Consider the following 109,376-nt stretch of genomic DNA (forward strand, 5'->3'; position numbering starts at 1 on the left):
TTCTTTCTCTACATTATTTGTGTGTGTTTTTATAAAAATGGATCCTGCAGTGCCAGGTACCTCTGGTCAGACTAACTTTCACACCAGTAATGAACAAAACTACGACAGTGATGGTTCTGTGGATTTCATACAAAAACTTGTTAACGACTCTTCCTCAGACAATTCATCTGCTTGTTCTGAAAGTGATGACGAGGCTACTGTTATTGAGGTTCCAACTTGGAGTATTACAACAACAGGTATGAGGCCTATTGAATTCGTCAGAACCAAATCTGTTAGTATCATTCCCTGGGGTTGATTTCCCAATAGATTTTTTCACACTCCTACTTGACAATGTTTTCCTTGAAAATATTTGCAAATTTACAATTATGCATTCAATTGTGTATACAGTAAACCCGAAATCAAGAATCAATGCGTGGAAAGACATCACTGTACCCGAACTGGACATTTTTAGGCGTTTTATTGCACACAGGCACAATAAAAATTAATCGAATCCACGACTATTGGAAAACAGATTATTTATTCAATTTCAAGTGTTTAGTAATTTTATGTCGAGGGACAGGTTCTTGTCCAGGTTGTTGCTCTTGACCCCAGTACTGCAAACTCCATAGACAAAAATTCAGTTTGTTGTAGGTTACTTCAACGACAAAATGAGAAGTTTTTACTACCCTCAAAAATGGTTATTTCTTGATGAGGCTATGGGGGGAAGGGAAAGAAAAACCAAGTGGTATAACAAATCTTTGTACATACAATACAAATGATTTTGATGAATGCACATCAACTGCATAAAATTTACAACCAAAAAATGACGCTATATGATTTTTAATTGGAAGTGATCAAAGGACTTTTACCGCCTCCCTTAAATGTTGTTGAAACTCCATGGTAATTTAACATCCACTGAACAATTGGTGAAAACCCTTGCTTGTCAAAGTTATAAAACACTTAGTTAAAGATGTTAATAATGTTATATTCATATTTTTGGTAGTCAGGTTTAAACTATATTACGCCTTAGCGCAGTAGTTCAAAGATAATGTTCCTAATTTTTCTTTGTTGGTCACTTAAAATTTTAATTGCAGTACCTCAGCGTTTGGAAAGAAAACCAACTAATTTGTTTCTTATAATTTTATTCATCAATACAAAAGTAGATAATCATATCAAGTTCACACAGGTTTTACATAATGTGGTTCTGCTGCAAGCTTCGATTTGAGGAGCAAGGACATCGGTGCAGAGGTTCCATATTTGATTTAAGGGATTGTTTAGTGCAACAGTGCTGACTTCACACCAGGCGATACAAGTAACTTCATATTGCACACTCACTTTCAGTTGTACATCTCAATTGACTTACTATTTTTATTTTCGGAAGGTACAATACATCGGTTCAGCGATTAATAAATAAAGACAAACTTTAACTTTCCGAACTTAACTTTGACTTTTCTCTTCACTCCTACGTAATAATTCCCAAGTAGTGTGTCCTTGTATCATTCACCAACTCCTGGCATATTATCATAACACTTTGAAAGCTTCGCTCTGCTAAAATCCATACCTGGATTCTGAAATTATAACACACAACCATTAATAAAACTGTGTCTTCTTCAACTCTACTTTTACATAAATCTGGTAAGTTTAATTTAGGATATTACTGAGTTCAGTTTTTATTGTCATATATCTAAAAAATTAATTTAAACAAATAAAATAATCAAACACTTGTTACCTGAACCGAATAGAAGGTAGGTGGTTTGATAATTACTGAGAGCTTGATAGTATATTCTTTACCGAGTTCCATTAGTTTGGACACAAAATACAACAATGGGAGTCAAAAAATGAGGAAACCAGAGTAGAAACATGAAAAATGAGGTATTCAATCTTAGAGTCTTCATAGTTCCATCAACTTAGACTCTACTTAGTCTTATTAAGCTCTGAGAATTATTTGTTCTATCTCCTAAGTGCTATGTTAATCTGAAGTGACCATAACATTTACCTTATGTTCATTACTCAGTAACTACTAAAATTTCATGATATTAAGTGCCCAATTCTGAACTTGGCTTCTTTAATATTGACTTAAAACACCATTCTCATAATTTTCCATTTTGACTGTTTACAATTCTCAATAAATCATTTTATTGAATAAATAGTGACCAAAATTTGAAAATCATTTTACTACACTCACCCAAAAAAACTGAACAATGCACATGAACTTCAGCACATGACAGTAACATTCAGTGACCAGATACATCAATTCAACCAGAATATTGTTAATCCACATCTATAAAAAAATATTTTCCTATAGATCATTCTGTGAATTTCCTATCGCTTTGAGAACATTAGCTGAAATGAGGGTTTCCAAGCCAATCTCGTGGGGAGTAACTTTGCAAATCTACAGTACTTTGATTAAATTCCATAAAATGATATTTAAATTTTAACAAAATTCAACATCAATCTTTAAAAATACAATTCAATTAAAAATTAACCAGATCCAACATCTCTTACTACATTCAACTCCACTTACCTCTAGTTGAAATTTTTCAAGATCAAGTTTCTGTCTCATGTTATGAAGTGTTAACGGGTCAGGCTGGTAACTTCTGTCTTTCAAGAGAGCTTCCCACAAAGTGTCCTTTCCTTCATATTCTGCCTTGGACAGTATGATATCCAAAACACATCCATCTTCAATTATCCAAACACTGTCATCAGGATGAACTGTTTTATAAAGTTGACCCTGTAAAAATTAAATAATTCAATTATACTATATTATTAAGTCTACAATTAAGGATTATCATTTTAATTAGTAAAAAAAGTAAACTGTAATCCTATTTTTAATTATCTATATAAAGTCTCAGTGCTTAAGAGCTTGTGTACTGTGAAATATTAGCATGACACTAAGTTTAAATGTCTACATTTAAGTAACATTAAATATTTCCAATACAACACAAAAAACTCACATTAGCAATGTAATCACGCTACACTACAGGCTCATTTCTATCTTATTCCATCTAGACCTATGAGCTCATAGCCTACAATAAGGATGTTGTCGAAAATCCTTAACAGATTTAGTGAGCAGGCTCAAGATAACAGAGACTCTTACACACTTTTTTTTGTTCCGAGGGAAAAGGACGGTTAGTCCCTACGCTTCGTCCTAAAAGGACCTTTGCGCCTCCCTTAAATTTGTGTCCCCAAAGTCTGTGATTTTTGCAGAAGCCTATCAGATTTGAGGGCTCCTGTTCTCTGATATTCTTGGGGCTGAGGAGATATGCTCCCAGGAATCTTTTCCGAGTTTCTAAGATGGCAGGACAATCTAACCAAATATGCTCTGTTGATTCCTCCTCTTCTCCACAGGTCTATATTCGTCAGTCTGGCTAAGGCCCACTCTCATGAGATGTTTCCTTAGGGAGCCACGTCCTGTCAACATCCCTAATATCAGTCTTATATCCTCCTTACTCTGATCCAAGAGAGCTGCCCACCCTTTAATGTAAGGAGAGATAAACAGTTTGGATAGTATTAATTCTGAGGCTCTACTCCAATTATGTTTCTTATCCTCTTTTCACAATCTTTAACAAGAGCTTTGCTGTTGGAGAAAGCTATCCCGCGACCTGGCTAAGGCCCCAACATTATGAACTCCGCTCCCTTTTTGGCGAGGATGTCTGTTTTTTTCATTTTCATGCCTCATAACCTGGCACCCAATCGAGTGTTACTGTTATTCGTTGCCAGCTCAGCTAGAGCATTCTTATATTCCCAGACTGCTTTCGAATCAAACGAACAGGTATCAAGTGCCTTTTGTGCAGCCTGACTATCAGAAAGTATCAAGAATTTTAATCCTTCTTTTTCTATCCCACGATTTCAGTAACGAACTACTCGTATTTTAGACAAATTTAGAGGAACTCCAAAATTTAAGTTCATAGCTTTCTTACTGAAAGCACTTGAGATGTAATACGATAGGTCCTATGATCTTTTTTAAATAGAATTAGTCATATATAAAAAACCAAACACCAACCTAACCAAAACCGTGTAATGTCTTTGTTGCATTACACGTTTTTAAATGCGGCCAAACATGGCGCTACCAAAAATACCAGACCAATAATGTTACTTTAGTAGACAGTTTTATGCTTACAATTTCACCATATGTGAGGGCTTTTCAAAATCCAAACAAAACATAGGAAACACATTCACATATACTTGGAATGAGATGCAAAGAGGAAAGGGGTCTAATGAGATTGTATCTTGTGTCTATGACAGTCTTAAAAATACAAATTTGGACCCAGGAGTCAGGTGTTAAACTGTTTGTGGATCAAGAAGCGCCAAGACAGGCCAAAAGTGTGTCCATATTTTTTTCCAACACCCGGTCACTCTTACCTGCCCCCAGATAGGGTGTTTGGCCGCATTTAAAAACGTGTTAACAAAATGGAAACTATTACTACACCTAAAGAATATCATGAAGTATTTTCTGAATTTGCGAGTCAAAAAACCAGAGGATGGTTTAGTTTTTTACTGGAAAAACACACACAAGTTTTGAAAAAAAACCAAGAAAATGGCATTTTTAATTTGCTTCAACAAAACGATTTATTTTCAAATGAAGTACAACACTGCTAAGAGGGGAGTTATTTTCTAACAACTGTGACACAGGCACATCAAAAACTGAAGCACTCCCAAATAAAAATCTTGGTCAAATCAGTCAAGAAAAAACTGCTTTAGGTCTTCTCCCCAAGCCTGTAAAAGCTAATGATGTAAAGAAACTCCTAAAAAATCATTTCGGACCAAATTGGAATGATAGGCAAGATTTAGACTTTTAAAAACTTGCCCTAACCACTGGAGGACACAAAGGGGAGACTAAAGAAGGAGATGTACCCAAGGATGACGTGGAAATGATTGTATAAAAACGTTTTTTCATGTATATAGTTATTTTAGTGTACAGGTATGTCATTAAATCTATATACATATAAAAGAAAGTTGTGTTAGTTACACTATTTATAACTCAACAACGGCTGAACCGATTTGGCTGAAAGTTGGTAGGGAGATAGCTAAGGACTGGGAGAAGGACATAGGATACTTTTTATCCCGTTCCCGATTCAGGATTCCGCCCCACTGGTCTCTAAAAGTTACGGAAATACCCGTAAGAAATGCATTGCAGCAAACATATGTTATTAAGTGAAAGAGCCTTTTCAAATTTAATCAGCTGTTCTTTGTAAACAAATATAATGTGACAAAAGAAACATATGTTTATATCATTTAGTTAATATTTTAAATTTCTTTACACTTATAGTTTGATAGCATAGAGTAATGCTGTAGATGGAGCTTATATTGGTCACTGTTAAATTACATTAAAATACAAAACCAATATTTAATACATATTATTGTGAGGCCTTTCGATATCCAAGATACCTTCATCAGACACATCACAAAATCTGTGATGTGTCTGATGAAGGTATCTTGGATATCGAAAGGCCTCACAATAATATGTATTAAATATTGGTTTTGTATTTTAATGTAATTTTAAGCATAGAGTAAGCTTAAGAAAAACAGCAAATTTTGTTTCAACTGTTTCTGCAATCACTGTTAAACATAGACTTTACTATCCAGATAATACAATTCAAATTTGACGTAAAAATTCACCTTTAACTGCAATATTTATGTAATATAAACCATGCTCGTGCTTGATCAGAAGAGCAATGCAGATATCAAAATTACTATCTTACATTGGCTACAAATATAAAGAATGTTATAAAACCAACCTTTGTTGTTTTTTTTGACAGAAGTATACTCCGTGTGTACATATTCTCTTGATCGAGACAACAAAGCTAGCTCAATCATGGCATCGGAGATATAACTAATTTGATCTAGAAGTGATACACGCGCAAAGCCTAAAATAAAAACCATACGCAATTTCGCTTAACATCTGAAGCTCATAATCATTAGACTGTAATAATATGTACCTAAAATATGCCTGTTTTCGTTTCAAAATTACATTGAGCGCCATCATTTATTACATTGTATGTGCGCTAATGAATTCCGACTTTTTGACTCCTGTCCATGATGGTCTAACATAGTTCAATTGTATACAAAAATCATAGAATAGTGGAGAAAAATTCCAGTTATTTCACAGGTGTATATTGAAACTGTTTTAAAATTTAAATCTTAAATAGATCATGAGCTTGGAGTATCTTTCAGTGACTATCATTTATCTCAGAAGGGTAATAACGACGTTCAAAAGAAATATGCCTCCTATGTCCCAATTTTTCTGTAGGAAATCGTGTGCGATGCCGTGGGTATTTGGTTGTAGTTGGTATTTTATTGAAAATGAAGAGTTTTCGTTATAAAATACTACGAATTTATTGACGAACTAGTTGTTACCCGCACCCAATCGCGCATAATCGATTTTACTAAGTAATATAAGGACTTCGGTTCTTAAGATTTGCGTGCGAAGCCATGGGTAACAGCTAGTAAAATTAATATAAAACAAAACCAAGTACTTTAATGAAGCGTCAGTTAAAAAAAATTATCTACTAATTTTTCTTCAAATGGGTCTTGTCCCATACTTTTTGCAGCATAATGAATCTTGTCCTTGGCGTTATTTCAAAATGGGTCTTGTCCCATACTTTTTGCAGCATAGTGAGTCTTGTCCCTGGCGTTGTTTCAAAATGGGTCTTGTCCTATACTTTTTGCAGCATAGTGAGTCTTGTCCCTGGTGTTGTTTCAAAATGGGTCTTGTCCTATACTTTTTGCAGCATAGTGAGTCTTGTCCCTGGCGTAGTTTCAAAATGGGTCTTGTCCTTTCGTTTTGTTTACTTTTTGCAAACATATGGCATGTTTTAATGATTTCTGTTGATGAAAAAACTGTATGACACTAAACTAAATAAACATAGCACTATCCTATCACAACATTGTTACACAGCAAAACAGTTTTTGGTCAATAACACAAAATCAAGTTGACTGGACAAGACCCATTTTGAAAATGGACTCCTTATATTGTTTTTTTAGGACAATAGCAATAGGTTAATAATGCCAATCTCATTCCCGGTGTGGATAAAAATCAATTAGAAAATAATGCATACAAATTGAATAAAACTTACAACAAACCAATAAATAGTGTAAACAAACATATTTTAATATACAAACAAACTAACGTAACCACAACTTTGTTTCTACGTACTATGTAGTTTCATAGGCTACCATGTGGTAACTTTCAATCAGATAAAAATAGCTTTCTTGATTTAATAATAACATGTGATTACACAACGAACTTTTACTCACTCTGAAAAATCACAATGACCTATTAAAAAGGAATCAGTTAATTTCCTAATATTTTGAGTGTTCATATAATCTGCAAACTCATAAAAACTTTTTGAAATTATAAAATTAAAGGCCGAAGTGGCAAACATATATCAACATATTCTGCTCATCCTCCTGAAAAAAAAATATATGTAGTTTTAGGGGGTGCAAATGGCAAATAACATGATTTTAGAGGGTATATACATAAATAGTTAAGTTCTTAATGTTTTAATGTTCTGTTTGTGTGCTGTGTCTGGATATCTGTAAATATTATCTGCGGGTGGGACTGATAGCGTATCTGTTATCTGAGCGCTCTGGGGCAGAAGCCAGAGATAACGTGTACTGTAGGTTGGATCGAGTGAGTGCGTGACAATCATGGATCAACCATCCACTAGGGTGCGAAGTGGCGGGGTCTTCATACCCCAACACATGTGCCAAGCCAGAGCGTCCACGAAGCACACGCACAGCCACCTTCTCTCTTCTTAAGTGCTGTACTTTTCGTGCGCGTGCACCTGGGAACTGCCTGATCCAAATCTTGTCTTCTTTGATAATTCCGATCAGGCTGAGCTGATCTGGCGGGCTTTCTGTTGAACTATCCCACAATTTTTAACTTTCTTTTCCTACTACTCTCACCTGTCGGGTAATATTCCCAACAATCTATCTTAAACTATTCTAATTCTAATTTCCTTCTGTATCCAAGCCAAGGTGGAACAGCATATGCCGAGGGCTGCGTGATCAAGGGAGAGCTTGGTCGTAAATATGCGAACTCTGGATACCTGGCGACCTCCTGTTTAAACCTAGCCTTCCCCAAGTACAGCGGGACAATGCTTGGGGTGACCTTTAGATCTCCGCTACTCGTGGGAACACAATGAGTACAGAATTAAAAGACAATAAAACAAAACCAGAGAGCTCTTGTAGCACTCAAAAAGTGAATGAAAATTCACGAAACACAGAGGGATTGATGATGGGCTCTGACCCTAGCAATCCTGAACAAACCCAAAAAACAGGCGGACTTCCTAGTAGAAGTCCAAAAGCCCCCGACTCGGTCAGAGTCGAAACCGATGAAGAAGATGCAATACTGGAGGGCGATCACCAGAAGGAAGAGGGAGCAAAAGTCGAGAGACAGCTCCCAGTACTGCCTAAGTTATGTGGAGCCGCCAGGAAACGCATGGTCTGGTTTCGAAAAAGAGGGTACTCCCAAGAAGAAGCCAGGGAATTGGCCTTAAAACCAATTCCAGAAGAAAGAAATAAAAAATTAAACAAACAAAAGGAGGGAAAGAAACCGAAAAGACCTCACTCTGATGGATCCACTCCGGAGGCCCATCAGAGGAAGAAAACAAAGAACGAAGGAAATCAAGGGGAACACAAGGAGCAATCTGGACAACCCCAGAAACCTTCCTACAAACAAGCGGTAGCTGGTGTAAGGGTAGGGGTTTTGCACTCCAACTTTCCCGAGACCCTACTCACAACCGAACAGATGGAGAAGATCCAGAGCTTCATCCTGGAAGCTATCGTGGAAGAACAGGAGGGTCCCTACTCTCCAAGATTCTACGGTATCAACAGGAGACAAGGGGTTCTAATCTTCACCTGCGAAAACACTGAAACAGCAGAATGGCTTAAAGGAAAGCAAGACTCCCTCAAGCCTTGGGAAGAGGCCAGTCTAAGGATAGTACCAGAGGAAGAAATCCCTCGTGCGAGAATTGCGACTGTCTATCTTCCTGATAGTATACTCGATACTACTGACAAGATAATGAAGCTCCTAAAAGGACAAAACAAAGAGCTATCTGTCAGAGAATGGAACGTTCTGCGGAGAAGCAACGAGGGGAAGTCTGTCCTACTCACCCTGGCAGTCGACTGCGCTACAGCGAACAAACTTGAGAAGGAAGGTCCATGGATCGGATACAAGTTTGGAAAAGTTCAGCTTGGACTGAAAAAGAAACACCAAGGAAACACAGAACAACCCACAAGGGAAGAGGGGACTTCAGAGAAATCTGAGACGGTCACCACAGAAAAAAGGACCGCTGAAGAGATGGAAGTGGAGGAGGCCACGAAGGTGTCAAAGCAATCTGTACATACCTTACCTGAAAGGTCTACTCCACAAGCCAGTGCAGCGGTCGAAGATGAAAGACCAACCTGTTCTCTCTTCTTGAAGAGGGGACCTTCTCCCAAAGGACCATCCATCTCGGCTCGAGGAAGAAAAGGGGACAAAGTCTCTAAGCAATCCAAAAGAAGAGACGGGGATGGACCACCTGGGGGAGGTGGGAAAAAGGCGTAAGTATGCGCCTAATACAGATAAACCTACACCATGCAAAGGGCGCAACTGACATCTTGGGAAGAAGGTTTATCTCAACAGGCCTGGATATCGCCCTAATCCAGGAGCCTTGGATCAATAGAGGTTGCATCAGAGGACTGACAACTCAGGTAGGTAATCTCATTTATGATCGAACAATTGAAAACCCATGAACTTGTATTCTAACTTCAAAACTAATAACAGTCTTTCCGATTACAGATCTAATAAAAAGAGATCTGGTGGCGGCTACAGTGAATGTGGCTTCACTGCAAGGGGACAGAGAGGTTACTATAGCCTCAGCCTACTTCCCCAACCCGTCAACAAGCTGCCCACCGAAAGAAATAGAAAGACTATTGCAGAGCTGCAGAGACAGAGGCTCGGCCCTCATTCTCAGCTGCGACTGTAATGCTCACCCATACGTATTGGGGAAGCACGAACACAAACAAGAGAGGTGAGGAACTTCTACAGTTTATGTTCAGCAATGATCTAGTGTTAGAGAATAGAGGGTCAAGCCCAACCTTTATAACTAGAAATAGGAAAGAAGTCCTAGACATAACCCTATCTACAGGACTCAAAAACATAAATATAGTAAGGTGGCACGTCTCCAAGGAGGCCTCACTATCGGACCACTGTCCAATTAGGTTCGACATAGAGGAGATAGGGGAAAGATACGTGACCCACAGGGTTCCTAAATCGACCAACTGGAGAGGTTACAGAGAGTCCCTGGCAGAAGAGTTGGAAGAAATAGGACCCTTTCAGAAAAATGAATTTGAATTAGAAAGGTCTGCACAAATAGTAGAGCAAGCTATAATAAAGGCCTACGAGAAAAACTGTCCTCCCAGGCAAAACCGGTTGAAGAGGGATGTGCCGTGGTGGACTGGGAGGTTGGAAACATTAAGAAACAAAACGAGGAAATTATTAAAATGGGCAAAAAGGACAGACGATTGGCTCCCTTATCTACAGGCCCAAAATGAATACAAAAAAGAACTTAGAACGAATAAAAGAAGAACCTGGAGGAATTTCTGCAAAAATATTAACAGTCTTCCCGAGGCATCCAGGCTTCAAAAAACTCTCCAAACGGAGCATACAAATCCTATGGGGACTCTAGTAAAGGACAATGGAGACCTAACAATGAACAGGAAGGAGACCTTAGAACTACTTCTGGAGACACACTTCCCGGGGGGTCAGCTAACTCGTAATGAGGATACTTATTCTCTATATGGGGGGGGATCCAGTCGGGAGGTGGCAAAAGCCAGACAGTTGTCTAACAGACTATTCACACACGAAAGAATTAAATGGGCGATAAGATCGTTCAAGCCATTTAAATCTCCTGGGGCGGATGGAGTTTTTCCAGCCCTTCTTCAAGAGGGGGCTGGATATTCTATTAAATACCCTTAGCATTCTATTTAGAAGCAGTTTCGCCTTAGGATATATACCAAAGAACTGGAGGATAGTACTAGTGGTGTTCTTGAGAAAAAATGACAGGGATCCAACAAAACCCAGTTCGTACAGACCCATAAGCCTAACCTCCTTCATGGTGAAAACTATGGAAAAAATAATAAATAGACACATAAGGGACGTAATATTACTGGAACACCCACTTAGTCCCACACAACACGCATACATAGAAGGAAAATCAACCACCACTGCTCTCCACAGTTTAGTGAGAGAGGTGGAGAATACCTTCGGAAAAAAGGAAGCCCTAGTCAGCGTCTTTATGGACATTGAAGGAGCTTTCGACCGGAGTAGCATATCAATCCATGAAGACTGTGATGGAACGTTTTGGAGTTTCCCCAGACGTAGTCAAATGAATAGTAGCCCTCCTAAAAAGCAGACAGGTGAAAGCCAAGTACGGGGACGAATCGGCTGCGATCACGGCCCAAAGAGGCTGCCCCCAGGGGGGAGTCTTATCTCCTCTCCTGTGGGCGATGGTAGTGGATGATCTCCTAAGAAAAGCAGAGAAGAGGGGAATAAGGCTACTATGTTATGCGGACGACCTAGTGCTTATGATTAAAGGGAAAAACATAGGCAGGCTGGAACGCCTAATACAAACAGAACTGAACTTCATAAGCAACTGGTGTCATGGGGAAGGTCTGCGGATCAACCCATCAAAAACTAATATGATTACCTTTACCAGGAAAAGGAAATTCCAGCTAGCAAAACCGGTCCTGGAGGGAATCAGCATTAACCAAACAAAAGAAGTGAAGTATCTGGGTTTAATCCTGGATGAGAAGCTCACTTGGAACTCCCATATTAGAAACAAGACATCCAAAGCAATAATGGCCCTTGGGGCCTGTAAGAGACTCTTTGGATTTAAATGGGGACTTAAACCCAAAATGATATATTGGATTTATGAAACCATAGTAAAACCAATGGTCACATATGCTGCTCTAGTGTGGTGGCCGAAGGTCGAACAAACAACAGCTGCAAGAAGGCTACAGAGTCTTCAGAGGTTAGCTTGCTTAAGCATCACGGAAGCAATGAGCTCCTGCCCAACACTAGCAATGGAAGCGGTTCTGGGTTATACTCCTCTTGGCCAGGAAGTAATGAGAACAGCTGCGATGAGCGCAATGAAGCTACTAGGAACAAAGGTAATAAATGCTACCTCCCTAGAAGGCCACATGAAGATATTGGAAAATTTTCTTGACCAAAGTATCTGATACTATGGTTAAGAAATACTCCTTTGAAAAACCATATACGATCTCTATCGGAAGTAGGGAGGAATGGATTAAAAGGGAGGGCTACCCTAAAAAAGGAGTCCTGAAGTTTTACACCGATGGTTCACTCCTAGACTCTAGGGCAGGATATGGAATACATGGACCTGGAGTTGACATGGCTGTGCCCCTAGGAAGACATGCCTCAGTTTTTCAGGCGGAGGTCATGGCAATAGATTCATGTTCTAGAAGACTCACACAGTTGGGGACAAAAGGATTATCATACCTAATACTCTCTGATAGTCAGGCTGCACTGAAGGCACTGGATACCTGTTCGATTGATTCGAAAGCGGTCTGGGAATGCAGGAATGCTCTAGCAGAGCTAGCAACAAATAACAGAGTAACACTCGGTTGGGTGCCGGGTCATGAAGGAATTCATGGGAACGAAAAAGCGGACATCCTCGCCAAAAAGGGAGCAGAATCCACATTGGTGGGGCCTGAGCCAGGTTGTGGGATATCCTTCTCCAACATTAAAGCTCTGGTTAAAGATTGGGAAAAGAGGACAAGATACAAGAATTGGAGCAGAGCCTCGGGTTTAAGAATATCCTAAATGTTTATCTCTCCTTATGCAAAAGGGTGGACAGCTCTCCTAGACCAGAATAAGGAGGATATAAGACTGATATTAGAAATGTTGACAGGACATGGCCCTCTGAGGAAGCACCTTTTGAAGGTAGGCCTTAGTCGGAGCAGCGAATGTAGACTCTGTGGAGAAGAGGAGGAGTCAGCAGAGCACATTTGGTTGGATTGTCCTGCCATCGTAGAGACTAGGAAAAGATACTTGGGAGCATATCTCCTCAGCCCCAAGGACATCAGAGAACAGGAGCCCTTAAATCTGATTGGTTTTTGCAAAAGCCTCGGTTTTTGAGGGCACAAATTAAAGTAAGGGAGGCGCAAAGGTCCTTTTAGGACTAAGTGCGGGGACAAAGTGTCCTCTTCCCTCAGAAGGAAAAAAACATCCACTAGTTCGACCAATTGTAGTGAACTGGTGGGTCGTAAATATTATCTGCGGCTGGGACTGATAAAATATCTGCTATCTGAACGCTCCGGGGCAGAAGTCAGTGCTTCACTAGATATCGTGTTCTGTAGTTTGGATCGAGTGATTGCATGACGATCATGGATCAACCATCCACTAGTTCGACCAATCATAGTGAATTGGTGTGTCGGAGTGTTTTGTCGGGCATGTTAGAGTTTACGTTTTGACTGAAACGAGATTATTTAGTTTCTGTGCATTCTGTGGAACACTAATGGTAAGTGTTCTCTATTAATGTCCATTTTTATAAGTATTCATATTAGGGGTATTCATGATTTATTAAGTTTTTTACACGGTACATAATTGCCTTTCCATTACAATTCAATTTATATTTCTGATCAGCCCCTCTAGAATTTGATATTTTACTGATAGGTACTATCTCGAGGGATGTTTTTCTTTTGTTGACATAAGCACGGGCAGCACCGAAGGTCTCAACTCAATAACAACTAATTCATTTGTAGCTCGAAATTTAAGAAAAACATTATTCATTTGAATCAAAATTCTCCTCATTTCAGTATTATTTTTCATTTACGTTTGCAAAGATGGCGCCGCATCCGAAGACGTCATCACGAGATTGAATCATGGTCACAAAAGGTCACGTGATGCCCGATGTGGATGTCGAACATGGAAATATTGCTCCGCGCTTGAACAGTTGTTCCATTTTTTATGTTCTAGAACTTCATTATTTCTCATTTCCACCCCGTCAAACCTTATATTGTTTTGTTCTGTAGGACGATTCCAATAAGTTAATAATGCGAAACTCGTATTTTGCCACTCCGGCCGTTACTGTGACAATATTACCAAACTTTTAAAACAAATTAACTTTTAAGCGAGTTAGTACGCTGCAATTGAGTAATATGAGTAGATGCCATTGTTAAAGACTGCATGTGCAGTCTACCATAAGGACCATTAGATGGTGGATAACTAAACTGTCCTAACCATAAAACACTGATTTATTGGGAACAGATAACACTGAAAATCATGGATAACAAGAAGCACAGTACAAGAATTTACATTTACATTTCAATTGGGTAGGGTACAAAAAGCGGACCCGGTTTTTTATATCAAAGAATATAGTCATCGATACCTAATATTCGCATCTCAAATCATAGAATATCAATCGATATAAAAGTACCTATAGTCCTCAATAACAATCATATGTTTTAAATTTAAATATGAATTTAATATTTACAGTGATCAAACATATTATTATAACCAAAATTGGGAAAACTGAAGACGACCATATTTAATCCTTTCACTGTTACAATTGTTTCTTTCCCACAAATTTCACATAATGGGTTTTACGGTACGAGTCCAACATGTTGAAGCCACGAAAAAGCAACGTCGTGTAGTTTTCTAAAATTGACTGCCATTTTTAATAATCAGAATTACTTATGTAAAATTGAAATATTACCCTACGCGTATTATTTTAGAGTGTTTACAGCTGTTGATATAGATTATTTAAGTTAATAGTTCAAAATAATTAATCAGTATCAATTGATTATATCAATGGTTATGATTAAGTAATATTGTTTGCCAATTTCGATATAAAAAACTGGGTCCGCTTATCGTACCCTACCCTTTCAATTATTAAAAAACAAAGTGATTTGTGATTTCCATCCTCTAAAGTCATACGTACATGTTTGTTCAGGAGGATGAACAGAATACATTAATAACATTAGACAACTTTTGATTGGTTACTCCAGCCGCCTCACTGACACCAACTTGATAAATTGTGTTGCATATGTTGTTTTTTAACCCTCCAACTGTTGTTTATCAAAATTTTGATAAACATAAACCCTTAGCGGATTGTTGTTCGTCAAAATTTTGATAAACAAACATTCCCTTGCATAATCACTCATAACAGTATATTCCGGCAACGTATCGATTCGATTCATGCACCATTGGATTCGGGGAAAAAAAGCCTAAGGAATATTATAGTTTTATTCCTCTTTATATTGTAGTTGCAACGTACCAAGTTCGTAGTTTGGAACGTAAAAGATGTGACCGCCATGTTGTCGATTGCCGTCTGAGTTGTTGATGTGACGAGTCGTGTTTATTAGTAAGTTTTAGTAGGTTTATTTGTGTTTTAGTGTTGTGTTTAGTGTGTGGTGAATTGTTAAATATTGCAGTAGTGCAAATAAATATATTTTAGAATAAATAAATTTCTCGAAAAATTTTTCGCAAAATTTTTGAGTAATGCAAAATGAAACTTTTTTCGACTCTTTAAAAAAAAAGTTATGGAATTTATTTTACTACTGCTGTATAGTTTCCTTCATTCTGAGTAATAAAATATGCAATATAACATGTATAGATGTAAAACTGTATTAGTAAAACTTTTATTAGCAAACTCTTACATATACACCCTATTTTCACAATTTATGCGCATCGCTGCTTTTTGTTATATAGTGTTATTGAAGTTTCATAAATTTGTATAATGCTTATGTGTTTCTGAAACTAGAATAAATTTGACACACAATGGTACTCTCACTTTTATAGTTTTCTTACTATAACTTGGTTTGCTAGGTATGGTCCCCCCGAAATAAAAAAAAAAAAAATGTAAATTTTGAATTTCATGGAAAAAAAATTTTAGTAAACATTTTTTTAAGGCCGAATTTAAATACTAAATTCGGCCTTAAAAAAATGTTTACTAAAATATTATTATTATATGTTTAATTCTGAACACAAAAATATATACTTCTATATATATTACTTTTAATTTATATTTTTAATAAATTTTTTAAAAAACCCTTGCACGAGGCTCGAAAACATGCCGCCACTACAGGAAAAAATGACTGCCAGTTGGAGGGTTAACCCTTGCAAATAGCCTATGCTAATTAGGGTTTACCAGTTAAGACAAAAATGACTAGCAGTAACAAGGTTAGGACTGCTTGTTTTACTTACTTTGAGTATTATTGTGTTGTGCACTATACATTCAATATTATTTGCACTGATATTAATTCTAACATCTTTTGATTTAGTATTGTTTGGTACATTAACTGATAAATGCACTTCAAATACCGTTTGCCACCAACATCCCCATGCAGTGTTGAATTTAATCACTCCACTCTTTTCATCAAAATGACTTAAGGACATTATAATTAAAAAATATGTATCAAATCGTAAATATACAACTAAATATTTTAAAATAAAAACTGCACAGAGAATGTTATTATCAATAGGCTAACTCATGTCTAATCAAATAATCTAATCAGTAATCACTTTTTCAACTCACAACAAAATAATCTGACAAGTGACAACCATGTGACCAACTGCAAAGAGACAACTGAAAAATTACCCACAGCTGATCAACAAGCTATGTTTCTGTATTGACAATGAACACTTAATTATGAATTCCATAAGGCTTCCAACGATGGTAGCCTATTTCACAATAATTATATTGCTAACGTTACTCCTAAATCTAAAATATACTGAGGCAAAATACTTCCTAAATGTAGAGTGATTTCACCACCTATTAACAAATATTGAGGCAAGTTATCCTATAAAGCGGTAACCTCCACATGTCTGGATTCCTGAGACCGTGATCTCCAGAGTCCAAATTGTCACAAATATTAGAGTAAGAGAGATAACATGTATTCTAATCCATACTGTACTATGTATTAATCTCCTAATAGCTTACATAATATAAAACATTCACACTATTTATAGAACATTTCGTGTTTAAATCCTTACATTAATCTATATGATTGGATAAATTATATTTCAACTTTAAATATTGTGTAGCAATATTCACAAGTTAGACTTATATGAAGTATTTAAGATAATTATACCACTACTGCGTCTATAATGGTTTAGAAATATCACATTTTCTCTAAAATTTAATCAGAGTTGGTAGACATATTGCTGACCTGTAAAGACAACGTAAAGAAATTGATTGAACTCCACTTGTTAGTTTTTTAAGCTACTGTACTTTTGTTAATAATTTTCTCAGTATTACAAATGACAAACTAAGTTAGATGCAGTAAGATGTAGATTTTACAGATGAATCGTTTGGTTTTTTTATTGAAGATCTTTATTGAAAATAATTTATAGATTTAAAGTATATTCGAAGCAAACATTCAAATTGATCTTACCCAAAAATACCCAGAAAAAATTTGGTGATCACGTTATGTGATCTCTGGTCACCTCGACGTTAAAGCTTCTTGATTTGTAAAGCAGGAATATTGGGCTCAGAGGTAGAAAGGTTTCTATGACTTGAACGTTAGATCAGCTTACAAGAAAGTTCTTGCAGTGGGGGGGGGTGTCCGTGTATGCTTTTCACGCCCCTCAGATTGGTCATTAATAGACCAATGTGAGGAGCTGAGTGAGGAGTCGAGGTTTATAAAGTGGGTGCGTAACTGTGGAGATATTGGTCATCACACGTCTTGTGATCTCTGATCTGGGAGTTGAAGTTTCTTGATTTTAGCTCAGGAGTATTAGACCAGAGGAAGGTGTTTCCAAGACTGGAAAGTTACATCAGAATGTTGTACATGAAAAGAATGTTCTTGAAATGGAAGGGAATCCATGTATACTTTTCACGCCCCTCAGAATGATCAATAATAGACCAATACGAGGAGTGGAGTGAAAGTGGCTGGGGTTTCTGAACTGGAAGCACAACTTTACTATGAGAATTGGCCAACTTGATATTTGGCCAATGCCTAGTTGGAGTTCTTTTTCCGTGCATCTCTAACCTTCCTATCAAAACCACAAATTGATGTAATCACTTCAGTCTCGTTACTAAAACCCTCTCTCCGTAACAGTTCCACAATACATAATCAGTTAAGAAGATATTGTGGTACAGGAATAGCATTTTTTTAATATTTCATATCGGAAGTAACAACAAAGACTTCCCGGTTCACTGAACTTCGAAAAATACCTTACACTGTTAAATTCTTGAAATATTTCAGCAAAGTTCACCAGTTAAGAGAAGTTAAACCGAAACTGCTAATTACACATATATAAATTCATAAAAGTTTCAGATAATTTCCAGTTAACCACGCTTACTTATCAATCTAACTAGGTGAGCCTCATTAATTCACAATTCAAGTTATCGAAATGAGTAACTAATTGCTTGTAATAAAACATAATTTAGTTAATTAAACTCACGACCCGGACGCTTTTGTAGCTAGCCTATAGTTCCTTCTTGCTGTAGCCCGGCATTGGTTGATTTTGATTCATGTTCATAATTTATTATAAAAATTTTGACCATTACTATGGAAATAGTAACAACAATGGTCTCAATATGTTTTAATACTAATACACTCTGAATTTAATTCACATTAGCTATAATATTTCTTATGTTTCCAAGTAGTTTTATTTCATATTTATTGAATTGAAAGAAGATTTGCACACTGAAAATGAAATAAATAAATAGCCTACTGTATAAAATTTATAACCTTGCTACAATTTTATTTAAACTTTCAGTTTTATTGCATTAATTCTTTTTAGTCAAAGGGTTACACAAGAGAATTTAATTACTTTTGAAATAATTTAGAGTTACGTTAATAAGTGAGAACTAATAAAAGTTTGTTATAACATTATACAGGTACTTATTTATTTACATACGAAACATAAATATATTTGACACTTCATAAATAGACGTTAAACCAAAAAACCATCTGATTATGAATCTCTAAAGCGAATAAACACTCACACTATATAGATATATTTGATATATTATAAACAAAGATGGAAACATTTATAATTTATTATTACATTTTAGGATATTTAATAGATGAAATTGAAAGAATACTCGACATGTAATAACAAACTTGAGACCATCTAAAGACAGACATCGCAGAAGCGCTAATTAAACCTGAAGGATTTCAAAAACCTTTGTATTGAGGGTTGGTCCGTTTATCTGGAACGTTCTCCCACATTCTCGCAACAGCACCTTACAGTCATTGTAATAATTATGTTTGAAATTAAAAAAAAATTATGGTTGCCTGTAAAGTCGGTTTTACGGGCGAACATTTTACGTGACAACGTCTTTTTCTCGGTAGAATATTTATTGATATGAATATTATTAAATTGCACAATAGGAACAAGGAATTGAATAAAAATAAGAATTGCACAAATTTTAACTATAGAAATATATTTTGTTTACTAAAACATTGTACATAATTTGAAATTAATTAAAATTTGTTATTGTAAATGGTAAAGTTGAATAAAACATTTACTAAAATTGGAATTTGAAATTCTTGCTAAACACAGTTAAATTCTAACTCCGCGCGTGGTGATTGGTCGGTTTAGTTCGTTTGTTTGGTCGCACTGTTATGACAGGTTAGAGGTTATAATTTGTTATTTTAAATGTTTGACTAGCAATACGCGCTGTTTCTTCTCAATCGACTGAATTACGATTGATTGCAGAGTGACTTAAACTAATAATTTACTTAACACTATCAACATTTGTCAATAGTATGACATAACCTATAAACTCAGTTTCTCAACTTTTGTGTCAATCTAACAATTAATCAATCAATCATAGTTTACGATAATGAAATATCAGTGTACAATTATTTACCTTTATTGTTGTACATTTGTCAATAGTATGACATAACCTATAAACTCAGTTTCTCAACTTTTGTGTCAATCTAACAATTAATCAATCAATCATAGTTTACGATAATGAAATATCAGTGTACAATCATTTACCTTTATTGTTGTAGTTGTTGTAAATGACGAATCTAAGCACTCCACATTTCACGAATAAACATAGTTATCTGCTTTATCCCGTGCGGCGGACCCACAGTTATCTGCTTTATCCCGTGCGGATCCCGTGCGGCGGACCCACTGGACGGGCATCGTAACGTTACCGGGCGTTACACTTTTTCATGAGTGACTCCGAGCCGCAACCTAATTTAAGACGTTGTCACGTCAATAATTAGTTTAATATGCACAGGGTCGATCTCATAAATATTAAAGGAGCCATACCTACATAACAAACAATTATAACAGGAAATATGAAATACTCATAAATAATAACAAAATGATATCAACATAACAAACGTTTGAAACAGAAAATAGAAGTGTTGCCGAACTATTTGTATGTTTTCTTTGCAGTAACAATGATTCAGAATAAAAGATACTCTCCTGACAACCATTCATCTCTTCTGTACAAATATTCACAGATGTAAGCAAGTCGGTTAACATGCCACTTATATGTAAATAGAAGTCAACAAAAATTACCAGTAAAGCTGTTTTGCCCTTGTCAATAAACTTTCCTTAATCTGTGTTTTATAAAATTAATATTATTTATTTCATGCTTGTAAATAAAATAAGTGTAATGAGAAAAATACACATTTTTTACTTTTATATATGCAAAAATTAATAAAACATGTGGGGTAATTTTAAGAGAGTCCGGATATTTGTTTGAGCATTATGGCTCAGTTGGGGTTAATTTTACGGCTTACTGTTAGCAATCCTGGTGGAAGGAAAACATAACAGATGGGACAACAGGAAAGGAACAGTAGAGCGGGAATTTATAGAGAAAATTTTGTCTTGTAGATTTGACCATTAAGTTTCATCTGTAATAGTTGTATTAATTTACAGTGATTTGATATAAAATTTAAAGAAATTACTCCAGATTTTGTTTTGTAAAATGTCCAAATCGAAAGAACTCCAGCTACCTGTATCGCGTATTAGAACGATAATGAAAAGTTCTCCAGACGTTGAAAATATTGGCCAAGATGCTTTACACTTGGTAACTAAAGCTACTGTAAGTATGTTGCATTTGGAAATCATAAGTAAGGAAATTTTGTGGATTACAACAGAATTTGCATTTGGTACTCCTAGTGCAGGATTTAAGTGGGAAACATATGAAACAATAAGGAAACATTTTCTGATTATAGACTTACCTTCTAAAGTCCAGATAGGTTTACATTTTTGGATTTAAAGTTAGGCAGGAGCTTTTGGAAATTCAAACAAACCTGAGAATGTGCATGATTTTTCATGTGATTAAACATAGAACACCTAGTGAATAGCAATATCAATTCATATCACAATGAAACCACACCAATGACATAGGTTAACATCACGGTAATTGTGAAGTTGATGGCCGACCCGGCAAAATTCAAGTTTACATTGTCAACCTATTCCTATCATCTTCCTGAACAAAACAACAAAGTTTCAAAAGGTGGAAATGTCAAATAACAAAGTTATAGAACATTAAAAATAGAACTACAAATTTTTTGCACAGAGTAATTTTTCATTGTTCTACGGGCGTCACATGGTCTTGTTATGATCGAAAGTCAACCTCCTATTCGTTGCTGCTAACATCAGCCGTTAACGCTATCTTTGGATAAAATAGTAATAATGTTGAAATCAGGGTAATTTGACCTAACTAAAAGACGTTTTTCTTAATTTAGACCTTCTAAGAAGTAACCCTTTGCAGATCGTATTGTTTTGGCGTGCGGGCAGCAGCGGGCACGAATTAATTTACGGTCAGCGGCCGAACGAACAGCAATGGTGCGCCACATCGTATCGCTCGCTAATGTATACTAGAAAATTCAGCTGTGAAGGTATTCGTTCAGATGGAACACGGGGTATCCGTGATGTAGGAACGATAACACACAAGCAAGGTTCCGGGGTAACAGGGATGATGTCCGAATCATAGTCTAAATAAAGTGGCTCGGGCAAAGCGATTACAACATCCAGGCCATTGTCTAGACTAAACCCATCAACATGTAAGACTGCTTCGTTTAGTTCTGTGTCACTAATCTCAAAAGTATTATAATAACAACTGAGAAAACCAATCAGAAGCGCTAAAAAGCAGAGAGTAAACTCATATGAACGATTTTTCAACTTCGACATACAACTGCGATCTGTAGGATATTTATAAAACTCTAAACGTAGACCGTTGTTAAACACTCTTAGTTGACAAGTGAAGACGATCGCCCGATCTATCAGACATTAATAGAACTATTTGGAGGGAAACTCAAAAGCAGACCGCTCTTGCGACCTGAGCTCGTCATCAGTTCACAGTTTAAAAAGTATATAATTCAGTGGTCTCCAAAATACGGTAAGTAAAAATTAATTTCCGCTTATGGATTTTATCAAGTAGAGATTTGTGCCAGTTAGGCTGATAGCAATTAGGGAGAGGTTATCTTTTAAATAATACTTGTAGTCATATTTCCTATATTATTATAATATTGCAGAATATTTCACTTATATTTGCCACGGATAACTAATCAATGGTTATTAAAATATAGCCTTCTTTGAATTTAGTTACTTACGCTATTTTGGACAATAATTGGTTCACTGCAATTTGGCAGACAGCCTTAATAAAGGAGAGTGATAGCCTACAGTATGATAAGCAACCACCAACACAAACGAATCAACTATTGATTAGAAATATCTAAACTATCCAATATTAAACATTTATATATACATATAATAACTAAGCATTGTCAAAAGTTTTTATTTACTAGAGTAATAATACTGTGTAAAGTTAATTTAATTCAATAAAGAAAATCATTTACATTCTGAATAGGCTAGCACCATTGGCAAGAATAATGGCCTATGAACATGCGGTTTTGGTCTCATTGAACAATGTTTAAAATGGTTACAAACCTTGATGGTGGTGATCTATTCCAGCATCTTTTTTTATTGTTGTCAGCCATGTTTACTCAGTAAAGTAATCGTAAGTACTCAAATCTTATAATATAAAAATGAAACTGTTCGTGTGTAACAGCATCACTCACAAACGGCTGGACGGATTCGCCTAATTTTTTTTTAAATTTGTTCGTCTTGATCTGTAGAAGGTTATAGGATACTTTTTATCCCTTTCCCGATTCAGGATTCCGCCCCACTGGTTACAGAAATACCCGTAAGAAATGCATTGCAGCAAACATATGTTATTAAGTGAAAGAGTCTTTTCAAATTTTTAATCAGCTGTTCTTTGTAAACATATATAATGCGACAAAAAATATATTTATATATAAATTTCTTTACACTTATAGTTTTAAAGCATAGAGTAAGCTTAAGAGAAACGACAAATTTTGTTTAAACTGTTTCTGCAATCATAATATATAAAAATGAATGTTTGTGTGTTTGTCCTTTATAGACTCAGAAACTATTGGACCGATCACTATGAAAATTTGTATTTTTCTATGTAGAAGGTTTATACGCAATGCCCATTGATGTAACTAACCACCAGGCTGTACTGCAAGATATAAAAGTTATCAAAGCGCCTGCACATTATAAACTGCAATTACAACACAGTAGTTACGTATATTAAAATATCCAAACACTATTTGAAGGCAAAGAAATATACGGGCAAAGCTTAAGAGACGCGTGCGAAGCCGCGGGAAACAGCTAGTATCGTATAAATTAAGTTATTTTATATAATCTTAAGTACATATATTTCTTTTACATATAAAAATAAAACTTCACTATAATACAATTTTAAAAGTCTATAATGTAATTCATTTCGACATTATTGTTCCAAATTAATTCATAGTAAATCATGTGTTTGGTATTTGATTAATGGCCACAAGTATAATGGCTATGTTCATTGTGTTACAAGGAGTCATGCACATGTTTATCATTGAAAATAGTAAAAAGTAAGTAAATGTAAAATAGTTTTATTGTAACATTTAATTGATAGCCTTGATAGAACTATATTGTTATTTGAAATACCTATTAAGTAATTTGGTTTTATATTTTGTTTTCAGTACTTTTAGATAGTCATGAATACCGATGATTATATTGTGCTGGTGACCACTTATTATACTGCTGCCGAGTGATACTAAAGTTTATCAGATTGCTGATTAAATTCGTGCTGCTGTATGCACACAACATTCCTTGTATAGACCGAGCCAGACAGCGTCGTCTTGATAGGGGAGGTGACAATCTTCAGCAAGGACCTCCAGTCCCCACAAATAGCCTTCCCCTTGTGTGGCTCAACCGAATACAAACTGCACTACAGTCCGAGTGTAACTGAACAATACAATATACACTTAACTTGAAGAAGCACTTAACTTCAAACAAAGAATAAATTAAGTATCGACTATTTTGTAGTTGAAAACAACAACCCGGCTTTGTGTTTGGTTTGTAAAGTAAAATATCCTTGTTGAAATAATATAATATTTGTAGACATTATGAAACAAAACATTTCAAAAGGAAATATGCTGAAATTATAAGCTGACATTTGTTCCATGGAAAAACTTGGACAAAATCTTTTTTGAAGACATTAAACTAGTACTATACTCATTTAATCTCAATAAACTCAGGGGAATAACTAAAGATGGAAGTAAGTGTTTGTACCTCTAAAACATGTTTAGTAGGGTATGTTTGTAATGCGGTTTAAAATGATGAAAGTGAGAAACCCATGGAAGTCCATTTTATTTTTCACAATTTTGCAATAAAAATCTTCAGTTTCAGAAGTAATGACACAAGTTGTATTTGGTGTCTCCAGCATTTTCTTTTAGAGAGTAAATATTCCAATGTTATGCGTTATTGTGATGTACGTTGGCTTAGCAGAGAAAAATTGCTGCAAAGAATTTTTGAACTACTTCAAAATATTTTTTATTTACTAATAAAGCTCCGCATGAATTACCAAGTTAAGCTTATTGAAGAGCTTTAATATGATTAATGAAAATTTATCAAGCATCACTTTTGAAGCTTGCATTTGCAATAGATCTTACTACTAACTTGACTATTATAAACTGGAAAGTTCAAAATGAGGAATCGTATGTAATCAATTTGTCCTAACATGTTAAAGCTTTTAAAACAAATCTTATTGATTGATAATTTATTAATAGTTAATCAGCAAATTGTTGCACATTTATATTTATACAATTTTCATAGCGGGTAATGACTTCAAGAGAACAAAGCACTCATAAGTGGTCTGTCCTTTTTGATTAACATATCGGCTCGGTCGATTGTGACCGTGTTCGTACCGGTACGCGGCTTAACTCGGGTCGACCCTTCGGGGAGTTCGATGTCGGGACTCGGAATCATCTGTAGACGACTTTGGAACCATATTGTGACTCCGCATTCGTTTATTACAAATATCTGATCCGTTTGATACTTTTGGTTTTATTTTTAGTTCATGTATGTATAATAACTTCTCAAAATGATCTTTGTGGAATTCTGTTAAATAGAAAATTGTATAATGATGAAAACTTAAAATCTATATTTTATTGGTGTTAGGGATGTCAAAGTTCAACACATGATGTACCTCGATGACCAAAACAACTGCACAAATCTCACATATACTTGAGTAAGAGAAGGTCAGAAAAAATTGACTAATGTTTGTCAACAACTATAACGAATATTAATTTTAGTAAATAAATAAAGAGGTTATATATGGAAGTGTTGAGTAGTTTTCTTTAGTAACCTACTACATCGGCTTAGTTACTGTACAGCTTTTAATTCTCTGTAGTTATTATACATATCCAATCATATATTTTTCAATAAAATACATGTGAAACTCCTCACAAAATGTATTGGTTTGTCCCACGGATAAAAAAGTAATCGTTACTGACTGGAAGCTTCATATTTAAAAATCAAATTCTTAGTAAAATAAAATATAAATTCTATATTTCTGTTCTCCTCCTTTAAGGGATCAAACCAAACTTCATCAGATTTTATAGAGAACGGATATACAGTCATGCAAATTTCATGTCTTTATATTGTTTATTGTTTTTGTTCTGTTTCAGGAATTGTTTGTTCAGTTTCTGTCTCAAGAAGCCCTCAAAAGGTGCGATTCAAAGGAACTGGAATATAAACAATTTGCAGAAGTTGTGCAGTCTAGTGAAAACATGATGTTTTTAAGAGGTCAGTAAAAACCAAAGAAAATCATGTTAATACGTTATGAATTTAGTACTAATTTGGGTTTGTTTATGAGAGCGGTTTGATAATTAATGACTTTTTGAATAAAACAAATTTTGTCACAAATAAATATTTTATTTTTCTATGTAATTTTTTTAGCTTAATATAATTAGTTCAGTGTTTGTCTAATTTTTGTATTCCTTCCAAATAATAGGTTTCCTAAAGGCTCTCAAAATAGGTGTTTCAGTAATGACTTCTTCATTTGACCCAAACCTCTAACTGACCAGCTATTTCTTTAGGTTTGGAAACAAGAAATAGTCGCAGGGGGCTAGATCTGGAGAATTTGCTGTATGGGGTAGCAGTTTATAGTCCAATTCATGATTATGGCTCATCATCACTAAACACTCTCTTGAAGTGGTCATACGATTGCGTTATGGTCGAGTGTGATCATTCGTGGCACCCATCTCACGGAGAGTTCTTTCATGTCCAAATATTTCTGTTAAATGTGATGTACCCGTTCAGTTGAGATACACACAGCGTGAGCCATCTCATTCTCCGATCGTCCAATATCATTCCATGGATTTTATTGATGTTTTCTTTTGATTTTCTTTCTAGGGTGACCTAGTCTCAGTGATGGATTTTTTACAAAAAAGTAATGCTTAATCAGCACATGAAATTTACTTTTTTCCATTTTGTGAAAATTCATGAGGTTGTCTGCTTTGAACGGCTATCAAACACCAACTGCATGTGAAGAAAACAGGATTTTTCCGGACATTTGCTATCATTCAGTGAAACAAGAAATCAGTAACACTAGTTTTTAGATCTGCAGTCTGATCTCTTCTTTAGGTAAAGAACTAACCTAATACATAATTACAAACTAGGTTAAAATAAACAAATCATACCAATGGGTTGTGGCACGCCTAAGTCAGGAATCACATGCACTTGATAAAAAACTATACACAACACTAATCATTAAAACTGAACTACAGAATACAGGTCACAATACGTCTGCATTCGTCTACTAGCCAATGGCAATCGTCACGGCAGGCAAAAACAAGATGGTGGAAATAAAAAGGAAGAGGGACAGGAAGGGCTCTTTTTTATTATTGGTTCATGCTAGGTGAACTTCTTAAAACCATATTGTGACTCCGCATTCGTTTATTACAAATATCTGATCCGTTTGATACTTTTGGTTTTATTTTTAGTTCATTTTTTAGAATTGGCAACCAAAGCAGCCTAATCTCGATTGATTGGTTGGTCTGCCAATTTAATGTATGTTGCCTCAATTAATTTCCTTTTGAAGAAATGTCGTTCCCGAAGTATTATATTGGCTTCATCCCAATTCGATGGTCTTCAGACCAACAATGATGTGCAATTTTTGACTTTTCTGTGAGACCCTTTCTTGTTTTTTCTTTGTGCTCTTTTATCCTTACGTATAGTGGTCTTTTTGTCTCGCCTATGTATTTCCTTTTGCAACTACATTTTATACTGTAAACACAGTTTTTGGAATCCTGTATGCCATTTTTTTGTTTTGTTTTTAAGAGACTTTGTCTAAGAGTGTTGTGTGTTTTAAACATGCTTCTAATGTTGTACTTTCTACCTACTCTTCTAATTTTCTCCGATAATCCTGGCACATGAGGGATTGAACTGCTGAAGTTGTAGACTGGTGGGCCTCATGGTGTGTTTCCGGGGTGCGCAAAAAGCCCTTGAGGCTTAAGTGCATGGCAGTAGGCCGCCCCAAGGGAAAGAAGGGATTGACATAAACGCAAATTTATCACAATTCTGTTTTTCTGACTCAGGAATGATTCTTCTGGTTCGTTTGCACTTATTTATTACTAATTGAGGGTATCCATTGCTTCTGAGATCCAATTCAATTTTCTTAAATTCCTCTTTTAATCCATCTTTATCTTAGCACAAGCTCTTTGCTCTATCAAACAACGAGTAGACTACTCCTTTGACAGATTTTTTATGGTTGGATTGATAATTTAAATATTTTCCTGTGTGTGTTTTCTTTCGAAAAACAGTTGTCTTAAGGACATCCCTATCTCTTAATACACACACATCCAAAAAGGGAAGCTTGTTTTGGACTTCCACTTCCATTGTGAGGCGGATGGAAGGAGAAATACTATTAATGTGATTCAAAAAATTATTTAATTCAATGCCTCCATGAGAAAAAATAACAAAGGTATCATCCACATACCTCCACCAGATCTTCGGTTTGAACTGAGTTGAAGCCAAAGCTTTTCGCTCAAATTCCTATATAAAGATATTGGCGAAAATAGGAGACAGTGGAGAACCCATTGCCATCCCCCTCATCTTGACAGTAAATTTTACCCTCTAACTCAAAATAATTGCATTGAGTGCATAGTTCTAACAGTTCCATAATTACTGGCACGGGAAGTTTAGTTCTATCCTTTAATGTTTGGTCTTCTTTGAGACGTGATTTAATAATTCTGAGAGTTTCTGGAACTGGTACATTTGTAAATAGACTTTCAACGTCAAAACTTACTACTTTGTCGGTTTCAGTCAAGTTCAGGGATTTTGACTTCTCTACAAAATCCCTGGAATGTTTGATAAAAGAGTCAGTTTTTCCAACCAATGGCGTTAAGATGTCCAAGAGGATTTTAGATAATTCCCTGCAAGGTGAATCACGAGAACTAATAATGGGCTGGAGAGGGATGGTAGGTTTGTGAATTTTGGGAAGGCCAAACATATGGGGGATTTTGGAATGGTGAGGAGTTAATTTAGATCTAAATTTATGTGAAAAAAATTCTTTGTGTTTTCTTAAGGTGATTGCTACTTTGCGTTCAAATGAATCGGTCGGGTCTTTATTTAAAACTGTACAGGGTGTATCAAAAAGAATCATCCGATTTGGTATGTCTATATTTCGAACAGAAGTAAACATATACAATTACTAATTTTTTTGGTTGAAAGGGAAACTCAACAAGCTTTTTTTCATACCTTTTCAAAAGTGTTCAATATGTCCACCTTTAGATACACGGCATATGTCTATGCGGTATTCAAATTCATCCCACATTGCAGCGAGCATGTCCTGAGTTACTGATTCCACTGCTGTTGTAATGCGATTCCTCAGCTCATCCATTGTTGTTGGTAGTGGAGGCACATATACAGTCTTTGATGAAACTCCACAAGAAAAAATCACATACAGTAAGGTCCGGTGACCTTGGAGGCTAGAAATGTAAGGATGCGTCATTTTGTCCAGTGCGGCTGATCCACCGGACACAAATTCTTTGATTTAAAAATTGCCGGACTGCCAGATGCCAATGTGGCGGTGCCCCGTCCTGTTGGTAAATGAAGACGTTTTAATCAGTCTCCAATTGGGGGAAAAGATAATTCTCAAGCATATCGAGATATGTTATTCTTGTAACAGTGTTCTCAGCAAAGAAAAATGGTACACCTTTTCCCGTGAAAACGCGCAAAACACATTAAATTTTGGAGAGTCTCTCTCATGTTGCACAATTTCAAGTGGTTTTTCTGTGCCCCATATTCTAACGTTATGGTGGTTTACTTTTGCATTTAAATTAAATGTTGCCTCATCGCTAAACACTATGCGCAATACAAATTGTTCATTGTCCATCATCTTATCAAGAACGAAGTTACAAAACTCCACATCGTTCTTTATCACCCTCACGAAGAGCTTGCAGTATCTGAAGTCTTTCATAGGTAATCGTCGACGCAACACACGCCAGATGGACATTGGAGGCATGTTGAGCTGTCGAGCAGCGCAGCGAACAGATTTCAGAGGGCTACGTGTGAAACAAAGGCGGACGCGCTCCATGTCTTCATCGGACACTCTGGCCCGGTGACTTGCCTTTACACAGACAACCTGTTTCTTGACATTATGCATACCATCGTCTAATGCTCTGTGATGTAGGTGGATCAACACCAACTTATTAAAAAAAGTCACGCTGATCAGTTATTACAGACTCATACTGCGAAAAACGTAGAACACAAAACGCTTTTTGTGGTGAAGACGCCATTTTCACTAGAAATGAAGTAGGCCTTCACTCAAGCGCGCTGCTGTTACCTAGTTGGAACCATGTAAAACTTAAAAGATACTCTTTTCAACAGTACATTGTTGGCGCATATAGCTCAACAAACAGAATAGTTATGATTTTATTAACCCATTGCGGATCGTATTGTTTTGGCGTGCGGGCACCAGCGGGGACGAATTAATTTACGGTCAGCGGCCGCACGAATAGCAATGGTGCGCCACTGTGAAGGTATTTATTCAGATGGAACATGGGCCTGCTGGGGTATCCGTGATGTGGGAACGGTAACACATGAGCAAGGTTCCGGGGTGGCAGGGATGATGTCTGTATCATAGTCTAAATAAACCGGCTCGGACGAAGCGATTACAACATCCAGGCCATTGTCTAGACTAAACCCGCCAACATGTACGTCTACGTCGTTTAGTTCTGTGTCACTAACCTAAAAAGTATTATAATAACAGCTGAGGAAAACAACCAATCAGAAGTGCTAAAAAGCAGAGAGTAAACTCATATGAATGATTTTTCAACTTCAAAATACAACTGCAATCTGTAGGATATTTATAAAACTTTTGAAAACTCAAAAACGTAGACCGTTGTTAAACACTCTTAGTTGACAAGTGAAGACGATCGCCCGACCTATCAGACATTAATAGAACTATTTGGAGGGAAACTTAAAAGCAGACCGCTTTTGTGACCTGAGCTCGTCATCGTTAGGCCCGGCCGCCACGTGACGAGCCCAGCTCGTCAGTGATCCGCAATGGGTTAAATCTGATTATTTTTATATTTGCCAGTATTTGTAACACTATGTTTCGAGATCTACAATCTGATCTCTTCTTCAGATAAAGAACTAACCTAATACGGGAAATGTAGTTACTGATTTCTTGTTTCACTGAACGATGGCAAATGTCCTTAAAAATCCTGTTTCCTTCACAATCCTTCCATCATCAAAAATAACCTTCAAACAAAGAACCAACTGCATGACGTAGTTTGCTCAAAATTAGAAGGTAGTCCACTGACAGATTACAGTTAACTGCAGCTCTGTTGCCTTTGAAGTAACTACGCGGAAAATTAAAAAAGTCACTGACTTATCAAACCGCCCTCGTATTAGATAAAATTTGTTTTGTTTACTTATACTAAGGTTTATAATTATTGTTTTAGACATTAATATTCTTTTTTAATAACACTAGCAAACAGTTAAATATGAGTGCTACCAACTGAACATGATCACCATATAGTTAAAAATTTAATTGTTCCATGAACTTTGCAAACAGTAAATAATGTGCCAATAGCTTATACAAAATAAATGTTATTTGTTAACTGAGGTTATTTTGGTCTTCTGTTGTGTTTTATGAATCTGTGATACAAATTATACATTAGATAGATTAGTAAAACATTTCAGATCCACTCCATTACATTGTGAAGGAAACTGAATTTTTCTGGACATTTGCCATTGTTCAGTGATACAAAAAATAAATAACACTATGTTTTGAGATCTGCAATCTAATCTCTTCTTCATGTAAATAACTAACCTACAGATAATTAAAATTTACGTTAAAATAAACAAATCATACCAGAGTGTTGTGACACACATAAGTTAGGAATCATGCCGCCATGTTGTGTGTCAACTTCACTAACTATAAAAATGAACTTAATAAAAACAACACTAATTATTGAAACTGAACTACATAATACGGGTTATGACCGCCGGGTAATAGGTCTGCATCCGCCAAAAAACCAATACGGCTGACCAAAGGCCAATAGTAAATGGCAATCGTCACGGCAGCAAAAAAGGGGGAATGAGAGGGGGCCTCTTTTACTATTGGTTCATTCTAGATGAACTTCTTAAAACCATAATATGACTCCATATTGGTTCATTACAAAATTTGTAATATTTAATATCTAATCTGTTTGATATTTTTGGTTTTCTTTTTAGTTAATTTTCCGAATTGGGAACCAAAGCAGCCAAGTCTCGACTCACGTTTGACTGATTGGTTAGTCTGCCAATTTAATTTATGAAACCTCGAAAAAATTTCCTTTTAAAGGAAATGAGGCTCCTGATGGGTTATGTTGACTTCATCCCAATTCATTCAATGGTCTTCAGACCAACAATGATGTGCAAATTTGACTTTTCTATGTTGAAAAACACATAATTCAAAGTTTTTTATTTGCACAATAGTTAAGATTAGTAATATGAACTAAATTAAGAATACAAAAGGTACTGCATTTAAATTTGAAATAAACCAAAAAGGATAAAGGTTAAAAAATTTTACATATTATGGTAAAATAAATGATAAACAAGTACAGATAGTCACAACCACAACTTGCCTAAAAAGTAAAACTTAAATGTTCAGTTTTTATTTTTCAGTTTTATAACAGATTTTTTTCAAATAATTTTACTTTTTTAGCTTATAATAGTACAAAATAAATGTTACTACAAAATTAAAGTTCTCAAATATCACTAGAGAGATCGTGAAAGTTATGACCCATTGTCGTAATGGTATATGTGAGGAATTCGGTAACGATTCATCACTGTCACCTATTTTAAGCTCCTTTCTTTATATTATATAACCACATAATATCATGTATTCCTAATAACTTTCCTTTCTGTGATGTTTGAAAAATGCATGTATTCAATTCAGAAAAATAAAGAGAACAATCAGCAACCAGCGCTACCATGCGACAGACAGTCTAGTATTGCGAGTCAGGTCTGCGGTGCACAAACTTTTGGTTTGAAACCAACTTTACCAGTACTGAAGGTTGGTCCAGTACAGCCAAAAAATAAACCAATTTTACATTTCTTTATCCTTTTGAGGGAAAACATAGCTAAGAATGCCATTAACGAGGAATTTACGCAGTTATCTCAAATATAGGCACAGCAAATTCGTGACAATGCGCCAAAATAGATTATAACCAAAATATTATTTGTTGAACAACAGTAATTTTTAAATTTGTTTATACACACTTCAAAATAATTAAAGGATCATTTTTTATGTTTCAAGCCTTATAGTAGTAGCCAAGCACAAAATAGTGTTTTTATTTTGAAATTCTTATTTAGGTCAAGGCAGTTAACTAACATTTAAAACACAAATATCAAAGTAAAAATAACTCTTTTTAAATTTCAAATGTAACTAACGACAATCTGTTTTTTTCAAATTCCGCACTCAATATCTCGTGTTACCTCCTCTAGCTGAGATAACTGCTTGAATACAATGTGGCATGGTTCTAATGAGTCATCTGAGGCTGTCTTGATGCAACCACACCTATTCTTCTCGTAAAGCCATTTTAGTTCATCTAAGGTCCTGGATTTGTTTGGCTGGCCTCAGATTCTTCTCCCTACCTGATATCAGAGGGTTCAATTGGATTTAGGTTTGGACTGTAAGAAGGCCACTCCAATACTGTTATGTTATATACGTCTTAGTATTGTTGAACTAATCTTGCTGCATGAGATGGAGCTCCGTCTTGCATATATACAAAATCTTAACCTGCTTGTTCTGCTCTCCGTCCAACACCTCATCCACTAACATTGGGCAATTAAACTACCATTTCAGATCCTAGAAGATCTGTTAGATCATCAATTGTTGTTCTGCCCCAACACGAATATTGAGCCCCCACCAAACAGAAGTTTAGGAGTTAGGCAACAGTTAACAAACTGCTCATTTCTTCTTCTCTATACTCTAACATGGCCGTCATTACCAAAAATGTAAATTTTGACTTGTCTGTGAATATTATATTACACCAATGTCTCAACTGCCAATGCCTATAGTCTCTTGTAAACTGCAATCTTCCTCTCTTATGATGTGCCGTCAATTGCGGCACTTGGACAGGTCTCCTAGACCTTATTGCAGCTTCTCGGAGTCGATTTCTCACAGTTTGGTCTGATAAACGAGTTCTAGTTGCTTCACCAAGGTTATTTTGAAGTTCTACAGCAGTTGAAAACCGATTATGAAGTGCTTTAACTCGTAAAAATCTATCTTCTTTATGCGTGGTGAACCTTGAGCGATCCTATCCTGGTCTTTAGCGAAGATTGCCTTGCTCCTGGTACCAATCCCACAATCTTGAAACCACTGAATGACTCACACCTAAGTATCTGCCCACATCCCGTTTGAAAACACCTTCTTCTATCAAAGTGTCTTCTATCGTCTAAAACTTGCCATTTCAATGAAAACCAAACAGAACAACCAAAAACATAAAATCATCAACATCTAAACTGATACAAGTTAAACTAGTTCAGAACTACACCTAATATTTTTCTTATATTATTCTTGTTTGGGCCTGATTAGTAAATCAATAGTATTAATCTTTAACAGTACTATTCCGAAATAGAACAAAACTACATATCTTCCTTATGAAGATGCTGCCTTTATCAGTGGGCAAAGTATAACTCTCTCATGTAATTTATATTTATCCTACACCAAGCAATTGTGATCACTTAATTTCTATGAGGTGTGTATATCGTAATTGTTTCATACAGAACGTTCTATTATAAGACATTAGCAATCGGTAATTTGCTTACTAACGTGTGTTAGTCCTCGAATAGAAATTATGTTATAATATTATGAGAATGCTACTTTGGTAACACATGGTATTGGTAACACAAAATTCTCATCTTTCCATTTATTGATAGTTTTCGCTACAGTTGCAAAGTAAAGTAAATTAATAAGTCTTTAAATCTGAACACTACCTTAATATTAAGTGCTTAACATATGTTTAGGAAAAGTATTATCCTTGCGTGGTTAAACACACATTAGTTTGTTTGTCCTGCTCTAACATGCACCAAAACTGATATAAAACTGTACTAGATTTATTCCAAACTAGTACTGTTTTTCATATGGTAAATAAATGTGAAAATAAACACATGAGATATTCTGAAAATTATGTAATTACAAACATATAATTTGGTATTAGATTTATTATACTAAAAAGTTATAGGTAATGTAATAATTGAAGTTCTGGCATAAAAAGTCAAATTTTTAACCCTACAAAATTATTTGTACTGAGGTTTTTTAAAATAAAACTTGAGTACATTTTAATTTCACTCCTATTTTGAAGATCATATTTTACAGTTATAGTATAGATCTCACTCATATTTAGTACAAGCAGGGGAAGCCTTTGATATATACTCAAAAGATTTGTCACTGAAATCATAAAGCATTATTATTTAGCGTAAACTGCTTCAGTTTCTCAGGCTGGATAATCACCATACCAGTTGGTTTGGGAGAGGCAGATATGTCTTTGGCCTATTGTAACAATAACTGTAAACTGATATCACATTCAGCGCCAGGGCATATGACACAAATCCATTTAGCACGGGCCATTAGGTTTTTTCCATATATTAAACGGTCAGGGCCATGTGTATCAAAAATGATACACGCCCCATGTTACCAAGTGGGGCCGCGTGTATCATCTCTGATACATACGTCAGTTGCTAGTTTGAGCCTTATGTATCAAAAATGAGCTCTTCTACAATGCTTTTAACACTATAGACTGAATCTCATGGCCCAGGCCTACCACAGAACCCGGCCAGTTCCGGCCCAGGACGTCAGATTACTGTTTAGATCACAGGTTTTCTAATGAAGTACATTACACTCTATTTCTAAAACATGTTTTATTATACAAATGTCTATATACGACTGGTAAAATATAAAATGAATATAAAATGGGTACCTATAAAATAAAAGATCATTTAGTTGAGCTGCTAAAATAAAAAGTGTAAGTTTTCGTGAATTAGAAAACTAGTGTTTGTTTGTTGAAACACGTTCGGCACATGTAGGGATTTCCTTCGCAAGTGTCACATACCGTGTAAACTTGTTTCACTGTCTTTTTTTTTAAATTTTGTAATGTAAATTTTGAAATTTGACTAAGCCCATCCAGCCCAAGAAGACCTATAAATGTCTTCAATTCTACGGCGTCTGTCGGCTCCCAGTCATGGAGTCTTGATTGAGGTATAACATCACATTCATTTTACAATAATTTGCATAGCATAAGATTCGTTTGATCAACCATCAAATTGATTATTTCATCGTCAAGAAAATACAAAAAATAATCAACTGGATTTTTATTTGCTAATTGTGCACACTAACTTCTGGATTTATTCCTGCCCACCCAGTAAAAGAGAATGTTTTTTGTCTTCCTTGCCAATCTTCCCATTTGATGTCCCTTTCTGTTCCAAAAACTGTCAATTTATATTCATGCTCCCTTGCAGTCCTCTTCCTTTTCTTCTCTTTATTTTTTCCCTTTCCTTCTGTTTGAGACTCTTGATAATTTTCTTCTTCGTCATTGTCATCTTCATCAAAATCATCATCGCCATTATTATCTTCATCTTTTTTCACAATAATTCTCTTCCTCTTTATTTTCTTCCTCGCTAGTGTCAACCGTTTTGTCTATTTCATCTTGTCTTGTTCAGTTTCGTTCTCAGTAACTTTTCCTGTTATTATTTTTTTAATGTCATGTAAATTTTCTTTTTTATTGTTGTGGTCAACTTTATGTTTCTTCATACTTCTTGCTTGAATTTTTCTTTTTTTTCAGTTGCCCCTTTTACAGCTTTCTTTCTTTTTCGGTAGTTTTTGAAGTGAAAACTTCTTTAGGCGCGTTGAGCGTTTTGGTAGAGGGTAAAATCCTCGGTTCGGGTCACCGACATGCTAATGATACTAACCTGCATGAAAAAGTCAGTCTCGCTGTGTTTTTTAACCGTAGACTTGGCGTGGACTACTAACCTGCATGAAAAAGTCAGTCTCGCTGTGTTAAAACTGTCCCGGCGGAGTATGAAAACAGACTCCGAAAATCAGTGACCTTTACGGCTTCCTCTCGCGATTTAAAAGTGAAGCCAATGTCGTACAATTCTGTTAAGATGCGTCAAATTAAAGCTCTTAATATTGGCAATCTATTGGTTACATTTTTAAATATTAAAAAATTTCGAAATATATTTTGATTATTGTTTACATTTTACATAGCGTTTACAATGACAAGAAAAAAGTAGTAAGCGATGATTTTTTTTATTTTTTTTGGTCAGACAAAATTTGTCAGCGAGAAAGTTGTGTGAAAATAGATGAATATTTTTTTTTGTAAATTTATCATTTTTTTATTGGAAGTTTAGTTTAGCCTGTAGTAGCGTATGAAGTGATGAGTGAACGTTCTGCCGGAACTGTAGTTGGCGCATTGGCTCACTGATACCGTATTAACTCAATAAATTAGTTTATTGTGCAATAAAAATACCTTTACGAAAAAGAACCAAGTTAATTTAACTATATTTATTAGTTTTAAAAAATATTGTGGGTTTAATTGTTATTGCAATTATATACTTTATCCCGTAGCAATAACTGTATTATTTACAACGGTGTTCAACTCACTGTTGTTCACTCGGTGTTTTTACTCACTTGTATTCTATGTTTAACTAACTATTAATATTGAGCAATTACAACATATTTTTTATACAGATAAATGAATAATGAAAACAACGAATATATTTTTAAAACATTTTTAATATTTGTACGAATATTTGTATTTAAAATTTAGCATTATTCATTTTAATAATGTTTTTAATATTTAACCTCTTCATCATGAAATGAGTATTATTTACGGTATAAGATTTAATCTTACTAGCGTGGTAAAATAGATTTCTAGTTATTTGATAATATTTTTTCGTGGATTTTAAAATTGGAAAATTAAAAAACGCGTCACATTTACAATTACAGATGTACTGCTACTATAACGTATTGTTAATTACTCTCAACTTAATAGTTCCGTTTTCACTTCTATCGGCAGTCCCACGACTGACTGCTACTGTTTTTTTATTTTGTAGTAGTTTTTCATATTCACAATCTTCACTAACTCACATCCTCTCTGGCTGTAATTGAAGGTAATACAAAAATTATCAAGTGTGGCAAAAATGATACACATGGCCCCTACCAACAAAATTTAGTTGATTGTCACAGTCTGGGCCACGTGTATCATTTTTGCACAGACATGACGAAAAATTAACGTACTGCCAACACTGTTCGTCTGATTTCAAAAAGAATATAGTACTGTGTTTCTAAAAGCACTATTGATCTTAAATCGCACTTGGCCCCTGACGGTAAAAATGAAAATTTTAACTCGGCCCCTGCCTAAACAGCTTTGTGTATCATAAATGATACACATGGCCCACAACGTTAGTGCTGGTGTGTATCATTTATGATACACATGGCGCTGAATGTGATATTGGTGCACTTTGCTATGTTGGTTATAAATCTACCTAAAATTCTGATCATTGCCACAAGTGGTGTACATTCATGAAAGGGGCGCTGTTTATAATTTCTCAAACAGAAAAAATTATACATCTGGTGAACTTTATATTTCTTTTAGTCCATAGTAAATTCAGTGGAATATCCACTTTGTCTCAGCATATTTTTGATTTTAGTAAACAACACTAACAATAGGAAAAGTGTTGGTACTCACAATATATATATATATATATATACTGTATACAATGTATTTTGTATCCTGAGTCCTATCTACATACCTTTGACAATTTCTTTCTTACAGAAATATTACCCAAGAAAATAACAGTCAAGGAATACAAAGCCATGATGGAAAAGAACAAGGAAAATATGGACATGGAAGAAGGTAGTGATTAAATGAAAGCTATGTTATATAACAATGTTTTATTTTCAAAAACTTAAATTACATTCCTAAATTACAAATCAATAAATCTTACTGAGTTTATTTTTGTTTTATGTTGCCCATTTATTTCTTCTTTGTGAATTTACAGCATATCCAGCTGAAAATAAACAGCAGTCTTAGTGATCAAGTATGTAATACTAGAAAATGAACACATTGTGATAATGTGAAAATGCTAAATCATAACCCTAGTTTTAGGGATACAGTGACCCATTGTGCAATGTGTGACATTTCACAATGATTTTATAGTGTCCTCTAAATGTTATTCACACAGAGTTTAAGCTTCGGAAATGTGTTTACTACAGCAACTATTATCACTTTGTATTTACAACATGATTGAAAATCATAGAGATCAAGCAAAGGTAAAGTATACAAAAGAGTTCTATACATTTAGCTCTTTTCTTACTTTTTTTATCCCAAAACACCTCCACAGATTTAGTCTGTCTGTCTCTAAGTTGTATAACTTGTATAATCAATGTCCGATAAGGCCATGTCCTACTAGTAACTGGGCGACAAAACGCTGTAGTCAACATACATGGTGAGCGACATCACAAACACATGGTGAGATATAAGTTGGGTGTGCGGCATAAAATTACTGGTTTTTGTAACTGAAGACAAACATCTCTGTTGGTCACGAAACAATAGTAATACAATTGTGAAAATACCTTCTGCTGAAGCCGTCATGTCCCGTTGTCGCAGTCGTCTATTAACAGCAGTGTGGATACTATATTGTTGATAAAAGTAACAACATTACGTCACTGACAGATTTTTGTCACCCAGCTAAGACGGAGCCTTAATGATCTGGTTAGTAAACTTCAGAACTTGTGAAATGAAGGATGAGAAAAATATACAGTAAAGTTTGAATTGTAGCAGAAATACTGGTTGGGTCGATTATCTAACTGAACAATTCAAGTAAGTGAAAAAATGCAAAAAGATCGCTGATGAATTTACTAACAAAAAGAAAAAAAATATAGGTGATTAAAAACCCAACAAAAAGTTCTCTACGAAATTTAGATCCTCATCATGTAGTTAAAAACATGAATTTTAGGTATCAATCACTTAAAATAATCCTTTAGGGTTTCTCATTCTGGTGTTCAGATGGCGACTGAAGAAAACTTCAAAACAAAATACAGTAACAAATAAAAGTAATAATTTAAGCATACAATTGTGGTTAGGTTAAGAAAGTTAACATTTCTTATATTGTGTTGTCAAATTTATTTCTTGAAGCATGGTGCTTGTTAATCTATTAACAGTTAGTTATATGAGTACAATAAAATTTATTTTATTTTACCTTCAATGCATTTTAATTACTGCTAGTAACTCTATAATGGTTTGAAGAGGCGAGCTGAACTTTTAAAACACTTTAACACAGTATTATATTACTGTCAAAATGTATTAAGATAACATTTCTTTTCAATGCTGTTGCCTTGTAATTTCATTTTATGTTGGCTGAAGCCTTCTCAGCTTTTGAGGTGAAAAAGTTGTGTTATGTGTTGAGAAGTATAAAATAATATTCTATTTTGTTTTATATTTATCACTAAAAACAATGATTTTCTTAGGTTAAAGAAATCAAATTCTTTAAACAAATACAACTTCAGCAAACTTATTCTATAATGTGCATTTTTTGGCCCCATTTTCTATTTTTCTTGACTATCAACCATTAGTATAATTTAACATTTAAACATGGAATTTAGAACGTATAAATAACAATAATATATATACTCAAGGTGGCACATATGTCAGTTTCTCCATAAATTGGGACATTTTGTTTTGATAGGTTGGTAACAAAGTTAAGTTGGTAGCAACACGGAGTAAGTTAATTGTTGTCTGTTCCAGTGGCTAGTGTAAAGTGATGCTCTTTGCATGTGTTATTTGTTTGTGTTGTGTTTAAATGTTTACAACCCGAGTTTACATCCTTCAGTTATGGTGGAAGCATAATAAAAATACTGCTATAATAATTGAAGAATTTATTGGTAAATATCCAGGTGTCGCGATACCCAATTGACAATATATTATGCGGAAGTTAAATAAGAAATTTGAAAACACAGGAAGCATTTTAAATGCCCGGAAGTATGTTCGTCCACGATCAATTTGCAACGAAGAAAGCCTGCAGACAGTTGCTCAAGCATTAGCAGCCAGTCCAGGTAAATCGACTCGTAAGGCATCTGCTGAACTAGAAATAGCATGCAAAGAACGTTAAAGAAATTTAATTTTAAGCCATACTGTCCATCATTACTCCAAGCGCTTCACGAATGATTCCGATATTGGAATTCTGTGAGACAATATCTATCTGCTCAGAGGCTGATCCAAATTTCTTGCGATCAATTTTGTGGTGTGATGAGGCATGTTTCAAACTAAAATGGACACGTTAATCGGCATAACTGCGTGTACTGATCGGATGAAAATCCTCATAACATAATCCAAGTAGAACTCAATGTGAAGTGTTATGGTATGGGGAGGTATTTCGAGTACTGCACTGATTGGTCCTTATTTTCTTCAAGGAAATGTTAACTCAGAAAGTTACTTGCAGTTGCTGCAAGAAGTAGTATTCCCGAGCTCACAAAAAATCCTGTTTTTAATATTCGCTCATCTGGCAATAAGATAGTGCCCCAGCACATTTAGGTATCCAAGTTCGAGATTTTTTAAATAAGACGTTTAATGAATGGATTGGTCGCTGTGGTACAATAGATTGGCCTGCGCGCTTGCCAGACCTGACCCTATCCTATGTGATTTTTCACTGTGAGGTATTAAAAAGGAGACTGTGTATGCTTCAAAACCACAAAAATCTTGACGAACTTAATTAGAAATGCATTTGATCTTGCTAATAACAATAAACCTTTATTGATAAGAATTTGTGATTCTGTTCTGTCATTATATGAAGTGTGTAAAAAAAATCAAGGTGGATATTTCGAACTGCTATAACATTGTATGGTAATATGTAAGTAATTTCATATAATAAATTTGTTTTCTTGCCTAAAAGTGTTTTATTCAATTAACCTATAACGCTTTAAATTTCTCTTCTGGAGAAACTCACATATGCACCACCCTGTATATATATGTATATCTTATGTATATAACACACTACATGAATAGACAGCATTATTAACACATTTTTAAATTGACTTTTTTTCTCAAATAGTTTTATCTAATTCAAAACTTAAAATGTGGGCTCCATGGTTGGTAATTATTTAATGTATTAAAAGCAACACTGTCTTCTTATTTATTCCAATAAATTATTCTGTATAAGTATAACTGTACTTTTTTATTTTGTATACATTTTTATGTTTGTAGACATAATTTCTAAAAAGTAGATTAATTCTGTATTTGTTTTAAAACTGGTTTAATTTATAGTATATGAACTTTAGAAACACAGTTTTTTTGTTGAAATACATATAACAATTCTACATAGGTAAGACTTTATATTAAAATATAATTAATGCTAATGTGACTACATTTCTGTATGTAAAGCGGTTGTGGCCGGCTCGATTCACAGTTGTACCATGCTTCCAGCTACTCACACTTGGACCAACAAAACTGTGATTTACTTGTACAACTGAAACTATTGATATGTTTTACTATTTTTTTACGACTCGGACCAGTGGAACCCAAAATAATGACAATTTTTAACGTTATGAATGTGCATGTTTCTATTAGTATGCTAACATATATTACTGGTATATATCTTTGATTTATTTTGAGCTGCAGTGCTGTGTATTTGTTGAAATGTCTCTTAACACTCAACTGATTGTTGTTATCAATCTGCCGAGGAAGTGCAGCACTCTAACAGTTTGAGTAAACAAATACTTATTGTAGACGCGATTGATCTGCTTGTATTGCTGCATAGCAGATTTGTAAGTATACTCATGTTATATAACCAGTCATGTTGCAGGTTACAAGTATGCACTACTTTATCATTAACGATTAATAACTATCCCAAACATTTAAAAAATGATGTTCATATTTTACAGATTGTATAAGTTATGTTTTAAATATTTTATATTCATTCAGTGATTTTAAAATTACTTCTGGAAAACACTCTAAATATGGTGAGGGAACTGCAGGCTCAAAAGAATGCCTTATTAAAATAAAATCTGACGTAACAGCAACAATCTGTTCTGCACTTATTTTTCTGATCAAATTTTAAACAAAAATACTGTGTGGTTTCAACAATCTTTTCTAATGAGTGTGATTTGACAAATTTGGATTAGCAAACAATGTAGACAAAAATAAATAATATCAATAAGATGAATGTGAAATTCGTTCCTAATAATCCTAAGATCAGAGAATGTAATTACATTATAATAAGAAAAATAAAGGAACCAAAGAAACTAGTTTGTCATAGAGTATTTGCACTTTATCATTACTTAAGAAACAGGATCACCAAAGTATAAACAACCACAAACCTGTATGTATTAATATCAAAAGTTATAGAGCTTACCATGTCTTCAGCTTCCAACTCATAATCCTGTTCACTTTGTAATTCACATGTCTTTATCTGATAAAATGTGTCTGCCTCATCAGGGCTTACTGTGCTTTCTTCATTTTCTACAGATGTTATCAATCCAAGTTTATCTGTATAAGAAGACAGGTATTGTATAAATATTTCATTGAGAAATGAACAATTTGTAGTTATTAAACTAGTTTTCATTTCAAATCTAAACATTCCTATCTATTCTTGTATTAATTTTTATTAGTTAATGTAATACATGAAATAGTGAAAACAATTTTTTTTATATTTAACCATTCAAAACAAATAAAGCCCTACAGATTTTTATTTTTCTTAAATTCTACTGATTAATGTATATTTCAATAAAATATTAGCCACTTGTATACATTTTTAAAATATTTATTGAGTGAATATATTTTTTTACAGCCTATTCTCCAAGATTAATTAGATATTGTATTTGGCTTACTACAGTCAATACAATTGTAATACAAACAATTTCAAATGTTCAACCTAACAAAATTCTAAGTTTAGAAAGAAATCAAACCCAAACAAAACAAAATTAAGCAATGTTGTAACACCACAAATGGTTACAGAAAAAACTGTATGCATGGAGTATAAAAAGTAATGTACAAATGTTATATGGATATACTTTGGGGTTGGACTGTAACCCAGCATAATTTGAGATGTGTGCCACACTGAACAAAAACCCCTCCCTAACATGATCTGAACGTAATCTTGCCAGGAGAGGAGAGAATTGGCCATAGTAACAACTTTATGCTGAAAACATAGTAAGTATTCAAAATATGTTGTAGAGTCCTGAGGGCGTGCTGGCATGGTATTTTAAACTTTATACTAGTTTTTAGAAAGTAAAACCAGGTATCAAGACAAACTGAGATCATATGATTATTTTTAGTTTCAAAAATCTTTCAGAAACAAGTATAGGTTCGTAGAACTCTTAGAAAAATTCTCTTCATGACGAGAACAATCAAGGTTTTATAATAAGTTTCAATTTTTTAACACACTTTGATTTTACTAAGACACTAAACTAGGTACTATTGGGAAAATTTATTTAAAATTTTACTTAAATAACTGAAATTATCTTTTAGCTAGCTTTCTAAAAGCATGCACAAAGTCAACACTTTCAGTAAGTCTAGAACTTTTTAGTATTGGAAAGACATTAAGATGTAGACAATATATTTAATAAACAAATACAGTAAACAAAATTCCCCGCCCATCCATACAGTACAGGGTCTTTTCAATAATTATTGGGACTGGTTCGCTGTATCCTCAACGATGCGTTGAGACAGGAGGTGGGTTTTTGGTGGTGGTGTCATCGCACCAGCATGGAGTGGACCATCCCATCGCGCAACACTACGCTATGACGTTGATAAATCTTTAAACTCGGACAATCCGTGTCTGAGGTCCTTGAATTCATTAAACAGGCTTATGGGGAAGATACCTTCAGGCACACAAGAGTTTTTGAGTGGCACAAAATGTTTAAGGAAGGCCAGGAGCTTGTCTAATGCAATTACCACATCAGATGCCAGACAACCGCTCGAACTGATGCTCAGGTGGTCAAAGTGAAAACAATTTTGGACTCTGACAGGCGTTTAACCATTGCCCTTATTAGTGAGAAGAACATTCCACACCATTGCAACAGAGAATCGCAAAGAGGAAAGTGTGCGTGAAACTGGTACCGAAAGTCATGAGTGAGGAACAAAAACTGTCGCAGGTGAAAATTTCGCTAGAAAATTTTGAATGCATCCAGGAAGATGAAGATTTTCTTGTCAAAAATACTGTTACAACTGTCGATGAACTGTAGGTGTTACAGACTTTTTCTTGTTTCCGCAAATGTAAAGCGAGCTCAAAAGTACAATGGTTTGACTCCATTGAGGCGGTTCAAGAGGCAACGACAAAGGTTCTCAAGAGTATTCCGGAAATCGACTTCCAGCAGGCTTTTGATAAGTGGCAGACGTGCCGAACTAAGTATTGATGCAGGAGGTCTATTTTGAGGATTATTAAGTAATTGTAATAATACCTGCAGTACACTGATTTTTGGAACCAACCCCGAAAATTATTGAACAGACCCTGTATATATAAATCTGAGCAACAATACAAACGCTACTAAGGCACCAAATATATCTTGGACTATAAGTAGATTACAATAGCCAGAAGTAGACCCTTTTTGAATGAGTAGACTTTTCAGACCTACATATATATATTTTCTTGATTGGGGCAACAATGCAAATGTTACTAGGGTACAAGGAATAATTTGGGCCAGGAGAAGGTTACAAGGGTCTGAATTGCTTTTGACTAAAGAAAGTTTCTCAGACTGAGTGAGTATGTATAACTTTTTTTATTGTGGAAACAGGGAAAACTCTGTTATGGCATGATTGTAGTATAATTTATCCGAACCAGAAATGTTTCTTCACACACTTAATCTGAAACCAGAGCCAGTTGCAATTTTGTATAGCTTATAAATACTAAAATATAATTAGGAATTATTATAGGGCTCCATCATATTACATCATAAGTAGTTTCACTGGCATTGCCACGAAGTAAATATTCCTCCACTCTAGTCTTAAATACTTTGATTGCTACTAAAAATTTCTGGAGCTATTCATTCAAATATTATAGAATGTTGTAAAAAGATTTCTGTATTTCATTGGTACTGTACTCATAAAACTTGTTTAATTCTCTGATTTCAGGGCCTTAAACAATTGCTCTTTGCTCAGGCGATTTGATTATCTTATAGAATGTTGTAAAAAGATTTCTGTATTTCATTGGTACTGTACTCATAAAACTTGTTTAATTCTCTGATTTCAGGGCCATAAACAATTGCTCTTTGCTCAGGCGATTTGATTATCTACCAGTAACAATCAACCTTTTTCAAGCGCTTTTATTATGCTATTATAAAGGATATGCCTATGACGTACCTGTTCAATAGGAAATTGCGTGCAAAGGCATAGGTAACTGCTAGTCTTGCATAACTGTGTTCTCTTTCTATAAAATCCCAGGATATAATATTGTTGTAGATCAGTAAATAAATTATAGGCCCATATTGTCCGTGCTAGTCTAACTACAGATCAAATTTTCAATGTAGAGCTATTACACAGGGATGTTAATATGCTTCTTGCCCCAAGTTGGTGGTATTAATTTCTTTGTATCAATTTGTCTGATAGATAATCAAAACTAATATGTAGTGATTCAATTTAAACTCAAGAATATTTTGATTACAATATTAGTTCTTGAAGTCAAAATGTTGTAGGATTAAATTACAAGAATATAAACTGGTCCAGTGAATATTTAAAATAACTACACTTGTAAAATCCTATCAAGGTAGAATCAGAATTTTGTATTTGATTTATTACCTTATGAAATATTAGATTTTATAATGGACACATCTCAGTAAATTTTATTATAAGACCTTGATTAATAAGTCACCAGTCATCTAGGCTACGTAATGTGATGCTTTAAAATAAATAAATCATTTTGTAAATTGTAAATTTGATTTAAAACTACAATACTTCACTTGACGTTAAAATCTTTTCTTAAAATTTAAATTCAGAGTAGGTCAGGAGGGATACATTGATAAGGATTATTAAAGTTTGTGTAATTTCATTTACATGTATTCTTGTTTATAACTGTTTCTGAGCAACTGTGTAGCCTGATTTGATAGCTTCCTCTCTAGTATATGCATAATCCACTACAAGGAACATCTGTTGGTGTTGCTCAGCCAATGAGAATTTACATACCAAAAACGGAATTCAAGCAAAAACCTATTTCAAACTAATTGCTCTTGACCATCTAGATTCCTATTAAATTTTGTAACATATGCCAGTTTCTTTACTTAAAATTTTTTTTTTTTTAATGATCTTCATTAGGTTTATTTAATGTACTTGATCTAATTAGTTAATTTGATTAATTCTAATGATGTTATAACTGTTTCCGTACAATGGAATGTTCTAAATAATATGCTTACCTTGTACAATTTTCTCCCAAAACTCACTGTGTCCTATTTCTATCAGGTCATCTTTGATTGACGCAACAAATCTATTGTAAGCCAAAGGGCTCAGCTTTTTGCAGTGTTCACGTAGTAATGTGAGAGCTGCGAGTGGTTTACGAGTTCCAACAGTGTCGCTTGACAAAAATATCAATTTTTTGATAACATTCTGCATTTGATCACAGACTGAAACAAACAGCAAAACTTCACTCTTGTAGCAATCTACTCACTGACTTTTAATTTTGTCTGTGCAATATACAAGAATATAGTATATATTAAATGACAAAACTTACACCATGAATTGATAATAGGATTTGGGACATTTGCCATCGTTATTTGTTACAAAAGTAACAGTAGGTTTTGTGGATTGAATTCTACCATCTTCTTCAGGTAAATAAATTAATACATAAACATGTAATTAAAACGTACAATGTGCGGCAACGGACTGGCACTAAAAACAAGAAAAGAAAGGAAATATTACAATACCCGACAACTGCTTGAAGTCCAGACAGGAGAAAATAAACCCAGGCATTGTCACTGCCCAGAAGTCAAGAGTACAATCACATTTCACACCAGCACAAGAAAAAGACTCACTTTAATTAATTAATTTTTTCACATGAAGAAGAGGGTGGATTTCAATCCTCGAAACTTAACGTTATACATTTTGTAACATATATTGATGGCAAATGTCTGAAATTCTTTTATCCTTTCAAACCTTAGAATTTTAATAACAAACTTTAAACCAACGACTTAGACCATGTTAATTATACTTATTCATATAAGGCATAGGAGCAATTTTGCTGTTTATCTGTTACTCACTCATTGTGAATAGAAATCAAATTTGTCTTGTAACCAAATTTTAAGAGCGAGTTTAAGATTTTTTTATTATTAACTGTATCAAAGCTATGTTTTGATCACCGTAAAAGAATAAAAACTACAAAACTACCCTGATCTTGCTAACAACAGTTTGACCTGCAGAAGCCCTAGTGGGCCAAATCCTTCATATTTACTAGTATCAAGTAAGTAATAAAATTTTAAAAAATAACACTATTGAAAATACAATCACCAAGTAAATACAAATACCATTTTAGTATGTAAACGTTCACTGTTTGATTATAAACATAATATTAATATGGTGACTTCTTTTAAGAATTTGATTCAAACAGCTGTCACAACTAAATACACTGTCATGAGTTTTCACTTGGTCCAACTTATGAGATCAGATGAAAATAACAGAGTAAACTTACTTTTCCCAAAAGGTTCACCAAGTTCCTTTAATTTGAGAAAATCACCTTCAGGATCAACCGTTCCTATTTCAGTAACTGTGCTTCGAACTAATCCTACAATTGAATCAGCCAAATCCTCAGGTTTAACTTCAACTTCTATACCATTGCTTGTAGAACTGAAACACAAAAATTCATTCCTTTATCAGATATGTTTATTTAAGAAATGTTTCTATGATATTAAATTTTCCTTTTAAATCTGAACAGTTATTACTGTAACTATGAAACGGTACTATCTATTAAGTGGTGTATTTAATAGTCATACATCTACTAAAACCTTTTTAATTCTGTAAAATATATTTTAATGGTTGGGCCTAAATTATTGGCTACATATTTAAATCTAATTATCTTATATCGCTGGGATTGCAAAATAAGTATATACTTTCAATTTGAGGTCTTTATTTTGATGTTAGATTAGTGCATAAATATCAAATCAAGTTTTTTTATAAAAATTTTCTAAACCTATCATTTTGACTAATGACAAATCATTTGAGAATTACATACACAACATTATTATTATAGGTTAAATTAAAATAATAGCTTCAATACATTACTGGTTGATTTCCTTGAACAAGAATCAACAATCAATACAGAGAGGTACTGTAAAAAACATTGCAGAAGCTACGGCATTGCAGAGCAATACAAAACAAGAGTAAGGGAAAATTTAGCTAAAAAATTTAGTTTTCCACGACAATGCACATCCCCATAAAGCCGTACATGAAATGTCTTGGATGATTTTAATTCGGAAGTGTTTGATCATCCTTATAGTCTTTATAGCCCATATCTGGCACCAAGCGACTACCACTTCTTTCCAGCGATGAAGACCTGGCTCGCAACACAGTGCTTTGATAGTGATGCTGAACTTCATGCTAGCGTTAATCAGTGGTTAAGATCTCAGGCGATCAAAGTTGGAATCGAAAAACTTGTGTAACATTATGGTAAATGTCTCGAATTTTACGGAGATAACGTTGAAAAATAGCCCAAGAGTGTAGCATTCAAATATATGTAATAAAAATGTTCCTATTCCAGTCGGTTCATTTTTTATTTCAAAACATGTTACTTTCTAAATAGCCCCAGATTTTGAACAACTACTACTACTAACTAACTAACTACTAGTGAGTTTTTCATGTAATTTTCTGAACGTATCAGTTCCAACGCTTCATCTACATGCTCAGTACATCTAGAGCAATTTACTAAATTTAAGATGTTTATGTTGTTATCTCTTTAAAACCTTACTATGAGTTGAAGATAACACAAATCCACGTAAATATTGGAACTTGAAAGTCGGAGTCAATCTAACATGTTTGATTAACGTTCTAGAAAACAAATGGTGTGTTTGATGAACAGGTATGGAAAAATGTGTGATAAAAACCCCAGTTATTCGGTACTTGACTGTTGTCACCAGACAGTTACCCAAAGAGATTTATAATTAGGTGTATAAATAAAAAATGTAGATTATAAACTTGATATTAACCATCATAAGGTCTTAATTTATCCCAGGTGTTTAGTAGCCAACTAGCAAATTTGGGATGATTGCTCAGTAATGCCCGGTATAAATACAGTGCTGTGAGAATTTTCCATAAAAAAATAGCAGGTATAAAACTGTGACACAAACGGCAGTAAAAATTTTATTCTGGATGTGAAATGAAAGCATATATTTTTTTAAAATAATTAATAGTGTAAACAAACAATTTCAGAAACAATAGTAAAGTGGGGACAGTCTTATCTTGACTGCCAAAAAATACTATTTTAAATACTTGGAATGAAATTTATTTAATTTATGTAGGTTCATGAAACCATAGTAATATGAAAAATATGATCATATTTGCAAATGCTGTAGTTTTTACAAGTTGACTATTAAAGAAATACATATTTGTTTGTTAGAAATAAAAGGTGAATTTTAAGTTTATGAATACCTATGTAAAGCTTCACAACTGCTTGATGTAATTTTTTAAATCTTGAATATATAAAAATGTTCTGCATTAGTTCCTGCTAAAGCTACCACTAATTAAATTTAAAATAAATCCTAAGGGGCATTTGTGACCTTTCTTGTTTATCGATTTGACATGGAAACAAAGCCCATGTAAAATCTTTGAGAATCTTTAAACAAGTGTGGCCATAATTTACATAGTGAGAGAGGTTTACAAAATTATGTAACCCAACATTTTCATCACCAATACCTTTCATTACAAGGAGGTTCACGAATGACAAATTAATACTTTTGTAATTAGAAAACTCAATTTCACTATTTAACTATAGAAATGTGAAAATAGCTAAACCCTTCTCCCGCATCTCATCACCACTTCATGAAAATCGAGGGAGTCGTTCTGTTTCAATTTAACCAATTCGATCCAATTCCACAAGCTGATTTACTGGCAGCCGCAGAAGTTAGTTGGCTTACCAATATCGGGAGTCAACTACCCATTTACTGTTATTTGTATGAGGTTACTTTTTTTAAATATAGAGAAAACTCTAAAATGATAGAAACACCTATTTACATAACTGTTGTTTTAGAACTGTTTACATTATATAAATAACAGTTTTCTTAAGTAAGCTAGTCTATAAGACACTCAACTACAACAAACACTTGTGGCAAGCTATTTTGTACTTATCGTTAACCCTTCAGTAATATTAGTATAATAATAGTGCGTTAACTGATAATTAATATTTTATCATTATACTATTGGCAAAGTAGTTGTAGAATATTTCCAAAGGAATGACCAAAAAGAAAACTGCTCAGTTGTTTTCAAAAAGCATGGTGAACAAATCGGCAAAAGTCACTGTGAGATTTGTGTCAGGTAAAATGCATTCACCAGTCCCAATCTTAGAAACCCTAAATGCAAGCTCAAATTAAGAAAAATTGCCTCAGTGGTTGATTGTATACTGTATAAAAATTCAATAACAAGTTCTTTCCAATAAATGTCTTGGTATTAAAGAATCCCAAGAAAAACTTTTAACACAACATAAAAATGTTCTTCCACAAATAATTTTTTATCTATATACTCTGCATAGGGAGATAAAAGAAATCACAATGGAAACCAATTTAAAATGAAATTACATACTTTTTAATAAGTTTGATTATTAATGATTTAACACATACAATTTTTTTTTAACATACAATTAAATGTTGCACAATATTTAATATTCCCTTCATAAATTCATTGTTTTTAAATCATTGTAGAATTACTCAATTGTTGTTCTAAAATAAGTACCTTTTAAAGAGATCTGCCGCTTCTTTCCGGTAACTTTTCTGCTCTACCTCTTCAAGTTTAAACAGTGTTCTAATTTTATCTAAAGAGGTGGAGGCTTTTTCAAGAATTTCTGGCTTGGGTTGTAGCATTTTCTTTATGTTAACACTTAATTCTGATGGTAACTTTGAATCAGGATGGAGTGCTTTAAAGACGACCATGTTGTTCAAGTGCTCCACTGCAGGATTTATCAACTGGCTGTAAGGATCTTCATCCTCATCTCTAGAACATACAAAAAGATAAATTTAAGTTGTCTATACTAGTAACTTCAAACTGTTATCATCAAAAGGTCCTAAAATAAACTACAATGTAAATAGATTACTTTATAGTTTTCTAAAATATGAATCTTATTGTTTTGCAGTTTATTCAGCAGATGTATTTTATCACTTACATTATTACACCTATTACAGCTTCCCTAACTACTATAGGTAAAAATATTTTTTAGTACTATACTGAAAGTACAAGGGCTATTCAGAAAGTAAATTATGTTTCCACCTGATGCCGCCAGGGGCTTGCCAATCATATATATATATATATATATATATATATATATATATTGTTTTTTTAAGTTTACATAAATATTTATATTTAGAATTTAAGTATAGGGAGTCCATCAAGAAAATACAATAATAAAACTTGTCTAAAATATTCATTTAAAATTCAAGGATGGGACCTCATTACAAGCTCTGCTTTGGAGGCCCTGTATCTTTCTTAAAGAAAGTTTCAGTTTATGTTATTAGTATAAATGCTATTATCGTTTATATTTGTTACAACATATGGTATATTTTAAATATTATTATGTGTTTTGTCTTAAGGTCAGACTGAGCACAAGAAAGGCTGTGTTATATTCTATTTTGATTTTAAGATCTTTGTTTTTTTTTTTTACATTTAAAAGAATATTTTCAAGAAGATTATTTATGGTTTTACTGTCTAACAAGAAAAATAAAATGTATATTACTTTCTTTAAGAAATAAATTTCTTTCTTTCTTCTTTCTTTCAATATATGGTGTGCTCATGCTCGGCACCTCAGTCAGTGTTGAGCCGTGACCATGGGAATATCTCTGTTTTTTATATTCAAATTTGAAATGTGTACTACAATCAAATATCCCGCCAGTTGTGAAGTGGGGTCTGTGATTCATTTTTTGTTAGCAAAAACTTAAAACCAATAGAAATTCATCTGGATCTGTGTGAGTGTACGGGAACAATGTAATGGACTGAAAGTTCTCCAGGAAGTGGTACATTCAGTTTTAAAATGGTAGAACAAACAATCATGACCAAGAAAAGAGTGGACATCCGAGCATTGTGATTGATGTTCTGTCGCCAAATTTGACAAAAAAATTTCATGAAAACCACTGTTTCAAAATAACTTAGCTTTCTCTACATTTCTCACAAGATTCACGGACTTACTTGTTTGAAATTGTTTCACACAAGCTAAGCTACCATAAAGTTTTTGCAAGATGGGTGCCAAAAATGCTTTTAGATCACCATAAAGAACAATAAATGGGGGCAGCTTTGTTGTTTTTGGAGTCATGGTGGTCATGGATTTTTACTTGTTCCTGAAAATGAAGACCTGGCCAGCAGCACAGCGTTTTGACAACACGTTGAGTGGCACGTTTTTGCTACACATCACTGAGTGGCTGAGATCACAGGCAACAGAATTCTATGGTACAGTAATTTCAAAGCTTGTCCACCACTACGATAAGTGCCCGAATTTGTGTTACGATTATGTAGAAAAGTAGTATTTTAGTCACTCTTTCACATGTATATATAATAAAATGTTTTCTTGCACTTTACTGATTTTTTTTTTTTAATTCTAAAACGTTCTTTACTTTCTAAAAAGCCCTTGTTAAATTTTAGTTTTAGTATTAGTACTTTTAGTTCTACTAGTATTTTAGGCAACACCATGTTACTGTAATATATATATATATATATATATATATATATATATATATATATATTTACAGAAACAGGTTATTCTCTTCTTAACAAATAAACCACGGTATATTGGTTTGAAACATTTATAAATTTTCGTGTATCTAGGTACACTTCTTCAGATAAATATACATGTATAAATATTTACATAAATTGTGAAAAAACATTAGGTTAGAACTCAAACAAGAAAAACAAACATTATAAATAAATACAGTAGATCAGCAGCTGATGGGCCATGGCATGACGTGTGTGAATAAGTTGCCGAAAACTAAATTTATCTTAAATTAAGACCCCTTGGATGTCTTGTCTGAAGCACCAATTGGTGTGCAGTTTCACTTTTTTTCAATTTAAATCTATTAAGGCTTTCGTTTGAATCTTCAGGGATTTTATTTATGCCTTTGATGCTGTAGCAATTTTATATCTGATTTTGTTTATGGACATTGATAGCGTGACTGGCTAAAGGTTTTTCTATATCGCTATGGACAATGTCAAATCGATGGCCAGTTACTCGTATCCGCAAAGGATTCGATGTCTGGCCGACGTATTGTTTTTCACAAAATTTACAGTCAAATTGGTAAATAAGGTTTTTTGTGTCACAGTTGATAGTTCCTTTGATAGGATATACATGATTGGTTACATTACTTTTGAAATTTTGACTTGTAGACATGATCTTACAGGTTCCACAACGGGGTTTTTGGCAAGGTTTACAACCAAAGGACTGATTCCTTATTTTCCTTTTTTAGAGGATCAGTACAGACCAACATCTGTTTAATGTTGGCGGGCTTTTTGAATACAACTCTTGGAGATTTTGAAAATAAGTCTTTAGTTTCTTGAGAATTTTGAAGTAGGTTAAAGGCTGTCTTCATGATTGCGTTGATTTTGTGAAGGCCAGGATAAAATTTTGTTATGAATTTCGGATCGTTTTGGGGAAAAGGATTATTATTTTTGTTTGATGGTTGATTCAAATTGTTCTTGATAACTTTATCGGGATATCCTAATTTTCTAAAACCACAAGTTAATTTACTGATATAATTAATAAAATCATCCTCATTACTGCAAAGATTTTTCGCTCGAATTGAAAGACTCTTCGGAATACTTTTTTTCACGTAAGTGGGGTGACAACTATTGTAACTCAAATACTGCATAGTATTTGTGTCTTTTACATGTATTTTAGTTTTTAACAAACCAGACTCTATAAAAACATCTACGTCCAAGAAAGTAAGAATTTCATGAGAAAATTTCCAAGTAAATTTGAGGGTTGAAAACGTGTTCAATGCATGTAGAAATTCTTGAAGGAGTTCTTCACCATGATCCCACAGAAAAAATACATCATCAATAAAACGAAACCAAACTAAAGGAAGATGGTTCTGAGAATTTAGGAATTTTTCTTCCAATAATCCCATGAATAAATTGGCAAAAGAAGGAGCCATCCTTGTTCCCATGGCTGTGCCTTTTGACTTGTAGATAAAATTTATTGTGAAATCTAAAACAGTTCATTGTTAAAACAAAATGTATAAGTTTTAGTAAGAAATTTGTAGAAGGTTTAGAGTCAATGGGTCTGCTGTTGAGAAAATGTTTAGCAGCATTTATACCATCATCATGTGGTATGGTTGTGTACAGTGATGTGACATCAACAGTAACTAGAATTGTGTTTTTCGAAACAGGTTGATTAACTTTTGATAGTTTTGAAATGAAGTCATCAGTGTTCTTTACATAGGAGGGTAGTTGTTTGACAAATGGTTGCAGCTGATCATCGATAAATGCAGAAATTCTCTCAGTTGGGCAACCGTAGCTGGTTACGATTGGACGTCCTGGAGGTGGCCTAATATCTTTATGAATTTTTGGAAGAAGATAAAAAGTTGGAGTTCTTGGAATTTTGGGAGTTAATAAATTTATTGTTTTAAGAGATAGTTCTTCATTTTCCCCATGTTGTTTAAGAAATTGTTTAATAATTTTATTAAATTCATTGGAAGCATCTTTGTCAAGTGATTGGTATGTATTTGAGTCAGACAATTGTCTTTCTGCTTCAGTGATGTAATCTTGCATGTTTTGAATAACTACCTTATCTCCTTTGTCAGCCGGTGTTATTATAATGTCCTTGTTATTTTGGAGTGATTTTATAGACTTTATTTCAATAGGCGTTAAGTTGTTTCTTCCTTTTAAGGAATCTTGAAATGAAGGATTAGATAGGTTTGACAATATGACGTTGATGAACTGTTCAATGGGATGATCAGGGGCTAATGGTGGAGGTTCCCAGTCACTTTCTTCTTTAAATTTATTTAAACATGGAAGAGTATTAGAGGAATATGAGCTGTTTGTAGAAAAATAATGTTTTATGCGAACCTTACGTGCAAATTTTAATGCATCATCCACTAAATTGATTTGGTCAAATTTGGGGGTAGGGCAAAAGGTAAGGCCTTTTTTCAAAACACTTATTTCCCCTTCTGTGAGTACACAATTAGACAGATTTTCAATGTTTGTTTGATTGTCTTCAAAAAAATTATGAGGGTCAGTATGATGGTTTTTTATATTATAGGTTGGTTTATATTGATCAGAGATATCTACTTTGGGATTTTCATCTTCGAAAAAAATGGAGTTTACAGGCAATATTGCAGAGTCTGACATTATATCTGAAATAATTTTGTGTCTAAGATCAAAGTCAACATTAGAAGATTTCGCGCTAATGTTTTTTCACAATTTATGTAAATATTTATACATATATATTTATCTGAAGAAGTGTACCTAGATACACGAAAATTTATAAATGTTTCAAACCAATATACCGTGGTTTATTTGTTAAGAAGAGAATAACCTGTTTCTGTAAATGTGTGAGCCATTTGGCACCTAACCTCTCTTTGAAGATATATATATATATATATATATATATATATAATATATATAATATGGCATCCCTTGCAAACAAGCATGTTCCATCTGTAGTTCTGTAGCTAATGCACATGCTTCATTGTGTGTCTTTAAAATATTAAAAATTATTTAATTGCGTACACCATGAGAGATACTGTCAGTACTACATTTTAGAATGGAAACATGTCAGCTACAGACAATTATTAACTATTTTTACTTTAAAAAAAAACAATAAAATAAAGAAAGAAACAAAGGAAAACAACTCAACATATTTATTCAAAAGTTTCCAACAGAATGATTTAAAAAAAAGTAAAAGTAAACAACAACAATAATGAATGAATATTATGTTTGCTAAACTCTGATCAGCTGACAAGCTGATCATTGTACTGGATGTACATCATCCTGTTTTCATTGTTTGTTGGGACGCTTGGTTCACCCTGTATATTATATAATCGTCAAATTGTCTGGGAAGAGTAACTGCTCTCCAAGGTCTTTCTGATCTGATGTCTTCATTTTAATGTAATGGTTGCATGAATCTCTCATTCCTGACATACACAGCTTCATTTTCACCATCCTCCACTTCATATGAACGATTTCCTTTACTATTAACCAATTTACCCCTTTAAATGAGTCATCTTCAAGTTTCTTCGTTTACCAAACTTCTTCACCAACATCCAGATCTCTTCTTTGAACTACATTCTCGTTGTATGTTTCTACTGATCAGGTCCTGTTTTTAGCTAAACTTTCTTGAACATCTGTTGGATCTACAATTTCTTGATTTGTTCTGATGTTTGGCAGTGGCATCTTAACCGGCAACACATCATTCTTTGAGCTGAGCTGAAGTTTGTCTTGTTGGGTGTTTTTCTATGCAGCAGTAACCTTTTGTAAAAGTCAGTTTTTCTTCTATTGCCTTTAACATGTACTTTGATATTCTTACAGACACCTCAGCCTTTCTGTTGCTCTGCGGATAGTGAGGACTGCTTGTGAAACTTTCAAACTCACAGTCTTGAGCAAATTGTTTGAACTTCCGTGCTGAAAAGTTGGATGGCCTTTGAGCACTGTCACAGGGATAATAAAATAAAGTAAGAAATAAAGGAAAATAAGGATTTTGCTGATAATTAGCGAATATTTTTACATTATTTTTATAGGTAACCGTTACGGCAATGAGGAAATAGCAGAATAAATAAATTTGTAAACAAACTGAACAAAAGCATATGAGATGCTGTCCCAACACATACAACATAATTTATGCTGTTTTTTGTGTGCATAAAGTAAAAGGAAAAGGGATTAAATTTTTATTATTTAAACATTGCTATGGAACCAAATTTAATGAACAAAAGTGTGAATATATCCTATGGCAAGATATCTTGAGAAATATTTCATCTGTAGACGTTAAATTTTTACATTAAACTTTAATTCAATATAGACTAGAATGACTTTTATGACTGTATATGTCCAGTCATTGAATTTGGCTGAACTCATCGAAGCCTTTCACTAAGTAGACTGACACAATTTCCTTTTTCCTCCCAAAGGGATGAAAACACTTTTTTTCTGTATAATTGCCTGCTTGTCTATCTGTCCGTAAGACATATCATGAATAAAATGACCTTTTGAACTGATATTTTGCATGAAACCTCAGCAAATCCTGTTATGCAACACATGGTGAGTTGTATTCCTCCCAACACATCAAATATAATTTTATGGTGACTTGTTATGTAGACTTTTATCATTTAAAAACTCGTATGAAACCCAATATAATGAACAAAACTGTTTTTAGTGTACTATGTGGCAAGATGTTGTCAGAAATATTTTATTTTGAAATTTACATGAACTTCATTTCTACATAGACAAGAATGGGTTCTATGATGGTGCATGTCTAACTATTTCTGTCTAATTTGGCTGAGCGTCACTGAAGCATATCACTTGGCAGGATGACACAATTTCTCTTTTATTTGACTGGGAATGAAGGAATGTCTTTTTTCTGTATGATTTTCTGTTTATTTATCTGTCTATAGGACATCTTGAGAATGAAATATGATATATATATATATGATGTATATATATATATATATATAAGATGTATATATATATATATATATATATATATATATATATATATATATATATACAGTATATATATACTGTTGATTTTTAACAATACAATTTGATATTGTTTGCCCAAAAAGTTGTGAATGACTTAATAACGACTGCTGGATTATACTGTAAGTATTACCACCTGTTCACCGATAATTTTTACACAAAAGTCCCCCTTGCAAATTTGTTGTTGACAAGAGAGAACTTTCTTACAGGCACAATTAGTAAAGGAAGCAATTTATTTCAAATCATGAGAAAGAGTCAAATATTCCAGTTGGTGAATCCCTATATTTCAGGAAAAACAAGTGCTTGTCGTGAAATATAGGGAGTGCAAAACAAGAAAACCTGTCATGCTTATCACTACAGCCTACCAAGCAGAGGATCAGGAAGTAGTAAGTCATAGTGATAAGCACAGGATCAAACAGGTGGTAATATCAGGCTACAGTCAATACATGGGGGATGTTGATTGCAAAGACAAAAGTATTTTTCAATTGACTTGCAGCCAAACAATTAAGTGGTAATGGAAGAAATGTATAACATTTCGTTGATATGGCACTCCTAAATGCTTCTATCTTGTATAAAAAAAGCCTATGAGCAGATGGGAGTTTATGAACAACATTGTAGACAGTCTTCTTGCAATTGCTGCTCCAGTTCCAGGACCTCAGGGTGATTCATCTCTATATTAGTGTCCCCTCCCCCTCCCGTCCACTCATACCATGCAATCCTTACTGGGTAAAAACAATAGAAAATTTGCAGTGTGTGAGAAAAAAAAATACAATTGGGTGTGCTGAGTGCAAAATAGGTGTTCACTACAAGTGTGCCGAGACAAGTTTGAACATTTTCTCCATCCGGAACAGAAAAGATGTCAGGTGGCCCACTTATCTTCCATCGAGTCCGACTAAGTTTTTGGGTTGGAAATGCCATGAGCAGCTTTCATATACGTAAATATGTTTTCTTATTATGATAAATTATACTTCATTTGAAGTGTACATTTAAACCTATTAAAAAAAACAAAAAATATATTTTTCTGATATGAAATTTTATGCTCTTCAACATAGAGAAGGTCTCAAAATACAATAACCATAGAGAAAATATTCATAAATGTTAGAATTAAAATGCCATTTGTTGTAAAAACACAAAATTTCACTATTTACAAAAAAAATTTTAAAGTTTTAGAAAAGCGGAAATTTTTTAGTGTTTTCTTAAAAAACAAATTTAGGACAATTTGCATATTTTGAAAAGTAATACAAAAAATTATTTCTATTTTTTTATAAGGTTTTAGTTTTGGAAATTATTGTTTTAGTTTTCCTTTTTTCACTTGTAATAAACAAAAACTCATAAATTGAAATAAACAAAATTAATCAAACAAAAATATTTATGGATTCTGACTTAAAAATAAATATGCAATAGTTAAAACTTTACTGAAATAATAAACATTCTATATAAGTTTGAATGAAGGTGTGCACAACTAGCAAAATAGTGCCTGCCATTATAGGAATTTCAACTACGCAGATGCAGGGCAAAACAAAATACAAAAGAAAGCCACACCGGAAGTAAGATTTTTCGATCATATTAATTATTAATATACATTTACCAAATTCCATAACTGGCAATGAATCCCTACTTATATGGGTCAGTTAAAAATTGGATTAACCAAGGAACAGAATTCACTACCCTGATCAAAATAAATGTAATGTTTTGTATACAGACATAAATATAATTACTATAAACACATGCTCTATGTTTAAAAATTATGACATTTCATTACTAAATATATTATTAAGGATAAGTTGATGTGTAATTACGGAAATCAACATTGAGATTGAAAAGCTAGTTGAAGCAGTTATAAATTTTTCATGCAATCTCAGCAAAGCCTGTTATGTAACATGTGGTGTGGCGTACTCCTACCTTGTTATTGTTCTGTAGGCTACTAAATATGCAGTGAAAATATCTGTTTTGTTTCATGTTACAGTTCTGTGACTATAAATAATAATTACCATATACAGACAACTTAACAAGTAACATTATTATTTATAATCAATAAATAACCAGACTTGATTCTTTTCTTGTTATTTACAGCTTTTGGTAGGCCTCATAGTAGATTTTATGTGCACCTTTGAATTTTCAGTCATATTATACTCAATTTACTTTCATATATTGCTATAAATCTATTTATTTTAAAAAACAAAATAAATTTTGTTCCAAACGTGGTTCCATCCATTTTAGGTAAAAACATTTTTCAAAAAATTCATAACATTTAAGTCTTACATCTAATATACATGCAAGTCATTTTTCTATACTATTTATTATTTTCCATACCATGTTGAAAAAACCTAGATATAGCACATCATAATTGCAGATATATATATATATATATATATATATATATATATATATATATATATATATATATATATATATATATTATTTATTACAATAGAGCCCTTATATGACAACCCTTATCAACAGGCTACCATGAAGTATTACTGCCCCTACTAATTAAGCAATTTACTTGCAACAAAAGACAGAACATTGTAATTAAGAGTTAAAAATTAGTTGTTGTTTTGTTAAAGTCAACTTTAGTTAGAAACAAGACTACATATAATTTATAGGCTTCATTTGAATTTATAATTCATAGTGAATAACCTAGGATTGTTTATAATAACCAAAATTAGGTTTTTATTCTACCAACAACTCCCTTGACCAATAAATTAATTGATGGTAGGATAAGAACCTAGTTTTAGTAATTTGATTTCCCTTAAAAACATATTTTAAATATTTTACATGTTTGGATGTTTATGTAAATTGACCACCTCTTCATATCTTATTTAATACTTTGTTCTCTGTATGTGTAGGTCTGAAAAATAATTATAGAACTTAAAATATACACACAGTTGCGTGAGGTCCATATCGTCTATAAGTTGGCCAATAGCATCAAACTGGTCTTGTGAGAGCTGAACTTTACTCAGCGAAGGAAGTTTCACCCTACGCTCATCCTCAGCATAAGGCAGTTGCACATAATAAAAGAACTGTAACAAAAAACATGCACAACTGAATATAGACATGCCATGGATATTACTGCTTCATGAGCCAGTGACACGACCTTGGGTTTTAACTCATACAAACCATACAAATAATGTTAAGACTTAAAACATTGATACCTTTATTTTTGGTCGTAGAATTATGAGTTAACATTTTAAAGATATGATAAATTCACAACAAATTTATTTTTAGATTTTCTTTAAAATGTTTTGAATATTTAAACGATATAGTAGTAAAGGTTTGATATGTGTTTCTGAATAACCCACAAAAATTTCAGAGTAGCCACTAAAAACCTTTTTTCAAATTCCCAGTTTTTTCCTGGTCAAAAATTTCTAATTCTATAATAGATTTTCAAACCAAATATAAACAACTGTAATAATGTATTTAATCCTTACGTCAAGTGCAACCTAGGTTCCTCACCACCAGCTCTATTTGCAAGAAATGTCACTTTTTTTTACTGTCACAAACGTTTCATAATAATATAGCAAAGCTATAAAACAGATCACATTGTCAAATAAAAACTACATTACTCTTGTTTGAGTAAATCCAAACAACCAAATACCCAATACAATAAAACACGCAAAACGGCAATAAAACAGGGTATTAATTAACTTATCAAAGGAAAGCAATCATGTCAACTTATAGACCTACTTAAAAGTATAAAATGAACATTAACAAACAGTAATACAGTGCTTAAAATTTAAAAACCTTCATTTAAAAACTCACTTTCATTATAATATGTTTTATTAAGTAACAACTTCTTAATGTTATCTTGGAATGCGTTTGAATACATTAATTCCTGAAACCTTAAAGGTAATTTATTGAAAATGTTTTCCCCGTGTAGGATGGTGTTTTTTCCACCACTTTTAGATGATGTCTGAGATATTGAAAATGAGTTTTATACCTAGTATTATGATTGTGTTTATGGTTTTCATTAAAAAGATTGTCATAATTAGATTGCACTGTTAATAGCGTTTTTAGGCTTGGTACACTTAAAATTTTATCTTCATTAAAGATAGGTTTACAAGAAGCCTTCCAAGGTGAAAATGAAATTAATCTTAAAAATTTCATTTATTGTCAGAATTGTAAAAATTTTATCTATATCTGTTGAAAACCCCCAAAACTCAAACCCGTACTAAAAGATTGAATAAAAATAAGCATAATATATGATTAAACATGTTTTTAAATCTATGGTATGTCTCAAAATAAGCATTTCAAAGCATGCTGAGTTTAACTTTCCTAAAATATTTTGAATGCACTTAGTCCAATTTAAATGCAAATCCAGTTCTAGCCCCAAATATGGTGTTTTTACTAATAGAAAATCTGATATTCAAATTCTAAATCACTAAAATAATGATTTCTTGATTGAGGAGTACAAAATGTTACCAATTTAGTTTTTTCTTTGTTTAGCTTGAATCCATTTGCTTCAAACCATTCCTTTAACTCAGTTATGGTTTCACTGATTTTAACTTTCAATTCGTCATCATTCTTAGATTTAACAATTGCAGTCGTGTCATCTGCATAAATTGAGACTGTTTGATATGTTTTGCAAGGAGATCATTTATGTACAAAAGAAACAAAAGAGGTCCTATAATTGAATCTTGAGGAGCCCTAACTTTTAACCCTTTGAGTGCCAACGTCCGATTCTATCGGACGTCAAAATGATGTCTGAAAAGTGCCAACGTCCGATTCTGTCGGACGTCGAAAGTCGGCCGAAAAGTGACGTTCGGAAAAATATTCGTACAAAATCCAAATACTAATATTTTGACTTAATTATAGTTTATATTTGTTCATAAAGAGTTATTGTTTTCATAATATATCGATTTAGTTGTCTTTAGAACGATTTATATTAACAAAGATGACGAATGATCTAGATATAATTGAGAGCTGATCTTCATGACGTCATGTTCCAGTTAACTGTAATTCGCATTGCGGAATTGACCAACCTGGACCCAGTAATCGAAATGTGCAAACTAGGCCTACACAACGTTTTGTTTCAAGGTGATGAACTATCAGATGAAGATGTTAGTCCTCAACCTAGGCCTAGGGGTAGGCCTAGAACTGTAATCCCTGACAGTTCAGATGAAAACTCAGATGAAGATGGAAGTGGATGGATAGAAGTGAATGAGGAAAATGACCCAGGTTATAATGAGAATTTTTCTTGTAGTAATAGGCCTTTTGTAAAACACTGTCCAAATAGCAATTCACCACCAGTCAGCTACTTCAACTTGTTTTTCACCCCAGTAATATTAGATACGAGGGTCTTCCAGAAAGTAAAGAACGATTGCGCATCACGGGCGGCGCAGTTCCCCCACCACCGCGGTAGATAGCTTGTTCGTTAGCCACACCTTCTGCCTCAGTGTGAGCTGAGTAGCGGTACCGTGATGTCACGTTTGCGTCTCCTGTGAAAGTTTAAAATGGCGACGTTAATTGAAAATCCCGCCAAGTGTGAACTGCGTAGTGTGATACGGTTTCTGAATGCACAGAATGTTCGACCTATTGAAATTTATAGGCAAATTAAGGCAGTTTACGGTGACAATGCGATGAACGAGTCATCAGTGAGAAAATGGTGCATTCAATTTAAGGAAGGTCGAACTAATGTGCACGACGAGGAACGAAGTGGAAGGCCGTCACTCGTTACTGACGAGTTGGCAGCGAAAGTTGATGGAAAAATTCAACAAAACCGTCGTTTCACTTTGAGTGGTCTAGTGGAATTTTTTCCACAAATTTCAAGGTCGCTTTTGCACGAAATAGTGACTGAACGTCTTGGTTATCAGAAAATGTGTGCTCGTTGGGTGCCTAAGATTCTTACTGATGTCCACAAGACTAAACGGATGGGAGCAGCTCTTGAGTTTTTGACTCAGTATGACGAAGAAGGTGATGCGTTTCTTGACCGCATCGTAACGGGTGACGAAACTTGGGTTTCCTATCGAACCCCGGAAACAAAGCTCCAGTCAATGGAATGGCATCATCACTCGAATTCACCAACAAAAAACAGGAAAGAAAAACCAAATTTGAACACCAGGAAATTGATGGCAACAGTTTTTTTGGGACCGAAAAGGCCTAATCCATGTGGAGTTCATGCCGAGAGGCGAAACAATCAACTCAGAGGCCTACATCGAGACCTTGCATCGGCTTCGCCGCGCTATTCAGAACAAACGACGCGGAATGCTGTCGTCGAAAGTGGTGCTGATCCACGACAATGCTCGGCCTCATTGCAGTGCACGAACCAAAGCAGAACTCAATTCTTTCAAATGGCAAATCTTCGGACACCCTCCGTATAGTCCAGATCTGGCTCCGAGTGACTATCACTTGTTTCCAAAGTTGAAAGTGTTTTTAGGCGGAAAAAACTTTTTGGGTGACGAAGACCTCAAAGAAGGAGTAAAAACGTGGCTTCATTCCTTGGCGGCAGAACAGTATAACGTCGGTATAGAAAAACTGGTGCCACGCTACAACAAGTGCCTTGACAGTTCCGGCGATTTTGTAGAAAAATAGAGTAAGTTTATAAGTATTTATAAATAAATTTTCATGCTCTTATCTTTTGTTTTTATTGACTTATAACAAAACGTTCTTTACTTTCTGGAAGACCCTCGTATGTTTGTAAAGTACACAAATTTGTATGCTAACTCCTATTTGAGGAAAATATTTATATATATATATATATATATATATATATATATATATAATATTTATATTTGTAATAAAAATAATCACAGTTTTGAACATTCTTTGTTGTCACAGCTGATAAATACAATTTTACATTGGTGCGGTAAAAGTGACATAACAATGTTAATTTGAAGTGATAACAAAAGATTTTGAAGTGAAAATGTGTACAGTTATTCATAACTAAATGCTCTTTCAGTTTTTATACATTGTTACAAGTCTTGTATTTTTTTCATTGATGTTATTGAGTGTAAAAATGGAAAAACAAAAAAAGTTTTGAAAAATATCTTTGGTAAGTAAATTTTTTTTATTACTAGATATAGTTCCATGGCAGTTTACATTATGTTTTGGTAAACTGCAATTTGTGCAAAGAAAATTAAAAGAAAAATTAGGTTGATAGCTAAATAAATAACCAAACTAAATGAATTTTTTTTTAACGCTTACAAATTTGCTAAAATAGACCTAGCACTTTTTGGTACACCACCCCCCAAATATGCCTGGCACTCAAAGGGTTAATTGCTCCTACTGTGATTTAGATTTAATATATTTTCTACAGATGACTGTCCTTTGATAACAATTTGATACATAAGATTTGATCCAAGATATTAAATTCTTAGAAAATTTATAAGCATTCAACCTTTCAATGAGTATATCATGATTAACACAGGCAAACACCTTGGATAGATCGCAAAACACATCCACTGCGCTCTGGGATCCATCCAAGGTCCATGACACCATCAATAAATTTAAATAATGCAGTCATTGTACTCATCCTTTTTCTGAAGCCAAATTGTTCAGAAACTCAAATATTATTTTTTTCTAAAAATGCTAATATTTGATTTTAATTTATTTATTATAGATGTTCTCAGTAATAAACTGAGCAAGAAAATAATTAATTATGTAATTAACTGTGGTTACTTTATGTCAACTTACAGACTACAGATATTTTAACTATAATTTTAACAAAACAATACACTAAGTGCTTGCAATTATATAGATTTGGAAATGCAAAATAAATAAAAGAGTTATTTGAGGGCTGTCTGGAAAGTATCCAATATTTTGATATTATTGGAAAACTAGCTAAACGATTGCAACCAATCTTTAGTCTCATTCCAAGTACTCTCCATTTAACACAATGAACTTGTTCAAATGATCCTTACACTTCAAACAAGTTGCAAAGACCATCTTCTGGATCACCATTACTCTGCATTCAATTTGACCTCTTCCAATATTCTTGTTACCAACTGTTTGATCTAAAGTCTGGTTGCTTTGAGCGGGAATTTTGATTTTGGATACAGCCAGAAGTTGGGTTCACTGGTCATAGTTTCGTCTTGTGTGACTTCAATACATTGCTCCTTTTGACCTTTGGTAAGCAATTTTGGGAAAAATTTCACAACCACTTGTTTTAAACCCAGATTCTCGGACGGGATTTCGGCAAAAATGGTTTTGCTGCCTAAATCGTCTTCCAACTAGCGCAGCGTTAAGCGACTGTCCATTTTGATCGCTAACAGTACAATATGTTTGGGGGGTTCATGTTGATGAAGGCCGACCAAAATGCGAATAACTGAATCACAGTCTTTTTTAAAACAGTTGAACCACAAATTCGTGGAAATCAGGGACTTGGCTTCTCCCCCAAAAAGCTTGCTGGACTATTTGACACATGTTTTCCCAAGTATAGAACAAAACTTGATACGAATTTGCTTATCCTTTTTGTTCCATCATTTTGGTGACAAAGGCAAGAGAAGACATGTGCAAGCAGGAATGTACAGAGACAGTGTATGCAGAATCTGATAAACATAGTTGCTGTAGATAAGGAGTAATCATCAAATATTGAATACAACCCTCGTATTTTTTTACCACTCAATAGCAACTTCCAAATTAAAAATAAAATTAATTAATTTTGATCATTTAACCTATTCTTAAAAAAATATGCATATAGAAAACGTAATACAAGTAAATAAGACAACAAATAATTACTTACATAAAATTCATCCTCACAAGTTGGTATCAAAGCTCCTATTTTAGGGGCACTGTTCTTGCTATAGACTTTACGGACAATAGCAACCATGCTTTCTTCTAGAAGAGCTTTCACCAAAGCTGTAACTGCTATTTGGGCTCCCTAAAAATTACTTAATAAATTAGGTAATTACAATATTTTTACACCGTAAATGTAGTTACTGTTTTATGAAAAAGATCAATTACAATCTTTGCAATTGTGACTCTTATTACTACAATTTGTAACTTTTATTAACAGTAATTTATTTAAAGCAAAGTTTACATCTACTCTATTATAATCATGCCTGAGCTTGGTATAGCAGAGACTGGAGTTTGTGGCAGGAACACACTTTCATTCTTTTTAAAAACTATTTAATAATAAAAATAAGTACTAAAATGAATAAAAAAATTCTAAATACCCCAACTTTGAGTTTTCTATGAATTCCAAGTTTTGTAAATGGATTTGGGTATCTAAACCCAAATCAAGTTTCAAGCTTTATAAGACTTCCAATCACTATGAATGTGAGCTAAAAGTTTCCAGACAGTATTAAACAAAATTTAGGAGGTCCTTAAAGTACTTCAGTGCTTTATTGCTACTTACAGTTATTTTGATCTCAAATGCATTATGATATACTTATGTTTTGATCCTAATGTGACAGGCCTGATACCCACCCAAGTGGGAAAACAATTTCAATACATACAAGCGCATTATTTCCAAAATAAATTTAAACTGATTTCTGAGTCAGTGATTTGTTTTTTTCAGTAATTGGTTTTTAAATACCCAGTTTTGTTTTAATTTTGCCTGATTTTGTTTGTATGTATTAAGCATTGTTAATAAATTTTGTTTCTTTAGTTTACATTAACCAAGAGGGCAATTTGGTTTTAAATTCACCATAGGACATGTTATACTGTAAGACATGCATAAAAGTGAGATAGCCACAGGCCTACATAATAGCAAATTTAATCCAAGTGTTTACCCGGTTAAATAATTTGTTGGAACATTGAAGCGTGATGTAAAATATACTAAAGAACGATTATCAGTTGTTTCTCTAATCATAAATTCATTTGGAATAAACCTTCAATTCTGGTTCTCATTCAATTTCCTAAATCTTAGAAATTTAATTAAATGCAATATAACACTGTATTGTGCCGGTCTCTTATTTTAGTTATATGGTCTTGATATTTTTGATATTTATATCATATCAAGATTGTTCACTTAAATATATATAGCGCAATGTTTATCCTAAAGCGGCCCATACACTAGACGTGCATTGCACGCCGTGCAGTTTTTTATACTGGCACGCCGTGCTTGGCATGGCACTTTGTGCCCCACACACTGACAGTTTAGTCAGTCCCGTGTCGTGCTATAAGTTGGTTGTGGTACTGTGATATTGTGTAATATTGTCGTGCTACATAATGCATACATGCACATAATCAACTGTACAATCAGGCACCACAGTTCTGCACAGTTCCACTAGGTCTAAATACGCATTTTGTTTTAGACTTTTATTTGAGTACTCTTTACACTTCACTCGCCACAAACAATGGTGATTTCTGTACGAATCTATAAATAATGGTAAGAAATTAGGAGAGAGAAAAGTTTGTGTGTCAGCAGTTGAAGTGGTAAATATAGGAGAGAGAGTATTTGCCGCGAGAGAACGAAAAACAACCTCAAAAGACACTCCACTCTCAGCACGTGGCGCGGGACTGGTCCACACACTTGCAGGATGGACCGGCGGTAGGTGGCACGGCACGCCGAAAATCAAACCGATCTTGATTGCCATCGTGCCATGCAATGCACGGCGTGCTTAGCACGGAGACCTCCACACACTGGCACGTTTCTTCCAATTTTGGCACGGCGTGCATTGCACGTCTAGTGTATGGGCCGCTTAAGATCTATACGACATTGGTTACCTTGATCCCCTTCCTTGGTACAATGTAGTGTGCTGAGTCACCCATAAACATGTGGCGTGGAACATTCTGTTTCTTCGTAAAGCCAATTACATCAAAACACTTTTGTGTTTTTATTGCCATTGACATTTTGTCCTCTCCTGAAACGAAAATGTCCATTTTATTATTTAACAAGAAAGTTTAATTATAACAACTAATTAATACATTGTTGCCAATGGTAATGTGTAAATTTAAATTTTATTATCGGTTTTATTTTATTTGATCTACTAAATTGTAGTAATAACAACCATTCTTTAATATGTTTCATTTGTATGAGACAATGTTACTTTAACACAGATATAACGAGCTATATATTTTAATCAGGTATACAAGGTGTCCAAAAAGTTCAGGGAAGGTTGAATGTTTAGACAACCGAGCCGGAAATGGCAGCCATTCACTAAAGGTAGGGGAACCATCCTTCTATAACCCACCTTCCCCCTAGGATCTAATGAAAACTGATAACTACAAACAAATCCTTATTAGTGTATTATCATAATGACAGGCTAAATAATTAATACATGTGGATATTGAATTGAAAAACATATATTTAAGAATATTACCTGATATAGGAACAACAGTTCTGCCAAATAAGTAACCATGAATGACATCTGCCTTGTCTACCTCTTCATCTCCTAGTAGGAACACTGTCTCCTCTACTACTGGTGTATTTTCAATGCTCTTTTTCTTCCAAGTAAGCATTTTTTTAGGAGCAAACTGTAAATAAATACTATAATTGATTGTGTTTAGCCCAAGATCGATTTTAATGAATAAAATAAAAAGGTTTCATATCCTACCGTTCAATCCAAATTCATGTGGTCTTGTGGTAATCAGAACTCATGTGGTCTTATGGTTATAGTGACATTTTTCAAATGTTAACATTCATCATAAGAACTCAGTAGCCGTGGTGGTGGATGGCTTTGTCATAAAATTAATCAAGATACGAATAAATAAATACCACTAGCACATAGACAACAACACAATCACGCACAATGTTTCCTGCAGGCTGCAGCGTGGTAACGACAGGTGGAAACTGGAATTACGTAACCATTTTCATTTTATGACAAAGCCATTCATCACCACGGCTACTGAGTTCTGATGATGAAGGTCAACCTTCAAAACATGTCACCATAACCATAAGACCACATGAATTTGGATTGAATTGACGGTACAATATAAAACCTATTGTATTTTAGTAAATAAACATTTATTTAAAATGATTAATACAAAGTGCCTGAAATAGTACAGAAACCATGTTTCACAACTAAAATAAAAAAATTACAAGTGAAGAAAGGTCATTTTAAGTAAAAAAATAAATAAATAAAAATAACCAGTTGTTACTTTATTTTTCTGTCTAAAACAAGTCATGATTTAAAAATTAAGTTTCAAAACTTTATAAGATTCAGCAACTTGAAGAAATACCATTAAATGTTTGTGACAAAGAAATTTAAGGTTGAAGATAACTTGTGAACACAACAAGGTGATACTTGTTGTAAATAATTAAACAATTTGAGAAAACTTACTTTCTTATATCCGGTAATTGGTATAGATATTTCTTCTCCAATGTCTAAATTACAGTGCCAGGGTGCTGCTTTTCCAACACACTTTTGAAAATGATCTAATTGTAACATAGCTTCTGCAAATCCACATATTACTCCATCTACCTGCAATGTAAACACGGTTAGAGAAATAACTTATGGTTTAACATAGAACACTCAAATTCTTTTTTTCATATAATACAATTTTACGATTATGATTTAGCTTTATCAGTATGCATCTAAATTTAATGCTAACAAACAGTATGATACTATTTGCACATCAGCCAAACAAACAATGAAAGTCATATTCTCTATAATAGTTAATATAGAAAAAAGGCTACACAATTCTACAAATAATTGATAAATATCATATAGTGTGCGTATAGTGTGTTATTAAAATTGTTAATAATCTTTTCTCCCACCACAGAGTAGGAGAGTATCTTGAAAACACAGTAAATAAACTTCTTCTAAGTTCTTTAACACTTTGACAACTGAACAGCAGAGTGTTAGTTCTTAGAATCATTACAATGGTCTGTTATTGTGTGACCTCTAATAATTAACAAGTTGACCTCTGATAATTAACAAGTTAAGTGGCAGACTTTAATGCAACGATAAGCATCACATCCATTACTTCATAACGATCATAACAAGTGAAATAAATAGGAGAGTGTAAAAAATCAAAACTAATTGGTACTAGAGGGGGGAGGACTGATTCGGATTTCCAAATTGTTCGGATTTTCGAACATAACCTCTAAATTCCTAGTTACATTAAAAATGGTAGGATACATAAAAATGTACAAGGCACACACAATATGCAATTAAAACATAAATTATGTATGCACTATGAGCCACAACATGTAACTACAACTATGCTACTGAACAAGTGTATCAACAGAACTGACTGGCAACAGGGTTAAAAACTCGCTCACTGTTGAGAGGAGGAGTGGATAGTTCAAAACAAACACTCCTAAGTTCATTGTCCTCTCACGGCGCCGTGCAAAATACACTTCACATGTTTAAAGCAAGCGTTTGGATTATTGACACTCTACTGTACTGGCTATTCTTTTAAAAACATTAATTGTTTTGCATGCCAGCATTTTTATTAACTAATATGTTAAAAATAACAAACTACTTAATTTTTAACCATTTAGAAGTAAAATATATCATGGACAGCATACTTCATCCACAATCCTGCCTATGAGGACTTCTCCTTTCTGTTGAATATTGGACTTTGTTTCTTCACTAGATAGATCATCATCAATGTCAGGACCTCTGAATCAAAACAAAACAAACCAATTATTTAAACATATTCCATGCTACTTTACATGAATAACACATTTAAAAATCATACCACGGATTTATAGATCACTTTAAAGTTGTTACTGTTCACTAATCTAATGCCAAGTTGGAGATAAAGTGGTTAAAAACTCTGATGTGCATGGCCTTACCACAAGACGAAGAGCCGACATTAGACCTGAAATGTATAGACTGAAGGTGTCCGCCTCACTAGCACATTTTGGTGCAGTCTTATTTAATAGATTACCTTATGCCATAAAATCAGCTTTCACCCTGCGGATTTGGCGACTGAGGTAGCCAATGAAAACCTTGAAAGGTAGCCAGCCACCTTGTCAACAATGTGTTTTATACAGTTGGAGAGTTTCTGAGTCAGTAATGATCTTAACCCTTTCCACTCGGATTTTTTTCACTAGTCTGCCCCCTCACCTCGTATTTATTTTAGCATATTTTCAGTAAAAACCCATTTTTAGCAAACTGGAAGTCAATAAAGTATATACATTATTATATTGTATAATAATTTTATTTTATTTCTAATTTATATTTTAGAGATATAAAATTTGATAATTACACTAATAAGTTTTATATTTTAGCATGGTATGGTATCGTTCAAAACACTCTGCAGGATGAAGACCAGGATTTTTTGAACAGGTTTTACAATAGTAAAGTGTTTCCTTTCTTCCTCCTGGCACCTTTCTATTGCTACAAACAGCACAGTCTTTAGTTTTTTTTGTTGGATGAGCTGCAAGAAAGTGAGGTTGTTTGTTTAGCCTTTCTTCTTTTTCTACTGATGAAGGACGACCCCGCTTCAAACTCATAGGGTTACGGACATGGCCTACAAGTTCAGTGATAAGGATTTCTCTGAAATTCCTGTGTTGAATTGTTTTTTCTCCATGGTTTTGTTTATTCGTGTTGAACAAGAGAAAGCTATTTACTATTCCCACTTCCAACATCCAGAAAAATAGCTTTCTCCACTACTTCAGAGATTTACGGGGAAATTTGTAGGAAGCAATATAGTGGTCTGCTTGGTCCAAGCCACCCATATATTTGTTATACTGACAGATAACTGTTGGCTTTTGTATGTTTATTTGATTATCCTTGCCTTAATTAAGTAATTCAGCAATAACTTCTGAATCAGAAAGAAAAGAGGTACTTGGTAACGATATATCGAGTCACTAATGCGAACGCGTCTGAAAATTGGTTAGGAAACGTGACTACAATGACAAAGCAAAATAAATCAGCAGCCGACCAATCGTAGTTCAGCTGTAATGTATTAGTTCCTGAGAATGCCGTGCGATCGCAGCACCAATCGGAAACATCGTAGGCCGGCTAAAAATAAAGTAAAGCTGACGTCACTGCAATGTCGGATGGCGTCCGACATACGAGCGGAACGGCAAAATAGCAATGTCGGACGACGTCCGACATACGAGCGGAAAGGGTTAATGTAGTTTTCTATTTTTTATTAATTTTTTATTCTTATTTTTTTTTTTAATGTGTATAATATATGGAAAATTAGTAAAACCTTGCTATTTTGTGTTCAGCTAAATTAACCCACACCACAGTTTTACAATTTTAACTAAAAATATTGAATTACATAACAGTGCAATTTGTGTAATATTAACATGGTATAAATTAATTGTAATAAGGTTGACTGTTGTTATACATGTAAACTAAGTCTCAAATAATAAATAATTTTGTATTTGTATCTAAGAGAGATGTAAGATTAATGTTAACATTTGATGTGTGAGAGGAGGTATATCAGCAGGTTTTCTATCACAATAGAAAACAGTGGATTCCAATGTTTACTATTCAACAACATCGTTCTTTCATATGGAGTTCATCTATACTGGAGTTTATAAAAGGAGTATTTTAATATTGACTGGTAGCGCTTTTCTGTAAACCTGACTTAAGGTTGTTCTTTGAGGGTAGTTTCAAATTTGGATGAATTGGAGTCAGATTTCCTATTAACTGACATCTACACTAACCACTTTGATGACATCAGAGCCTTGTAAAAATGTCATTCTTGCCCTCTTGGAGGAGAAAGATGTTCTTTAGTAAAGAAAGCTGTGTTTCAGCATTAATCAATTCTGCTGAAATTTTAATTATCAGTCTTTAATAATAGTGGTAAAATACACAAATTATTGGATAATTGTGAGTTTTTCTTTAGTAAAATAATAGAAAACTATTACAGGTAATTGCAATTTTTTTATATTTATCTGAAATAAATATTTGGACACTACTGTCTCACGTTGGTTACGGTTATTTCACCTAGAGACAGGCGTACAGATTTAAAACTTTTTCATCACCTCTTCCTTCCTTCTTCTTACCAAGCATATCATCTACTTTTTACAATATTGCTTTTGGGATAACGTTTTGCTTCATTGTAGTAATTTATTGTTCTGGGAACATTGTATAGTAAAATGTTTAAATGAAACAATACAGATTATTTTATATCTTGTATTCCAAAAATAGACATTTATGTTTCTACTGATGTTCACAATTTAATTATATGAGATTGATTTCTTATAAAATCAAGACTTTTCAAAGTTGTGTCACATGTCTACTGATAGTTTGACAAATTTTAGTCATCAGTTTGTCAATGGCCCCCAAAATAGCCTCTAAGGCATGGTCTTGTCTACAAATAAATGCACTGCAAACTCAAATAGTAAAAAGAGAGGGATGAGTTTCCTATCCAGGGGAGGGGTAGGCTCCCAAATGCAAGTTGCTTGCACTATTTACATCTCATTTTAGCACCTCTGAAATAGAATAATTTATACGAAAGTTTAAATGCTAAAAATGTTTAACATTTGGAAGACAGTAAGGCTTAAAAATTTTCACTTAAATTTCAATTACCTCTATAATGTTTTCTGTACAGAAATAAAAATTTTAGTGAATCAATACCAAAAACACTAATTTTTACTTACATTACTACCAAGTTTATTTGCATATCTTTCAATGTTTCAATAACCTCTTCAACGTGATCCTGTGACTGCAAACGTGTGGCAAAATTTGACAGCATTACAATTTTTTGGCTCGTAAATTTTCTGCCCCTGAAATAATTATATTCAGCTATATACAAATATATGGTGGTAAGTAATGATAACAAGAAAAGATAATATACATTATTCATAGAAAACACAAGTGTATTACAAAAAGTGATTAATCGTATACCATTAAATAATAGTTAAATACATTGGACATAAATAATTCAGTCATAATTAAAGGGTTTACCTGTAAAGTATAGGCTGGGTCTGATAAACAAAATTATTAGCCAATCAGTAAATATTTTTTTGTCTTCAAAATATTTTTCTTTGATACTCAACTTCCAGCGACTCCAATGCACTGGAAGTCAGCTGCCATAATCTCTGTCGGAGACTTTATGACTGCCTTTTGGATTGGAAACATCCTCAAAGTCAAAATCTTTTAGGCCATTCTTGAGCTTTGGAAGCAGAAAAAAGTTTTCCACGCTCACGGTGGAGCTGTATAATAGCTGTGTTAAGATTTCAACCCCTACTAGTCCAGGCACCCATAGTTGAGCTTGAACATGCACTGACAGTCTAATGCAGTTTGACTTATGATTGTTGTTGGGGCACTTAATAGAAAAAAATTAAGATTGCTCTCCCAGCAGATGATGCATAACATAGGGAGAAGATGAAAAGTTGTTTATGGAGCCATTCACATAATCACTTCTATATCTGTAATGGTTAGGGCAAAACTAAAGCATTTCATATACACAAATATCCTCTATTAAAAATGGTCCTCAGGCATAATGCTGTATCTCTAAATGCAAATAAATTTCAATATTAGTAAAATGTTAACTATCAATAGTACATTTATAGTACAAAAAAGGGGTGTAAAGCTATACAATTACTATAAATGACAAAATTCAAGTCATCTAATAATTCATTATTATTACTTTCCTACCTATAGCAATGTAATAATATAATTGCAATTACAAACATCCTGTGTGTCATGGCAAATTTTGGTGTGGTGGGAGGGAGGAAGTCATGCATGAGTGCCATTTTGATAAGTCCTCATACTGTATTACCATTCTTTTTTTGAAGTTTGTTTTTGACGATGGGAGGATTGTGAAGAAACAAGATTTTTAAATAAATAAATAAAAATGCCTTTATTGACGAGTGACACATCTGCTCAATACTGCTTTACAGCACAACTCCTAGTCAAAGAACTTACACTAAAAATAACAATTAAAACATATTCAACACAAATTCAAAACTGACAACAAGAGTAAGAAAGTAATTAACACACAATCAAAATAATATCAAAACTTATATGAAATAACAAATAAAATAAACTATCTATACATGTGAGACTGATATTGCTTCAGTCTTTTTGAAAGCTGAGACCGATAGCTGCTTGAGGTCACAGGGGAGATCATTATAAAGTTTAGGCCCGAAGTAGGAGAACCCTCTCCTTCCCACCTCAAGCCTAACCTTTGCAAAATGCAGTAGCGCGTCCTGTCGGGTACCGCGGAGAGCAACCTCCCCCCGGGTCACAAGTCTATCCACCAGGTACCACGGCTCCCGCGCCGCCAGCACACAGTGGACTAGAGTGCAAGTCTGCATCCTGCATACGGCTTGTGTTGGCAAAAGTCCGGCAGCATCCCGAAATGCAGACACATGCTCCCGTCCACGGAGGCTGAAAACAAAACGGACAGCTGCGTTCTGCAGTCTTTGAATACGGCTCATTTCATCATGCGTGATGCTATTGCCGTATACAGGAAAACAGTAATATAGCACTGACAGAATTATTGATTGTACCAGTTGGAGCTTAGCTGCAACTGGTAGGATGGTTCGGTATCTGTACAGACCCCTAAGCCTCCCCAAAGCCTGTTGAGAAACATAAGTGATATGGTCAGAGAAGGTGAGACCACTGTCAAGCACCACGCCCAAAGTCCTGACAGCGTCACTCACCCTTAGCAACTCGTCACCAAGTTTGACTTGCACAGCTGCCTCAACGACACGTTGGATCATGGTGGGAGGTGCAACATGGATTACTGTGCATTTGTCAACATTCAATTTGAGACCGTGCCTTATCGACCATTGACTTATTCTCAAAAGATCAGAATTGACTGCCATAATAGCCTGGTCGATTGAGTTCAGCTCATAAGACAGATGCAATTGGCAGTCATCAGCATACGCATGCACGTTGCAGTGACGCACACAATCGGGTAGGTCGGCTGTATAAAGGGTAAACAAAAGAGGGCCCAGACAACTTCCCTGCGGCACTCCTCTCGATTTCTCGAGGGGATGTGAGACTTCGGAACCCATCTTAGTCACCTGTTCTCTGTTTTCTAAATAAGACTTAACCCAGGCAATTGCATCGTCCTGAAAGCCCAGATATTTTAATTTCGCAAGCAGTAATTCATGGCTTATGGAGTCGAAGGCTTGAGAGTAGTCAAGCATAACTACAGAGCTACACCTGCCTCTATCCCTCGCCTCAAACAAGTCTGCAAACATATTCATCAACGCAGTGCAGGTGCTATGGTTTCTTCTGAATCCTGACTGCAGTTTAGGGAGCAATCGTTCTGCGTTTACGTATTCAACAATTTGCCTAGTTACTAATTTTTCAAGGACTTTCGACATAGCTGGTAGTATAGATATTGGCCTCAGGTCATTGACATCTTTCGGGTTAGGTTTTTTTGACAAAGGGTGAACTATACTTGTTTTCCACTCTTTGGGAAACTCACCAGTTGACAACGATTTGTTCATTAGGTGGGTGATAGCACCAATGGCATATGGACTGACGGCTTTTATCATTAAAATACTTATGTCATCTACTCCAACTGCCCTGGAGGTGATCTCATTTATAGCCTACTTTACTTTGTCCTCTAATATTCTTCTAAAAACAAAATTATTGACCAAGTCCCCACGTGTCTGTCGATAGTAATTGTTTATCAGTTCTTCGTCTGCTTCATAAAAGGATCCCATATTTGAGAAATAGTTATTTATTTCATTCACATTTATATCTGCTGGGAGGTGGTTTTTGCTCTTTTTCTTCACTATATCACTCTGCTTCAGGCACTTCCAAAACCCCTTAGAATCCTTACAGTCAGTCAGTTTTTCAACAAGGAAATTCTTTTTTTCTTTGCGTACAACACCGTTTAATCTATTTCTAATATTTTTATATTCTATCCAATCACGTTCTTGTTTAGTCTTTGTAAATTTTTTTCGTAAATTATTCTTCAATTTTGTTAAGTCAATAATTTCCTTATTTCTCCATGGTGCTTTCTTCTTCGTTATTCTTTTTGTCACCAAGGGTGCCAAAGAATCAAAAATACTTCTCACATTTGAAGCAATAAAACTATTTATACATCTCACCTCCGTCATTTCATAGGTACATTCCCATTTTACTTTACTCAGCCTGGCTAATGCACCCTCAATGTCAAACTTTGAAAAATCTCTATATGTTACAAACTTGGCAACGGTTTTTTCTTTTCTACACATTAGACTGCAGTAAATGAGTTTATGGTCAGTAATTTTCATATTCCTGTGATCTAAAATACTCGAAGCATCAATCACCCCACAAGTTTCAAGGTGAGTCGCTTTATTTGTTATTATATGATCTATCAGTGTGGATGATGTGGCAGTAACTCGAGTAGGTTCCGTTATGTGTTGTACGCTATTTGTCATTTTTAACAGGCGACGGAGATGTTTGACTTCTTGACAGTGACTTGACAACAAATTGATGTTAGTATCACCCAAGCATATGACTGAGTCCACTTCAACTGCGATGTCCACAAACAGTGCCTGAAAGAAGGAGTCGAGGCAGGTGCTACTAACACTAGGCGGCCTGTACACTATGGCAACGGCGAGCTTAATACCCCTTATATTAAGGACTACAGAGATAAATTCTATGCCTGGATCCACGCTAGGTATATTCTTTCTCTCGAAAGTCAAACCTTCTTTAATGTAAAGAGCCACACCTCCTCCGGCTCCTACTATTCGGTCAGCTCTCAAAAGCGTGTATCCAGGTATCTCGTAATGGTCAGAAGGGGTGCTCGGACTGAGCCAAGTTTCTGATACTCCAAACAAATCCAAATAAAAGTCATCTATAAATGATGACATCTCCTCGAAACCCGTGTTTAAAGAGCGCATATTTAGGTGCGCAAAACACAAGCTTCGATCTGCTCGTTTCCCGACTCCGGCGCGTAACCCGACCCCGAGCTCTCCTCCAGGAGTGGAAGAGAGACCGGGTCCGGGCACACCCTCAGAGGCGAGACTACGATTTCTTGGCTGACGCTCGCCACCGAGTCCTCTATCACACCGAGACTCGCAGGGATCAGCGCTCCAAACATTAGATGTCTTCCATCCCGGGCGAGGTGCCTCCTCGACACCCAGCAGTTGGCCTCTAAGAACATGAGTCCAAAATTATTGCACATCAAGTCAAGTTGAACGTTAAAGTCATGGAGAGCTTTATAGCTAATGTCAGATCGAATAATTATGCTGTTTACAAAAACATTTTGAATTTTCAAAATTTTTCTTAGTCGTAAACAGCAAATCAGCCATGTCGTGAAGAGCCTCGTGCTTGCCGTGGCCCCCGTTGTATCCTGGACCTCCCCTGTAACCTCTCCTCAGATTGTTCGTGCCCACATGAATATGTATAACTGAAAACCTGTGATTCACATAGCTCAACAATACTTCTTTTAAATCAGTTATTCTAGTGCCTGGGCATTTGACATTGTTCAGTGTTTTCCTGGCGTTAATACATTTATACGTATAGTACATGTTCTTTTGATTAATTTTAATACATACATTTTATTATTCAAGCCCATAATAATGTTTAAAAATATATTTAATAACGTGTCATCATCATGGTACCGTTTAAGTACCAAGTCGGCCATCATGTAGTTGTAAAACTTTAAAACTCTTTTTAAACTATAAATGTACTCTTGACATAAATTAATTTTTCCAAAAAGTGATAGGCTTCACCAATTGCACGAAAAACTATTTGAAAAGTATTTGATTATGGTACAAATTTAGTGTTCAAAATGTACTTATCACTTTAGTTCAATTATACAAAACTTCATGAATTACTTTAAAGATTTCAGTATTTTCCACAAGAATTATGTATTCAAATACTGTTATTAATTTCCTTTGAAAAACAATTACTGTATAATATCTGTATTCAACTAACCAAACTTTGTAGTAAAAAATGTGAACATAAAGAGTGTATTCAACCACCATGACACAGTGTCACTATGATATTTACATCTGCACTCAGATAAATAAATTGACAGTACTACATTATAAATATTTGGAGAGAGATCTTACTCGGTCTCATGCTTCAGAAGATTGACAGCAACAATCAAGCCGTCTAACCAGTCCGCACTTTTTACATCAGTAGCCTTCATGTCATCAACGGCCTTCAACAAATCCCAGTTAGGTGGCACAAACCATTTCTGCTTCACTTCTATGTGGGGGTAGTTCAGGTCATTATCCGTCTTGCTTGACCCAACAAAAATGAGACTGAATTGATCAGTAGCATCCGAAAATATCTACAAAAGATGAACAAGATGTATATACTCACTGCTATTTCATTACCTTAAAAATTCTTACCGCATAATAGCTTCTTGCATATTCAAGTAAAAACCAGTACTGCAACAAATATAATTAATCCTTAAAGCACTAATGGAAACTTGGCCTTAGTTCAATTAATTATGTGTACATTTAGAAATTTTTTTAAATTCTGTTTTGTCAAAATTAAATTTATTTCCTACTTCTTGGAAGAAGAAATAACAAATAAATTCTTTAAAAAATCTATACCAGTTTTACACGTAGTATATATGGGGCCACCATACAGTTATACCCGCATGCCGTGCCTTGGATCACAAAGATGAAACATCGATAAAAGAATAGCACTGGTTCTTTATTGATTTTTCAACAGTCATAAATCAATACATTTAAACATTTCCTGCATTTTTGTGAACTATAATGTACACAATAAACTAAAATTATACCGTACAGATATTACTGTATGCAACGTTTAGCACTATTCCAATGGTACATACATATCCATTGTTGCACTTTAAGGGATAATACTAAACAAATACACATACTGTAATACACACAGCATTGATTAGCACAATATTTTCATTCTTCAAATATTTGCTATGGCAAATTTGTATATTTTTAGCTAATGTAGCTCAATGTGAGAGTTAAAGAACATGAAAGTATGTAGAATCTAGTAATGGAATGGAGAAACATTTTCAGAAAAACAGATTAGGACAAAAATCATGACTAGTGTGTTCTGAGATAGGAAAAAAGGTTTTCTTACTGAATTTCTTCGCTGATAGGAAACCATTCATGCAGCACAACACTATTTAACTGTAAGAAAATTACGGCATACAATATAAAACAAATTTAATGAACACATTTTATTCATAAGTGTTAACCTTCAGAAAACCATTGAATGATCCATAAATTTCTTAAAAAAATAACAACACCTGATAAATTATGATTTTTCATTTATGATCCGGAAAGTATTTTCAAATGAACAAATTGGAAAACCCTCAGTTTACCAAGAATTGTTCACAAATCCATCGTTATATAACACAATTTATTTCTATTTATAGTTTAACCTTATTACTTTCCTTTTTATCTTTGACCACACTTGCGCTTAGACAATGCCAATTAGTAAAAACTAAAAACTATGTAAGTTTAGGTTTTTAGGCGGTGAATCCAGAACCCCTCTGTCACCAAAGCATACAACTTAGTTACAGTATAACATAGATTATTCTGTAGCTAGTCCCACACTTGGCTCCTGAACTCTCTCCCGTCCAAAGATATCACACTCTCTGGAAGTGTTGCAAACCTTGATAGCCCGGGAAGGAAAGTTATCCTGTGTACCTTTCAGCCTACAGTTAAATGTAATTTTTCTAATTTGATCTTGCCATTATCATCATCATAAGTTTTCTTTCATCCATGATATATACTAATCCATTTATTTATATTAGTTACCAAGAGACATAATTTCCATGTACTAATATAAAACATTTACTATAAAATAAGTAGATAATAGTCAATATTAAAACCAATAATTTAAAATCACCTTGCGTTGAATGATTCTTGAAGCACACTGCTTACTTTTTAGTAGAAATGACTGACCATCTTTATCTTCATGACTAACAGGCTCTCCAATATCGATAAGAAGTACAACAGCTTCCTTCAACAAACAAAGCAGGCTTGATTAGGTAAATAATTACTTGATACTTACAAAAATATTTACATTGTTTCCAGATTTACATTTCTTTAGAAAAACACGTAGGCTATTTGTTATATCTATTCAATGATAACTATTTTCTATAGTGAAGCTCCCACTCATCCCTACACCTCATAAATTCTACCACTGTTAACAACACCCGCCCAGTAGAACTAGTATGTACAACAGTCCTGAACTCTGGGCATGCAGCATCTGATAAAACTGAGGCTTTATTTGTAAAAAGCTGAATGTGCAAATAGCCGTTCTACAAACCTTTCCAAAGTCATTATTGAAAAACTTCAAACTGTTAAAATTATTTTTTATATACTCGAGAGTTATTATTTATAATTTAACTGTTGTTATTTCAGATAAACTAATACAAACTCGCATAACCTACTACCTGACAATCTGACCTACTCGAGAGTTGACCGTCTACCTGAGAGTTACTAATTATAACTATGAAAACTGTCGTTATTAGAGGCAAGCTCACCAAACCTGAATGTCATACCTACCTAAGAGCTGACTACCCTAGAAGAGAACCAATTATTTCATCTCTTTATTTCATGCTTTATGAATATTCCTTGAATTTTTCCAGTTCATAAATTTTTTTATGACCTAGGCAGAGTAAAATGAGCAACTCAATTTTAATATCACTTAGTATAATTAATCATTGATAATTCATATATTGAATAACAAAACTATCAATATCAAAAATACTAAAAAAATATCACGTTTTAAATTAAAAGAACAAATTTAATATATAATGACAATATTGTAATAATAATAAAGGAACAATAACAATCAAACAAACAATTATAAAAGGACATGGGAAAGAAAATCAATACCTCATCTCAACACTGATTGTACTATTGCATAATCAATAAAAAATCAGTTTAGAGGGGGAAGTTAGCTACCACAGATAGGGGTTTACGTATGGGCTGAATTGGCTATAGCCAAGGGCGGCAAATTTGGTAAAAAATAAATTATTCCAAAAGTAAAATATATATGAAAAATATTTAAATTATATTTGAGTTTTATTACAAGCTTAGCGTGGCCGCCTCGCTGCCGCCAACATCGCATCGACCCACCACGGTAAGCCTACATGGTTGGTAGGGGAGGGGGAGGGTGGCAAATCTTCAAATCTGCCTCTGAGCTACCAATACATCACAACTTACTTTATGAATAAAAACACAACTTCGATAAGTTTGTGTTACTTCCTTTTGATTAGGGTTATTAATATCACTGTACAATGTAAACACACTGATAAATTTTTATACAAAAAACTACAGGACATAATTATTTAAATTGGTGTACCAGTAAAACAATGTATGTTTTTTCTAAACCTTAGAAGACAAACAGTTTTGATATAATTGACAGTACCAAAAATCTATATTGGCCCTTGAAAAGAGATATAACAAATCAGCATGACAAAATAGCTGTTTTACAAGCTTTTGAAAGGAAAGGGGGGGGAATTAATAATTCCAAGGCCATAACACTCATTTTTTTAACCTTTAAAGATAACCACAATTAAACAAAATATTGACTTACTTTTAGGAAAACGATAGTTTAAACATTTATGTGATTAAAGACAAGAAATAATTTAAAACTATTTTATTTCATTTAGAATTTTATAGAAAACAATGACATTAAGTTTTTATCGAGTTTGGTTAAAAAGTAAAGTTGTGATTACTAAAGTGTGTTGATGCACACACTGTGAAAATATAAAAAATTGAATAATTTACAGATATACGGATAAACGTAATAAACCATTTAGTGCTAACATCCTATTAGTCCTGTGGATCGATTCACATTTTCTGGTTTGAAATAGAACATTTTTTACCCACAAACAGCGTTGTGGGTTGTAGTCTATTGTCACACCATTTGTGATGTGACTTCTGACATAAAGGCTCCACTTCACTTGATAGTAATATTTTGAAATCTACAATAAAGAAATAAACAGATTTACCACTCCACGCTAATAGAAAAAAAACCTGTCGTCTTTTTCACAAAACTTGTTCAGAATGACAGTTTAGCCTGTAATAGTCCTCAAAGGGTTAAAGTTTGTTATTGATTCTTTGTTTGAAGGTTATTTTTGACGATAGAAGGATTGTGAAGGAAACAGAATTTTTCCGGACATTTTCCATCGTTCAGTGAAACAATAAATCAGTAACACTATGTTTTGAGATCTACAATCTGATCTCTTCTTCAGGTAATAACTAACCTAATACATAATTACAAACTAGGTTAAAATAAACAAATCATACCAAAGCGTTGTGGCACGCCTAAGTCAGGAATGACAACCACCATGTTGTCATTCCTTCACTAACTCTAAAAAAAACATGCACTTAATACAAAACTATACACAACACTAATCATTAAAACTGAACTACAGAATACAGGTCACAAGACATCTGCATTCGTCTACCAACAACCTACGAAGTTGTTATTGATGATAGTTTATTTGAAAGGATTAGGATATTGAATTTTAAATTTTCTACTTTGTAAAACATATTGTTGGCAAATGTCTGAAATCCTATTATCCTTTCAAAAATTGGTAAATGAAAGTCTCACTTTGTATATTTTGTTGGGCTGCAGTATAAGCAGCCATGACGACAATCGAACCATTAATATTTCTGATTATCTAGAAACTACTGAACAATATAAAACCAAAATGGCGAAATTACGGTATAGGTATAGTATAGGCTATGTTTATATCAGCTAGGCCATGTTTTTCTATCTAAAAGAATAATAATTGAAAAAATAATTACAAACCTACCCAGGACCAAGAGCCCTATCCAAGGACCAAATGCCCTACCCGAGAGCCTACCAGCTTAGCCAAGAGCGAACCATCCTATCGCCCTACTGGAGGTTAACCACTTTACCCAAGAGTATTTTCTCCCAAGTCATTCCATATCAAATTATCCAGAACATTTAGAATTTGCCACCCACCATCTCAGATTTTTATGAAACTTTTCATTTATAATCCTTTCATATAAATAAGGAAATGTACAACTGACCACAAAACACTCAGATAAGCTATCAGCACTCAGAAATCCTACCTTAAGGGTGGCTGTGGTGTGGGAGTTGATCTTGGCACGATATAGAAGTGAATAGTGATATCAATTGTTAAATTGCGGTTTTTACTTCAAACCCTTATTACTTCAAATAGACTTATTATTGTTATTGCACTACATAGTCTATTCTTGTTATTTTCTTGTTGTATAATTTATAAGTTGTTACCATATTTTTCAGAGTTTACTTTATTGTTGTTTTTTTATAAATTTTGCTTCAAAACTGTGGTACTTACATGAGATCTTTTTGCCCGTTTTACACTTTTTGCTGTTTTTGGCCTGTATATTACACATACACAGGTTGGCAGCACTGCAGCCGATAAGACTAGATATACAGTCCACATCGTGCCGCATTTTAACTATAATTTTATACGTTTTTTTAAGTGCTTGTTAATTAAAAGTTGTTCAAACTGTTGGCATAACATTTTAGCCAGTTGTGAGTGAAAAGGTTTGTTGTGGAGATCAGTAATAAATAAGTAAATAACTGGTTTGGTGGTCGACTCGGCATCATCAACGTGATCGGGCGGGAGCGTGTACGGGCAGGCAGGCTGTGCGATGCACGTCGTCTACTGTTTACTATCTACTGTGACTGTGAGTGACCGTGACGTGAGTGGCTCCTCCAATGTGCGTTGTATATAGTATTAGAGGCCGTAAACTTCTTATGACTGATAGAAAAATTGATACATTTTTTACTCCAGTAACAGCGAGAACGAAACGTCCACGGTCAAATTCGTCTCCGGGTGGCGTGGAGAACAACCTCAGGACCATGGCACCAGGCGGAGAGAAGGTAGGAGATCTTACTCCTCAGCAGCTGAAAGATATAATGAGTTCTCTACTGGACGATAAACTCGCTCACCTTGCTACCAAAGAAGACTTGGCTTGTGTCTCAAATCAGGTAGCTGCACTGACTAAGGAAAATCAAGAATTAAAGGAGCAAGTAGGGCAGTTAAAAAAGCAAGAAAAAGCGGTACTCAATAAATTATTGGACTTGGAAAGCCGATCAAGGCGAAACAACGTCATAATTGGAGGCCTGACATGGACGGGAAGTGTACCAGACTACAAGCAGATCGTGCGGCAGTTCTGTATTACACAATTAGGTGCATCAGATAACATTTGGATCAACAGAGCTCACCCTTTGGGACGGGAAGGCAAGATACTGATTGCACACATCCCAGACGATTCAGACATGGAATATATTTTAAACCGAGCAAGAAGCTGTTTGAAGGGCACCGCAGTCACATTCAGTGAGACATCCCACTCGAAGTTCGCCGGAAGCGTGCTTGTTTGGTAGCAGTCAGAGCTGAAGTTAAGCGGCTTACGGGACGACGCAGAATGCCGCTGGCCCATGATAATCTCATCATCGACAGGTGCAGGCTGACCTGGGAAGATGGGAAAATGGTGGCAGGGAGACAGGACGGCGTAGAACGGCTCAAGCAGTTAATTAAGCAAGATCTGACGGACTTTGTTGCTGGTCTACAGCATGCGCCCCCAGAACGACCAGAACACTCGGGTACAAGGACAGGCGGCGTGGAGACAGCTCAGGAAGCTGCGACCAACACCTCTAGCGTGGTGCGAGACGGGCAGGTCAATCCCAAGGCGCGTGGAATAGGAGGTGGGCCGGACAGGCGGAGCGTGGTGGGGTTAGGGTATGCGTGACGTAGCTGCAGTCCTCGTGGCGCGGGTAGCCGGCCTTGAGCAGTAGATAAACAGTCAGTTACACGAGTGTTGGTAGTGTGTCGGTAGTGGACTGTGTCTGTGAAGGTATGTACTTACATGTTTCTAATTCATGTGTGAATAGTGTGAAATTAAGTAGTGTGTTTATAGTGTGTCGGTGAACGTATGTACTTACATGTTTCTAATTCATGTGTGAATAGTGTGAAATTAATAGTGAAATGCCGGGAATGCGGTGTGCTGTTGCTATATGCAACAATTCATACTTCAAAACCAAAGAAAGGCTCGATGGTGTTTCTTATTTTCGCTTTCCTAAAGACGAAAGAGTAAGGAATATTTGGATACAGCGGTGTAAAAGAAAAGATGAATTTAACCCTGATAATTCGTATGTTTGCTCAGATCATTTCAAGACTGACAATTTTATAAGGAACATTCGTGGTGAAATTATGGGAAGTAAAAAGAAATTAATTAAAAAAGATGTTATGCCATTAATAAAATTAATGCCTCTGGAAAGCAAGAAGAAGGTTGAAAGAAAGGATCAACTGAAAGAACGAGAAACCAAAGAAATGATTTAAAGTATTCTTGAAAAATCGCAAAGGGTGGACGAAACTAGTGATAATATATTGGGAGAATCAGGCAGACCCATTATTAACACAGGTACCGAGGAAAATATTGACTACAAATTAGAATACTTTAAAATGAAAGAAGCTTTGGAAAAGTGTAAGAATGAACAGTATGAAAAGAACGTCAAACTGGAGCAAGATTATAAAAACCTGAAAAATGAATTCACCCACACCGTCTCGAAAGAAGTTCATCACATACTTAGTGGTGTGTTTTCTAAAACACAGATTGAGTTAATTCTTAATAAAAAGAAAAAGGTAAAGGCATGGAGCTGTGAAGATATAACAAACGTGTTTACTATATGATACCTGAGTAAGAGATGCTACATTCATCTAAGAAATAAGATGGGTGTTCCTCTACCAAGTATATCAACATTAAAAGAATGGGCGTCAAAACTTAGCGTACACAGTGGAGTACTCGATGGTGTACTTAAATTGATGGAAGTAGCCTCAGTGACAATGAATACCCTGGAGAAGCTGTCGATGTTTGAATATGATTCAGTCGCTGATAAAGTAATGGGTCCTCATTCACAGGCTCAGGTAATAATGGTAAGATCATTATTTGCTTCATGGAAGCAGCCTGTTTTCACTGAATTTGACCATAAAATGACAAAAGCGTGTTTAGACCACATTATATCAAGACTTTATGCCATTGGATTTACTGTTGTTGCTGTCGTGTCTGACTGTGGAGGAGGAAATTTAGGCGTGTGGAAAGAATTTAAAGTCTCCTACAATAACAGCGTTCACTTTTCAAAAATAACTAATAGGAACATTTATTTCTTTGCCGATGTTCCTCATCTAGTGAAATTGATCCGCAATTGGTACATTGACGGAGGTTTTGTTATGTCGGATGGTACAATGATATCTCCAGCACCAGTTAGGAAGCTTATAGAGAGCACAGATAAACTGGAGATATCGTCATGTCATAAATTAACCAAAACACATGTCAACTGCGAGAAATTTCAAAGACAGAATGTCCAGTTAGCTGCCCAGCTGATGTCGAACACAACGGCTTGTGCATTGCAACGCTATGACGTATGTGATGAAGCGCTTCGAAAGAATGCTGCAAATTTTATTAAATTGACAAACGATTGGTTTGATGTAATGAACAGTAGGGTGCCCAACGCAAGTTTAAATTTAATGTGTGGCTACGGTCTTCATTTAGAGGAGCAAAAACAAATTTTAGAACAGTACGTGAAAATAATGGAGGAAATGAGTTGTATTGAAAAAAATAAAAATCAGCAAGAAGCTTCGATTTTTCAAAACGATAAGAAAACGCTAAAACTGTTCCAGAAAGGCGTGATAATGTCTACAAAATCGTTAATGTTGCTATTTGATGACTTGAAGATCTTCAACATATCATATATTTTGACATCAAAACTGAACCAAGACAGTTTGGAAAACTTTTTTTTCCCTTGTAATAGACAATAGACAATAGACAATAGACAATCTTATTTACGTTATTCATTGAGAATAGTACAATGCGTCAAAAATTTTTTTATTTTACAGTCAGTTTGTTTACAAGAAGAGCTGGTTGTCAAAAAATTCTTTTTCAGTGTAGAAAGGTCGGTCTTGTAGCCATGTTGTGAGCTGGATCTTGAGGCGTTGTGCTGGTTCTTTTTTGAGATCTTCGGGCAGATGGTTGTAGAGAAGTGCTCCTTTGTAGGATGGTTTTTTCTCGTACAGACTTAGGTGATGTGTGGCAGAGTAAAACTTGCAGCATTTCGAGTGTTGTGATGATGTATGTCTTATGTCTGGTTTGGCTTGTTTGAAATGGCATGGAGAATAGCATCACGGATGTAGAGTGCAGTTACTGTAAGAATCTTCAGCTCTTTGAAGGCATTTCTGCAGCTTTCTCGGTATCTAAGGCCTGCAAGACATCTTTACAGCTCTTTTTTGTTGGATCAGTACTCTTTCGAGGTTTTGTTTGGAAGTTCCTCCCCATACCACCATGCCATATCTGAGGTGTGACTCGAATAAGGCATGGTAGGCTGTTCTTGCAGTTTCCTGGTCGCTTATTTGCATTATTCGCCCTTATGACATAAATGCCGCAACTAAGTTTCTTGCAGAGATGGTCGATGTGCTGCTTCCATGTAAGATGTGAATCCATAATGACTCCAAGGTACTTTGTATTCTGTTGTGCTTCTAGCCCAGGAAGTGTTATGTTTGTGTTTTTATTTTTGGTAGTGAAATTGATTTGGACAGTTTTTTTTTTTTCGTTGAGCGCAAGTTCGTTGTGGGTGCAGTACTGTTTAGTCTTATTGAAAGTAGTGTTGGCGTTTCTGTTTAGAGTTTCTACCGATTTATTTTTTAGTGTGGAGGACCGTGTCGTCTGCGTACATTGTGATTTGGCAGTGTTCCTGGAGATAGTCTGGGAGATCATTTGTGAGGAGGAGGAACAGAACCGGTCCCAGAACTGATCCCTGTGGCACTCCTCTTTGCACGGCAGTCATTTTCAGAATGTATTTTATGAAGAGTGTTGTTCTCTACATGCTGAATTTCAACTAGTTGTTGTCTGTCAGTCAGATAGCTTCTGGAACCATTTTCCCCGCCATCCCCTCAATGCCCAGGGCTTCTAGTTTTTTGAGGAGTTGTTTGTGATTGAGGCAGTCGAACGCACTTACTGAAGTCCAGGAACAAGCCAGTTACTGCACAGCCATCTTCTAGTTGGTCAATTATGTACTCAGTGGAGTTGTACTAAGGCCGAAGTAGTAGATCTGCCTTTGAGAAAACCGTGTTGCTGGTTTGTTAGAAGTGAATTTTGTTCTAGATGAGAAAGAAGTCTGTTGAGAACAATTTTTTCAAAAATTTTTGAGAATGTGGGGATGAGTGATATTGGTCCTGTAACTTTTTGTGTCGGTGGTTGGCCCATTTTTATATTTTGGATAGACTTTGGAAATTTTTAGTTGTGCTGGGAAGGCACCTTGTAAAAAGAGAACTTGTTTATAACAGCTGTTAGTGGAATAGTGAGTTCTTCTTTGCAGGTTTTTTACAAGTTTGGCTGATATTTCGTCAATTCCTGATGAAGTTTTAGGTTTTAGAGAGTCTATGGGCTGTTTGTATATCTGTCTGGGTTGCAGGCTGGAGTTGAAGTTTGAAGTTAGTGATTGGGGGTGTCCTCCCTGGCTGCTATATTTTATGTTAATGTTGTTTGTCTGGAGTATCCTTTCAGCAGCTGTTGCAAAGTAACTATTGAGGCAGTTTGCTATTTTTAGCAGGGTCCTGTAGTGTCTTGCCGTCTGCAATGAGTTTCCATTTGCTCACCCTGGTTGGGTTTTACCTTCCTTTCATTGTTTATTACTTGCCATAAAGCTCTGGATTTGTTGTCGGCATTTGTAATGTAGTCAGATGTATGTGTTTCTTTCTTTAGTGTTTTTAAGCCTTTGGTCATAGTCTTTTTTTCCTTGCTGCAGTTTCAGCTTTGTCCTCAGGTCGGCCTGTGCAGAGTTCTTTTTCCAGAGCTTCAATATATAGGCTTTTTAGTCTGGTACATTCGTCATCCCAGTATTTTCTTTGTTTGTGTCCCTTGTTTCTGGTTGTTTTAATAGGGCAGACTTCGTTCATTATTGTCTGTATTGTGTTATGAAAAATGTCATAGGCTTGATTGGCACCTTGTGTTAGGCAGACAGTATCCCAGTTTTGGTCCATTAGTCTGGTTTTAAAGAGCTGTAATGTGTTTTTGTTAATTATTCTTTTTTCTTTCTATGGTTGTCTTTGGTTTGTCTAGTGATGGTAGCTGAAATGTGGCGATTTGAGCCGTGTGATCTGAGAGTCCAGATAATAGTATGGAGGTTTGAATGAGCTGGGGGTCGACGTTTGTGCAGATCCAGTCTATTGAAGCTTTTTGATTCATGTGTGATTCTAGTGGGTGGTAGGGTTTAGCCTAGTAAGGTCAAAGGAGGTTAAGAGTTCTTCAAGCTTATTGTTTGTCAGAGGTCATTTGCGTGTTTGTCGAGGTTGTTAATATTTAATTGTCACCCATGATGACAGTGGGGCTTCTTTGTGCGAAGAGCATGTTCAAGTTGATCTGATAAAATTTCAATTGCTTGTTCTAGATTGGCTCTTGGGGCCTATACACTCCTAGTACGCGGATGGTCTCTTTCTTTAGCTTTACCTTCAAAAAGAGCAGTTTCGCATATTAGCTCAGACTCTTCGTTGCTTGCGCCAAGGAATTTTATATGCTTTTCCATGCCATTTTTGCATACCCTGCCACTCCTCCTTTAATGTGAGTTTTCCGTGTGAAGCCACCTATTAGTGGTGTAGCCATCCAGCCTTGTGTTCTCCAGGTTTTTCTTGTTGAGAGGCCATGTTCTGTGATAATTATAAGATCCGGTTGAGTGTCACTGAGAAAGTGTGATAGTCGATCAGTCTTTTTTGACAGCCAGTTTATGTTTTGGTGGGCGAGGGTGAGTTTGAGTCCCTTGTCGGTTGTTTAGTTTTCTGGGTTTCGAGTTTTTTTTATTTTCTTGTAGAGGGAGTTCCAGAACGTCAGTGGTTTTTTTCTTCAGCTGTAATTTGTGTTTTTCTTTGGGAATTTTTGATTTTGGCTAAAAAATTATTTTTGGACTCTATCTTCCTTAGGTGGGGGTGAGTTTTCAGCTTCCTTGTCTATAGTGCAATTTAAGAGCTGTTGAGAGTTGAGAGAGTTTGCTTTTCGTATCCAGTTTACTAAGTGTATCGTCTGTGTTTGGTGAAATATACAGAAAGGATCTTGTGTGTCTTGTTACACCCACAAGGCAGTGGGGGGTAGAGTTTGTAGAATGTCTTCAGGTTTTGTGGATGTGCGTACTATGACTATGTCCTCGGCTTGCCTTCCTTGGAATTCGTGAATTGTTTGATGTTCTAAACCCTAGTTTAATTAGCTCACGTTTCTCAGATTGTTTGAAGACGAGGCAGGTGTGTTTGTTTTTGTCAATGGTATGCTGAAGACTTTCAAGAGTGTCAAAATAGTTGTTGTTTCATTTCACCTTCAATACCGCTTGTTGTCATCATTTCCTTGAGGATAGTGGTCCAGATAGGATAGCTGTGGCACTTCTTGTGCATCTGTAGGTTATATTCAATTCTTTTGTGATAACTGCAATTTCAGAAATTTTGTGAAACTTGACTTCAAAATTTCCTATTCTGTTTATGTAGGGAATCTGATTGATGTCTCCAATAAGCATTATCTCTTGGGTTTTTGCAAGGATAGCGGCAAAGAGGATTTCCCCGGCGTGCAGCATAAGTGCCCTCGTCAATGATAACCCTCCTATAGCTGTTACCTTTCTGTATGTGGTGGGTGGAATTGATCAAGAATGAGTGTAGTGTTCTGAAAGTGTCTTTGCTAATGCTTTTGTCTTCCTCTGGGTGTAGTTTGTGAAAGCGTCTTTGAAAGTCTTGAGCTGATTCTCTGGTAGGGAATAAAATGAGGTCACCGTATTGATAATTATTAAGTATGAATGTCGTTTTGCCGCAGCCTGGTACAACCCTGAACAAGATGTATTTTGAGATCAGGTGTGGCGGTTATATCAACATTTTTGACACTGTTGTAAAGTTTCAGGTCATTTAAGAGTTGCGTTTCGTCTGAGGACCAGGACATTGTCATTAATGTAGATATTATTTGGTGCAGGTGCATATTTTTGGCCGTTTTCCTTTGTCAATTCTATGAGTCGTGCCCCATCATAACCAAAACTGTAGTTTTTTCTGGGTGTCATGTTTTGTTAAAAACTCTCCCGTTTTAAGATTAAATTATGGCATACTTTTCTTTGGTAGTTCTGTAGAAGATCTGTAGTTTGTGATTGTCATCCTGGATATGGCTTATGTCAAATTCCTTATATATTGTGCTGAGGTCTTGCAATATGAAATTTTCTTTAGCCCTCCATAGCTGTTTTTGCTCTTGCAAAGCTCCTTGCATATAGCTTGCTTTGTTCATATTACTTGCTCGAAGTGGAGAGAAAAGATTGGGTTGTGAGAGGGAGCCTCGTGTGGTTCTCCAGGCGTTTGTAGATTGGGAGTGTCCCCTGTTTGGTGATACTCCTGCAACTTTCCTTTGGGTCTTGTCGATTATATTGTCAAGTATATCATCTACGATGGTTTTCATTTTCTTGTCTCCTGTATATATACGGAGCCGGTGCAGGTAAGCATTGCAGGAGTATTGCAGAATTACATGGAGGAACTCTCTGATGTTTACTTGGTTGATTTGTAGTGTTTTTTTGGATTTCTTCTATCTTTAGGGAGAAAAGTACAGGAAACTTAATGCAGTCATTGGCTACTTCCAGGAATCTAAAAAACTTTTTTCTTCCAATTATTTTGAGAATTTGAGTAGCAGATGATGATATGGCGTGTTGCCATTTCTGTCCTGTGAGGTAACAAAGTTGTAGGAAAGTTTCTTGTTTAGAAGCCTGTGGGATGTGTCCTGTCGATATTTGAAGGGGAAAGTTAGAGGGCTTTTTGGGGCTTATACTATCTATGTCGTAGAAGAGGAGGCTGCATGTCTGAGGAAGGTCTTTGTCATTTTGATACTGAGTGGTGAGGAGGGGGGTTTCTTCTGGAGGAAAGGAAAAGATTTTGATGTTTTCCAAATTCTTCTTATCCTCTTGAATAAGATAGGAGATGCGGCCACTGTTACTGTTTATGGACATATTCTGTATGATCTTGTTGGCTGGTGCTCTAGTTTCAGTGACTTCCATGTCTTCATCGTCACTTTGCTGCATCGCTGTCTGTGTAATGGTTGGGCAGTTTTTCTGTCGGGGTTTGGCTGTTTCCCCCGGGTCTGTGAAGGTGTGGGCGGTTTTTCTGTCGGAGTTTGATTGTTTCTCCCAGTCAGAAAAGGTGTGGGCAGTTTTTCTGTCGGGGTTTGGCTGTTTCCCCCAGTCTGTGAAAGTGTGGGCAGTTTTTTTCTGTCGGAGTTTGGCTGTTCTCCCAGTCTGAAAAGGTGTGGGTAATTTTTCTGTCGGGGTTTGGGGTGTTTCCCCCAGTCTGTGAAGGTGTGGGCAGTTTTTCTGTCGGGGTTTGGCTGACTCCCCCAGTCTGTGAAGGTGTGTGAAGTTTTTGTGGAGGAATCTGGCTGATTTCCCCGGTCTGTGTCAGTGTGGGTGGGATATTAATCAGTGTTATAGGCATGATATGTGTGGTTTCTCTTGTTAAATTAGGTTCAGACAGTTTTTCTGGAAGGGTTTTTGTTGACTATCCCTGCAAGTTCTGTTTGACATTCAGTCAAGAGTTTTGTTTCATCACTCTTGGCTTACTCTTTGCTACTTTGCAGTGAGACACTGAATAAGTTCCGTTTTTGATGAATTTTTGAGTGATTTTTTGGGACCCTTGTTTGAGTGCATATTTTGGTTTGTTTGTTTTTAGGTAGCCGGTCTTGATATCCAAAGTTTTTGGCTCCTGTTCCGGAATTTTAGATTTCAGTTGCTCTACAAATAATTTTAAGAGTGTGTTCAAAATCATTTTGATTCTTTTTTATGCGGGTCCAGTTCTAGAAGAAGTGTTGGTGAGATTGATGTGGTCGATAATGAGGGTTCATTGCATGTCTGGGTCTCGGAATTTTTAGATGGCAGTGGCTTTCTTGAAAGGTTGTTTTATTTCTTGGGTATGTTTTTTTAATTTTTTTGTCAAGGTTACATTTATTTTTTCTAGTTCATTTATTTTTTATTTAACTGCTTTGTAAACATTTGATTTTGGTTGATGTCATGCTCCTCAAAGATCTGTTGGAGGTCAAGTTGAGTTTGTTTACTTTTTACAAGCTGCTGAGAGGTCTGTTCAAGTTCCTCATGAAGTCTTTCAATTTTGTTTAGGTATTTTTCTTCTTCCTTCAGCAGTGCCTCTGTTTTTGCCTCCATGCTGGCTAGGTTGGTTTCTAGGATGACATTTTTGTTTTTTAAGATCACAGATTTGTTTTTTTTAGATTGTCGTTTTCTTGGTGTAAGGCATTTTCCGATTTCAGCAGCTAAGGTCAATGAGGTTTCAAGGCCGGCTTCATCAGGGTTCCCTTGGTTCTGTACCTTAGCTTCCATGTATTCCAGATTGCACATTCTCACAGGGGATTGGTCCATTTTGGATTTGTGCTGTGTCCATGTTTTCAGCTAGTAGGGCTTGGTGACAGGTAGCTCGGTAGGCAGTATCTGCCTCTTTTAGAGCATTATTAAGCCGTTTATTTTTAAAGGTTGTCTAATTTTTCTTTACCATAAAGTTGTAAGTTTTCGTGGTATGAGTAGAGGTCGTTTTCCTTAATTTTGGCAGTAGTTTTGTCCCCAAAAAATGTTACAGTATATGATGGAGCCTTTTTATCATTGTTATTGAGGACTTCATCAATTACTGCTGGCCAGGGGTTGTAGCCTTTAAGTTTGGCAAACACAAAATCACCTTTTGTGAAACAAGTGCTTCCCCGCCCTGTGCCATATTTGCTTAAATTTGCACAATGAATGTCCCTACAATAAATGTCAATATAAGGTACAGTAATAAGGCAATTAAGTCTTGTCAGCAATGCATACAGTATGGTCGGCCAGCCGTGTATACTGCTGTAGTAGTGCTGTACTACAGAGTTGAGGTAGGCTCTGCAGGAATGCGTGCCACTGCAGAGTCAGCACAGGTGTTGAGTTGCTCTTTCCACAGTGCTGGTGTGATTGCTACTGTTTAAAATGATTAAGCCTCACTGCCAGCTGTATTGCAGTTGTTGATGATGAGTTGGAGGTTTAGACGTCTTGGTTGATGAGATGGCCTCTGACGTCATTTATGAATGTTTATGTGGGCCAGTTGATAATAAAGTTGTATTTAATTAAAGAGCAGTGTATTAAGTCTTGTTTGATTTTACTTTTGTATTACTTTTATAGTAGCATAAATATCTTTAACAAAGTATTAGTTCTTGAAGTGATTACTGACCACTAGCTTGACAGTGTCAGTTATTTGTGTGATTCTTTTGTAAGTTTGAAGTTTCTTGGTAGAAATGTTATGTTAATTACTTACAAGTGTTCCAAGGTAAGATTGATGTGCAGAGTAATAATAAATTGTTGGGGTATTACCACTTAAAACACTACTTTCTTAGGAGACACTTCACTAGGGACTGTAGTCAGTCAGCCATTGTTGATAATTGTAAGAGGAAGTGGTGGTTGCAATGACCATCCAACTCCTCTGGAGTTTCTTTACCGTATGAGGTTACTTATCCTCGGAAAAAATGAAACTTTAAGACGTAATTGTAATACCCAGCAAACGGACGATGAGTTTATTGTTGGGAAGGTTTTAAAGAAAACCTGTGTTGTAGTTGAAAAAGTGAGTGCTCCAGAAGAGGAACCTAATTGTGAGACAGATGAAAGGTTTGTCAATGTAGCGACACCGCAAATCCATGATACACCCGGACCTTCAAGTGTAGACATACCAATATCAGAAGAACTATCTACTGATGGCCTTAGTGTTATATAAGTGATGGCTAGAAAGTTAAAAAACAAGTATCCTGATTTAGGCCATTGTACATACAAAAGAAGCAATAAGGGGTAATGGGTTAGTGAGTTGTCTGCTGGAGGACTAACAGAAGCGACATTAGACTTTCAAAAAAACATTATTGAAATGGAAAAAGTATTCATAGCATTCGCTGGCGAAAATATTCCCAACATACCTGGTGTTAAGCAAAAATTTAAAAAGAAGTTAAAAGAATTAGTCTGTGAAATACCGGACGAAATAATTGAGATATTTGCCAGAAGAAGAATAGCGATGAGGGTGAAATATTTAAATAAACAGAGGTTAAATCAAAAAAATGTTCGAAAATATAAAAAGTTACAAAAATTAGCTGCCTAAACTTCAGACTTGAAACTCGACAATGCAGGTAATTATATGTTTTGTATTAGTTACACTTTGTATTAGAAGATTGTATTTCGTACTTGTATATCTATTTTTATGTGCAATAATTATTTATTTATTTGTTACAGCCTAGTGAAACTTAAAACCCATGCCTATTAGCTAATGATATATTCAAATATTTATAATTTTTTATATCATAAATTATTGAAGAAAAAATTGACTGTAGCTAAGTCAAGCTGTACTATGACTTTGTCAATACATATGTATTATATCAACGACAAAATAAAGTTTCTTGATTCAGCCTTGAGATTAGTTTAACAGCGAAGTACGATGTAATGTTTTCTTGTAATTTTGTAAATAGCCATAATATGAAATATAAATATACTTATAAATATAAATATTAATTACTAAATTGCATATTTTTATTGCGACTGCCTATGATAATACAGATAAGGCCATGTGGCCGGGTTACTGTGTTGAGTTAGCGAAGCTACGAGAATGAGACTGAAGTGTTTGAAATGCGGGGACCAGGACTCCAGCGTCTGGGACTGCAACTACGTCACGGCACGGCAGTAGAGGTGGGGGAGCCGTCTGTCCGGCCCACCTCCTATTCCACGCGCCTTGGGTCAATCCCACAACAGACGGAGGAGCGGGAGGCGAGCTGAATCTTAAGTTTATTGTGTATAATGTGTGTGGCCTTAAGAATAAGGTTAGCAATTATGATGTTTTAAATTTTATTTTAGATTACGATATAATTATTTTATTAGAAATATTTGTATGTGAAGGTGACCGTGATTTTTTTGTTAATTATTTTTACCAATTTAACATTTATTTTATTTTTGCTGTAAGGGTGTCTATCTAATGTTGATAGAAGTAAAGGGGGTCTAATATATTTAATAAATAAAAAATCCAGCCATGCGAACAAATTGTCATTCATTGAAAATAATAACTTCACATTGATTCACTATAATAACATAAACAGTAACGAACACTACATTTTTTACCGATATATTTAAATTATAACGAATGGAACACAGATTTTGATAATTTAGCCTCTTTTCTAAATTTAAATGTTGTACAAAATTTAATTATAATGGGAGATTTTAATGGTCGAGTGGAAATCGAACAAAATTTACCAGAAGAATTTTTAATAGATTTGAAAAATATAGAATATAATAGATGTTCGAAAGACTTGACTATAAATGCTAAAGGTCGAAGGCTGCTAGACATATTGGACAATCACGGGTTTATTATTTTAAACGGTGGATCTAAAGGTGACAAAAAAGGACAGTACACTTTTGTAGGTGCTATGGGAAGCTCGGTTATAGATTTAGCGGCGGTGTCCTCGGCTTGTTTACATTTGGTACACGACTTTAGAATAATAGGGTTTCCAGGATCAGATCATTGTCCAATAGAATTGTGTTTAAAAGTTGGTACACCTGAGACAAGGGAGGAGGAGAAACCGGTCCCGCTGTTGCCCAGAGCGAGATGGAATGATAGCAGATGTGTGGCTTATCAGCATAGGCTAGGTCAGGCTGCTTCGCACTTTACAATTGAAAATGACAATCAGAAAAATATTGATCAAATTATAAAATACATTAATGAGTGTGCGGATAACGTAACAAACCAATCTCCTAAACACCTTACTTTTAACAAACAACCGAGGTTCGATTATAGGTGTTTGGCAGCTCAAAAAAGGGTTTTTAAACTGTTAAATAAATTTAGAAAATCGGGTTCAGTAAACGACAGATTAGAATACATTGAGGCAGAAAAGGTGTTTAAAAGTACATGTAAAAATAGTAAAGGAGCTTTTTATTGTAATACCATAGATAATTTACAAAAATCCTCTGATTTAAAATCGTTTTGGTTGGCTATAAATAACTTTAGAAATAAAAATAGAAAGATATATAATAATATTAGCGTTGATGAATGGAACAGACATTTTAAAAACTTATTGAATCCTACTTTATTAGCGGGATCTTTACATTATGCAGAAACCCTAATTACTAATGACTGTCTAGACTCAGAGTTTAGTATGCGCGAATTTAATGAAGTATTCTTTAAGTTGAAAAGAAATAAATCTCCAGATTTAAACAGAGTCTCGTACGAGTTCTATAAAAATGCCCCTAATTCCTTTTTAAAAAACATTTTAAAAGTATTTAATAAGATATTTAGAGAGGCAGCAGTACCGCCAAGTTTTAAAAGATCTATTATTTTCCCATTACACAAGAAAGGTGATTTAGAATGTGTAGACAATTAAAGGGGATTGAGTTTCATTGATTGCATAGCCAAAATATTTACAAGTTTATTAAACAATCGCTTAGTCAAGTGGGCGAACACACATCAAATAATCACAGAGTTCCAGGCTGGTTTCAGGAAAAATTATTCAACTATAAATAATATTTTTAGTTTAACTAGTATGATTCATTTAAGATTGGCTATGGAAAAAGGAAAACTATACTGTTTTTTTGTGGAATTTTCCGCCGCTTATGACAGAATTGATAGAAAAGCACTATTTTTTAAATTGTTAAATTTTGGTATTTCGTCACGTATGGTGGCAGTATTCAAAGATTTATATGACGGCACGTCAGCAAGTGTCTGGACTCAAGAGGGTGAAACAAGGAGTTTTGACACAAGAATGGGGTTAAGGCAGGGCTGCATTCTCAGTCCATTGTTGTTCTCATTATTTATTAATGAGCTTCCGGAAGTGCTGGGTGGAGGATGCAGTTTTGACACCCACCGCGTCAATATTCTGCTGTATGCAGATGACTTAGTATTATTAGCTTCAACAAGCACCAGTATGCAACACATGATGAAAAAGCTAGAAATATATTGTACTACATGGAATCTGAAGGTTAATTTGAATAAATCCAAGATTATGGTTTTTAGAAAGGGGGGTAAATTGAGTGTTAATGATAAATGGTGGTTTAACAGGGAACGAATAGAACTTGTGAACAGTTACAAAGTACTTAGGAATTACTCTTACATCGTCTCTTTCTTGGTCTGAACACTTCAAAGATAAAGCCAGGGCGTCAAATATTGCAATTAATTCTGTTTGGAATCAACTGATAAATAACACTGATGTCCCAGTAAGCACTAAGTTTACATTATTCAGCTCGGTGGTGAAGTCGATACTTTGCTGCGGGGCTCAGGTCTGGGGATTCTCCAAAAATGAACGTAGAATCAGTGCAGAAAAACTTTATTAAAAAATTATTCCGACTTCCGAAAAACACATCAAACTATGTTATTTATCTTGAAACGGGAATTTAAAAGTTGCATATGTTTACTTTATCTCTGAATATTAAGTATTTATTAAAAGTTTGGAGTCTGCCTGAGGAGCGGCTACCAAAAATTCTCGCTTGACAAATTGTAGAAAAAAATATTTTTTGGTGTAAAGATTGAAAAATTTTAGCAAGGAATGTGGGGAAAACATTAAATTTTGACATTGATTGTGATTTGCAATCACAACTGTAGGAAGTGGTGGAGGCAGAGCGGGCAGTTTGGCGGGCCTATACAGTCGGCAGAGCCAGGACGTCTATCACAAACAATACTTGACACTTGACCTTGACCTGGGCAACAGAACCTTTCTCACTGATAATTTGAAAGTTTCAGTTTGGGCAATTAAGGTCAGAGCTGAGCTTGTTGATTTAAATTACAAACCCTGGATAACCGGCAAAAATTATTTATGCTCATTATGTAATAAAAACGAAGACGTATTCCATTACGTGGCTTCTTGCCCTATTTTTGATTACTACAGAAAAAAAATGGCTCGGTAAAACCTCCTTAAATAGGAACGAATTTGAATCTTACCTCAATGGAAGGGATTGGCGTAATTTGGGTAATTATATGAAGGAAACGTGGGTGATGGGTTATACCGTTGGGGTTTAATGTACGAATTTAACTTTTAATTTCTAAAATAAATAGTTAATAAACGGAAACCTTTGCATTTTATTGCATAATTTATTATAGTATATAGATGTTTACAAGAAGTATAAGCAAGTGAATATTATGTGTTTGTGTAAAATTGTATATTTTATATGTTGCTTGAATTTATGTATCTCTGATTAATTTTCATAATTAGCTTTAAATAATAAGACGTAAAGTATACTTTTATTTGTTATTTTCATCACGGCACTAATTTATGTTATTTGCTTATTGTTGTATTATTGTTATTATTTATGTTAAGTTTATTATGTTATATATATATATTATTTTATACATATAGATTTTGAGTTTAAGTTGAATACTGTATATAATTCGTGGTATCGTTTCTTAAGCCAACCAGCCGACGGTCATTGACCATGGCTTATGTGCGGCACCTCATTGTGGAACAAGAGACATATTCTGCATTTAATTTAAGTATTAAAGTTCATATTTGTAAATATGTTTACCATGATCCAAAGACAACAAATGGTTTAATAAAGCACTTGTCTATTCTATTCTATTACATATACACATATTATAGTTATACTTTTGCATTCTATTATTTGGATAAAGTTACACACTGATAACGCAAATGCATTTGGTGTTTGTATTTGCACCATTTGTATCAAGGTCAACAAAATTAATAGAATGATTAGCGGAGAAGTGCCTGAATCCCTTGTCACCAAGAGAGTTGTAGGCCTTCCAATAGTCGCTAAAAATTGTTGTATCTGGAAGAACCCATTCTAAGGGTGTCCCCGTCATATTGTTAAACAGAAACAAGGAAGAAATCTCTGCTCTGCCTTTCGATCCCCTCAAAAACCTACAGTTCCTGAATTCTTCTGCCGCGGTTGTATTTTCTTCTTTCAAATTTGGTCTCATCAATTTCAACAACTGTCAGAGGACCGCCAATTTTCTTCAACGTCATTGAAGTGTGATAGAAATACAATTTGTCTCGGTGGCTTTAAATGCAGCAACGTGGTCACCAAACTAAAATATGTCTCAATGTCAATGTTCAAAAAAGGAACCTGCCCCAGCTGATAAAAAAAAAATTATAACATTCAAATCTTTTTTTACTACTTTTCCTAATTTTTCTGTTACAACGAAACATCAAAGCTCTCCCAGTTTAAAACCAATACGCGACCGTATGATAAACACACTCATTGTTAAAAATTCCATGTTTTATTAAAAAGGAAATAATCTTGTTTCGGTCAAAACGTAAACTCTTAACATGCCCGACAAAACACTCTGACACACATAATTCACTGCGATTCATCGAACTAGTGGATGGTTGATCCATGATTGTCACGCACTCACTCAATCCAAACTACAGTACACAATATCTTGTGAAGCACTGACGGAAATTATAAGATTAAAGGCTGACCTGGCAAATCACGAATTTGACGTTATAAACGTATTCTGCTCATCCTCCGGAACAAAAAATATATATGGTTTTAGGAGGTGCAAATGACAAATAACATGATTTTAGAGGGTATATACATAAATAGTTGTTCTTAATGTTTTGTTAGTGTGCTGTCTGGATATCTGTAAATATTATCTGCAGCTGGGACTGATAGCGTATCTGTTATCTGAGCACTCTGGGGCAGAAGTCAAAGATATCGTGTACTATAGGTTGGATCGAGTGAGTGTGTGACAATCATGGATCAACCATCCACTAGTTCGACCAATCGTAGTGAACTGATGTGTCGTAAAAATTATCTGCAACTGGGACTGATAGCGTATCTGTTATCTGAACGCTCCGGGGCCGAAGTCAGTGCTTCAATAGATATTGTGTACTGTAGTTTGCATCGAGTGAGTGCGTGACGATCATGGATCAACCATCCACTAGTTCGACCAATCGTAGTGAACTGGTGTCGTAAATATTATTTGCGGCTGGGACTGATAGCGTATCTGTTATCTGAACGCTCCGGGGCCGAAGTCAGTGCTTCAATAGATATTGTGTACTGCAGTTTGCATCGAGTGAGTGCATGACGATCATGGATCAACCATCCACTAGTTCGACCAATCGTAGTTAAATGGTGTGTCGGAGTGTTTTGTCGGGCATGTTAAGAGTTTACGTTTCGACCGAAACAAGATTATTTAGTTTCTGCACATTCTGTGGAACACACTAATGGTAAGTGTTCTCTATTAATGTCCATTTACATATTCATATTAGGGGTTTTCATGATTTATTGTTTTTTACACTGTACATAATTGCCTTTGCATTACAATTCAACTTATACTTCTGATCAGCCCTTCTAGAATTTGATATTTTACTAATAGGTACTATCTCGAAGGATGTTTTTCTTTCGTTGACATCAGCGCGGATGCTGCCTTCGGTGCTGCCCTGGGCTGATGGCCGGAGGCACTCGTCTCAACCCGATAACAACTAATTTATTTGTAGCTCGAAATTAAGAAAAACTGTTCATTTGGATCAAAATTCTGCTCATTTCAGTATTATTTCTCAATTACGTTTGCAAAGATGGCGCCACAACCGATGACGTCATCACGAGGTTGAATCATGGTCACAGAAGGTCACGTGATACCCGACGTAGATGTACAACATGAAAATATTGCTCTGTGCTTGAACGGTTGTTCCATTTTTTATATTCTAGAACTTTGTTATTTCTCATTTCCACCCCCTCAAACCTTATATTGCTTTGTTCTGTAGGACGATTCCAAGAAGTAAATAACGCGAAACTCGTATTTTACCGCTCCGGCCGTTAATGTGACAATTACCGCACTGACATTGGCCCCAAAGCACTCAAATAACAGATTCGCTATCAGTTCCGGCCACAGATAATATTTACGTAAACAGATATCCACACAGACACAGCACACAAACAGAACATTAAAAAATTAACTATTTATGAATACACGCCCTAAAACCATGTTGTCATTTGCACTCCCCAAAAACCATATATATTTTTGTTGAGCAGGATGAGCAAAATACGTTAATAACATGAAACTCGTGATTTGCCAGGTCGGCCATCAACCTAATAGATACCCTGACCTGTACTAATAGTCACAAACAAAAAATGTCCCTCAAGATAGAACCCATCACTAAAAGGCCAAACAATAGAGAGCCGATCCCTAATGCCTCTGGCTATTACTGCCAGCTAGGAAACGCAACTTGAAATAAAGAATTGTTGTAAATTCACCTAACCATAACTTCCTACTATCTTGCTATAAAGTAATTACACTTTTTTTCAACTTCTTTATTTTTATACCCTAAAACTAAATATCATTATGTTGAGAAGGAAGATAGCAATAGGATAACACAAAACAAAACTCGCCTTTTGCCACTCTGCCCTTTAATTTCACATTTGCTAAATTAATGAATCTTGTAGATAGAGTAATGTTGAATAATTGTATCGTAAACTTACCATAGGTTTAGACTTTCTGCTCATTTTGTCCCAGTTGATTTAAAAGATTCTAATCTATCTTAAGACTCAATTAACAATTGAAATAAAATTCAGAACAGATAAATTGATTGAACAAAACTTTTAAAATAAACCATCCAGCTAAAAACTGGTATAACCTAATCAGTAAAATTATTCATCATTTTTCTACTAGTTCATTATCACACTTCAAAACTTGAAATGGCTCGGAATTAGGCAGCGGTAGACTTGAGGTGAGACGGTATTTCAGCAATCAGTATTTGTAACGAATACTTTTCTACAGTATCTGTAACAGTTACTGAGAACCAAAAATACTGATGACGGATACTTTGTATCTAGTACTCCGTATGGTTAGTGCAATAAATGTATATATATATTTATAAATATTTTGCCTATATATATTTTTATTGAATATATATATATATATATAATTTCAGTAAGCATTGAATCACAAAAAGTACTTGCTCGCCGGGACTCGAACGCGGATCTCTCACTTGCCGGGTGAATGTGCTACCATTACACTATGTATAATATATATATATATATATATATATATATATATATATATATATAGCACATTCATATATATATATATATATATATTATACATAGTGTATATGGTAGCACATATATATATATATATATATATATATATATATATAATACAAAGTAAGCCTAAATAAGATAAATACTAAAAAATATGTAAATCAAATATCTGTTTACTACTATTTTAACCTATTATCATTGATTTAGGCTGAGGTGGTTTGAATAATTGCTGTTAGTAGTCTAATATTTATTTTCAAGGTACTTCATGTTACTTATAAAGCTACATAATGTGAATAAAATAGCGGTAAATATTAAGATCAGCGACTACCGCTCTAATCGCCGTAATTTTTTTTTGCATACTAACACAGGTTAACGTAATTTCACCGAAAAAAATTGTCCCGATTATCGCTAATATATAAAAACCAGTTTTTCGGCAGTACAATGTTGGCAATACAAAACACTTAAATAACAAGATTTTCGACTATCAAACTATAAACAATGGCCGACCATGGTCGTTTTGATGAGTTGACAGTAGTCACGTGACAAACAGGAAAGTTTCCGATTGGCCGGGCGGATCACGTGACCTGTAGGACGGCTTCGATAGACCGCCAGACGTAAACAAACAAACCCACATGGACAAGGAATAATTAGTGAAGTTATTGAAATGGCGTGCGATGGTTCTTGTCACACGCTAAAAAGACCCTAGCTTCCCTATTCAAAACTCAGATCACGCGATGCTTGCCCGCTGCGCAGCGCTTTGCGCTGCTTGCTCATTTAGAAAAAAAATTAACTCGAGCTTGCAAAGTCCAAGCCCAGATCACGCCATGACTGCTTACACACACAAAACTCAGACAGAACTAACGCAGGTTTTCATTACAGGCAAAAGATAAGCGGCGCGCATTTATTACTGATAAGATAAGACGAGTTTATACTAGAATTAGTACATGGACTACTGCCCTACGAACTAATAACACCAAAAAAACGAATAAATGCATTGTCAGTCAGGTTTTATTAATTTTATTTTTTCCAAAAATATTTTTGGTGGGGGAGGGAGTAAACGGCTTCGGCGATAATCGGGACTATTTTTTTCGGTGAAATTACGTTAACCTGTGTTAGAATGCAAAAAATTACGGCGATCGGAGCGGTAGTCGCTGTTCTTAAGATTTGCCAAAATAGCTTTTGAAAAAGAACTAAAATAATTTATAATGAGTAGGTATTGAGTTGTAGTTATTTGGGATGTTAGGAAACACACTAGCAAATAAATAATCTTTACTAATATAACTATAGATCCATGTTGTATAACAAAGTAAATCAGTCTTGAATAAACACAGCAATTTGTTGTTACTGTAGGTAACGATCATAGACAACGCGAAGGTATTGAATCAAGTTTCAGTTCCAACAGATATGGAATGTGCACTATGCAGCGCAACGACGGCAGTTGTATACACCTATTAACTATCTGCTTGTTACTGCAACTTTCAATATCTGACAACGGTTGCGACCTGAAACCATTCCAAAACAACTGTTTTGCGGTATTTACCCATCCTTGTAACACCTACACAAAACTTCATGGTAACCAATGTCATTATTGTTAATTGCAAAAATTACCCATATCTGAACATTTTCCTGAACAATACTGGGAAGGAAAATGTAGTGAGGTATTGCAATATTATTTTGTTTAATAGATGTAAAGATGTTGTATTGCTCTAAAATGTCTTAAGGGAGTCGGTCGACAAAAATAGTGTTTCTGAGGGCGTATGAAAATTATTCTGCCTTTAATAGCCATTAATTTGACTAATTTCATGCAAATCCTCAAATCGATTATTTTGCTAGTATGCATCTTGGTCTTATTAAATCTGTTTCCAACTGTTGTCTACTCTATATCCCTGCAGTTTATAACCAACCACAATATTTTGGTTATTAGAATGCGATGTGTACAGTTTTTGTTGATAACCTTTTTTATTTATCATTTAAAACGTACGAAATAAAATATGGACAATAAGTTAATGTGATATATTATAAAAAAGACAGTAGCGGGACTGACTAAATAAGTGACTACTTCTTATAACGGGCTGTGAATATAATGCTTATGAAATATTACGTTTGCTACTAATTATTAAATGGGTTTTTATATTTTTAAATAATAAGAGAGACTCAATTCTTTAACAGAAAAACATATTTATTTCTAATGTTATACATATTTTTGTAATATTTTCATATTTAATATATAACTGTCATCACTGACTTCTAAATACTAAAGTAATAAATATTTATACATTTCAATTTATATACCATTATTTATATCAGGGATTACGTGGTTCGAAATAAAAAAAATATAAATTTATAATACATATTATTTATGTAATACAAATACACGCCCATATTTTCAAATAAAATATATTTAATATATATATATATATATATATATATATATATATATATATATATATATATATATATATATATATATATATATATATATATATATATATATATATGGTACTTTGGGATTATACCGACCACACCCAGACATGAATCGTTATTTCAAATTTCGTTTCTACTGATTACTAGATTAGCGTAGAACAATATTTCGTCAATATAAAACAGGAATTGTCTTATCGCAAACACCTCCCCATCCTCAGACAGAGGTCAAAGTCGAGCGTCTAGTAGATAACGTGATTGCAGAGTCTCGCCGCCCGTTCAGCTGGTGCATCGCTTTGTTGTACTTCCGTGTTTTTACCTCTACATTTCTCCAAACACAAAAATTCAACAAAAACAAACATTTACCAAACTAAACTTTTTATTAAAAAAACACTCAAAACTTGTTTTTATTCTTGATCACATTCCGCCACCCAAAATGCGAGTGCCTCCGGCCATCAGCGCGGGCTTCGGCAGCACCTTCGGTGCTGCCCCGCGCTGATGTCGACGAAAGAAAAACATCCCTCGAGATAGTACCTATCAGTAAAATATCAAATTCTAGAGGGGCTAATCAGAAATATAAATTGAATTGTAATGGAAAGGCAATGATGTACCGTGCAAATCACGTGATGCCGCGCGGCCTGCCGTAATCAGGATTCTCGAGAAAGATAAGATAACAGCGACAACAATACCGATCACAATACCTGGAAATGCTTGTAAGTTTGTAATTTTGTAATTGAAGAGTTGTTTTTTCGTTCTATCATGTTTGTTTCTATAAATTTCTATTTTTGTGTTCTTCATACTGGTGTGGTCGGTATAATAATCCAAAGTACCATATATATATATATATATATATATATATATATATATATATATATATATATATATATATATATATATGTAAAATGATATGTATCCTATAACCCCATATTAGAATGTAAAAATTCTAGATAATAGGTGAAAGATGATTGTGTTTTTTAGTTCCTAAAAGAAATAGCCATTCTCCCGAGCCTCTATTATTCTCATTAATACAGCGTCATTTTCTTGAAATTATTTTGTGTTATCTGGTGAGCTCCAAAATGGTAAATTATCGCTTATGTTACAGCCGGTTTTTGTAGAGCAAAAAATAAGAAGAATAATAATGTTAACAGATGACTGTCAAACTTACAATTTTAAATGTTATTAGCATTTAACATATTCCGGGTGGGGGGAGGGGTGCCCCCTTCCTCAACTTAACTGGGAGATACGGAAAATTTGTAGTAGTAACGCACCCGCCCCCCCCCTACCATAAGGTCATCCTAGATAGGTCATCCATTTTGAGTTTGTTTTATGCGTCGTATTCACAGGCAGCGCTTCCATTTTCCTTGTCTGAAAAAATTATAGTACTTTATAAAAAGAGCATTAGCATAAGGAATAATTGTTTCAATATATAAGTATATTATTATTACGTTGCTAGACTGCCATGATACTTAATGACTTAAAAATCAAATGCACTATGCAGAAATAAAATAATTCAGTCCACATTAAAAAAAATAAAGTATTTTAAGTACAATGTAAATACATTTCAATAAATATCTCAAATCAGCATTACAATACTGATAAAAATTAAGATTTCCATACATCTCAACAAAATTTCCAAGGACTAAAGCAGGCCTC

General features: G+C 34.7%; 2 protein-coding genes across 2 annotated transcripts; one reads left to right on the forward strand and one right to left on the reverse strand.

The window, feature by feature from the left end:
• The first annotated feature begins 20,699 nt into the window (after positions 1–20,699).
• Positions 20,700–38,775, forward strand: LOC124362729 (chromatin accessibility complex protein 1). The gene is made up of 3 exons (XM_046817463.1): positions 20,700–21,005; positions 25,951–26,068; positions 38,596–38,775. The coding sequence occupies exons 1-3, from the start codon at positions 20,889–20,891 to the stop codon at positions 38,685–38,687; spliced, it is 327 nt and encodes a 108-aa protein (XP_046673419.1). The 5' UTR covers positions 20,700–20,888; the 3' UTR covers positions 38,688–38,775.
• Positions 38,700–105,000, reverse strand: LOC124362728 (X-ray repair cross-complementing protein 5-like). The gene is made up of 15 exons (XM_046817461.1): positions 104,742–105,000; positions 82,152–82,265; positions 80,375–80,598; positions 75,005–75,130; positions 71,966–72,059; positions 70,773–70,913; positions 69,813–69,966; positions 69,217–69,353; positions 67,289–67,426; positions 61,495–61,631; positions 51,676–51,933; positions 48,428–48,582; positions 47,160–47,366; positions 43,169–43,302; positions 38,700–38,830 (listed from the first exon to the last, which is right to left on the reverse strand). The coding sequence occupies exons 1-15, from the start codon at positions 104,763–104,765 to the stop codon at positions 38,816–38,818; spliced, it is 2,058 nt and encodes a 685-aa protein (XP_046673417.1). The 5' UTR covers positions 104,766–105,000; the 3' UTR covers positions 38,700–38,815.
• Between the last annotated feature and the right edge of the window lie 4,376 nt (positions 105,001–109,376).

Source organism: Homalodisca vitripennis, chromosome 5 (assembly GCF_021130785.1).
Source record: "Homalodisca vitripennis isolate AUS2020 chromosome 5, UT_GWSS_2.1, whole genome shotgun sequence".
Taxonomy (NCBI): Eukaryota; Metazoa; Arthropoda; class Insecta; order Hemiptera; family Cicadellidae; genus Homalodisca; species Homalodisca vitripennis.

What these genes read in the sequence shown, in the direction of transcription:
- LOC124362729 (XM_046817463.1), top strand. Translation starts at nt 20,889, where the DNA reads ATGTCCAAATCGAAAGAACTCCAGCTACCTGTATCGCGTATTAGAACG. An exon ending in ACTTGGTAACTAAAGCTACT is followed by an intron (nt 21,006 to 25,950) that starts GTAAGTATGTTG and finishes GTTCTGTTTCAG; the next exon opens with GAATTGTTTGTTCAGTTTCT. An exon ending in AAACATGATGTTTTTAAGAG is followed by an intron (nt 26,069 to 38,595) that starts GTCAGTAAAAAC and finishes TCTTTCTTACAG; the next exon opens with AAATATTACCCAAGAAAATA.
- LOC124362728 (XM_046817461.1), bottom strand. Translation starts at nt 104,765, where the DNA reads ATGAGCAGAAAGTCTAAACCTATG. An exon ending in GCGGCAGATCTCTTTAAAAG is followed by an intron (nt 48,583 to 51,675) that starts GTACTTATTTTA and finishes TTTGTGTTTCAG; the next exon opens with TTCTACAAGCAATGGTATAG. An exon ending in TGGTGAACCTTTTGGGAAAA is followed by an intron (nt 47,367 to 48,427) that starts GTAAGTTTACTC and finishes TGTTTGTTTCAG; the next exon opens with TCTGTGATCAAATGCAGAAT.